This window comes from Carcharodon carcharias, chromosome 9 (assembly GCF_017639515.1).
Source record: "Carcharodon carcharias isolate sCarCar2 chromosome 9, sCarCar2.pri, whole genome shotgun sequence".
Classification (NCBI taxonomy): domain Eukaryota; kingdom Metazoa; phylum Chordata; class Chondrichthyes; order Lamniformes; family Lamnidae; genus Carcharodon; species Carcharodon carcharias.
In genome coordinates, this window is record NC_054475.1 from 120,729,772 (window position 1) to 120,851,667 (window position 121,896).

Sequence of the window (121,896 nt, forward strand, 5' to 3'; positions counted from 1 at the left end):
CATTTAACTTACCGATTTGAAAAACGCCATATCTTTGCTACAAGGGCTCAACAGCACCTTAACTGGAGCAAAGCCTGAAACCTGCTGCCGCAAGTAGTAAGCCACTATAAATTCATCACTAAAAACTTCCAACCTCTATCTCTGCAGTAGACCAAAAGAGAATCATCATGCCTGCAAAGTTTCCAGCTTCCATCTCGAAATACTTGAAAAAAGCAACTTTTTAAAAACCTAAGTGCATCCTACCTCTTTTGTAATCATCTTTTTGTGTGTATATACGTGTGTGTGTCTTTTGTGCATAAGAGAGTGGGTGCTGTTGTGAATACATTTGGGTGTTAATAATTAAATATTTTCTTCATTTTTTAAAACTTATGAGAAAACGTGACTTGTATGACGTGACATGACAAGAGTCATAGCACTCAATGGATTAAAATACTTCTTTAAAACACATCTTGTTGCAGTCAGTTGAAAGTTGGAGAAAAGGGGAAACCATCCTATCTGTAATACTAGATTTACTTAAAACATTATTTATATACTTAAATTAATTTGTTTGTACTCAGACTATATTCAAACTCACACAGAAATAGTTATGCATAGAGAAACAACTTGAGTTTCCACTCCCATTATTACTGCTACTTTTGAACTTTAAATATTTATATTTGTGCAGGAAGTTCTGGTGCCATAGGTAACTGATGCTGACAATCACTACTCATGAATGAGGAGATATGGGCCTGCCCCCAGCAACATGGGTATCCCAACGCCTAACTGGGGCAGAAAATCTCCCCTTTGCAGTCTCGCCCAGGCTCGTGAGAGAGACCAAGCTAAAATAAGGATATGTGGATGTTGAATGTGAACAAAGATACTAAGACACAAAAGCTAATTCAGTGGCTAAAATTCAATGTTATCAGAAGGTATTTAATTTGTTTTATATTTTTGCAAGACATACATTCTGTAATCCATTTTGGCCTGATGTGTACTTTATGTTTCAGGAACCAACTTAATCGAAACTGCCAGTTCAAGCAAGACATGTGCCAGAAACCTACCTATGTTGGGTGGGGGCAGGCGCAGAGCCAATCACCACCCGTGATCAGGTTGGCGCCGCCATTTTACATGGGCAGGCCAGTTAAGGCCCGTCCAGTGTGACACAAGGCCGGTAATGCTCAGTACTACCTGTGCGGGCGGGCGGAGGAGGGAGTCGGGGCCTGCGGAAATCTTCCTGAGGCAGTTCCATGCCTCAGGGAGATTAAGTTGGTAATGGAAATCTTGAATAAAAGATCTGAAAAATTTAAACATGTCTGCTCATGTGACAGTGTCACATGAGCTGGGACATGTTTGTACAGTTAGCAAAATTTAATTAAACCTTCAGGAAACCTCATCCCACCCAATGAGGTTTCCTGAAAAACGTGAAGGCCGCTTGGGCCCTTTGCCTTCTTGACAACCTTAAGTTATACAGGCAGTGTTGTTAAAAACTTTAATTGGTTTTTTAATTACCTTAATAGGCAGTTGACAGTTCGGCCGGTGTGCGTCTGCCAAACGAAATATCTAAATGATGTGTGATGATGTCGGGACACACGCCCGATGTCATTGCGTGTCAGGCCCACCCCTGCACGCCAACAGCAATATTCTGGCCATGGAGTTAAAAGGGAAGCAGGATTGAAGTACATAGTTCCAGGTGAAGAATTAGAACCAGCAATTGTAACCCTATTCTGAGCTGTAATTTCCATGATGCAACACAAATACATACACAAATGCAGACACTAAGATGGCTTGTTCTTGCTCTGCTTCAGAAACTGCATTAGTCAAGATTGGGAACAGGTTGCCTGTTTGTGTTCTGAACTGCTGAATAGTGTATGATGTTACTGGGTAAGTGAAAATGATTGGAGAAAAATGAAAAAGTGAAGAGAAACAAGTTGATGAAGTGCAATTTCCTTAAAACAGAACTTTGACTAGGCTTCAAAGTTACCAATATCTAAAATGATACCTAAGAAAACATCTGCCAAGAGGTTGTCTTTAATTTCTAATGCGTTACAAAATGTTTTGCTTCCAATGGTAATTTGTTTATTGGAGCACAAAGGTGTTTTGGCATCCAACCAGTCCAAAAGGATAATATAGCCCCTTTAGCCTTGAGTCATTATAAACTTAGACGAGATTGTATACTATGAATTGCAGAGCTTACTAAAGATGAACTAGTCAAACTCACCACTGTACTTTAACAGTGACGTGTTTGGAAGCTGTGCATCTTAGCAATGAGGGGAAAATGAAACCACTTTACAAAATACACTTTCTCACTGATGTAACAGGTATTACTTCCATGCTCATAACACCTAATCCCAGTCATTTTTATACTAGGATTAGGGCTATTGCTGGTAAATACTCATGTTCAGAATTGGGCTAAGATAGACAAGTTTTGGTCACCCCTTAATAACCAATACCAATACTAAAGCCTTAAGGATAGAAAGGTGGTGCACAGGCTAATTTTGGCAAGCAGTGCCACCAATGCCTTTAAATCTATAAATCACAAAATAACAAAACCAAACAGAAAGGAAAGTGAACCTAGGACAGTAAGTTACATGACAAATTAAAAGTATTTCAAAAATCAAATGGTCTTTATTTGTCAAATTACAACCATTATCAATATATTTCACCATGGTTGCATCGGTTCGGCCTCACACTAAATACCTTGATAACAAAAATTTACTCAGTCTGGTGCGAAGCACCCAAACCCTGAAACCTTGCTTTAAATTGACCAAACTATCACCATAATTTCGAACTATAAGGGAAATATATCTCACACATTCCATCAAACACCAGAGGCAGGATCTCGGCCTTCCATGGTTTCAGAGGAGTTGACTGGACTTCTGGAAGAATACAGAGGTATATTCTCAGGAGAAGCTATCTAGTTACATGAATGTTTGCATATGACCAGCAACTTCAAATTTGCCAAAGTTCATAATATTCACATTTTTCTTAATGCTACCCTTCAAAACACTGCAATAAAATCTTCAAATTCTATGCTGTAAAACAATTTTTTCTTGACACAATTAGATGTGCACTCATTAAGATTTGTTCAATGAATAGATGTGCATTTGATTTGAAATACTCCTTCAAACTGGAAAATAATTAATCAGAAACAATTTCTCATTTGGCTATATTGGCAAACTGTAAACCCTGAAATGAAATGATCTTCAATATTCAAAATTCTGCTCTGTTCTATAACAATGAAAAGGGCAGCTTGACACTTGAGGTTTTTGAAATTATTTTCATTAAAAAAGTGTCACTGTGACAATCAAATAACACCAATTCCATCACAGGCACGTAACCAGCATTGAAGTTTACGATGAACTGCAGCCCAAATGACACAAGTCTACATTTCATTTTAAGCTGGCATTTTCAGTTTTTGCATAAATGGCATCACAATTGTGTAATATTCAATGATTTAGACAGGGTTTAATGAGAATTTGAAACAAAAAATAAACGATCCCACCAGGCAAAAACAGATAATCGCACAACCAGGATTTATCACCACTCTCGGAAACCTGCATGGCTAGTGCTGCTCCCACAAGGCAATTTACTGTCAACCTTTTCGAATTTTGTACAGCAGTACCAGGGTCTATCAGGATAAAGCCTCCTTCCTAATTACATCTCACAGCTCCAAAATTCAAGTTTTGTCAGACCTTTTTTGTGTGAACACTTGTAAGCTTTTGAAATAATATGGATATTCTAACGACCAATGCCACAAAGGAAGAGCCCACTATTTTGCTTTCTTCCCTCTGTTATAGGAGAACAAGAAAGCTCTGGTAATTTGCTTCTCTCAAGTTCTTAGTGATATTGAAGTCCCTATTGATCTCTATATATTGTTCTTGAGCTAGTGCTGCAATACTATTTGTTTCAATGAATTGGAGTAAGCCAGGTTTCATTCTAGGTCAATCAGCCCCTTGAGCCAGCACAGCATTCAATTAGATCATGACTAATTTGTACCTCTGCCCACATTTACCTGCCATGCTCCCATATCCCTTGATAGCGTTACCCAACAAAAATCTATCGATCTCAATCTTGCAAATATACAAACTCTTGGGAATTTGTCGTGAGATGTGATTTCTAAATTTCTATGTAAAATTAAACCTCACAAATGATCTCTCAATGGAACCCTCAAATCACAGGATTTTTTTCCCCTGCTTTCAATCAGGTTGAGTTAATGCCAGGTCCAGGGAAGAATCAGACACATTAGCCGCACAGAGGATGAAAAATCAACAACAGGTAAAACATGACTTAGCTTCCCATTCTATCATTTCATTTCCCAACTGACAAAAGGTGGGATTTTAAAAAAAAGATTTTTGTATAGCATTTCATATGCAGTAATACAGTTTTTGTAAACAGCTCTGAACTGTTAGAAATGAAATGAGCTAATGAAGTTTATTAACCAACTCTCAATTTATATTGACTTATGTTTGTAAAAAATGGCAACTCTTGATTTATATACGAAATCTTTTGGTTTTTTTTATTTGAATCTTAATTCATGAGAAGGAGGAGTTGGCATTACTGTTATGGAAATTGGCCCAGGATCCAAACCTTTTAGGGGAGACAATTCTGCATTTCTACTCACCAACTATAACCAGGTTTGTGGTGGATAGGATTCCTGATGACCAGTACCTTAACAGGAGTGACACACTAAACCTGACTTTTCTTTTAATCAAATACAGACAAAAACAATGAGGGTCACATGCAAAGAATACATTTTGTTTAATGAGCTTACTAACTCAAAAGGTGGTTAGTGCTGTTTCATTCAGGTTGGAAACACTATTCACTGACAACATGAAGGAATTTATTAAAATGCTGATATTACAATCTTCAAGCTGAAGTGATGCATACATTGCTTGGTCTAGTGTAAACTCATGGCAAGCAATTCTCACAAAAATACCCCATCCCTTATTTTCCGCAAAAGCAGAATCAGAGCAAAAAAAGCATCCAGAAATCAAACATTACAGCAGCACAAAAAACTAGAGTACAGGGTCGTTTGGTGGTGGTGGTGGTGGTGGTGGTGGTGGGTGGGGGCGGGGGGGGGGGGGGGGGGGGGGGGGGGTTAGAAAGGGGTGTGCTTGCATTGCCATTGTGTGAAGGAACTAAAATCTACAAATTACTGTTGAATACTTTATGTCATATATTTGACTTTATGTAGTATGTCATAATTGATCAGCTGTCCTTTTTTTACTAACGCAGCTTGATGTTCATTCTTGATCATGCACTACTTAGAATTATCAGAAAGCAAAGCATGATTTTCTTTAAAAAATTAAAAAAAATGAAGTTCAGGATTATGATCATCAGGTTTTAAGTTACAGCCCAAAAGGAACATGAGAGAAGCAGATTTGTTGCTGACATACAGCAGGTTGTGGAAAACACTTAAAACATTTTTAGCACATTCTGCTATTCATTATTTGAAGGCAGGTGTTCCAGTTTAGCCCAACATAATCGGTAGTCTCAGATTATACATTAGAAGTCAATTATGAAATTTGTTCAAAACCTGCTTATTTTACTGACCACATGGATCATAGCTGCATGAACATGATAAAAAATGCCTGCTACTAACCAGGTAACCAGTATAAATATATGGTGCAGATTACACAATTGCTTTGAATTTTTTATACTACTGAGAAGATAAATTTTGGTGATTTATTACAGCCATGGTAGAACTGTAATGAGCAGTGTTGTGTCTAGTAATGTGCTTTTGTTTTCCAAAGAGCAAGCTAATAAATAACTCCAAGCAGCTAACCACATTCCTTTTATTCAGCCATCATTTCAAGAAACATAAGCACATGAAAAATAAATAGCTATTTTAGAACTGTTTCCAGTAAAGCCTTTGGCTTTGAGTTTGGAGTGTCATGATTAAATTGGGAGCTGGAAATTCACATTGACTTGAGCTTCTTTGGCCAGTGAGACAATTTCTGAAAGCTTTACAACCTGTTTGGGCAAAAAAAAAGTAAAATTAAAGTGATTCCAAAGACATATGCTCCATAAATTGTAATGAATACTGATTTCTACAAAAGCAGATTGAAAATACTAAAAGTTCTTTTAAATTATGACACGTTTGCTCTTTTAACCTGGGGTACAGAATATAATTCATGCTGATATCCATTTTTGGAAGCTTAACTGTTTTTATTAAAAAGGAAATAACCACCATTACTGTCCCATTACTAATGATTACTTATACCTGTATTTAATAGAATCAGAGAATGGTGCAGCACAGAAGGTAGTCATTTGGCCCATTGTGCTTGTGCTGGCTCTTTGGTAGAGTTATCAATTAATCTCCCCCATAGCCTGGTTTCCCCTCCCCACTCCTTTAAGTATTTATCCAATTTTCTTTTGAATAACATAGAGTCTGCTTACATTACTCTATCATGCTTGGCCTAAATAGCCAAGTGGTTATGGTACTGGGTTTGTAACCCCAAGATCAAGAGTTCAAATCTCACAATGGCAAAACTATGAAACAATGTAACTTCATCTGAATAGGAACAGATGGAAACGGGTTTGTACTCGAAAGAGTTACATTACTCTATCAAGGCAGTACATTGCAGATCACAACAATTCCAGTGTAGAAAAATGTTTCTTCATGTCACCTCTAGTTCTTTTGTTAATCACCTTAAATGGGTGTCCTCTGTTCACTGATCCTTCTGTCACTGGAAACAGTTTCTCCTTATTTACTCTATCAACACATCTATAAAATCTTCTCTTAGCTTTTGTTGCTTTAGGAGAACAGCTGAGCTCCTCCAGCTTTTCCACATAACTGAAGTCCCTCATCCCTGGTACCATTCTAGTAAATCCCTTCTGCAGCCTCTTCAAGGCCTTGGGATCCTTCCTAAAGTGTGGTGCCTAGAATTGAACACAATACTCCAAGGTCTAACCACTGTCAAGGCATAATTTCCTCACTTCAGTATTCTAATCCTCAATTAATAAAGCCAAGGATCCTATATGCCTTTTTAAAAAAAGTTTTGAAAACTTGTTCTGCCAGCTTCAAAGATTTGTGCACATATACCCATCCAAGTCTCTCTGTTCCTGCATCCCCTTTAAAATGTACTATTTAGTTCATGTCACTTCTCCTCATTCTTTCTACCAAAATATATAGTTCACACCTCTTTGCTTTAAACTTGCCATGTTGGTCTGTCCATTTTTCTAAATTCAGGTCATTAATATATATCAAAAAGAGCAGTGGACCTAATACCAACCTCTAGGAAACACACTGTATATTTCCCTCCCGTCTAAAACATAACTGTTAGTCATCACTCTGTTTTCTGTCCCTTATTTACCAATCTTATTTACTATTCTCCAGGTATTTACATACATGCACTCCAAATCTATCTTAGACTGTTTCATGTTTGGCCCCTGTCCTGATTCCCACACCCCCTCCCACCTATTTCCTAACTATTCTTTAATGCTATTTGCCTCTCCCAGTTCTCTGTGCATCTAACTCATTTCTCCTCTCTAATGATTTAGCTTGGTGTCCAACCCCCTGCCAAATTAGTATAAATATTCCCCACAGTAAAATTTAACCTTCCCATGAGGCCATTGATCCCAACCCTGTTCAGATTTCTGCTTCATCAATATAACCAATACAATGAAAATCACTGCAAAGCTAGTAGTAAGCACTGTCTATAATAATAACTCTACATCTTCTAAACAGAGGGAGCACTTCTTATAGTAATGTGATTGATAAACTTTACAGCATTATCATCTTACTGCAAAACAAACTCTTTTCATGATTTGAGGCCAAGGGAACCATACAACGCCTTCAAAATACCTTTAAAATCCCCTCTTCCAATCAACAAACCTGACAGAGTCAATACATCAATACAACTGCTCAATCATTTTCCAAGCTCTGCAACGCACTAAGAAGCATTCATCAATTGTGACGTAAGTCGTCACAAAAGGCTCTTAATGACTAGGATATAGTATGATGTCTGAGAAGGCAACCAATGAAAAAGTTTTGCTCACACGACAAATAATTTTTATTGCTAATTTCAAAAGTTTGCCCCACATTCAACTGCTCCACAACAGTTTGTGACATTTTAGTTCCAACTAGTTATTACAGAGCAGCGAATTGAGGAAACACCATTAGAAAAATGAAGGGGAAAAAATCTAAACACCATAATTAAAGTTAGAATATAATTTTAAAAATATTTAGTAATTAAATTGTTCAGATATATAAATAAATTATTCAAGTAGGAATGAACTGATGAATTGATCTTGGCACAGATGTAGCACATTCACACACAAATAAATTACATTTCTACAGAATACTCACTGTGACACTGAGAAGACTTAGCAGTCTGGGAAAAGCTCATAAATAACAAGAGCCACTCCTGTTTTCAGTCAAAACTATTGCAAATAAATAATTAATATACAAAAATAATGTATTGTTCTAACTTATGTTTTTTGCTGACTGTATCCGTTTGGTTATATATAATTCATATTTCAGCAGAATTGCATCTGTGATGGCTCTCTGTTTACAATGTTAAAATTAGTTCTTATATCCTGTTAGCAGAATCTTAGAGAGTTTTTCCACGATTCTGCTGGAAGGCAGGGTGTGCTGGTATGAGCGGTTTAATTCTCAATGGGGTAGGTGGGAGAAGGCACACACATATAGCTTTCCTGCTGATCTGTGCAGCACATTGCAGTCGATGACAAATTTAAAAGTTTAACATTTGTGCAATGAATATTACCATTCGAGCGGCATCATCCAGGTCATCACAGGCAAGGATCTTCAGGCTACTCGCAGCAATTATTGCTTTTGCATCATCAACGCGTGTGCCTGAATGACAAAGAACCCAATAAAATTGATAAAATGCAACCTCTTAATCAAAAATCACTACGGGTTATGAAATAAGATTCTCTATTGTCCATTAGTACCAAGACATTATAGTCCACCACTCTTCCCATTGTCTCCACTCCTCTGGGACACATTGTTATGGGACACAGTCACTGGTGGCCAACGACTCCCATTAGCAAGTTGCCAGTTCTACTGATGACTTGACCACACCACTGTATTGATCAATTATTAATTATTAGTTCAGCTAGCTGTGGGCATGAGGATTCTTTCCACCATGTGAATAGAATACCAAAGGAACAAAGAAAGTAATGGATTGTCCATGATAAAAACCAGAGTATTAGTGCATTTACCATACTTCCCAAATCCTGTGGCCATACGGAGATGCAATCTAAACGGATAACATGAATCTTTAAACTACATTATATGTTCATGCTTATAGCTTTTAAGCAGAACTTGAACTCCAGTGGGACTCACTTAAAAAAATCTTCCCTTGTTGGAGCTGGTACAATTGTTGGGATGCAAATGAAGAATGACTTAAGTATACAGCAAACTGGAATATCTGACAGTTATTTCTTTTGATCTTTCAGTATAGGCTTTTTCCATACCTTCAGGGTCTTTAACTTAATTTATAGCAAGGTGTGAGAATATCAAGCACTGCAGGTGTCTAGTGATAGAAATGCCTTCCTGGATCACTGACTACAGGCATGATGCTGGAGAACTGCTAACATACCAGTGCACCATTGTTTCAAAGGAAGGAAGGGATAAACTAAGTAATTACACATCACACAGCCTAACCTCAGTGGTGAGCAAATTATTGAAAAAAATTCTGAGGGACAGCACAAATCCTCATCTACAAAGGCACAGATTGATCATGGAGAGTCAGCATGGATTTGTTAAGGGATAGTCATGTCTGGCTAACTTGGCTATTTTTTGAAGAGGTAACAAGGAGGATTGACGAGGGTTGCACATTTGATGTAGTCCATATGGATTTTAGCAACGCTTTTGACAAGGTCTCACATGGCACTGTCAGAAAAGTAAAAACAAAAACAGAAATACCTGGAAAAACTCAGCAGGTCTGGCAGCATCGGCGGAGAAGAACAAAGTTGATGTTTCGAGTCCTCATGACCCTTCAACAGAACTAAGTAAAAATAGGAGAGAGGTGAAACACTCCCCCCACCAACCACCACCACCTTAAACCAGCTTATATTTCACCACTCTCCTATTTTTATTTAGTTCTGTTGAAGGGTCATGAGGACTCGAAACATCAACTTTGTTCTTCTCCGCCGATGCTGCCAGACCTACTGAGTTTTTCCAGGTATTTCTGTTTTTGTTTTGGATTTCCAGCATCCGCAGTTTTTTGTTTTTATGTCAGAACAGTAAAACTTATGGAATCAAAGGGCAACTGGCAAGTTAGATCCAAAATTGGCTCAGTGGCAACAAGCAAAAGGCAATGCTCGAAAAATAATTTTGTGATTAAAAAACTAATTCCGGTAGTCTTCCACAGGGTTCAGCACAAGATTCATTGGCTTTCATGGTATGAAATCAATGATTTAGCATTAAATGTATGGGTTGACGATTAAGAGCATGCAGATGCTAGTGAAGAAGAAAGCTATAGGCTCCAGGGAGATATCAGTGGACTTGCCTGGTGGCCAGGAAAGTGGCAAATGAAGTCAATCTGAAGCAGTGTGAGGTAATGCATTTACAAAGAGCAAACAAGGCAAGGAAATACACAATAAATGGAAGAACACTAGAGGCATAGAAGAACAAAGACACAAATTTGGAGTGCATGTCTACTGATTCCTGAAGGTAACAGGACAGGTGGATAACAGGGTTAAGAAGAAATACCCTGTACATTATATTTCTTTTTATTAGCCAAGGCATAGAATATCAGAATAGCGAAGTTATGCTATAATTGTACAAAATACAAGGTAGGCTGCAGATTGAGTACAGTTCTGGTCACAGCATTAAAGGATGGATATGATCATACTGAAGAGGGTACAGAAGAGATTTACAAAAATGTTGCCAGGAATAGAGAATTTTAGCTATGAGGAAAGATTGGATAGTTTGGGGTTGTTTTCTTTGGAATAGAAGTTCAGGGGAGATTTAAATGAGGTATACAAAATTGAGGGACCTAGTTTGAGTGGATAGGAAGGATCTATTTCCCTTAGCAAAGGGGTCAATAGCCAGGGGGCAGAAATTTGAAGTAATGAGCAGTAAGATTAGAGGGGAATTGAGCAGGAATATTTTCACCCATAGGATGATAGGATCTGGAACTCTCAGTCTGAATAGGTGATAGAGGCAGAAACACTCATCGCATTTAAAAAAATATTTATACATGCACTTGAAGTGCCAAGGCCTACAAGGCAACGGATCACAAAGGTGCAAAGTGGATCAAGCCAGATAGCTTTTTATTGGCTGGCATACGCATGGTGGGCTGAATGGCATCTTTCTGTGCTATAAATTTTCTATGCTTCTAACTTCAAAGTTTGTATCATGGACTTCCCTTAATCAGTTAGATTTTTATTGGTAGAAGTTAAAGAGGATCTCATACCCATTAACCAAAACAGATGGGAGTTCTGCAGAGTCTATTTTTGTTCAGCAATGGCATGAATCTGATGTACAGATGTCAGGAGGAAAAGAGACAAAGAAGGTTGGCATAAACAAGTCTGATAGGCCTCAGGAATGGGATCAATTACACAATTGAGCTGGCTAGATGCCCTAAAGGAAATCTTTCCTGATAGGCCACTTCAGCTTTGCATTATCATTTGAAACAATTGTGTCCGTGTATCAACTCTGAGGTCTAAGGGAAACTCTGAGGTCCAACAATCTGGCCCTCAACACCAAGGAAATGTGCCACTTATGTTGTTTTCTTATTTATATATTTGTTGTGTTGGAAATTTGTGGGTCTGCAGATTGGTATGGACCTGCTTTTAGCATTGCTGCCTAATTGTTGGTGTTATGACACAGCAGTTGGTAAAGGCTGTTATTTAAAGTCCCAAAGGGAAACTTTAAGCAACCGTCATAACCCATATTTTGGTATGTTTTGAGTTGCAACTCTAAATTCCGGAATGATACCACCAGTTCACAAGAGGTTTTTATATCAAACTACACAAGACATTTATTAACTTACACAAGTTAAATATGTACACATGGCTACAAATTACTATCTTCATAATTTTTAACAAATTCCTAAAGTAATCTCCACTAAAGCAACAACAACACATAGACTTTAAACAGGCACCAGGTAAAGCATTTTCACCTTACAACTTCAAAATGAGGTTCCTTTCATTTTAGTTCCTTAGCAGACAGTTGTAGGCTTACAGGCTTTGATGTCACATGCCTCTGCTCTGCACACACAAAACTATCCTATTATACCCTTTGAATGCAAATTTTCATTGTACCATCAGACCCTCTGAGCTCCACCTCTTCTAACAATAAAACCCCTTTCATAGTACCAATTTTATTAGTATTTTAACCCATTGCTTGGTCTCTCTGAGCTAGGTGCAAGATTTCACTCCCCTTCTTGAATGCTCTATTCAATAAAACTCCAATGTACCTTTACATCTGTTTGCATATCAAAACTACTATACATCAAAGCACCCAGACCAGCTGGCTTTAATCCAATCAAAACACACAGACACACCCACAGTCTAAACCTCTATTTAAGAAAAATAATTTCCAAAAATATTATATACATTAATAGCTTCATGACAGTGGATAAATTCCACTTTGGAACACCAAAATCTGTTAATACTAATAATGTGAAAACACACACAAACAATATGCTTTGGTTCGCAGTTATCTGGCCAATAAAGACAAGCATTTAGATGTATGAGCTATAATATGCTCAAGAAATACTAATGCATCACTGTAACTTTCCAGAAAATTGATTCTGTAGCAATTACAAAATGCATAAATTTCAAAAAATAGTAAAAGTCATTTGGTCCTCAAAAGATCAAACCACGACTGCATTTGTATACCTAAAACTTGTCAACTTGAAGTTTCACAAATGGTATACAAAAACTCAAGCATTCATTCAGTCTTAATCATAGTCAAGTCCTGGAAAATGAATTTTGAGCACGGCTTGCGCTGGTGTTCTGGGTAAGGAGCACAGCTTATATACCTGTGGAATATTAGAAATGATCACTTCAGACTATGTGAATGGTCATTATTCCAGTATAAACAGAGATGCAGATATGCTTGAAATTTCCATAGCAGGAATACAAGAATGAACATAGGAGTTTCTAGATATGAAAAGACAGTCATTGGGGGTACAGAACTTAAGTATTGCTGAGGGAAAAAAAAGGCATTTTTGTCAAAGCTTTTCATTTTGCACTCATCAGGGCAATTCGCAAGAATACCAATGTAAGGGAAACAACAATTTATACTGTAGGTGAAGAGAATGCTGATTGGTTGGCTTTTTTCAGCAATACGTAAAGATCAAGGTCCATCTAGTTCACCTTCTACCATCCTGATAGTTGCATAATACATCATTAATGTTGTTGACTAATTGTTGCAATCAAGCAAGGAAGCGAGGAAAACTCCTAGTGGTGAAAAGCTTTCGGAAATATAGATCCAAAGTCATCTGCTCCTCCCAGGCATACTACATTTGCCATGTCATGTCTCAAATTACTCATATAGCGTATCCCAAAATATTATCCTTTGAAACAAATCTATCCAATTTGCATTTGCAAGTATCTATACCATCTGGCTTCCACCATACCCCTAGGCAGCCTGTCTCACAAGATTTACCATGCTTCCTCAGGTTCATTTTGAACTTTAAACTCGGGCCATGTCCTTTGGGTAAGGTGAAAGCTTGTTCTGGTCTACATTACCTAGTCCCTTTAGGATCATAAAAACAGCAGTCATATCGCTTCTAAGTCTTAGCTCTTCCAGTGAGAACATGTTCGATTTACATAATTGCTCTTCATGATCCAATCTTGCCATCCCCTCAGCCATTCGTGTTGTGCTATTCTGTATCCTTTTAACAAATGCATTATCCTTTTATAATGTGGCAACACGTACTGCACAAAATATTCTAAGTGTGCTCACACATTGATTATATTATAAAGTTGCAGGGTTGCTTGGCTATTTCAGTTCAAAACTGACCATCCTGTACATCTCATAAGCTTACTTGTTTTTCTCAGTGCAAGAACAATTGTTACAACAGCTTCAATCTATTCTTGATCAGGCCCAGCCACTGTCCCCAACTCTTTCATTTTCCATGGTCATTATTTTATTTTAGTACTCTCTTTTGCCGTCATGTGAAGTACTTTACACCTCCCTACACTGAATTTGATCTGCCACCTCTCTGCTCAATTCCTAAGTACTTTTAAATCCCCGTCATTTATCTTGTTCAGCTTCACAGTTGTATTAACTTTAAATCATCTGAAAATATAGCCATAAATGATCTGATCATCAAATTATTATGAGGTATTACACAAAGATTCCAAAATATAAAGTTCACTTTAGATTACAAATTAGGAGCTAATGTTCTCTATGGCTCCCTAAGAAATAATTACGGAAAACAATAGCAAAACTGCAGAAACAAGCTTTACAGGGTAGCTGCATTTATATTGCACCTCATCAGGGCCCTCAAGATTTTCTAAAATGCTCTACAACTCCACAATAGTATTGTCTTAAAAGGTTAAATCTATGTATAACTTGTGCATTTAAAGTTTGAGAGATATCTATATATCTGTGTCTATCTTAAGTGTTTCAAAATTATTTACCTGACATGTCAGACTTAATATTCCTCCACCTTTCTCATTCTAATAGTTGGTGGCTGCTAGTCTGGTAATAAGTTTGAATTCGAGACCACTCTGTTGTCAGTTGGTTTATTCTGTGTCATTTTTTCATCACTTTTGTCCAAACAAACAGTAAATAAATGGTCATGTAGCCAGACCAAAAAATCAGCAAATTGATCAATGGCAAAAAGATTCCAGAGTTTTAAAAACATCTTTAAAAAATGATTAAAAACTGTGGACAGATCAGTGTAATTGCATAAGCTAACATATCCAATCATAAAACTGTCTCCACACACCTGTACAAATCAAAAATGAACTGAAATATTAGACAAATCAGATAATGCATCAAGTACACTCTATCTGGAGGGGGTTCTGATACTGGCATTGCAAAGGTTGTTAGTAAGTTAAAGGAACTTGAGACAAACATACACCTTGGAGCAAATGGTACAAACTCTTAAGTTTCCAAAAGAAACCAATAAGCAAATTTCTGAGATACTGTTTACTGTCACATGATGGAATTGTACTTGTTTAAAAAAAAAGTTAACAAAACTGACCCAGACGACCACTGACCTATTAACCTAACATCAATTGGTGACGAAATAAAATGTATGCTATAAGGCAATCATTTACGCACAGCAAGCGTAGAAATAGAAGGGTTTTTTCCTTAACAAACCTCTGAGAAAATTAACCAATTCACATGATTTTTCAGAAAAAACTTTCATGAATGACTTCTGATTAAGGGAGTCCTTAAGTCAGTCCTTTGACCTTCACTGTTTGTAATCTGTAGAAATGGGTATCAAAATTATTTTCAAAATTCATTACAGTGAGTAAAAACAACAGGAGTAAGCCTGATCATAATTTTACAGGGAGTCGCTTGAGGAAAGTTTAATTAAACTCTATGGTATAGGAAGAGGGCAGTTCTTCAAAATGTATGAAAAAGTAAATGGTACATGTAAAGTCAACACGGATTATTATTTTAAAGCATACCAAGAAATAGGACCAGAGAGCATAAATGGAAATTTAGTGGAAAGTAAATTTAGAATAAATATAAAGGAAAATCCTTCTCATAATATAATTGCTTGGAATGGTCTACCCAAAGAGGAAATAAAGAAAAGCATACTGGGTTACTTAAACTATAATCAGATGCTTGATGGGGAAGTTCATTTAGAGAAGGGATGAGGCTCCATGGGCATAATAATCTCATGGATTTCATGATCTCCAAAATTTCTGTCACAGTCCCTTCTCCAGACCAGATGCCAAAATATGCTTACGCTTTCCCTTTGCTTTGAGTCCAATTAGACCCACCACTGGCTCCCTCAGGCCTGTGCTGGCCAGACGCCTTATCATTCAATTACCTCTGCGATGTAAACCTCAAACATCGCCAATGCCTCTCATCACATATTGTTTCTTCACCTTCAAAACTGATAAAATTCCCCTCTGTAAAAAGGCTACTCTCAACCCTACCATCCTCGAAAACTATTGTGCATGTCCCCTCCCATTGCTTTTTAAATTGCTCAGAATTACCTGCTCCAGTTCAAATCCTCTTCACAGTATTGACACCAGACTGCTCAATGTAGCCAACATTTCACATGCCTGTGAGAACAGCATGTTAGCCTTTCATTGACTGCTCAGCAAACATCAAACAATCAGCCCTTCTGCTTCATGCTCCTTCATGCTCTCGTTGGGACCTGGAAAAATTTATTAATTTTGCTTCCAATCTCCACCCCTCCATCATTTTCACATGGTCCATCTTTGACACTTCCCTTCCCTTCCTTGACCTTTCTGTCTTAATTTCTGGTGATAGACTGTCCACCAATATCCATTTCAAGCTTATCGACTCCCACAGCTACCTCGACTACAGCTCCTCACACCCCGCTTCCTGTAAGGACTCCATCCCATTCTCTCAGTTCCTTCGCCTCCGTCGCATCTATTCTGATGATGTTACCTTCAAAAACAGTTCCTCTGACATGTCCTCCTTCTTCCTTAACTGAGGTTTTCCACCCACGGTCGTTGACAGAGCCCTCAACCGTGTCCGGTCCATCCCCGCGCATCCACATCATGCCTTCTCCTCCCTCCCAGAAACATGATAGGGTCCCCCTTGTCCCCACCAGCCTCTGCATTCAAAGGATCATCCTCCGCCATTTCCGCCAACTCCAGCATGATGCCACCACCAAATACATCTTCCTTTCATCCCCCCGGCGGCATTCCGTAGGGATCGTTCCCTCCGTGACACCCTGGTCCACTCCTCCATCACCCCCTACTCCTCAACCCCCACCTATGGCACCTCCCCATGCAAACGCAAAATATGCAACACCTGCCCCTTCACTTCCTCTCTCCTCACCGTCCAGGGGACCAAACACTCCTTTCAAGTGAAGCAGCATTTCACTTGCATCTCCCCCAATTTAGTCTACAGCATTCGTTGCTCCCAATGCGGTTTCCTCTACATTGGAGAGACCAAACGCAGACTGGGTGACCGCTTTGCAGAACACCTGCGGTCTGTCCGCAAGCATTACCCAGACCTCCCTGTCGCTTGCCATTTTAACACTCCACCCTGCTCTCTTGCCCACATGTCTCTCCTTAGCAGTGAAGCTCAACGCAAACTGGAAGAACAGCACCTCATCTTCCGACTAGGCACTTTACAGCCTTCCGGACTGAATATTGAGTTCAACAACTTTAGATCTTGAACTCCCTCCTCCATCCCCACCCCCTTTCCGTTTCTTCTCCCTCCCTTTTGTTTTTTCCAATAAGTTATATAGATTTTTCTTTTCCCACCTATTTCCATTATTTTTAAATGTATTCCACCCATCAGTTATTTCACCCCACCCCCACTAGAGCTACCTTGCTTGTCCTGCTCTCCACTCTTAATTAGCACATTCTTTTAGATAATATCACCATCTTCAACACCTCTTTGTTCTTTTGTCTGTGACATCTTTTGGTTATCTCCTCCTATCACTGCTTGCTTGTCCCAACAACACCCCCCTCAACCAGCTTATATTTCACCCCTTTCCCATTTCTACTTAGTTCTGTTGAAGGGTCATGAGGACGCGAAACGTCAACTTTGCTCTTCTCCGCCGATGCTGCCAGACCTGCTGAGTTTTTCCAGGTATTTCTATTTTTGTTTTGGATTTCCAGCATCCACAGTTTTTTGTTTTTATCTCTGTTTTAATCAGCCCTCTATCCACTATTTGTTCAACGTGTTAACCATCATCTATCCAATAAAAAAAGCTTGAGCTCACCCACAATTCTACCATATTTACTGCCACAGGTCTTGTCAATTTCTACTAGTTCCCATTTCCCCAATGCAATGACCAAAAACTGACAACACACATAAGATACACAGCACGCCAGACAGTATCTGCACAGGGAAAAGATGAGCAAATGCTTCAGGTGTAACTGTTAAAATTCTGACACATGCCCGTAAGCAAGGGTTTGAAATACTCACCTTGCAATCGAACAACAATGGGAATTTTCATGTGCAGATCTGAAACAGCAGTAATAATTCCTTGAGCAATTATATCGCAACGCATAATGCCACCAAAAATGTTGACCAGAATTGCCTGAACCTGCAAGCGAAACAAATCATCAGGTAACTATTTAGCAGTGTTATTGAAACAAAGCATCACAGTCAAGAAAACCTTTTGACTTATGACTTTAAATAAGTCTCCCCACAATATAATCCTAGGAAAACAAACAAAGAAAAAATAGTGGAAGCAGCTTCTCCATTAATGAAAGGCATACATGTACCCAGATAATGTAGCATTATAATGACATTGTACAAGATATTTTTATGATTGTGGGATTTAAGTTTCATTGAGTAATGATGCATATCACTCAAACCAAACGCCTACAGAGTTTCAATAGTCATAATCTGAAGTTAGTTCTTGTTCAGCAGTTTGATGGATTAAAACTTTCTGCCTGTTTGTTTTATATGCTGCAGTGTTGTGATGTGATAATTGAACTACGCCAAGTTCTTAAAAAAATTATTAAAACCATTAAACAACCTGAAGCAATATACAGCAGAATGATAAAGTAACATTTAATAGGGCGGTATTTTAAAATGAAAAATGCTGCTGGATTGCAGCTCCTCTGGGCAATTTTCTGATCATAAGGCCATAAGACATAGGAGCAGAAGTAGGCCTTTCGGCCCATCGGGTCTGCTCTGCCATTCAATGAGATCATGACTGATTTGATAATCCTCAACTCCACTTTGCTGCCTTTTCCCCATAACTCTTGATTCCCTTACTAATTAAAAATCTGTCTATCTCAGTCTTGAATATACTTAACAACCCAGCCTCTACAGCCCTCTGCAGTAAAGAATTCCACAGACTGACTACCGTCTGAGAGAAGAAATTCCTCCTCATCTCTCTCTTAAATGGGTGACCCCTTACTCTGAGATTATGCCCTCTGGTCCTAGACTCTCCCACAAGGGGAAACAACCTCTCAGCATCTACCCTGTCAAGCCTCCTAAGAATCTTATATGCTTCAATAAGGTTGCCTCTCATTCTTCTAAACTCCAATGAGTACAAACCCAACCTATTCAACCTCTCCTCATAAGAAAATCCCTCCATACCCGGGATCAACCTAGTGAACCTTCTCTGGACTGCCTCCAATGTCAGTATATCTTTCCTTCATAAGGGGACCAGAATTGTTCACAGTATTCTAGGTGCGGTCTAACTAGTGCCTTATATAGTTTTAGCAAGGCTTCCCTATTTTTTTTACAACTCAACTATCATTAAATCTACAGCAGCAAAGTAATTAAATAAATTGGTCACAGAGACATACACTGCTGCTTTTTCCCTCCTCAAAAGAAAACATCAGAACTTCTGTGCCTGTCAGCTGAGGGTGTATGGATTGGACAATTAAACATCAATTTCATTTTAGATCACTCAACACAGAACAGAACCAGATCAGGTATAGCAAAGCCAGATGCAGAGTAAGCATTTTATTTTACCATTAAGGCAGCTTTTGATAGAGTAAATAAGGAAGAACTGTTTCCTCTAGCAGAAGGGTCAGTAGCCAGAGGATAGAAATTTAAGATAATTGTCAAAAGAACCAGAGGGGGGATTAAGAGCTTTTTTTATGCAGTGCGTTGACGTGGTCACAAATGCACAGCCTAAAAGTGTGGTAGAGCAAATTTAATAGTAACTTGCAAAAGGGAGTTTGATATGTACTTAAAAAAAAGGGGGATAATTTGCAGGGAATTGAAGAAAGTGCAGTTTAAATGGATAGCTGTTTCATAGAGCCAAACAGACATGATGGGCCAAATGGCTTCCTTCTGTGCTATAAGATTCTATATTTCAAAGGTGACTTAGTTCCAAGCTCAGAACAGCAACCTCAGTTGATCCAGTATGAATTTCCTACCTGAAGACAGTATCTCGAAGTGAGATTAGTAGCAGTGATTTGTGCCCAATTATGGTGTAGGCCTGTATCCTATGAACTAAGGGTTTGTAAAAAGCCTCTCCTCTTGATCTTCATTCTTGGGCATTTGTAGCAGAGGACCGACAGGTTTGAGTAAAACTGATGTGGATGAAAAGTCACAATGGAAACAAGTGTATAAAATTTTGAAATGTAAATGAAATGAACAAGGAGAGCTTTAAAACTACCACAAGAAGGCCAAGAAACCAATGAGATAATGTTGCTATGACTGCGAAATCATTATTCACTACAGTATAATATACCATGAAAAAAAAGCACAAAGAAATGATAAAAATGCAGGAAAGCTTCACTCGAGTATTTATCAGTCCTAAGTCATATAAGACCTCTGACAAGTCAAGGAAAAAAATGATTAAAAATACCATCTAACAGTTATTGTTCCTTCATCTTTAGCCCTCCAGGACATTCTTCTCTCTTTCAGAATTTCTGATCCTCCTAGTTGGCCAACCTACTCTGCCTCGGCCTTAGCTTATCTGCTGCTGAAACCATTCTTTGGGTAGACTTGGCTATTTCAATGTACACTATCCTCCATGAACTTGAGGTCATCAAGTACTGTTAGTCCATCACGCTGTGTTTGCTGATTTACATTTGCCCCTAGGTAAGCAATGTCTTAATTTTAAAATTCTAACTGTTGTTTTCGAGTCCCTCTAGTGCCTCACCCCTCCATATTCCTGTAATCTCCTCCAGTTCTGCAATGCTCTGAGATATCTGCACCCCTCCAATCCTAGCCTTTTGAGCATTGCTGATTTTTAATTACTCGACCACTGGTGATAACGCCTTCAGCTGCCAAGGCCCTAAGGGGATTCTCTCCCTAAACCAATGGCCCCTCGCAGGTCCACCTGTGCGCAACCGTGCCGCAATCTTAAATGTCACACATATTCAAATAAACAGGTTGATCACAACAGCAAGTGAGGGGCAGAGCTGAACATCAAACCCCAATGGCAAATGCCAGAGTGTCTGCAGAGCAAGAAAGGAAAAATGCAGTTGTGATTGGAAGAGAAGGAATCATGAGGAAGATGGAATCTTTGACAGGAAGAGCAGCAAGTTGGAGCGGGTGGTCAGTGAGGGTTTGCGTGTTCGTAACTAAATAGCATGTGGTGAGAAGGATAGCAGGCAAGGAACCAGACAAGGCCTCAGAGGCTAACAGTGAAACTTCTCCAGATTCATCCATCAGTCCAGGTATACAATTGGGGGAGAGACTCAGAAATATACCCCAACAGTGAGGGGAGGGGAGAGGAGGGGTAAAACCAGATGAAAGCGAGGGGATTTGCTGATTATCTGTTTGCCAAGACCTGGATCACAGCAAGACTCATGAGTATCCTATTCAGCAGTTCTCAAGCTTTCGGTAAGTTGCCCTAACATGTCTGTGTGGCTCAGTGTCAAATTTGACTCTATAATGCTCCTGTGAAGCATCTTGAGACATTTTATTACATCAAAAGGCATTTCATAAATATAAGTTGTTGCTGTTGTCACACCTCCTCCTTCACCCACTCAACTTTCTATCAATTGGAACAAGGTACTTGAGTGACAGGTATGTTTCCTTAGCAACTAACTTTAAAAGAAACAAAAGCTTCTAACTCTGGCAATGCTATGTTAAATCAAAATGAATCAATGTAATTTCCTCATGAATTTGTCTTCATCCACATAACAATGGATCACAGAGTGACAATTTCAAAACAAAATACTGGCCCTGAAGAGAAAACAAAAATCTAATGAGCACTTTTAAATTATTGACTGGTTTAAGGAGATCAAGAAATATCCAATTACACAGATTCTGCATTTTCATCCAATTAGACACAGAAATGGAGCTCTGTGCAGACCAAGCAGCAAACACGGCTTTAAAAATATACATGGCTGCATTTTATGACGTCACTATACAGTTTTGTTGTGCTGTACGTAAAAACAGAATTTGACTGAAGGACTTTACTCATACAGTAAAGCATAGGTTAGGTAGTGGGCGGGGCAGGTTAATTTGGCAGCATCCTTCAGGTTTAGCTGAGGCAGAGAGATCTCAAGGGTCCTGCCTGTGTCAAAGTATCGCGTAACCCAAATGAACGGAAGAGATGGCTTCAACTTGATTGACTGCTACCTTCTGAGGGAGAATAAACCGAGAGAGAGAGAAACAGAGAGAGGGAGAGAGAGAGAGAGAGAGGGATAGCTAGGTCAAGTAGATTTTCAAGAACGAACAAAACCAGAGTTTGAAGTAGAGTTTGCAGGCACGCTTTTCTAAAGAGCCATATATTCAGGTGAAGAGAAAATTATGTATCAAATTTAGTGAGAAAACAATTCAGATTAAAAATATTACTTATCAAAGCTTAGCTCCCAATCACTAATGCTGTTTCATCAGATCCAAAGTCTCAAAAAAAAAGAAATTCTTAAGCAAAATCAAAAGTGAGCATACAAGATATTTATCAAAAATATCAGAGATATTTTCCGAAAATAAATCTGAATTTAGCTTAAAATGGCATACACCTGCTATAGTACAAATAAAACCAGCATGCAGCATGATCAAACTACAATTTAAGGCAAAGAAATTGAAGAACAATAGCTGCTCAGCTCAATAGCTTAAGTTGCAAGCAAGAATTTGCATTTTTATAGTGCCTCATCACATCCTCAGGATCTCTCAAAATATCAGGGAGACATTTTATTGAGCATTGTCTTCTTTGAAGTTTTAAATGCTTTTCACCATCTTTTGGGGAGATTAAATAGCTAGGGTAGTTTCTAATTAAATAAATTGTAAGTGGCCCATTGGGTGGAATGGACTTGGTGGACAAATAGTCTTTTTTCCATTTTGCCTTCAATTCTAGTCCAACAACAAGTATTCTTCTCAGATTGGGATGTAAGTACATAACTAAAGCATTGCATAAGGGGATTTATTTAGCATCCAATTAGTGTCATATTTGACTTAACAGCACTAGATGCTGACAATGGACACAAAAATGCAAAAATGTTTCATTTTCCCCCATCAACATCTTCACATCAATGAAGATAAAAAAAAATCACAAAAAAAGGATCAAAGTTTAAAAGGACATAGAGAAGCTATCTTATGAAAGTAAGCTTTATGGTGCTCTGCGTCCTGATTTTGAACAGCCGCCAGTAGTTATCAAAATCAAGGTCAGAATATAATCAAATTCATCACAAACTTTGAAGACAAAATCCATTTAACTAGAACAAAACCAGGATCATCTATTCAGACTTCATACCTTCTTCAACTTTCTGTAATCAATAGCTTTAAGTGTACAATCTGCAGAATATACACTTATACTGTGGTAAAAGTCTTCAAAGCTAAATAATCTAATTCAGTGACGGTGAACTATTACTTCAGACCGTGAAGATCTAATGTGCCTTTTCCATCAGTGGAAGATTAAAGATCTTTCTCACATCATTCCACATAATGAATACAATGGTTAGTGGTCTCCAGTCAATAAAATCCTTTGATAGACCAAATATCATTGTATTTAATCATAAAAAATAAAGCTAGTCAAAGATTGAAGAAAGCAAGTTGCAAAGACTTCAAAAGGACTCAAAAGCCATACTTGCATTGCATATTAATCAAAAGCTGAGAGGTGTGAAAAATTAGATGTTTAAGCAATCCACATATAATATGTGGAATATAGAATATAAGCTTTTATTTTTATATGGTATTCTTTCACTACATTTTAAAAACTTGTCATAGTACGTTTTACAAAATAAGTCTATTGTGAAATAAAAAAGCTTGCGATCTACCGCTTACATTAAAATTCAGTTGCTGAGAAATAGCAACATGAAACAATTATATATTTGACAGCTGGCACACAATTCCGGCAGTCTGCAAGATGCAAGGTTAATGGTTAGGTTAGATCACAACCTGTTTTATTTCGCTACTAAAAGGAAGTATTGCTGCACTGACAGAGGGTTTGAAAATTATTCAAAGAACAGACTAAAGATGACAAGAAAAGTATGTAAAGATGCACAAGTAGAGGAACACAAATCTTGTAGGTGGAGGAAAAGAACTCCAAAGGATTTTGTTTACACAGTTTAGATAATTACAAAATAAAACAGTTTGTAAGAATGTATTTATTATTGTTTACATGATAGGATTTTGACTGATAAAACTTGTATAATTTGACAAAATTGTTTAATTTGTCAGGGTTCATAACATCACAGCACTTAATTCCGACATAACTAATACAAACACAGTGTTACCAACAACAAAAAAAAATCAAGTTCCTTCCAAACCTACAGGTCGACAATTTTCAAACATGGCAAAGTCGAGGAAGAGGTAGTAGCACAGCAGGAACTAAACTGCATTGAAAAAGTATACTAGAATGCAGAGTCATAGCCATCATTTGGACACCACAATTTATTGCATTGATGTGCATAAGTTCTGTTTAGATCATATCAAGGCAGAATTGGAGAAACAGAGTTCTCAGAGGGTTGTAGGGCTGGAAAAGGTTACAGAGATGAGGAGGGGTGAGGCCATTCAAATGCAAAGATAAGAATTCAAAAGTTGAGGCATTGCTGGGCCAATCTCTTCTGTACACGTTGCATCAGTTTACAAACACCTGAAGCCAATTCAATCCCAGTTCTTATCACATATTCACAGCCTGTTAAAAGGAAAGATGTAGAAATGGAGCAGATCACTTAAGGAACTCATGAACACCTTACAGAGAAGGTAAGGAGATGGAGGGAAAAGAGAAATATATAGTATAACTCTCAGAGATTTCCATAGTCTGAAAGGATTTTGGAATATGAGGATCTTAACCACTCCTTGATCCAACAGGTATGGACACTGAATGCTGCAGTACGAGTTTATTAAGTTTAATCAGCGTACACAAAATTGATACTTAACAATGGCAGTAGTTGTGACAGTGAACTCTGGCTCTTGCTCTCCAAAGTCACTGGGGCATGTCTTCTGGGTTATGATCTGCTGACCGTGGTTTCAGCTTCCTGTGTAGCCACCTGTTGTGCTGTAAATGACTCTGTGACTCTACATGAGGTCAGCTTCAACATGATGTCAAGCCACCCAGTTCTACTTCTCCACTACCTCTCTCAAACTTCCAAAGGCGATACAGGAAATTAGGCCATTTGGCCCAAGGTGCCATGTTAACACTTTGATAGAACTATCTATTTCATCACACTCTCTCAATCTTTGCCCATAGCCCTACAATTTTCCCTTCAAGTATTTATCCAATTCTCTTTTGCATCTGTTTCCACTACTCTACTGAGACGATGCATTCCAGATTACATTTCACTGCATAAAAAAAGTTTTGGTGTCACTTCTGATTCTTTTGCCAATGAACTTAAATCTGTGTTCTCTGGATATGGACCCTTCTTCCAATGGAAACAGTTTCTCCTTACTTACTCTATCAAAGCCATTTATGACTTTGAACATCTCTATCAAATCTCCTTTTAACCTTCTCTGTTCCGAGGAGAACAAGTCCAACTGATCCAGTCCTCTGTCCCTTGTACCATTCTAATAAGTTTCTTCAGTTTAATCCTATCTACGCTTCTGTGTCTTATTTGAAATTGTTTGCTCTTTTTGATGAATGCGGGTCTTATGGTTTAGAAATAACTTTTTTTTGTTTATTGCACTGTGGTCTCATTGGTAGATAAATCCTAAATTACTTTGATTGATTAACTTAATATATATGCAAGTTGATGGGAGCACTTATTTAAACTTTATGTGTCCTGTGGGGCTCCATGTATATTTGGTATACGCCCAAGTGATCCATGAAGAGGAAAAGCTTGGACAAGCTGCAGTAGACCCATCAAAAGTCTAGTCACTGTATTGTTACTTCTTCTACAATGCAACTGTTGTCTTGTGGCAAGTTTGTCACATAATAAAAATTGAAACTTTCAGATTCAAACTTGAATCTTAAGTATTTGGTTATCTCGGAGAACTGCTGGTGGCAAAATCCTATTACTATAGAAATGCATTGTTAACCCAGGTTCCTGCTGTACCATGCAGATTGTGCTAGAATTTCAAGTGCATCATTGAAAATAAATGAAATAATGCCCAGTGGGTATTTGAAAGGGTCAGCTCTCTATAAGGTACATGGGGCTAGTGTAATGTCATAATGAACCCTGTTAATCTGAATTCTGGTACTGTTACGTTGCATTTCATGAAGCATTTATATTAGCTTTTATACAAAATGCACACTCTAGGCTTACAATTTACCAACATAAGTGTTGGTATGATGAAGGCAAGTAGCTTCATCTTAAATTTAGAATTAAGTAATACATAGTAGGAGTCTAAAGTAAATAAAGATTTTGCTTGGAAATTTGAAATTATTTATATCACTTATTGGACCTTCCCCCCCATGCCCCCATAATTAGCATGCCTAAAGACAAGGTTGACTGTGGAGACTTCAAAGTAAGGCTAGCTTACTGAGAGACATTTGCAAGCAGAAAAACAAAGTTTTATAATGTACAATTGTCAATCTAGATAACAAGCAGGCCAACAACTTCGAAAAAGAACTTGGCAGTCCCAAAGAACTGGCATCTCAAAAACAGGCCTGAAGATATGACAATGCGGAAACAAGTAGTTCCAAAGTTCAGTTTAATCCAAGCTGTCATAATTTGAGCTGCACATACACCCACCATTTTGTTATATGTGCCAAGTGAGAGAAAGTGGGCTTGGATGCAAGTAAAAGCAAAAAGATAAAAGCAAAAAAACTATGGATGCTAGAAATCCAAAACAAAAACAAAAATACTTGGAAAAACTCAGCAGGAAATGGGCCGGACACAGTTGAGGGCTCTGTCAACCACCGTGGGTGGAAAACCTCGGTCAATGAAGAAGGAAGACATGTCAGAGGAACTGTTTTTGAAAGTGGCATCATCAGAACAAATGCGGCGGAGGCGAAGAAACTGAGAGAATGGGATGGACTCCTTCCAGGAAGTGGGGTGTGAGGAGCTGTAGTCGAGGTAGCTGTGGGAGTCGATAGGCTTCTAATGAATATTGGTCGACAGTCTATCACCAGAAATTGATCCCCTTTTTCCAAATATTTATATAGATTTTTCTTTTCCCACCTATTTCCATTATTTTTAAATGTATTTCCATCCATTGTTTTATCTCTGCCTTTTGATCCCTTCCCCCCACCCCACCCCCACTAGGGCTATCTGTACCTTTATTATCACATCCCTTAGATAATATCACCAGCTTTAACACTTCTTTGTCCTTTTGTCTATGACATCTTTTGGTTATCTCCACCTATCACTGGCCCTCTATCCAGCTCTAGCTGTCCCACCCCCTCTTAAACCAGCTTATATTTCACCTCTTTTCTATTTTTCCTTAGTTCTGTTGAAGAGTCATATAGACTCAAAACGTTAACTGTATTCCTCTCCCCAGATGCTGTCAGACCTGCTGAGTTTTTCCAGGTATTTTTGCTTTTGTTTTGGATGCAAGTAATATTTGTAACAGTGGAAGATTTAAAAATTTCTGAAAAGAAAATAGGAAAGCTGAAGGCACACTTATTTCCTAGAAAAGCTGGATCCATTTCCCCTTAGAAAATTTTGAATTATTTTAGATACATTTTGGCATCTACCAGAATTCTGCCTTAATATAACGTACAGGGTGTATTACCTTCCTTTAGTAATTGAACTTAAATACAATTAGTTGATTTACAAACTGAAATCTTTCACAATGCACATCTATGATAAAAGTAAGCTTAAGATGTTCAAGGCACACATCAGTACGAGTGTCAGCTTGGTTTAATTTAGTTGATGGGACTTACATTTGCATCAGAGCACTTAGGTACAAGCCCTCTTCAGGACTTCAGTGCATAAACTAAATTGGAACTTGGGCACAGTAATGTGAGCACCTCGCTGTTGGAGATGCTATCTTTCAGATGTGATGTTTTAAAGCCATGCATGCCCCATCTGCAGGACACTGCTGGAAGAACAGAGTTCTTTTGGTGTTTCGACCAATTTTCCTCTTTCAACCAACACTATCAAAAATATTAATTGTCTTTCACTGTAGAGCTCTTGTTGGGATTTTGCGACATGCGTTAAGATTATAATGAAAATCTAACACTGGCACTCCACTCAGCATTAGGCTTTCATTTTTAAACTACAGTATAACTTCAAATACAAATCTGACTTAAATCCAGCATTTATTGTTCATCCGTAGCTTTCCTGAGAAGATGGCGATGGGACTTTTTGATCCACTGTAGTCCACTTGGAGATGGTACTCCCACCAGTGCTGTTCGGTGGGGACGCCAGGGTTTTGATGATAAAGAAATTCATACCAGCCAGAGACAACCATCTGGAAAACTCAATTCTAGTAGATGAAGGGCTAGCCAGTGTTTTCTTAAGGTGATTTATTTTTGGGTGCAACCATCTTATACAGAAAGAAATACAGAAAAGTGAACATAAAAGCTGCACAGAGCTGATAGCAGGATGTTGACAGGCACTCAGTCTATGCTGTACCATAATTCTCAATACTGTCAAGGCTCTTCTCAGATCCTCAGGTAAATGTAGTTCAACCTTTGACAAATCCTGGATCCAATTACTTGTTTTGTCATTCCTACAATGTCATCACTTCTTATTTAATGCCAGGAGTTACGGACACCTTGCTCTATGCTGTGCTTGTGTATAGCATGAAACACACGCCAAATACTCAATTCCATTTTTCCATTCCCAGCTTCGGTTTACAGCCTGTGAAAGTTAGAGACTACTATTATCATGTCCGGCACATCTTACATCTGGCAGGATCCTCCTGTTCAGATACTAAATGAAGTAACTTAAACCAAGGGTCTATGCAGCCTAATTTTATTTGAGTATTGCTGAAAAAAGAGACATGTCTAAGCTTTTCGTCTTGCACTCATCAGGACATTCGGAAGAATACCAATAAAAGGGGGAAAACCACAATTTATACTGTTTGTGAAGAGACTGCTGATTGGTTGGCAAGTGTGTTGCCATGGAGAAAGCACTACTGATGGTGACTGGCAGTTAACTGCCAAGCATTGTTTGAACTTTAAACCAGGCAGCTTGACCCTGATTGGCCAGGCAGCTTGACCCAAGCAAACTAGAGACATTACTTTTTCTCTTTGTCTAAGTGATTCATATAGATTATAAATAGCCGAGGCCCAGCACCGATTCCTCCTGCACTCCACTAGTCACAGCCTGCCAACTTGCCGTTTATTCCTACACTCTGCTTCCTGTCCATTAATCAATCCTCTATCCATGCTAATAAATCACCACCAACTCCATGAGCCCTTATCTGTGTGTATTAATCTTTTGCGTGACATCTTATCAAATGCCTTTTGGAAATCCAGTGTACAACATCTACTGGTTTCCCTTTATCTAACTACTGGTTACACCCTCAAAAAAACTAATAAGCTTGTCAAACATGATTTCTCTTTTGTAAAACCATGTTGATTTGTTCTAATCAGACAATGTTTTTCTAAGTGCATTGTTAAGACTTCCTTAATAATAGATTCCAGCATTTTTCCAATGACTGATGTCAGGCTTACTGATCTGTAGGTCCTCATTTTCTCTCCCTCTCTTCTTGACTAGCAGTGTTGCAATGGTCCAAACTGCTTAGACCATCCCAGAATCCAGGGAGCTATTGAAAATGATAGCTAGTGCATCCATTGTCTCTGCAGTTATCTCTTTTGGAACCCTAGGATGTAGGCCGTCCCGCGGATTTGTCAGATTTTAGTCCCTTAACTTTTTCTCGTACTTTTTCTTTGCTGATTTTAGTTACTTTAATTTCTTCACTTTTATTAGCCCCTAGGTTACCCTTTATTTCTGGTATGTAACTTGTGTCTTGTTAATTTTTCTGCTTTTTCCGTATTCTCCATGTTAATTTATCCTGTCTCTGCTTCTGAGGAACCAACGTTTACTTTAGCTTCTCTCTTTTTATTTGCTTGTAAAAACTCTGAAAAATTGTTTTTATATTCCTGGCTACTTCTCATATTCTATCTTTCCCTTTTTATCAACTTTTTCGTGACTCTCTGCTACTTTCTAAAACAATTGCAATCCTCAGATTTATTACTATTCTTTGCAACATTATAAGCCTCTTCTATTTTCTAATATCCTTAACCTCTTTAGTAAGCCACAGATAGAACTTTCTCAGAGGTTTTGTTTTTCAATAGAATGTATTTTTGTTGAACATTTTGAATTGTTTTTTTAAATGTTTCCAACAGTTTATTTACCCCTATACCGTTAGTCTATTTACTCAATCAACCTTGGCATGTCTCCCCTCATGTCTACATAATTGGGATAAAAACAAAAAAACTGCGGATGTTGGAAATCCAAAACAAAAACAGAATTACCTGAAAAAACTCAGCAGGTCTGGCAGCATCGGCGGAGAAGAAAAATGTTGACGTTTCGAGTCCTCATGACCCTTCAACAGAACTAGGTGAATCCAAGGAAGGGGTGAAATATAAGCTGGTTTAAGGTGTGTGTGTGGCGGGGGGGGTGGTTTGGGTGGGGGGAGAGAAGTGGAGGGGGGGATGTGGTTGTAGGGACAAACAAGCAGTGATAGAAGCAGATAATCAAAAGATGTCTCAGACAACAGAACAAAAGAACACATAGGTGTTAAAGTTGGTGATATTATCTAAACAAACGTGCTAATTAAGAATGGATGGTAGGGCACTCAAAGTATAGCTCTAGTGGGGGTGGGGGGAAGATAAAAGATTTAAAAATATTTAAAAATAATGGAAATAGGTGGGAAAAGAAAAATCTATATAATTTGTGTTCTTTTGTTCTGTTGTCTGTGACATCTTTTGATGATCTGCTTCTATCACTGCTTGTTTGTCCCTACAACCACATCCCCCCTCCACTTCTCTCCCCCCCACCCAACACACCTTAAACCAGCTTATATTTCACCCCTTCCTTGGATTCACCTAGTTCTGTTGAAGGGTCATGAGGACTCGAAACATCAACTCTTTTCTTCTCCGCCGATGCTGCCAGACCTGCTGAGTTTTTCCAGGTAACTTTGTTTTTGTTCTACATAATTGGCTTTGTTTAAGTTTAAGATTCTTGTTTGTGATTGGAACATCTTGTTTTCAAACCATCACTACTTCCCACTGCATCTTTTACTATATTAACAATTAACTCTGCCTCACTGCACAATGCTAGATCTAAAATAACTTTATTCCAAGTTGGTTCCACAACGTAGTGCTCCAGAAAACTGTCAAGAAAGCAGTCTACAAATTCATCTTCCAGACCACCTTTGCCAATTTAATTAGCCCAGTCTACATGAAGATTAAAGATCCCACATAGGTTTAGATTTAGCAAGGCAAAGGTAGTTATCCAGTGTTACCAGACCCAGACCCCTGGCCTACATTAATGTCAGACCCTATATCCCATGGCTAGTGTTCCTTGGCCCACCTCTAAAATGCTGACAGGCTCAAGTGCTTCTTCTCCCAGATACCCTTTCCTGAATGCTCCAAGACTCTACATTCCCTTAAGTACTCATAGCAAAAGAAAAAAGGATGGTGAACCTGCCTCATTTTCAAAATGGATTTTACATGCTGATTATTTTCTCCAATTCCCTTTTGCAGTTGAATCAGCCTTTGCATTAGTCATCAAGGGGGTTCTTGAAATACTGATTCCCAACACGCTCACTTTTACACACAGCAGTAAACCAAAAGCGAACAATTAATTCCTTAATGCCAAAATAAACCAAGCTGCACCTTATTGACCTGGCAAGTCTACACTGGGCGCTTTGCTAGATGCATATGTCAGGGACCAATGGTAAAAGTAACATGCAATCACTGGTGGATGGTATCCGGGTCTTCGCACCACTTTAAAGCTATTAAGCCATATCTGTGTGTATACCTTTATGCTTGACCTTTACCTGTTGTTTACTCTACCCACCCCCCGCTTAGCTTTTGTTCAGTCTGACAAAGGAGGCTTTTTATCTGCCAATGGCACTTCTACATGGGATCAATTATCCTCTTTTTTCAGATCTGGATAGATGAGCACTGTATTGCCAGCACTTCCTCTTTTTTTCCTAGACAGCTTTCTGGAACACAATTGTGCTTCAGTGCTAGCAATTAACCCTGGAACAATGGTTACAATAACACCAACTGATTTTCGGGTGGGGCGGAATGGAGGGGCACACTTCACATATTTGTCCATTCACATCTTTTCTCCAAAGAACACAGACAAATGTCCTGTTTTAAAATAATTGTCAATGTTGCTCTTTATCTGGCTATCTGGAGCTATGCAACAATGGTCCAATGAGAGCCACCCCATCTGATTTTCCCCCCTTTCAATAACTGTGCAGCTCAGATCAAAAATAAAGTGGAATTGAGAATTATCTTTGCCCTCCCAATCTGTGGTGTTCCAAACCTTGGAAGCACCACACCACTAAACTGATTAGATTTTTAGTGGAACTCAATTTTTTTTTAATGCTTTGGTGTGTTTCCAAATCCAATGGAGGTTTGACTTTGATTTTGTTTCTATAATTTGTTCCTTAAAACGATTCTTGAAATTTGCACAAGATTATCACAAATCCTACTGCAAACAGAATGCATGAATTCTTTAAGATAGGCAGCCCACAGATCACTTGTCTTACAGACCAGTTGCTCAGTCATGGGAAATATTGTCCCTCACAACATTCTCCTTATCATTGGTAACTGTCTATCAATAACTTTCAAAACCAGAGATTTAAATTAATTCAAAGCCCAATTAAATCATCAGTTTTGTATAAATCTCCTGTCCATGTCAGCAAGCTCACCAAGAGAGTTAAATTAAATTAAGAAGCTGATCGAATTTAATTTCAGGCTTATAATTAGGAACTTTGGTATCATGAATACCAATTATGACAGTCGAGTAAAACAGTCACTCTGTAAATTGTTCACAAAACAAAAACATTTAAAAGAAAATGCAAAAGTTAAAGTTCGATGATTTAGTCATTATTGTTGTTTAGAATTAAGAAAGACAGAAACAAGAGTAGGCCATTCAACCCCTTGACTGTGTTCTACAATCCAATAAGATCATGTCTGGTCTCTACCTAAGCTACCCAATATTTCTACTCCACTGACAAAATTCTCTGTTCTGAAAGCTTCAATTGATCCAAAATCCACACCCTTTTGGGGGCACAAATTTCCAAATTTATACCACCCTTTCTATGATAGAAACATACACTGGTCTATCTTCAGCCAGATATTCTTGGCCTGGAAGTGGCTCCTAGGGAGCAGCAACAACTGGCATCAGTGCCTTGGCAAGAAAGATCAGGCAAGATTTGCACCCCTGATCACAATTCAGCAAAACTCTGTGTGTGCATTGAAATTTACCAAGGACAGAAGTGGGCTAAGTTGTGATGCCGCTCCTTTTGAAGGCTCACATAATGAATAATGATCAGTTGAACAGCTGAACCATATCCTAATAAAAGGAAAAGGCAGAGGAATAAAATTGGCAAGAGAAAAATGCGGTGTCACAAATTTGAAACTCTAATACTGGCCACAAAACAGGCTGTTCTGATTTCTGATTCTAACAATTAGTATCAACATAATATCAATTTAACTTTACAAGGCCCCAAATTTCTCTCTATTATCTTCTCCTGCTAAATCTATTTTTACCTCCTTAATCCGTGTACACCTAAACTTACTTTCCTTTCAATTGCATAATTTACTCTCTTGCTTTTCCCCTTCCTCACCATATAACCTGAAAGCCTCCCTAATGGTTCCAGTTAGCTCACCTGTGTAGGTTATCCCATTTGCAATGGTCACTTCTACTCCAGAACTAGTCCCAATGCTCCGCAATGTGAACCTTTCCCTCCTACACTATGGCTATAGCCACAGATTTACCTTCCTAATTTGGCTGATCCTGGATTAACTTGCAAGTGACACTGTTGGCAATTTGGAGATGATTTCTTTTGAGATCACCTTTTTCCTAGGATTGTTTATTCTTCTCTAAGTCACAGGGTCCAACATAAATGACTACTTCCAATGGCCCAGTTCTCTCTCCATATATCCCTTGACTCAGTGATAGCACTCTCTTTGCTGAGTCAGAAGGTGGTGTTTTCATATGTCATTCCAGGACTTGACACAACCTTGGGTGACATTTCAGTGCAATAGGAAATGCTGCACCTTGGGGAAAATGTTAAGCTGAGGTCACAACTGCCCCTTCAGGTGGGTTAAAGGATCTCATGGTGCTATTCAAATACACTTTCATGTTTTGAAAAACTTTGAAAAACTAAAGAATGAAAGAGTATTTCCACTAGTAGATAAATAAATAATGAATGTCTACAAATGCTGGATTGTCAACAGTAGTGTAAGACAAAACTAGAACTAAAATCACAGTGTTATCAGAACTTAGAGAAGGCTAAACTCAAGCCCCATGGAGCTGGATGCAGTGCTGCAAAAGGGTCAGTGACCTTACATGGGTGTTGAAGGTCAGTAGATGCATCTTCAAATGCCATATGCCACCAATTGCACCACCAGCCTCACACACTGCTCAATGTCCCACACTCTCATCAATTATCAACCAAAATCTCTATTAATCAAGAATCATACCTGACATTCATAAGTGCCACCTAATCCTCACAAACTTAGCACTGCTACAAACCTCATATGTGTATTTCTCAGTTTGCACACACAGCTATTTAACCATAACAACCACATCATTCAAACAGATTGCATCACAGTCACTAAACACTTTTTCTCATGCAGGCCAAGGTGGTGCACAACCTGAAGGCAGTAGCACCTAACTGGCATACTTACAGGGGTGGCTGCATATCCTAACTCCCACGGAAGAGACAGTGCTTGCCATCATTGGAGAGGCCATTGCTGAGACCGTAGCCAGCGACAGGGCTGAAATCAGCAAAGGTGCATGATTCTCTTATCTAATCCTCCTTCTCACATCCAACTTCTGTCTCATTCCACAATCTCTTCTGATGTACATGGTATGAGCATGTATATCTTACTTTGTCCCCACTTTCCTAACCCCTTGTGTCTTTCTCTTTTTAGTTACCGACGACTTCAATCGGTCCAAGCAGTGGTAGAACAGCAACAGGAGGAAGATCAAGAAGACAGCGATGATGAAGAAACACCGTCATTCAATCTCATACTCATAGCCACCAGCTCAAATGGTCACAATCCACTTACTTTAGAGGACAGCTTAGAGATAGGATAAACATGTTGTTGAGACACCGGGAACAAGTGGTCTGCAGTGGACAAGGAAGTGCATGTGCCAGCTCCATGGAGGATGAGGTCCCCATGAGTTCTGCTGCAGAGGACTCAGATGAGCATTTCGAGGAGGAAGGCAAAGAAAGTGACAAAGAAGTATGAATAACTAAATGTTTGGTGCATTGGCAAACCTGCCAGAAAACCCACATATAATGTCAAGGACCATGGAGGAGTCTGGCAGCAGCTTGCACCTGCACAGAGTTTGGAGCCCATCTCTTCTAGCAAAGCAGTGGTGACCAGCTCTTTTAGTACACAGTGGAACTAATATAATGCAGCATGGGCTATGCAAGGTGACCAAAGGCTTAGCTTTCAGTACAACACAAGCAGAAGCCATCCAATATCTGAGTGCTGCAGTGGAAAATGAACTTCCATTATACAAGGTAAGCTTGCTGCCATGTAAGCTCATACTACTGTTATGGCTGCAGATACCAGTTTTCAAAGGGGTTTTTAGGGTATCATAATAATCCAGCAATTTGGCCTCCAAAAAGTTGCTAGAATTGTTCAGACAATGCCCTAGGGAAGTGTCAGTAGCTCTGTGAAGTGCGACCCTGCTGTCCTCTCTCAAAATAATAGTATTTGTTCTCCCACCACTGCCATTCCACCAGTGCCCTTGCTGTTACCTTTCAGTCAGCCAGCTCAGACTTCTTTCACCCAAGCCAAAAAGGTGCAGTCTATTAGGCCTTCTAACCCAGTGCAGCTCAAGGTTGTCCTCCAAAGCCATCTGCAGTCCCCCATCCCATTGAAAGTCAGCTGCCGTCCACCAGCCAGGATAGTCACTGGAGAGCACTAGGTCACGGAAAAGACACATGGAAGACAGCCACAAGGGAATGCACAATGGTGAGAATTACTACCTGAACATGCTGAGTGGATACAGCTTCCTTTTGAAAGCTCCTCTCCACCTCAGCCTGAGAGCCCTTTTCTCCCTCCTCCTCACTCTTCTAGCAACTTGCCCTGTGCTTCATTCCCCTGGCTCATTCTCCCAGTTTGGTTGCTCTCCAAGTGAAATGCCTATTACTGGACCCATGTCTGGGAACAATTGGTTTGTGCTGTAAACCTGAAGTCAGGCCCAATTCCTTCTGCACCTGCCACACCACTCCCTGTACGCTTTCTTAACTTTAAAAGAGTTCCAGAGAACACCAAAAATTTATACAATCGCAGCAACAGTCGGCAAAAATCAATCAGCAAGTAACTGAATCTGAAAGTAGCTGATACTGCAATCCTTTTAATTACAGCTGGTGGGGAGTCCGCCCTGCTTCTGATCTCAGGTTCAGCCAATGATTAAGAGAGGATAACGGCTGAAGCGTGAACTCCAAAATGGCACTGGTGTCACTGATTTCATGATCTGCCTACCCTACTTACTTCCAGCGGACCCACACTGTCGGGCACTGCCCTCAGCAGTATGACATCCTCTGCAACTCACACCAGAAGTACACACATCAAAAAGAAAGCATTACCTATTCAAATTTTGAGCTGGCAATACTTTAGCTACAAGTGGCTGTTGAAAAGACGAGACTATCAGAAGTCCCGGAACAAAAAGAGCCATCTCTTACTACCTACTCACGTTCTAGTATATGTGTGCTTTGTCCAGCAGACAGCTAGCACATACTGTCTGCTCACGGCTAGATGACATTGACCATAAACAAATGAGGAAAACATCTGGGGGAAACAACAATTACAATAAACAATGAGTGCCTGCAACTAAAACTAAAAATATTTTCAAAGGTGTGAACCCTTCCAATGGAATCATTTGACATTTCCCTTCCACCAACTTTCTAGTCAGCTCTCACTCTTGAGCTAAGGATTGATAAGTAATGACTAATCTTCATTACTTACCCAAACAAAACAAACTCCAAGTCACCTCTTTGATGGACATGCCCTCTAAACATGATATCTCAAACCAGCTTTCCATATGCTCAGTTGTCATTGCCTTCCAAGAAGAAAACCTCACCTCTGCTTATATATACACTGCTACTTAATGATACACAACTATCTTTATAGAAAAAAAACAAAAACAGAATTACCTGGAAAAACTCAGCAGGTCTGGCAGCATTGGCGGAAAAAAAAAGAGTTGACGTTTCAAGTCCTCATGACCCTTCGACAGAACTTTATAGTGCTGACTAATTCCATAAAGATCAATCCAGAATACAAATAATTAATTAGGGGAGGGACAACTTCAGTGGGATGAGAAAATGATCTGGCTCAGGTTAACTGGAATTAAAGATGGTGGGTTAACATGTAACCAAACAATGGTCTGCCTCTAAAGAGGACATACTTCAGGTACAATCAAAGGCATATAAATCCAAAAGGCTGGTAAAAGGAGGAAAGGAGTCAATTTGGGACCTAAAAGGATATTTAAGCATGGAGGAGAGGGACATGGTTGAGGTACTAAATGAGTACTTTGCATTTGTCTTCACCAAGATGGAAGATCTGTCTAAATCAAAGTGAAAGAGGAGATATTTAAGAAACTTGCTGGGCTAAAAATAGGCTAAAGGTATTAGATAAAATGGCTGTACTTAGAAGTTGATATATCACCAGGAACTGAGATGCATCCAAGGATAAAGGGAGATAAGGGAGGAAATTGTGTAGGTCTGGGCCATAGTCCTCCAATTCTCTATGAATCACCAAGGAGCCTTGGTGAGTTGCTGCAGTGCATCTTGTAGATGGTACACAGTGCTGTGTCGGTGGTGGAGGGAGTGTATCCATGCTGCTACTGTCCCATGCCTCTAACTTTGCTGTCAAGTCTGTTATGTAACACCTTATTAAATGTCTTTTGGAAGTCCTTGTGCACCAAATCGACCGCATTTCCCTCATCAACCCTCTCTCTTTCCATATCCAAATACATGGCCTACAGCAATTCAAGGTGTCAGTGTCGAGGGAAATTAGAATTGGGTAATAAGTGTTGGCCTAGCCAGCAATACTCACATCACATAAAAGAATGAATAAAGATAAACAAAATTGGCTGAAATAAAGTGTTTTGGTGAACTGTTGTTTCTCAGACTAGAGGAAGGGTTATAGTGGGTCTCCCCAGGGGTCGGTGTTAGGATCTCTGCTTTTCTTGATACATACTAACAACTTAAACTTAGGTGTGCAGGGCACCATTTCAAACTTTGAGGATGACACAAAACTTGGGAAGTATTATGAACCATGAGGAGGATAGTGATAAACTACAAGAGAACATAAACAGAATAGTGGAAATGAGTTGAAATGTGGCAAATGAAATTTAATGCAGAGAAGTGTGAAGTGATTAAATTTGATAGAGAGAGGAGGGACAATATAAATTCAAGAGTATAATTCTAAAGGGCATGCAGAGCAGGGAGGCCTGTGGGTATAAGTGCACAAATCACTTAACGTGGCAGGGCAAGTTCAGAAAACAGTTAATAAAGCATGGAATCCTGGGATTTATAAATAGGGGCAAAGAGTATTAAAAAAGGGGAAGTTATCATCAACCTCAAAATATTGTTTCGGCCTCAGCTGGAGTAGTGTCCAATTCTGGCCCTTTAGGAAGCATACGGAGGCCTTAGAGAGAGTGCAGAAAAGATTCATAAGAGCGGTCCCAGGGATGACGAGTTACGTGGATAGATTGAAGAAGCTTGGGTTGTTCTCCTTGGAGAAGTAAAAATTAAGCAGAGATTGATAGAGTTGTTCAAAATCATTTAAGGACAACGTCTGGATCACGTAGATAAGGAGAAACCGTTCCCACTGGCAGAAGGATCCAAAACCAGAAGACACTCATTTAAGGTGATTGGCAAAAGGAGCAATGTTGACATGAGGCAAAACCTTTTTACACAGCTAGTGGTTCGCATCTGGAATGCACTACTTGAGTCTGAAGGAGACAGATTCAATCGAGGCTTTCAAAAGAGAACTGGATAATTACCTAAAGAAAAAAAAATTGCAGGACCACAGGGAAAAGGTGAGGTGAGGAACTCTTGCAGGGAACTAGTGTGGACATGACAGAGAATGGCTTCCTACTGTGCTGAAATCATTGTGGTTCCGTGCTGTTTTTTTTGTAGTTGCGAATTTGAGAGTGCCTTGAGACCTTGTATGTATCACAACTCGTCCGGATAAACAAAATATATGTGATTGCTATGTGCCTCCATATATACCTTCCATTTACACAAGCATGTAAATGCCCAGGTGTAAATGAAAGCCTTTATATTAAGAAAAAAAACACTTTATTACCTGGCACACTTTTTGAGAAAGTGGTTGGTTAGCAGAATCTTTTCCATGAGTAATGTGTATAAATGAGAATCTTGTGTAAATTATGCAGTCAGTAACAATAACAAATCTAAGTTGGTTCACATTGGATGCAATAGTAGAGAGTAATAAAATATTATGTGCTTTGTCGCATCAGAAAATTAATTCTGTTACATGAGACTTGTCAACAATTGGTAAATACACCACACATTCTGATACTTAGCAACATCAATCTATGTAAAATGTCAAGTTTAAATTCCTGGTCAGTACTGAATTTATTGATATCAGCTGGGGGTAAGAACATTACATTCTTTTTCTTTACTGCTCCCACGCTAGAGGAAAATGCAGCTCCCTACTCTCTTGACAGCTAGTCCATGACTCCCACTGCAAAGCGTGAACACGCATGTCCACGGATACCAGGCACAAACAGTATTGTACTAGCCTCTGATGCCCCTCACAGTCAAGTAAGATGCCAGAGACAATAACTGCACAAGTCAATAACTTCAACAAAATGCAAGATAAGGCTTAACTATTTGAATATTTTTACATCTTTTATACCTACTTTTTTGTCTGAAGTTATTAGCTTGAAGGCTTCTGTGACTTGCTGGGCTGTTGCTCCACCACCTACATCCAGGAAATTAGCTGGAGTACCACCATGAAGTTTTATAATGTCCATGGTTGCCATAGCCAGTCCTGCACCATTCACTGTATAAAGAAAAACAAGTTTAATCATTTGAAACAATACACTGGTAACAGAAAATTAAGATTAAAATTATTTAATTTATTGCAAATTATATTACGAATGAAGAAATTTTCAATGGATCTGTACACAGATATAAATTTACTTTATAATCAATTAGTTTTTCAAATTATTTTACTCGATGTTCAATGAAGGAAAAGAATTGCATCTTTTTTAAGCAGAAATTTTCTATTACTTCTCAAAGGAATAAGCTCAAGGGATTTCGTACTGTAGATTCGAGGAATGTTTAAAAGAACTGTTTGCAGGGAGATAAACAGGCAGAACAAAATACGTGGTTCATTAAGCAACTGGAGTGATGGTAAGACTGTATTTAAGGAAATAAAAGATGCATTGTTATTGATAAAATTGGGAACTATGTACTGAGAATAAATAGCCCATCGTGCAAACGGGGGATAGAAAGTGAGGGTGGAGGTGGATGTGGTGTAGAATGCTGAATGAGCACGAGAAGGTTAACAAAAGGGCGCACACAAAACAGATGGCTGGAACTGTTAATCTCCATATATGCTCCCAGCCATTTATTATTTTATATAAAATAATATGACAGAAAGGAAGTTATGTAGCAACCCTAATGACTCTATTCTAAAGGCATTGGGACTGAATTTCACGCTTTTCTGCCGACGGGTTTTTAGGTGGGAGGGGGTGGAGAGCATGAAATAGAACGAATGAGTTCCCGCCCACACGGACCTCACAGCGATTTTATGCTGGGGTGAGCAAGGCCTTGGATGGGCCGCCTGCCCTTGTCCCAGTTGAGGCCCTTGAGTGACGACTTAAGGGCTGTTTCCCGCCCAGTCTCAGGCTGGTGGGAGGATTTCCTGGGCATGGAGGAAGACCGAAAATGCTCGGACTTAGGCTTCTGGTCGGCAGGGGCGGGGGTGGTGCCTCCATCAGAAGCCCCTTCTAACTTTGAGCGCCACCACCCCCCCACAACCTAAGGTCCAGTGGCCACTCCCCCTACACCCTAATTGCCTACTTTCCATCCCCCCAGGCCTTCCCTACCCTCCCCACGTTCAAACCCGAAAACTTACCTTTATATCCAGTCCCAGGACTTTGGCTCTGTCATTTTCATGCAGTTCCTCTTCTGTCCACTGCAGCTTGCTCTAGGCACTAGAGACATACTGGCCAATCAGATTGGCCAGCAGCCCTCCAAGGTGGGATTTCCACCCGAGTGATGCAGGGTGGGGGGAGGAGTCCTGCCTGCAGCCAACTGATGCTCTAGCATGAAATGGCTGCAGGGCAGGCAGCGTTGGCGGGATGTGTTCCCTGCCAACTCTTCAGATGGCAAAATAGGAAACCTTCCATCCAAAATATTTAGGCCCTGGCCTCTCTTGTTCACAGCCAGGTTTACATTACAGTTGATCTCAATGTACTTTGCAATAACCAATTTGGGGGAAGGAGTTAGTGAGGGAAGAAATCAATCAATACCCCCACTATCTGGTTCTACAGGAAAAAGGCTTATTTGTGGACACTGGATGAGGAAAGATTAGATCTGGTGTGGAATCATCCGGTCCCGTTGGCAGAGTGCGTCATGGCAGGCAGGGGGGTAGGGGGCAGGGGGACCAGCTGGCATGAGGGGCAGAAATCGGTTTCACTGTGGCATGAAATCACAGCAGGATCATCCAATGGCGGAACACAATCCTGCTGAAGGCCAGAGTGAACACAATGGGATGCAATGTAAGGCCTGGCCACAATTGACCCCCCATGACGCGTTTAGCGTTATGCCGGCTGGAAACACGCTGGCCCAGAACATGTCTGGACAAGTGAGATGTGCAGAAATTGGGAATTACCTTTAAGGCTTTGCTCAGATCGCGGACATCTGAGGAGAATGCTGGAGCCCTACTGCTACTGGACTCTGGAGGAACACATACATCGCACGCTGGGTGAATCCCCACGCACATGGATCCACAATGAAACAGCTCTTTGAGGCTGGGAGGTCCCCGTTGATGTCTGGCGTCGGCTTCGGAACATCACGGACTTGGCCATGGGCTGCTATGGATGATCGGCAAAGGTATTGTGGGGAGAGGAAGGTCTAAGTGGGAGTGCAGGGTGTAGTGGGGGGGGGTTTGGGGGCTGAGGCTGCAGGCGGGAGTGGGGGACAAAGGAGTCTAGCGGGGGGGGGGTTGAGATTTGGAGAGGGAAAGAGGGTGTATGGGAGAGAATGTTGCAAGTGGGGAGGAAAGTGAAAGAGAGGGAGTTCGGGGAAGGGAAGGTATCCGTGGGAAGGAGGGAGGTCGGAGGGGGGGAGATGTTCAGGGGGAAAGAGGAAGTTCAGAGGGGGAAGCTGTCCGGGGGGAGGAGGGAATAAGATGCGGGGGGTGAGGGGGAAAGGAATGTCCAGATGAACATGCAAGGGAGGGAGTCAATGACTGCCTCCTGTGGAGGCAGCGGGGAGAGGGCGGCAAACTGAGGATGGGTGTGGTAGGAAGGAATGGTGAGTGTGAGAGGGAGCCGGTAGAATGGGAGGATGAAGGTGCGTCAGTAATGCTAGAAGGGGCAGCGAGGCTGGTTGGCGAGGACTCAGGGCAAACACAGAGCCCGGGGATGGGAAGGAGGGGGTTGAGGAGGTCAACGTGGGGTTTTCAGGAAGGTAGGGAATGTGCACATTCACCTGGACATCCTGGAAAGACAAGAATTCGGGTTGATAGGTGGCGATGGGGAGATGGAAGGTAATGCCAGGTGGGTCCACAGTGATGGGGGAAAGGACATGGATGACTGGGGGGGGCGGGGTGGGGGAAGACAAGTGAACTGATCAAAAACTTGATTATGACTCTGGTTTTCAAATCGAAAGTGAGTGGAGCCACGTGTTGGACGGGCACAGGTGTTATATGGGAGTGTGATCAGTAAGTGGGTGGAGATGCAACTCAGCTCAGATGGACAACTGAAAGAGAACCGCAGCAGGCAGCATTGAAAAGGCTCGGAACATTGAGATGGTTGTGGTGGATGAAGGTTTCATGTGCATAGGAAAGTGCTTGCACGAGGTTCCGAAAGGCCCTATCACATACACACACGTTTCCCACCAGATTCACTTGTGGTGCAGCTGAACTGCTATTGGGGGGCAGTAAGGGGTGCAGGGGTAGGACCCGTGAACCTGTCAATGAAGCATGAAGCTGAAAGACAACATTACATATGATTCAGTGAAAGTGATTATATTTTCAGGTTATAAAATGACAACGTGTTCACCCGTGCAACCAACTGATCAGAATTACTTAAATTTTCTAGGCCTATCACTTCTTCTAGGTGCTGTCCTGACATGCACAGCAGAGGCGGAGACAGCCTGTGCAATGGTTGGTCCTGTTGCCTCTAATGAATTCAGTGTGTGCTCTTTGGAGATTCGAGGCTTTGAGGGCCCTGGATTGCTTTGGCTGTCCTCTCTGGGCCAGCTGCTCCCTCTGCATTGACAGAGGACAAGGTTGAGGGGGTCACAGGCAAAGGGGACTCAGAGGGAGCAACAGCTTCTGAGATTCCTGATTGGATGACCCAGGAATGTCCTCCTGCTTTCAGGTGCCTGAGGGCTCCAGCCAGACTCCTTGAGGAGAAGGAGCACCCACAAGGACATCGAGGTGCCCCATTTTCCCCTCGTGCTGCCACTACAAGAACTCACCTGTGGCTACTGCGATGGAGTGCATGTCTGTGCACATCTTCACATTCTGCCGGAGCAGGGTCTCCATGGTGTCCACCATCCTTCCCATGGGGACCTCCATGCGTGCACATGTGGGTACCATTTCATCAAAAAGCAGGCGGATGCACTAGTCCAGCTCGTGTGCCACTCTGGTGAGGGACTGGCTGGCTGAGGGCATCAGCAGCAGAGTCAAAAACAGGAGAGAGAGCACTCACAGTTGCGCTGAGAGAGGGATGATGTGGTGCAGGATCCCCACATGGTTGGTCGCCGCTGGCCTCACCGCTGCAGCAGGCACGCTCCACGTCCTCACCATTTAGCATGATCGCATGCTCCTCAAAGTGAGCGAGGGGCCTAATATGGGTCACTCCATCTCGGTCTGGGGCCTCTCCCTGCTGTTGTGAGCCAGCTTCTCCAGAATAAAAAAAAATGGAGAGTGTGAGAGCAGGATGCATGGCACTGTGTGGAATGTTTGTATGGTGAGCGGTGCAATGGATAGAATGAGGACACAAGCTCCAGAGGATATGAGCCTGATGGAGGTGTGAGGGTGTGTGAGAGAGTTAGTGGCATTGTCTCTTGAGGTGCAAGATCCCTGTGGATGTGATGGGTTTGTGAGTGTATGAGTTGAGGGCGGTGAGGTGGCTGACTTACCCTGGTGGGTGATTCATCCTCTTGCTGCACAAGATGGCTGACCTCCTCTGTGCTCTGTTGGCACTGACTGCCGCTACCACCACCTCCCAGGCCAAGTTGGTGACTCTGGTCGACCTCCTGCAGCCAGAAGTGGGGTAGAGGATATCACGGCTACTTTCCACTGTTTCCAGCAGGCACCCCAGAGAGGTGTCACTAAATTTAGGCGCTGCTGTCTTCCTGACTTTTGGGGCCATCTGTTGCTTGGAGCAGTCATGGTCTGTAGACGTGAAGTAGGCTGCGCTCTGGTGCGTTTTAATTATGGGGCCTGGAATGAGGAAACGCTGAGGTCAGGGCGCGGCGGGCAAACCTGAGCCTGCCTGCCAGCAATCCGGCATGTTTCCCATGAATGCATTATTAATAAGGTGGGACACGACAGGAATGGGCCGATATGGCGTGAAAAGCCGTCACTGTGGCCAGCGGTTAAAACATCTTTTTTCCTGCCCGCTACCACACTTAGCGCAAATCTGGGATTATTCCACCTCTGGTTGTGGAGCACTCTCGTCAATCATTCAGAAAAACGATAGGCATGCTATTGGTGAAACACCTTAAGTCATTCTGAGAAAGATGAAGGAAGCCTAAAATTGTCAAAATAAGAGGGGTTGCAGAAAGATTTGATGAGATGGTTAAAATCCTTCAACTATCTTAACCAATTTCTTTTCAAGTTCAGCATCTTTCTTACCCAAACAGCCTATGTTGCCATCTAGTCCAATGTAGTTAAGGTCTGCCTTTGCTGCTTCCTGGTCTCTTTCATCTTCTTGGCTCCAGTCTTGCAAATCAAACACTTGTTTTTGACGGTATGCAGCATTGGAATCAAAAGTGATCTTTGCATCCATGCACATCACTGAAAAATAAGTCTTCATATTCACTAATCTCCCAAATTTACAGAAATGGCAAAGATTTTAAATGAACAGGTTAGAAAAGGTAACATATATATAAATGTAAAAATAATGAGCACTGTCACATGACTTTAAACAACCTGAAAAGCTTTAAAATTTGCAAGTTCTCAAAAGGTGGGCACATCACAGTCAATTAGTGGTAACATTTCTAGACTAGTAATTCATAGGCCAAGACTAATGCTCTGGAGACCCAAATTCAAATCCTACCACAGTAGCTGGGGAATTTAAGTTCAATTAATTAATATATCTGGGATAACAATGATCATGAAGCTACAAGATTGTCGTAGAAATCCTTCTGGTTCACTCATGTCCTTCACGGAAATAAATTTGCTGTCCTTACCCAGTCTGGCCTAGGTGTGACTCTAGATCCACAGCAATGTGGTGACTCTTAACTGCCCTCTGAAATGGTTTACCAAGCCACTCAGTTGTATCAAATAACTACCACACTACAGGGCAATTTCCTTCCAATCAGGGAAAGAAAGCAATGAACAGCTTTACACAGTGAAGAACAATTGACTGATATGTAAAAATTCTAACTAGCCCACATCAGAGGGACAAGCAGAACACTATATTTGTTTACAGAGGATTATGTATATTCAAAGAATGAAGAAATCCACAAAAAACGTAGGCATCTATGAACATTCCATTAGCACAAGAAATACAATGGCTCAAGGTCCACCACTGTTGTTTGGTAGTACAGAATTTGAGTACTGCTGAAAGCAGATACATGTTGTTGAAGCTTTTCATCTTGAACTCTTCAGGATAATTCACAAGAATATCAAATGTAAAGGGAACAACAACTTATATTGCATGAGAAGCATGCACTGATTGGTTGGCAAGTGGACTCTGATTGGTAGAAATGTTGCCATGGAGAATGCACCAGTTAACTGATGACAGTTAACTTCCAAGCTTTGTTTAAATTCAAACCAGGCAGGCTGACTCCGATTGGTCAAGGCTAAACAAAATAGGTGACAGCTGTTCTCTGGTTCATTTTCCAGGGCAATGCCTTGACCAGTCAGATTCAACCTGCCTGGTTTGAATTTAAACAAAGCTCAGCAGTTAACTGTCAGTCATCAGTTAACTGGTGCATTCTCCATGGCAATGCCTCTACCAGAGTCCACTTGCAAACCAATCAGCATTCTCTGCTCATGTAGTATAAATTATTCCCTTTACATTTGGTATTCATGCAAGTTGTCTTGATGAGTGCAAGACTAGAAGCTTTGACAACATATGTCTTTTCTCAGAAATACTGAAGTCACCACTGCCTTCTCAGGTTTCTATTAATGAGGGACATTCCATGAATACAAAAAAAGGTTTTCCAACATTTATCTATCCATCACATAACATTAGTATCTGCAATGTAAGTGGTAGACGGGTTGATTTAACACAGTGCTAAGCGTATAGCCTTACTTAAAGAAAGGTCTAAGCAATAATTCTGCATGATCCACATTGTGTTCATTTCCACAAATAGTTTTAACGTTAATACATGACATCCTTTTGAAATCCTACCCTCCCAGAGGCTAAATGCAATTCACATTTTTTCTTAAACAAAAACAGAATTACCTGGAAAAACTCAGCAGGTCTGGCAGCATCTTCTCCGCCGAAGCTGCCAGACCTGCTGAGTTTTTCCAGGTAATTCTGTTTTTGTTTTGGATTTCCAGCATCCGCAGTTTTTTTGTTTTTATTTTTTTGTTTTTATCACATTTTTTCTTGCTCAGTTAATTTTATTTCCTTTTTACCAGAATACTTACATAAAATCTGACACTGAACCACAACTTTTCATTCTTAAATCAGAAGCTTTTTGAAAAAAAACTAGAGCTATGCATTTCAGGTTATGCTGAGTAGGGTTGCCATGGCATCAGAGCAGATTAAGATGCAATTCTTTTAACAGTTCAGCTTTTTATACAAAACTAAAGTAAGCAACTTACTTTAAAAATGGAACATTGAAAAGGCAGGTTGGGCAAAATAATGGAAACTAGCAACCAAACCAAATACAGGAATGTGACTGATAAAGTTTTATATTAATATTCATTAACGGGAGTTAAATTTAGGAGCAGAGAAGAGTAAGAGTTACTTTACCCTCGCCTGATGAGTCTTCCACCATCGGGTTTATCTCAATCAAAGTGGCATCATATTTCATGAAGAGTTCATACAAACGTACAATGACATCAGCAGCATCGTTTATTAGTGCAACTGGGAAATCCATCCGCTGAGCAACCTAATGTACACAAAAAAACCCATTACCTACTGCAAAAAAAACAGCACCAAGAAATTTTCTTAAACAACCTTTATGTTCACAAAACTCAAAAATTGTCTCAGAAGGCAGTTTACCTCACCCCAAAAAGGCTGAAAACAAATCTTTTAAAGCAAGAATTTGGTTGTGATTTGGCAGGAGTAAACTGATGAATGAGTATTATAAATCACAATTTTTAAAATTATTGGGGTGAATGATGGGGCAAGTTATTTTATTCATTCATGGGAAGTGGGCGTCACTGGCTAGGCCAGCATTTATTGCCCATCCCTAATTGCCCTTGAGAAGGTGGTGGTGAACTGCCTTCTTGAACCACTGCAGTCCATGTGATGTAAGTACACCCACAATGCTGTTACGGAGGGAGTTCCAGGATTTTGACCCAGCAAGAGTGAAGGAGTGGTGATATATTTCCAGGTCAGGAAGATGAATGGCTTGGAGGGGAACTTCCAGGCGGTGGTGTTCTCATGCATCTGCTGCCTTTGTCCTTCTAGATGGTAGCAGTCGTGTCTTTGGAAGGTGCTCTCTAAGGAGTCTTGGTGAGTTCTTGCAGTGCATCCTGTTGATGGTACACACCACTGCCTCTGTGCGTCAGTAGTGGAGGGAGTGAATGTTTGTGGAAGAGGTGCCAGTCAAGCGGGCTGCTTTGTCCTGGATGCCACTGAGCTTCTTAAGTGTGGTGGAAGCTGCACTCATCCAGGCAAGTGGGGAGTATTCCATCACACCCCTAACCTGTGAATTTTAGATAGTGGACAGGCTTTGAGGAGTCAGGAGGTGAGTTACTCACTGCAGGATTCCTAGCTGCTGACCTGCTCTTGTAGCCACAGTATATATATGGCTAGTCCAGTTCAGTTCTGGTCAATGGCAACACCCCAAGATGCTGATAGTGGGAGATTCAGCAATGGCAATGCCATTGAATGTCAAAGGGCGATGGTTAGATTCTCTCTTGTTGGAAATAGTGATTGCTAGGCAGCTATGTGGCGCGAATGTTACTTGCCATTTGTCGGCCCAAGCCTGGATCTTGTTGCATTTTGACACAGACTGCTGCAGTATCTGAGGAGCTGTGAATGATGCTGAACATTGTACAATCATCAGTAAACATCCCCCTTTCTGACCTTATGATGGAAGGGAGGTCATTGATGAAGCATCTGAAGATGGTCGGGCCGAGCACACTACCCTGAGGAACTCTTGCATTGACATCCTGGAACTGAGGTGATTGACCTCCAACAACCACAACCACCACCCTTTTTGGTACTATTGCCAGGATATTGTTAGTCCCATAGTCTTTGCCATATTCAGTGCCTTCAGCCGTTTCTTGATATCATGTGGAGTGAATCGAATTGGCTGAAGGCTGACATCAGTGATGCTTGGGACCTCCGGAGGAGGCCAAGATGGATCATCCACTCAGCACCTCTGGCAAAGATTGTTGCAAATTCTTCAGCCTTATCCTATGCACTGATGTGCTGAGCTGGATATTAGTGGAGCCTCCTCCTCCACTGAGTTGTTTCGTTGTCCAACACCATTCACGACTGGATGTGGCAGGAGTGCAGAGCTTAGATCTGATCCATTGGTTAGGCAATCACTTAGCTCTGTCGATTGCTTGCTGCTTATGCTGTTTGGCTTGCAAGTAGTCCTGTGTTATAGCTTCACCAGGTTGACATCTCATTTTTAGGTATGCCTGATGCTGCTCCTGGCATGCACCCCCCGGTATTCTTCATTGAACGAGGGCTGATCCCTTGACTTGGTGGTAGTGGTATGCCAGGCCATGAAATCGTGTTGGGTACAGTTCTGCTACTGCTGTTAGCCCACACAGCGCATCATGGTTGCCCAGTCTTGAGTTGCTGGATCTGTTCGAAATCTATCCCATTTAGAATGGTGGTAGTGCCACACAACACAATGGAGGGTATCCTCAATGCGAAGATAGGACTACGCGATGGTCACTCCACAAGAACTGTGTTGTGGTCATTCCTACCAATACTGTCATGGACAGATGCACCAGCAGCAGCAGGCTGGTGAGGCCGAGATCAGGAATGTTTTTGCCTCTTGTTGGTTCCCTCACCACCTGCCGCAGATCCAGTCTAGCAGCTGTGTCCTTTAAGTCTCAGCCAGCTCAGTCTATGCTGATGCTACTGAACAAATACTGATCTATTCATTGATGAACATTGAAGGCCCCAACCAGAGTACATTCAGCAGGAGGCTTCCTTGCCCATGTTTGGCCTGATGCCAACTCATCCTGAGTCAATGTTGTGGAGGCCCAGGGCAACTCACTCCTGAGTGTAGATCATTGTGCCACCACCTCTGCAAATGATGGTAATGGTGATAGTGGTGTCTGGAGCATTATCTGTAAAGCATGATTCCGTGAGTATGACAATGTCAGGCTGTTGCTTGACTAATGTGTGGGACAGCTTTCCCAATTTTAGCACAGATGTTAGTAAGGACAACTTTGCATGTCGACAGGGCTGATTTTGCCATTTTTGTTTCCAGTGCCTGCATTGTTCTGTCCAGTTTCATTCCTTTTGATACAACTGAGTGGCTTTCATGTAGGCCAGATCAGGTAAGGATAGCAGATTTTTATGACAACTGACAATGGTATCACGTTTATCATTAGACTTTTAATGGTGGGATTCGAACTCAAATCCCCAGGGCATTACCCTGGGTTTTTTTATTCATTCACAGGATGTAGGCTTCGCTGGCTGGGCCAGCATTTATTGCCCTTAAGAAGGTGGTGGTGAGCTGCCTTCTTGAACCGCTGCAATCCATGTGGTGTAGGTATACCCACAGTGCTGTTAGGAAGGGAGTTCCAGGATTTTGACCCAGCAACACTGAAGGAACGGTGATATAATTCCAAGTAAGGATAGTGAGTGACTTGGAGGGGAACTTTCAGGTGGTGGTGTTCCCATCTATCTGCTATCCTTGTCTTTCTAGGTGGTAACGGTCGTGGGTTTGGAAGGTGTTGTCTAAGGAGCCTTGGTGAATTCCTGCAGTGCATCTTGCAGATGGGACACACTGCTGCTACTTGCATTGGTGATGGAGGGAGTTAATGTTTGTGCCTTGTAGATAGTGGACAGGCTTTGGGGAGTCAAGAGGCAAGTTGCTCGTCGCACGATTCCTAGCCTCTGATCTGCTCTTGTAGCCACGATATTTATATGGCTAGTCCGGTTCCATTTCTAGTCAATGGTAACCCCCAGGACAAAAACAGAATTACCTGGAAAAACTCAGCAGGTCTGGCAGCATCGGCAGAGAAGAAAAGAGTTGACGTTTCGAGTCCTCATGACCCTTCGACAGAACTTGACTTCGAGTCCAAGAAAGAGTTGAAATATAAGCGGTTATATTTCAACTCTTTCTTGGACTCGAACTCAAGTTCTGTCGAAGGGTCATGAGGACTCGAAATGTCAACTCTTTTCTTCTCCGCCGATGCTGCCAGACCTGCTGAGCTTTTCCAGGTAATTCTGTTTTTGTTTTGGATTTCCAGCATCCGCAGTTTTTTTGTTTTTATCTTTGGTAACCCCCAGGATGTTGATAGTGAGGGAATTCAGTGTTGGTAACGCCAATGAACATCAAGGAGAGATGGCTGGATTCTCTCTTCTTGGAGAAGGTGATTGCCTGACACATGTATGGCACGAATGTTACTTGCCACTTGTCAGCCCAAGCCTGGATATTGTCCAGGACTTGCTGCATTTGGACATGGACTACTTCAGTATCTGAGGAGTTGCAAATGGTGCTGAACAAATGAACCATCAGCAAACATCCCCACTTCTGACCTTATGGTGGAAGGAAGATAATGGATGAAGCAGCTGAAGATGGTTGGGCCTAGGGCATTACCCTGAGGAACTCCTGCAGTGAGGCCCTGGAGCTGAGATGACAGACCTCCGACAAGCACAACCATCTTCCTTTGTGCTAGGTATGACTCCAACCAGTGGAGAGTTTTCCTCCTGATTCCCATTGACTCCAGTTTTGCTAGGACTCCTTGATGCCACACTCAGTCAAATGCTGCCTTGATGCCAAGGGCATCTCCCCTCACCTCGGGGGAGTTCAGCTCTTTTGTTCATGTTTGAACCAAGGCTGTAATAATGTCAGGAGTTGAGTGGACCTGGCGGAACCCAAACTAGGTATCAGTGAGCAGGTTATTGCTAAGCAAGTGCCGCTTAATAGCACTGTTGATGACTGCTCCCATTACTTTACTGATGATGGAGAGTAGACCAGATGGGGCAGTAATTGGCCGGGTTGGATTTGTCCTGCTTTTTGTGTACAGGACATACCTGGGCAATTTTCCACGTAGCTGGGTAAATGCCAGTATTGTAGCTGTACTGAAACAGCTTGGCTAGGGGCACGGCAAGTTCTGGAGCACAAGTCGTCAGTACTATTGCCGGAATATTGTCGGGGCCCATAGCCTTTGCAGTATCTAGTGCCTTCAGCCATTTCTAGATATCATGCGGAGTAAATTGAATTGGCTGAAGACTGGCATCTGTGATGCTGGGGGCCTCCGAAGGAGGCCGAGATGGATCATCCACTCGGCATTTCTAGCTGAAGATTGTTGCAAATGCTTCAGCCTTATCTTTTTCACTGCTGTGCTGGGCCCCTCCATCGTTGAGGATGGGGATATTTGTGGAGCCATCTTCTCCAGTGAATTGTTTAATTGTCCACCACCATTCACAACTGGATGTGGCAGGGCTGCAGAGCTTAGATCTGATCCATTGGTTGTGGAATCACTTAGTTCTGTCTATCACTTGCTGCTTATGCTGTTTGGCACACCAGTAGTCCTGTTTTATAATTCCACCAGGTTGACACCTCATTTTTAGATGTGCCTGGTGCTGCTCCTGGCAAGCCCTCCTGCACTCTTCATTGAACCAGGGTTGACCCCGGCTTGATGGTAATAATAGAGTGGGGGATATGCTGGGCCATGAGGTTATAAATTGTGTTCAAGGACAATTCTGCTGCTGATGGCCCACAGCGCCTCATGGATGCCCATTCTTGAGTTGCTAGATCTGTTCGAAATCTATCCCATTTAAGTCCCATTTAGCACAGTGGTAGCGCCACACATCACGATGGAGGGTATCCTCAATGAGAAGGCGGGACTTTGTTTCCACAATGACTGTGCGGTGGTCACTCCTACCGATACTGTCAAGGACAGGTGCATCTGCAGCAGGCAGGGTGGTGAGGATGAGGTCAAGTATGTTTTCCCGTCTTGGTAGTTCCACCACCACCTGCCGCAGACCCAGTCTAGTAGCTATATCATTTAAGACTCAGCTCGGTCAGTAGTGGTGCTACCAAGCCACTCTTGGTGATGGACATTGAAGTCCCCCACCCAGATAACATTCTGCGGCCTTGCCACCCTCAGTGTTTCCTCCAAGTGATGTTCAACATGGAGGAGCACTGATTCATCAGCTGAGGGAGGGCAGTATGTAGTAATCAGCAGGAGGTTTCCTTTTCCATGTTTGACCTGATGCCATGAGACATGGGGTCTGGAGTCAATATTGAGGACTCCCAGGGCTATTCCCTCCTGCCGGTGGGACAGGACAAACCCAGGAATGGTGATGGAGGAGTCTGGGATATTATCTGCAAGATATGATTCCGTGAGGATGACTATGTCAGGCTGTTGTTTGACTAATCTGTGAGACAGCTCTCCCACTTTTGGCAGGTTTTGTGATTACTGTTGTCATTTCTGGTGCCGAGGTTGGTACCAGGTGGTCTGTCTTTTTGTGTCTTTGTTACAACTGAGTGGCTTGCTAGACATTTAAGTGGGCATTTAAGAGAGGACATTAAAACATTGCTGTGGGCCAGGACCAGGTAAGGACATCAGATTTGCTTCCCTAAAGGGCATTAGTGAACCAGATGGGTTTTTACAACAATTGACATCATTGGACTTTTAATTCCAAATTTTTATTGCATTCAAATTCCACCATCTGCTGTGGCAGATTCGAACCTGGGTCCTCAAAGCATTACCCTGGGTCTCTGGATTACTTGTCCAGCGACAATACCACTGCACCATCGCCTCCCCCTTATGTGAAATAACTGAAACACTGGGGTCAAGTTTTTTGTTTAATTCAGTTGTTCCTCCTCCACAAACATACAAGCTTCAAACCCCGGATCCTAAGAGAACAATTACTGTTGCAAGACCCGAATTAGCAGCTGAGTTTAAGTAGAGCTTAGGGCAATTTAAAAACTGCACTCTCACATACTTCAGTATAATGCACCTTTTTGAATTTTTCTTTTCAGGGCCTTACTAGCAATTTATCCTAAATACACCAACAAGGCAAAGCATATTATGTACAGAAACATTAATTATACAATGGTAGTTACCTAACTTAATCATATCAGGTCACCAATGCTTCACGCTTATTCCATACTACCTACATCAACTTTAATCCAACCACAAGATCTCTAACTTTAATGCTGGACTCCCTCCTATTGTATCCTCACTATTCCCCATTTAACTTCAGGATATATATACCCTAATCTTGTTTTGCAACTAGGTCTCTCAAAGACAAAGTTTTCCTCTATCCATCTGCGAGCACACTTTGGCTGCTGGTCAGGATCTGAGCCACTTCTATTTCCACTTGTTTCTCCCTGTTATTTTTCTTTTCTCTTTCCCAATCCAAGACCTCTCTCTCTCCTGTCATCGTACCTTTTTTCATTTCTCCCCTTTTGGGTCCTCTGCCCTTCCATAGCCCTACCCCAATCCTTCAGCATGGCTGGACCATCCTACTCTCCCGCTGTCATCCAAGGCTTCGCTCCCTACAGTTTCCCTCTTTGTCTCCCTTGTCATCCTTTAAACAGCCCTTCAAGATACTCATCACTGTCTCCTGAAAAGCAGCAATTCCTAATTCCTTGTTATTATTCCTGCCCAGTGTGCGCGCAAGGACTAATCTTTCCTACCAGCTTCCTCACTCACCACTCCCAATGCTGACCCTGTGGACTCTACCAGTGGATCAGCTATCACTGTCCCTCTCCACATATCCCTCCAGATAGTCTATTCACTTGCGAAGTCCCTTTCCACGAGTTTATTGTGGATGATTGCATCAATATCACGGCCTTCATGAAAACCTGCTTATGGGATGATGACACCTTCCTGTATATGAATATGCCCACCAAGGCTGTTCCTTCCACCAATTCCCTACCAAAACTGCCACAAAATATTATGGCTCATCATCAAGTCACACCATGGTCTATCTCCCTACTCCTATTTTCTCCATTCTCCTTCTCTGAGCATATTGCCTTGTTCCACCCCTCTCACCTCTCATTTAAGATCTTCAATTTCTACTAAGTGCCACTCCAACTTTTGCACAAAGATATCTTCACTTCTTTCCTCCCTCAGTCTTTTCCTAAAGTGACTTCTCATGCTCAATCTCAAATCATCATACTGTCTCTCCTGCGTTCACTGTCCTCCTATCCTCCCTTAATTTCTCTGTCCATATGCCCAAACCCAACCCATACTGTTAGAATTATGATATTTAAAAGATTATGTTTTTTGTCTGTACCTTTAAATTTAGGATAAAACGAAGGGGTCACATGACTAGCTCTGAAATCTGCCTGATAGTAAGCCTGGATGGTTTTATTGTTAGAGCTCAAAGGAAATCTTAGATTGTCTTACTGGGAGGAAGGTGCAAGGTATTTACACTTGGAGACAATGGCAGCAGCCTGTGTGTTAACAGTAGAGGCTAGGAGTCTCCAAAATCCTAGAAATGTGTTGATAATGTCGGGTTGTAAAGAGTTATAATTTCAACTGTGTATTTAGTTCCTAGATGAAAGAAATTTGGGCTCTCTAGGATAGCGATTTAGCATTTCTACCTGGATACAAAGCCCATGTGATTCACTTTGCCTTGGGGAAGGATGCAGAGGAAATCACTATAAATATCAGGTTACAGGCCTTCCTAGAATATTATATGGACATCTTGTGGTGCAGTGGTAGCATCCCTACCTCTGGGCCAGAAGCCCCGGTTTCAATCTCATACCAGGATTTGTTGCCATGGAAAGTGCATTCATGGCGCAGTTCAACGGGCTGCCAGTCAGAGAAGTCGTCCTCCCACCAACTCCCCATTATTCCCCAAAGGGAAAAAGGCATGTGTGAAGATACACCAGAAAGGTACTATCACAGACAGTATTTGGATCCGTCTGGATTGGGGAGAGCGGGAGCAGCTAGAAACCAAAATGTTTCTAAGGTTAGCTTTTCAGGAATGCGCTCAGATTGAAAAGTTCATGGGGAGTTAAAATAAGGTAGGAAGAGGCACCTAGTTTAGGCTTTTGGAAGATGCTCCAGGGAAAGAAAACCTCACTGTGAAAAACAGTTCTAATATTGCAAGTTACCAGGTTGAAAAAAGAAAAGAACACGATTAATACCTCAGGAACCAAAGTCACTTTGGATTCATTCTGGGAAAGTTGAATGTCTACGTGAAGGAATGTAAGCTTTTTCAGCTGGACTAAGAATAAGGAGGTATTCCATTCTGTGGTTTGAAGTATAAGTTGTCTACAAAGATATTTAGTTAATATATTTTTTTTAGTCATTTGCTAATGTCCTAAAATCTGAAATCTTGACGTGTTATTCTTTCAGTTATTATCTGAATGTTTGAATTTCTTAAAATGTCAGCAAACTCTATGGGGATCCTAACAGTATTTACTGTATGATGGTGTACAAATTGGATAACTGTCTTCTTCCCAAACGTTGCTGATGTGCTTTCTGCACACTATTCAGATATCTACAGCCTTGAAATATAGGAGAACAATTCAAATACAAAGGAGATTCGGAATGTAGCTGCAAAATTCCAAACACTACCTCAATGTCCGAGAACTGTACTTCTACTTCACAAGAACTAGCAACAGCTCTCAAAAATAATGTAATATAATGAGACCAAGTGACTGATGGCATTTACTATTGGTAAAAATCTAATTAAGGGATGCCCAGTTACAGCAGTTAAAATATTTGTTTATAAAGGATATTTATTGTGTATAGTAGAGTTCATTATGCTAATTGAACAATTGCTAGTTTGACCTTTAAGATGAGGTTCTCGACACATTATTAGGCTATGCTGTTCTGTTCACGGTTTTGCATTACCATGCAATGGACTCACCCTTTGGCACCTTCATTAAAATATTTATAGTCTTTTTTCAAAAAGGCAAGCTAATGATTAAATTGGTTAATGAGTTTCTTTTTATCACCCTAGGCAAGCTTATAGTTAAATGGGTCAACGTTTTTATTTTCTGGACACTTACAAAACCATTACTATTAATTAGAATCAGTGTCTACCTGGATTCTTAATTAAGGGTACATGTAGGTCTCCTCCAAATAAGGCCTTATTTGTTATGCATTTATGTGAATGAAACTATTCTGCATGAAACTTATTAAAAATTTTATTTCATTTTATGAACTTCCCATCTTTATTGGATTTCTGAGGCTAGTTAATGAAATGTGAGCCTTTGGCTAAGCTCAGCACAGCTCAGCTCTCCCCCACTATCTCCCTATCCCTAGAAGTGACAGTAAGGGCCAGCAAAGGATGAAGACTGCTCGGACACAGATATGCAGCTGTTGAAACGTTAAACACAAGAACAAAATTTTGAGTTATGTTTCTTTTATATTAAATTTCCCTGGCTGCATACTGAAGCCACTTAAGAAATCGAGTGACTGGATAAAGGGAATATTTTGCATGCCAATGGTTAGTATAATTAGACCATTTTTATGTTCGGCAAACTGAAGATATAGTATGCTCTCAACTAGTATAATATGGTCAAAAACATCATGTAATGGCATAGAATTAAATTAAACAAATTAAGATGTTATAGTTGGGAGTCTTTTTTACTATCAGTTAGGCTTAGTGGACTGATGTATTCAGCACTATTTAGCATAATACTGTGTATTTTAGCATGCTTATTAAATAAATTTCTTTAAACCTTAATATGTAAAAGTAAAATCTGTAAATGAGCAGAGATGTACATAAATGATACACAGGCAAGTTTGGTTTGTTCAAAGATTCTGTGTCGTTTCTGAATATACGGTCCCAAAACCAACGCAGTTCAAAATGAGGGGGCTTTACTTTAAGCATTAGCTCAGGCTTCAATACAAATTTGCAATCTTCTGATAGGGAGGACACCACTTCACAATGGAGCTAAATGCTGCCTTCTGTTATACTTAAACTTGATTTAAGGTCTGTCGGTGTTTTTTCCTGTCTGTGTATTACTGAGAAACAGCATTGATCTAGAAAAGATAGGTGTTGAACAACTATTTGATTTAATGAAATATCATTGTTCTTGCACAATACTAATGTGTGGAAAACACTAATAAATGGAATGGATTTTTTCATGTTTATTATAAATACCATATTTCAGCTGGATCCAATGCATTTAAACAATTCATGTTTTATATCTTCCTTCAACCTCTTTGGTGAAAATTTGCATTTCCTCTCTTCTTCTATCTTCCTTGAAACAATTCTCTTCTTTGAAGGTTGTATTAATATATGGCTACTTTAGAACCCCAAATGTGCATTTGATACGTTGACCATTAATTGAGTATGCTCAAAAGACACTGTTAAATCTGATTTTAAAGACAGATTACAAATAAAATCTCCCAGAGGAGCCTGCTAGATCTACCACACACACTAGATTTCAGAAACAGTAGCACAGATTGATATATCTTCTTTTTGCATTAGAAAGCTCGATGCCACATGAAAATTATCTTGGTTTCCAATTTATAATCATGACACTCTGCTGAAGACCAGTAGGGATTTCTAAAAAAACTGAGAGGAATGTTAAACTTATGTAATTCCTACTTTTTTCATTGTTCCTGTAGCTTCCTTGTTCCTGCTATGTTACTGAGTTTTGTTCATGTGCTCAAGATAAGAAACAGTGAAGCTTTCTTTGGATTTTGCATTTTCTACTTGTCACAGTTACGAAGGTTATGATGTTTTGGGATAGCGTCTTTAATTTAAGGTAAAATGAAGGGGGGGGTCACGCGAACTGTTCTGAAGTCTGCCCAAGATCAAGCCTGGGTGCTTTGATTGTTAGACATTATAGGAGGCTCAGATTGTTTACTCGGAAGAAAGTGCAAGGTGCTTACACTTGGAGACAATGGCAGAAGCCTATGTGCTAAAAGTGGATAGACTGAGAGTCTCTAAAGTTTCAGAAAAGTTGAGAATGTCAGGTTGTAAGCAGTTATGTTTTAAACTGCCCATTTAGTTCCAAGATAAAATAAAGTTTGGCTCATAAGAATAACTGATGAGCATCTCTACCTGAATACAAGGTCCATGTGATTCACATTACCATGTTGATAGGCTTTGAGAATAGAAAGGGTAGAGAAGAAGCCATTGTAATATTGAGTTACGGGCTTTCCTAAAATATTGCAGTATGTCGCAGACAGGTTTGCCTGCCAGAGTCCAGAAAAGAACATGAGCAAGAGGGGGAGAGGAGCTAGAGGCCAAAAGTCACTATGGTTCACTATGCCAGAATTCAAGTGGAAGCTGATGCTCGCTTTGAAAAGATCAAATTCATGAGGAGTTAAAATGAAGGTGGATGATTTGCCTAGCTTACGCTAGAGACAGGATCTCTAGTAATTCTCTCACTGTGAAGAACAGTCCTGGGGTTAGAAGTTACCAGACTAAGAAAAAAGACAGAAGTAAAGCCTCGGGAGTGAAGAATCATTTTGGACTGACTTGGTAAAAATTGAATGTCGACTTAAAGGACACTATAACATATACCTATAGTGGGATTTTTGGTTGCGTCAAAAGTTCTGTTCTGTATTTTAAAGTATAAGTTGCTTACAAAAAGTATTTAGTTAATTGTGCTTTTAGTCTTAAACATCTTAAAATGTGAAATCTTGTTGTGTCACTCTTTCAGCTATTAAATGGAAGTCCGAATTTCTCTTCAAAGTTATCGGTCTCTACAGGGATCGTAACATACTTGATCTACACTATGCCTTTGCAGAATAGTCCATGTCTTCAAAAAAACAGCAGAATATCACCAGCACCAGATCTTATTATAGGCTCTAACTGCCAATTAAATAATAATATGTGTAAGTTGTTGTAAATGTTAGATTGTGCTAATATCCTTGCAAAAGGGGAGTAATGAATGGTTTGCAATGTCTACATTAAATTGCACAGATGAAATTATTTTTTGCTACATATATTCTTACCAAGGGTGGGTGTTAACTGGCTCGATCTCTCTGAATCAACTTAAAGGTTACCAATTAACTCAAGCTCTTAAACAACCCCTAATTGCTAAGCTCACGCATCTGAATAACTGTCAACTAAATTCAAAAAATAACCTTCAATGATACACATAGTTGAGCAATTCACAATACTGTACACAATAATGTGCCTTGGCTTATCCCTCAAACAGCCGAACACAGGTCCCCGCATCACTTGTATCGAATAAGGCTGGAGCCATGTCCTGAACACAGCTGGTCTTCTAACTTACGTATTACCATTAGAAGGAACTACTACCTACTTAAACTAGACAAAAAGGCTTAATTCTGTCACATCTCATCAATAATTTGGACTCAAAAAACAGGTCGCAGATAGGAGAATAATATAGCAGGAGAAAACAATAAATTTCTTTAAGCCAACATATTTGGTGGCAATTCTTTTGATTTCAAGAAAGACATTGCTGTAATGCAGCTGTAAAGAAACACTGAAGGAACTACGAAAAGACAGGCCAATTTCTTATAATCTTGTGTTTACAAAATATAAATCTAACTATTTCAGCTAATGCAGCTTTGTTTTGACAATTTATAAGTGCTACCATTTTAAAGCAAAAGTTTATTTGTTTTTGAGTGGAGCTTGATTTTGCATTGAAATGCCCTTCAATTTTTCATGATTTCCAGTTTCATTTCATTAATGCTACCTGGGTCATTCAATTGTCTCTCTAGAATCTTTGAGAATATTTACAAGTAATAAAGTACTTTGTAAGTACTGGTGCAAAATATCAAATTTACTTCACCTCTCAAATATGACTTTATAGAAATTAATAATTAAATATCTAGTACCATTATTTATATTAAAATAGCTATGCTAATTTGTGTGTGATTTTTGTTTATGGCGAATGCTAATATATTATTTTTTTCTTTATTGGGAGGTGGTGTCATTTATTGCCCATTCCTAATTGCCCTCAAGAAAGTGATGGCGCGTCACCTTCTTGAACTGCTGGGGTCTATCTGGTACAAGTACACCTATAGTGCTGTTATGAATCAATCACCACGGTCAACTATTATGGAGCTGAATTAATATTGGCAGTCATTAACCTGGAATGATGCAGGATCAACTGTACACTTTAATTTAAGAAAGTGAAAGATCTGAACAGGATTTTCAAGCTAATACCTCCCAAAGGTCATGCTTTTTGTTACTTGAATAATAGCCCAGATCTTCCGTTGTCCAGAGGGTCGTACCACAGATTATCCTAGATGAGGAGTCGGGGGACCCCTCAGAAGTCCCCACTCAAAGACAGCACGGGAATTACCTGAGAAGTTTTAACTTCTGATGGGCAATTACCGAGTACCAGGAACTACATGAAGCTCCAAACTAAATTGGAGACTTTGGATGGTGCCGACTCTCTTAGCAGAATAGTCAGAAGATTAAAATCACTTCGAACTCCTGGGTAATTATGGTACTGAACCCAACCCCCACCAGCACACCCCTGACCACCCTCCTGAGCCACACCTGACCACATGTCTCCTCCCCTCACTCTCTCCCCACCCCCTGGCTACCCCACACTAACTCCCGCCACCCAACTAACCCCCCAGCTCCTGACTACCCCTGCCCTCCCAACCCCTAACCCCCCAACCCGACCACCCAACCCAACTGCCCCCAACCATTCGACTCCCCTTGAGTACCTGCGATCACCCAACCCCACTCCCCACAACCCCTCTGACCACCCAAGCCATCTTATGCACTAACTTACACACTTCTCTTCTATCACAGTGGCTGGGACCTTTAAACTTAACAGTTTGCGACAGCTGGTGTTGTAAAAAAAGGGGCATGGCTTCACATCCCCTGACTATCCTGCACTGCACTGAAAGCCTCCAGGAGCAGCTATGCTGCACATTCCTCAGCAGGCCCGAGTCAGAAGTCTGGGCGAGAAATGTGCAGCTCCAGTCTAGGGTAAGTACAAAGGAGTGGAATGGCAATCCGGCACTGATTGCCGCTCCATGAAAGATTCGACCCAATATCTTAAACAACTAATTTAAATTGACAGGAACTGGGTTTTGAAGCAGATTAGGCAGCGACCTTCCACTTCTAGAGAATGAGTTCAAATCAAGCCTAGACTGAAAAGACCGATATAGCCAGAATAGACTTTCACCCTATGCGAAAGGCGTTTCAGCAGCATCAACCTGCAGTACAAAACTCTGCATCCAGCAGGCTATGTCACTCAGTTAGACCAAAGGATTGTTTGGCTAACAAATGGCAAAACTACAATGATAGACTTTAGAGAATATGCTTCTAGCACTAATGCTGAGACCAACTGTCAATGTACAGCAAAAGGAGTGGAGCTTTCCTCTACACTGATTACTGTGTTCTCCATGATTTGCCTTATGCCAAAACATGCCTGAAATGAAAATGTTCTATCCCGCAGCTTCATAAGCAGCAACAAAGTTTTAAAAAGTTTCAAAACAAATTCTATATTAGTTATAACTCTAATTAAACATTTTTCAAAAAGAAAACGGTCACGACTTTGAGAAGAAATGCAAATTTCATAGAATAATAATCTTTGGAGCAATGTTCATTAAGGGTAAAACTAGAGCAAATAGGTGGCTGGCAGTTTTGTTTCTTGTACGCTACTTTAACTTCTTTCGCTGGTCTCCTATTGAAACTTGCTAAAATTATTTCTAAAATACAAATTTATTGTAGACATTCTGCTAGTCATCTCCCACAGCGATTCATCAGTCCAATTCATTTTTAAATTTCTCTTTCTCCAATGTTTTTCTGTTGGAGATTGAATCAAATAAAGGCTGTGTAGGAAGCAAGCAAAATAACACATCTGCATCTATATTTACTTACTTATAACTAAATTCATTTCAGAATTCTTGCATTCTGACCATATTCATTTTAAAAGAAAGAAAACACCATTTGGGTAATTATAATCTCCTACCATTTTGAGGTGAAAAATTCTCTAGAATCAAAATCAAATTGTAATAGCTTAATGAGTAGTCAAAACGCTTCCTTCTTCATTCCTTTATCAAATGGGTAAGTAGCAGTAGCTGCAGGATGACAAGGATTGGGTCCTGAATATTGAGGGGTATAAGACATTCAAGAAGAATAGGAAACTAGGTAAAGGTATTAATCAAGGATAGCATTGGTGCAATAGTTAGAGATGACCTTGGTTCAGGAGATCAGGATGCAGAATTTGTTTGGGTGGAGATAAGGAATAGTAGACGAAAGATGTTACTAGTGGGAATGGTCTACAGGCCCCCTTACAGTAACCACAATGTAGGACAGGGTATACAAGAAAAAATATTGTATGCTTGTGATAAAGGGATATCAATAATCATGGGTCATTTTAATCTACATGGAATAAGTATATTCCTACTATAAATAAAAATTCCAAGGAAAGGACCCACCATCAGTGATTAACTAAAGAAGTTATGGAAAGCATCAAACTTAAAAAGCATATAACTGCGCAAAGATGAGTGGCAGGTCAGATGATTGGTCAGAATACAAAGAACGGCAGAGAATGACTAAATCGTTAATCAAGAGAAAGAAATTAGAGTATGAGAGGGAGCTAGCTAGAAATGTAAAAATGGATAGCAAGAGTTTCTATAGGTATTTAAAAAGGAAAAAAGTAAATTGAGCGTTGGTCCTCCAGAGTGACAATGAGGAGTTAATAGTAGATAATAAGGGAATGGTGGGTGAAATGAACTTATTTTGCTTCTCACTTCACTGTTGGAGATAAAAAAAAACATTCCAGTAATGGCTGTAAGTCAGGAGGTGAAAGGGAGAGAGGAACTTGGTGAAATTATAATCACTATGGAAGAGGTACTGAGCAAACTGATGGAGCTGCAGGCTGACAAGTCTCTGGGCCCAGATGGACTTCATCCAAGGGTCTTAAAAGAGGTGGCTAATGAGGTAGTAGATATGTTGGTGTTAATCTTACAAAATTTGCTATGTTCTGGAAAGGTTCCATCAGACTGGAAAAAGCAAATATAACCCCTCTATTCAAAGAGGGAGGCAGGCTGAAAACAGGAAACTATAGGCCAGTTAGCTTGACGCCTGTCATGGAGAGGGTTTTAGAATCATTAAGGAGATTATAGCTGGGCACTTACAAAAACTCAAGGTAATCAGGAAGAGCCAGCATGGTTTTATGAAAGGGAAATTATGGAGCTTATGGAATTTATTGGAGCTCTTTGAAGGAGTAACACGTACTGTGGATAATGGGAGGCTGTAGGCGTACTGCACTTAGATTTCCAGAAGGTATTTGATAAGTTGCCACATCAAAGATTATGGTAGAAAATAGGAGCTCATGGTGTAGGGGGTAACATATTAGCATGGATAGAAGATTGGCTGGCTGGCAGAAAAGAGAGGGTATACATAAATGGTTTTTCTGATTGACAGGGTGTGAGAAGTGGAGTTCCGCTGGGGTCTGTGCTGGGGCCTCAACTTTTTACAATTTATATCGATGACTTAGATGAGGCGAGTGAAGGCTTAGTAGGTAAATTTGCAGATGACAGAAAGATAGGCAACAAAGTGGGTTATGAAGGGAACATAAGGAGGTTGCAGATGGATATGGATAGGTTGAGTGAGTGGGCAAAAATCTGGCAGATGGGGTACAATGTGGGAAAATGTGAGGCTGTTCACTTTGGCAGGAAGAATAAAAAAGTAGCGCATTACTTAAACGGAGAATAACTGCAGAATTTCAAGATGCAAAGAGATCCAGGTGTTCTCGTGCATGAGTCACAAAAAGCTAGTATGCAGGTACAGCAAGTAATTAAGGAGGCTAATGGAATGCTATCCTTTATTACGAGAGGAATTGAACATCAAAGTAAGGATGTCATGCTTCAGTTATGCAGGGCATTAGTGAGACCACAAATCGGATACCATGTGCAGTTTTGGTCTTCTTACTTAAGGAAGGATGCAAATGCCCTGGAGGTAGTTCAGAGGAGGTTTACTAGATTAATACCTGAAATGAGCAGGTTGTCTTAAGAGGAAAAGTTGGACAGACTGGGCTTGCTTCCAATGGAGTTTAGAAGAGTATGGGGTGACTTGATTGAAGTATATAAGATTCTGAATGGTCTCGACAAGATGGGCGTGGAAAGGATGTTTCCACTTGTGGGTGAGCCCAGAACTAGGGGGTACTGTTTTAAAATGAGGGGTCACCCTTTTAGGACAGAGATGAGGAGAAACTTTTTCTTAGAGGGTTCTGCAACTTTGGAACTCCCTGCCTCAGAAGGCAGTCATTGAATATTTTTTTAGGTGGCATTATATAGAATCTTGTTAGGCAAGGGAATCAAAGGTTATCAGGGGTATATGACAGCATGCAATTTGAAACACAACCAGGTCAGCCATGATGTTACTGAATGGCGGAGCAGGTTCAAGGGGTTGAATGGCCTACTCCTGTTACTATTTTGTATGTTTATATTTCAGTACCTTGACAGCCTGCTCTCTTTTAATTCCCTCCATAATGTCCACTGGTTCCTTGATAATGGCATCTGGAGTCTCTGCTGCCACATCTTCAATGTTCACCCCTCCAAAACTGCTGCCTATAAGAACAGGGCCCTTTGAAAAAGACAAACAGAATACATTTTAACAAAGACATTCCACAAACTCAAGGGTGGATTTATTTTAGAAATAAATATATATATATATATATGAGAGAGAGAGATAATTCTTTTTCAGGTCCTGTAATTATACACATAGCATGTTGTGACCATGTTAAATCGTTGGTTTTTAGCTTGGGGTGGCGGGGATGGGCTTTTGGGAGAAAGAAGAGGGAAAATATCTACCAAGGTCCCCCAGTCTGCATTGCATTCTTATGCACTTACTGAAGTGCATTTATGTGGATTACAAGTGATGACAAGCAAAGCTGTGATGCTCCCAAACAACACTCAGCACCGAAGTTCATCAGGGTGAGGTACTGGAAGGCCTCCAGGACCCCAGTGTCACTTGATGCCTAGCAAGAATTAAACTCTTTCAGCAGAGGAGAAAAGGTACCTGAGAAAATAGGTAAGAAACCCTTCCCCACCACCAAAAACAAACAAGTTGAACTATAACTTCCCTGACGTTGGTAAAGGCATCACCAGGCTGGCATTAAGTCAGACAGATGATAATCTTCCAAGTTTGAATTAACAATCTATTATTAGCTGAGGCAGCAATACTATAATCGACCCAACGTTCGTGGGTATGGAGGGATAAAACAGGGTACTTGTTACTGATCACTACGGTATGAACACTGGAAAGCACTTATGACAAACTTTGAGCGCAGGATCATGCTGAGCTGTGATACCCTCCATAGTCAAATTGCCTCCTGACTGTTGATTTTATGCTCACATGAGACCTAAACCACAGATCTGAATTCTAGGGAAACCAGTAAAGGCAATATTAAAATTCTGGGAACACTGACTCTTAGAAAGATGAGTTGAACAACTTTTGAAACTGCCAGCTATTTCAATTAGTGCCTGGTGCCAGGTAAATCCATACTAGCCAAGGTAACAGCATGGCTGCTTCTCTTTATCTACATAGTTAAGGAATACTTTGGAGTTTCCCCAAGACCCTTTCCAACTATTTTCTGATAGATTACAATTTAAGGCATCTAACAAGCTGGAAATGCTCAGAAGATCTAGTAGCGTCTGTCAAGGTAAAAAATGACCTTTCATCAGAATTCTGATTAGGGTTCTGATGAAAAGTCACCCAGCTGAAATGTTGACTGTTTCTCTATCTCCACAGATGTTGCCTGGCCTGCTGAGCATTCCATCATTTTCTGCTTCATTTCAGATTCCCAGCATCCACAGTATTTTGCTTTTGCACCTAACAAGCTACTGGGTCATCATCAACTAATTACAAACCTGACTTATACATCCAAAATGAATGAATGAAACAATGAATTCACATGATAGAATGAATTGCCTTGGTTCATCAAATAACGATGCAAGTGGAAAAAAAGGGCTCTAACTTCCTAAAACATGAAAGAAAGATATACTTTTAACACTCAAATCAGAAGATTTAGGATTCTGTAACAATTGAAGAAACGGATCTTCTAATCCACGGTTTCATAGAATTACTCAAATTACAAAATGGAAACTGGTTCTTCAGTCCAACCTGTTCAGTGTAGGTACTTATCCTCCAACAGAAGTAGTAATCCTAATCCCACTTGCTTGCCCTGTTTCCAAATGTTTTTATCCCCCTTTATTCCAAACATCTACCTGACCTATTGTTAAATGTTGACGCTGTCTCCACTTCAATTATTACCTCCATTGATACGGTGCACAGCTTCACAACCCTGTCAAAAAAAGTCCAATCCTCTTGTATTAAAATTTCTTGTATTAAACCCTATGTTCATGCCCCTTACTTTTTTTTAGTGTTAAAGGAGATTTGCATATCAGTTTTTAAATACAGTAAAAGGTTACGTTCCTGCAAAACCTCGCAAACAGTGAAATCACGAAGGAGGAGCATGCTTTTGAATGAGACTCAGTTGGATAGGTTCCAGCATGCGAGAGCAGCATTGTTATGAGCAATTATATTACTCTACAAAAAACTGTGTTTCTCTTCACTGAAGCTATTAGACCTGCTGTGTTTACAGGTACTCCACATTTTTGCTTTTTGTTTCCAATTTCCAGCACTGGCAGTTTTATTCGCAACCCATTTAAAACTCACAGTCAATGAAAAAGAAGAATACCCAGCGCCAACAAAGAGCAAAATATATCCTGGAAAATTCCTCTCCGATTCCCCCTACCTCAGGTCACCGAAACCAGCCAAGGTGGTCACATGAACCAAGGATTACAAAGATTTATAAAGACGCCTACATTCTGTTTTATGTGATTTCTGTCCTCGGCAGGAACTAGTCCAGTTCCCTCTGATAGTATTTGGAGAGTCAACACCTACCACACTAGCCTGTATTGTATTCCAGAGCCTCACTACTCTGAGAAAAGACAAATCACCTGATATCCAGTCTATTCCTACTCTCTCATAGCAAATTAACCAATCTCATGCTCAAGCTATGCTCAATGGGTGTACCTGTTGTTATGATGTGGCAGGTGGTGTGTGCCAGGTAGACCAAATCCACGCGGGAAACACGGCCAGGCTATTACAACGGTTTTGCAATTTGTATTTATTATGAGAAGGTTTGTGCACTGAATTCAGAAGTAATGAATCCACTAACAATTTTAGCGATTTTAAAAATTATATTAAAACATTAACAAAAGAAAATAATTCAAACACATACATAAGATTACAGGTAGCTAACATTTTCACAAATCCTGAAATTGCTAATTAACCTGACTCCCAACTACACACCCGCTTTAAAGCAACAGTCCAAATTAATTTTAAATTTAAATAGGCAATCCAGCAAGGTTACTACAACATCCACTCGACAGTGGAATTCCAAAGGCTTTTTAACACAACTTTAGTCAGATTTCTGCAAAGTAGCTAGGGGCTGTTTCCCCAGTCTTTCTCATAAAGTATATTTTTTAGATCTTACACAGCCACCACCACATAGCCTTCCATTATTCTTTATATATGTTTCTCTCTCTTGAATATGTAAAATTCCATTGTTCTACATGTCCTTGGAAATTTATTTTCCCATAATATTGTCAATATGGCCTTTTCTTTTGGGAAAAATAAACGTATTGCTTTGCCTCACTTATCTTGTTAGTTGTAAACATTACACCATCCCTTTGAAAATCAAATAACACCTTCACTTATCTAAAAATGCAAATTTTATTCACACCCTGTGAAACTCTCATCCTAACTCATCCATCTCCCTTTCAAAAGTCTGCTTTACACCCAACTCTTTTGATAATTTCAATCTTGTTGTCTAAGCGTGTCTAGTCTACTTAAATCACACAGACAGAACTATCTATGCTTACACCCATAAGCCTACAATAATATTTTTAAAAATATGGTAGTTTCATGACACTGTCAAAGAATCAGTGTAGAGATTCGGACATTTCAAAAGCAGATAAACAAACATCGCTCACACGATGGGCGAAGCAGTGTACAAAGTGCGGGTAAGTGTAAACGCGAACAAGGGAGTCGCAAAAGGCAGGACTTTACTGTACTCTATCACATCCCTTCATAATTTTAATCATATCAAAATCACCTCTTAATCTCTTCTGCTGTAGTCTTTCTTCTTATGTCATCACATCAGGCAGTATAGCAGTTATTCTGCACTGTATCTACTCTATGGTCTTAACATTTTTTCTGTAGTGTTCCAAAACTGCACAGAGCAACTGTGATCTTACTAAGGTTTTATTACAGCTTTGTCATTAACTCTCAGCTTTTATATTCTTAGAACATAAGAATATAAGAAATAGGAGCTGGAGTAGACCATACATCAATGTTATCATGGCTGATCTTTTGCCCCAGCTCCACATTCCTGCCCACTCCCATATCCTTAGATTTTCTGAGACTCCAAAAATTTGTCTACCTCAGCCATAAATAAACTCAACAATGGAGCAAGATCACATTGATGCTTGTGGGGGTTTGCTGTGTGTAATTTGGCTGCCATATTTCCTGAAATACAACAGTGACTTCACTTCAAAAGTACTTCATTGGCTGTAAAGAACTTTGAGACATCTGGTGGCTGTGAAAAGCACTCTATAAATGCAAGACTCTCTTTCTTTCAGTCTCTTAACTTAAATTACATATGTATTAAAAACTATTCCAATGCGTTAAAATGTCAGTAAGTCCCAACTTGAGTGCATAACCTCATCCATATATCAAATTCATGCTACAAGTTCTTATAAAGAAGGGCACAACAGATTTCAGGAATTGATTTGTCCTGCATCTGAAGGATGGTAGCCGTTTCCCTAACCGCAACTAACAGTAATACCGAGACAAGGGGTGATTCTCATTGTTGATGACATTCATTACTTTTGTCAAAATTCTTTGGGAGAGCAGGTTTGATCAAAAAAGAGCTGCTCCGCAAATACCCTTCCTGCCTGTTTCAATAATCTCTGTACCCATAAAAGAGTCTGCTTTTCTAAAACAGCAATACCAGGCGAGATATCCGAAAAGGGCAGCACGTTTAATTATAGCCGTATAGAAGAGTTTCCTGACTGTAAGATCTACCTGAAAAAAAATTAATTTTCTGAGGTAGTGTAATCATGTACGTTCCTTGGCCACCGCAGCTATACACTGTTCCCTCCAATTTACCATCTACTTTGAAACCTGGACACTTGTACTTAGTAACGATTTCAATGTCCACATCATGAATCTTCACAGGAACATCATTAACTGTTTTTTACCTAGTCTATATTGAGTTCTTTTGTCTTGTTTTCATTCAGTTTAGGAGAATCATTATCGTATCATTTTATGAACTTCTCCAGAGTCCCTATAATTTACTTTATTATTCCTGATGAGACCCACAAGTACCATATCATCAGCACACTTCAGGGTCATTATTTTGTTGTACTCTGATTAACAATCATTCATATAGAGAACGAAAAGTAAATGTAACAGTACACGGCCCTGAGGAGATCCAGTATTTGTTAACATGGGCTCGGAGTAAATCCTGGAAACTAACACCCGTTAGGGCCTGCTGTGAAGGAAATCACTGATCCAAAGTAGGAGAGTAGGACTAACATCAAGGTTTTTCAGTTTTTCAAAAGCTTGATTGGTTGCATGGTATTAAAATCTGAAGAGAAATCAACAAAGGCAGTGTGAGCATAGTTGCCCAATCTATCCGTGTGCTGTTGGATCAGAAGGACAAAGGCCAGAAAAACGCTATTCACTGACTTGAGGTTGATAGACAAACTGCAACTGATCAGTATGTGGAACAATAAAATCTAAAAGACGGGTTGACACAATGTGCTCGAAACACTTCATGACTATGGATGCAAGAGCATCTGGTCAGTAATCATTCAGTTCAGCAGGCTGCAATTTCTTAGCAACCGGGACAATGATGTCTGATTTCCAACAGCAAGGAATAGCATGCATGTCAAACGATTTCTGAAAGACCAGAGCGAAGTCATTAATATAAATTGCAAATAGCTGAGGCCCCAGCACTGATCCTTGCAGCACTGCGTTATTTCCAGGCTGCCAATTTGAAAATGGCCCATTATCCCTATCTATGAAGTAATCCTTGTCATCGGTTTCTCTTTATTATTCAAGATGGCTGTTCCTTACATGCGCAGAGTCATCTATTGTGTTATGATGGCTGTGGAGCACAACTGCAGATCTGCATGCCTTTCCACAGTGCGGGCAGGAATGCATGGTCTGATTTAGGACTGCCCAGTCTTTCTAACTCCCCTTTTGTCCTTAGCTGCCCTGTGCTCTTTGCTGTTTGAGGGAAACAACGCCACTACTCAAGATTGTTTCCCAGATAGTTCGTTCTTATGCATTTTTCTCCCAGTCGTTTGTGTACATGCCACATTTCCTGAGGTTTGCCTTCAAGGAATCCTTGAACTCTAATCCCGGACTAACTTGCAGGTGGTGTCCAAGTTTAAGTTGTGAATAAATGATTGCCTTAAGAATCTTAAAGGGATCAATGCCAGACATTTCTGCTCTTTGAAGTGTTTCACTCCTGGGCACTTTGTCCTCCCATTTGATGTCCATGATGTTCCTAATGCATGTCATATGGAACCTGTCCAACTCCTTAATATGTCTGGAGCAGGTAGCCAATGTCTCAGACATATATGAGGGTAGGTAATAAGACAGCTTTCTACACAGCAAGTTTTGCTGCAAATTTGATACCTCATTCCCTCCACAGTCTCATGTAAACAGATAAATGCTGAGTTTGCTCTGGCGATTCTACTTGCCACCTTACCATCAATGCAGACATTTCTGAAATTGTGCTTCCAAGATAGGTGACGTTATCTACAACCTTCAGGGTTCTGTCATTGATAGTTATAGTATGTGAGGTATAGCCAGAATTTGGTGGTGGTTGGTGGAGTATCTCTGTTTTTCGTAAGCTGATGGTTCACCTATAGTCGTCAACTACTTTTGAACAACAGTCCATGATCCTTTGAAGACCATGCTCACAGTATGACATGAGGGCACAGTCACTGGCAAACTGCAATTCCCGTATCCTCATCTCCCTTACCTTAGTTGAGCATTTCAGTTATCTTAAGGTTGAAGAGATTGCCATCTATTCTGAATTGGATGTACATTCCATCAAACGTCCCAGAAAGCATGGCCCCAAAGAATATACTGAAGAGCACCGGGGCCATGACACGCCCCTGCTTCACATCGAAGGGGTATTCACAGTCACTGACTCTGGCCATTGTTCCATCGGTGATATGACTGTATCAGATTTACAGGGCATCCAAGTTTGGCTAAGACTTTCCACAAGGTCTCTATTTACTGTGACAAAGGCCTTCATCAGGTCAACAAAGGCACAGTAGAGTCCCATCTGTTATTCGCGGCATTTCTCTTGCATTTGCCGAAGGATGAAGATCATATTACAAGTGCCTCTGCCATTTCTGAACCCACTTTGAGTTTCTGGCAGTACACATTCTGCTATGTGGCTTAACAGTCTGTTGAGTAGAACTTTTGCTAGAATCTTACCAGCTATCATAAGCAGCAAGATTCCTCTGTGCTTTGTCTCACACACAGATTTTTGTCCTTTTTCTTTGTACAAGTGAACAATTGAGGCATCCTTGAACTCGAGGTTTATTGATCCCACATTGTGATACAATTGTGAGAGCTTGATGGCTAGCTGGGGTCTCCCAGATTTGTAAATTTCTCCTAGGATTCCATCTTGAGCCTGGAGCTTTCCTTCATGAAGGTTTCAGTCATTTGAGCTTGAAGAGATTGCCATCTGTTCTGCATTGAATGTACATTCCATCAAATGCCCCAGAAAGCATGGCAGCAAAGAATATACTGAAGAGCACCAGCCAGAGTCATTGACTGTAATGACCCCTTTGATGTGAAGCAGAGGCGTGTCATGGCCCCGGTGCTCTTCAGTATATTCCTTGCTGCCATGCTTTCAGGGACATTTGATGGAATGTACAAGCAAGGCTTTTGATAAGGTCCCGCATGGGAGATTGATAATGGAGGTAAGAGCCCATGGGATCCAAAGCAAATTGGCAAACTGGATCCAGAATTGGCTGAGTGGCAGGAAGCAAAGGATGATGGTTGAGGGGTGTTTTTATGATTGGATGCCTGTGTCCAGTGGGGTTCCACATGGATCAGTGTTGGGTCCCTTGCTGTTGTGATATAGACTTTAATGTAGGAGGGTTGATCAGGAAGTTCGCAGATGATGCGGAAATTGGTTGGGTGGTAAATAGTGAGGAGGATAGCCTTAGATTACAGGAGGATACAGATGGGCTGGTCAGATGGGCTGATCAGTGGCAAATGGAACTTAATCCAGATAAGTGTGAGGTGATGCACTTGGGCAAGACAAACAAGGCATGGGAATACAAGATGAATGGTAGGAACCTGGGAAGTATCGAGGATCAGAGGGATCTTGATGTGCATATCCACCGGTCCCTTAAGAAAGTGGGACAGGTAGATTAGGTGGTTAAGAAGGCATATGGGATATTTGCCTTTATTAGCCGAGGCACAGAGTATAAGAGCAGGGAAGTTATGCTGGAACTGTATAAAATGCTGGTTAGGCCACAGCTGGGAGGATTGCGTGCAGTTCTGGAATCCACATTATAAGAAGGACTTGATCGCACTAGAAAGAGTGCAGAGGAGATTTACCAGGATGTTGCCTGGGCTGCAGAGTTTTAGTTATGAGGAGCGATTGGATAGACTGGGGTTATTTTCCCCGCAGCAGAGGAGATTGAGGGGGAACATGATTGAGGTGTATAAAATTATGAGGGGCATAGATAGGGTAGACAGAAAGGAACTTTTCCCCTTGGTAGAGGAATCAATAACCAGAGGGCATAGATTTAAGGTAAGGGGCAGGAGGTTGAGAGGGGATGTGAGGAAAAATTTTTTCCCCCAAAGGGTGGTGGGAATCTGGAACTCACTGCCTGAAAGGGTGGCAGAGGCAGAAACTCTTATAACATTTAAGAAGTATTTGGATGTGCACTTGCGATGCCTTGGCATACAAGGATATGGGCCTAGATTTGGAAAATGGGATTGGAATAGTTTGATACTTGTTTGACTGGCACAGACTCGATGGGCCGAAGGGCCTTACTGTGCTGTAGACCTCAATGACTCTATGATAGGGATTTAATGGCTTTGTCAACGTCTAAATCAAGGTTTGCTGTCCATGTTTTCACATTTGGGCCTGTCCAGAAGCTTGTCTACAGGTACCCCATTTATGGTGGATGGGCGGATAAGCACACCCCTAAAGTGCCTTGATAACTTCGATAACTGTCATGTCCATCAGGAGAGATTCGTCAGCGCTGAGGGTGGGTGAGTAGCTGCGCTAAGAGGACCATACACAGCATTCAGGGCTTTATAGAAATTCCTCACACTGTGATCGGCATAGACATGAAACTCTGGCTTGTTTTGGCCCATCATGCATCTTGCATCCTATGCAACTGCTGTTGAAGGTTCCTTTTGCTCTCCTAGAGTGACTTCTTAGTAGCAGATGTATCTTTATCTTCCAGCCATGCTGCAAATGCTGCATTTTTCTCCTGTAGAAATTTCTTACTTTGATCATTGTTTTCATTAAACCAATCTGGGTGGTTTCTTTTCTGTGTTCCCAGGACATAGTTGGCAATTTTCAGAACTATTGATGTGAAGGTCGACCTTGCCACTTCAACATCATCACTTGGGTTTTCTTCAGAGGACAGCTGTTCCTCAATTCTGAGCCTGAATTGTCTGCAGTACTTTTTGGAAGCCAAGTTCTGCACATCTGGCTTTCTTGGGGGTCTTCTGCATGCTGGTCTTCTTTTCAGTGAGATGCATCTTGTGGTCTGACGAGCACTCCACTTCTTTAATAAAAGATGCTATGATCGCAAGGTTTATGTTATTCTGGCGGGTGATGATAAAGTTAATCAGTGGCCAATGTTTAGATCTTGGCTACATCCAAGTGTTTTTGTTCTTTGCCTTTTGTCTACAGATGGTGTTGATGATTAACATATTCCAACAGCTGCAAAGGCTCAACAGGAACATCTGGAGAAGAAAACCAGTACTCTGTCCATGCTATTAGATTGCCGTCAACTTCATGCACCCTTGCCCTCTGTGTTAACTTTATGTGTGACACCTCACTGAATGCCTTTTGGAAATCCATGTATACTATATCTGCTGGTTCCCCTTTATCTACCCTATACTTACATCCTCAAAAAACTGTAGTAAATTTGTCAAACACAATTTCCCTTTCGTAAAACCATTTGGACTTTGTCTAATCATAATTATTTTCTACAATTTCCTTAATAATGAATTCCAGCATTTCCCAACAACTGATGTCAGGCTAACTAGTCAAAAGTTCCCCATTTTCTCTCTCCTTTCTTGAATATCAGATTTAAATTTGCTAACTTCCAATCCACTGGGATCCTTCTAGAATCTATGGAATTTTGGAAAATCATAACCAGTACATCCACTATCTCTGCAGCTATCTCTTTTGGAATGCAAGGATGTAGGCCAACAGGTCCAGAAGATTTATCGGCTTTTAGTCCTTTAATGGCATTACCATCAACGAATTCCCCAACTATCAACATCCTGCGGGTCATCATTGACCAGAAACTGAACTGGACTAGCCATATGAACACTGTTGCTACAAGAGCAGGTCAGAGGCTAGGAATCCTGCAACGAGTAACTCACCTCCTGACTCCCCAAGGCATGCCCACCATCTACAAGGCGCAAGTCAGGAATGTGATAGTATACTCTCCACTTGCCTGGATGAGTGCAGCTCGCATATCTCTCAAGAAGCTTGACACCATCCAGGACAAAGCAGCCTGCTTGATTGGCACCACATCCATACATATTCATTCCCGCCCCACCAATGCACAGTAGCAGCAGTATGTGCCTTACAAGATGCACTGCAGTAATTCACCAAGGCTCCTTAGACCGCACCTTCCAAACACACGACCACTACCATCTAGAAGGACAAGGGCAGAAAATAGATGGGAACATTACGACCTACAAGTTCCCCTTCAAGTTACTCACCATCCTGACTTGGAAATATATCGCCATTCCTTCACCGTTGCTGGGTCAAAGTCCTGGAACTCCCTTCCTAACAGCACTGTGGGTGTACCTACATCACATGAACTGCAGCGGTTCAAGAAGGCAGCTCACCACCGCCTTCTACAGAGCAACTAGGGATGGGCAATAAATGCTGGCCCAGCCAGCAAAGCCCACATCCTGTGAATGAATAAAAAAGTTTCTCCAACACTTTTTCTCTAATATTAATTACCTTCAGCTCCTCACTCTGATAAGCTCCTTGGTTACCCTTTATTTCTGGTTTGTAATTTGTGTCTTCTACTGTGAAGACAGACACAAAATATTTGTTCAATGTCTCTGCCATTTCCTCATTCCCCATGATAATTTCTCCTATCTCCGCCTCTTTTGTATAAATGTAAAATCTCTTAAAACTGTCTTTATATACTTAGCTAGTTATTTTTATATTCTAATTTTTCTCCTCTTAATCAACATTTTGGCAGTCCTTTGTAGTTCCAAAAGCTCTCCCAATCCTCAGGCTTACTACTATTCTATGCGACATTATAAACTCTTCCTATAATCTAATACTATCTTTAACTTCCTTAGTGAACCATGGATGAATCTTTTTTTGCCAAGTTTTTGTTTTTCAATGGAATGTATGTTTGTTGAACATTTTGAATTGTTTCTTTAAATGTTTCCCACTGTTTATTTACCACTATAACTTTTAGTCTATTTACTCAATCAACATTAGCTAGCTCTCCCCTCATAACTATGTAAATGGATTGGTTTAAGTTCAAGATTCTTGTTCGGGGCTGGAGCATGTCACTTTCAAATTTAATATGGAATCCACAGGCCACATGCCGGATATACATTCCAACGATTGGCTGATCGAATTAAACAGCTTGTTCAGTTGTTTGTAATAGGCAGGGTACAAACCATATTCAACCAGGCTGCATTTGCAAAACCCAAAACAAAACGTCTACTATTAGATGTGATTCCGCAATTGGGCAGCACTTGCTAAACAATCCTCAGTGTGCTAATAGCAACACTGACAAAAAATTTAAGATAATCAATTGAGCTCGTAACATGGCTCATTTACGCTTACCAGAAGCAACATGCACTCATACGCAAGGACCCATTTTCTGCAAACAAAATGAATATGTTCAACTCTTCTGCCTTTCTGAATTACCCGGGAGCTTGGGGAGCCTATAGTTCCCCTGTTGCATTTTTACTGCTAATGCCTCGGCCAATCAGTCAACTTGCCAACCCATCAGCACTCTTCTCTCCTGTAGTATAAATTGTTGCGATTGCTTGAAATTTGGCATTCTTGTGTCTGTTCTGATGAGAGCAAAATGAAAAGCTTTGGCAACACACCTCTCTTATCAGTAACATTCAATCCCATAGTTCTATCTACATCAATAAGTGACAAGACATCTAGAATCTTCACCTTCCTGTCCAAGTTGTCCTCCTGCTACAAGGAGATGTCTCTAACTCTTTCACCAGGCAAGCAACACAACCTCCAAGACTCCTGATCAAAACTGCAGATAACGGTATCTATCCCCCTGACTATACTGTCCTTTATCACCTCCACATTTCTTTTCACTCCCCATGCACCACTGTACTATGGCCAGGTTGCCCATCCCATTCTACAGTTCTTGTTCTCATTCACACAAGAAGCAAGTACCTGGTACCTTTTGGTCAAAGTCAAGGGCCAAGGTCCACCATCCCTGCATGCTGGATCCCCATACTTGCCTGATTCACAGTCGCACACTTCTGTTTCTCACCACTGACCAACTACTTATCCTAACTGGTGTGAATGCCTCCTGGGCCAAAGTGTCCAGGTAACTCGCCCCCTCCCTAATGCCCTGCAATGTCTGCAGCTTGGATTCCGAGTAACCCTAAGCTGAAGTTGCTCAAGCTGCAGACACTTACTACAGATAAGGCTTTTTGGGAATGCAACGGTTTCACAAACTCCCACATCTTGCAGTTATGGTACATCATCACTTGCACCAAATTCCCAATTTTAGCATTCAGCTACTCAATCACTCTGGGCTCCATGAAACCATTTGCCATAAAACCCAGCAGTCAATTAGCTTCTTGATTATGGCTTGACCAATCTAAACTGTTCCTTTTAAGGTCTTATGAATCTGAACTTTACAGATGAACGGTTAAGAACGGGTAAGTATTTAATCTGACAGAAGTCGACTTGTAAATTGTACCATACTGTCACTAACTCAAGCCAGAGTGTGGAATTGAAGGAAAGTAGTACAAGATGAGTTCAACCCCCTTTCATCAATACGACATAATTAATCATCATAACGTGAAAAATAAAAGACTTTGGCAAGGCAACAGAGGGTCAATGGCTAAAAATTGGGATGAGTAAGGTACGGAATAAAACTAGAATATACTGGATCTTTAATTTAACAAAAGAAAATGCACTGAGGTACATCATTTCTGAGACAATGGCCCAGATTTTGCAATCAGTAGTAAAAGGGCAGCCTCAATCCTAGTCTCAAAGAATGTTACCCACAGAAATTTAGTGGGCTCTAGAATACAGATTTCCTCTATTCCAACAGCACTTTGAACTTGGCACCACTGATTGGGGATCTATGACATCCTGAAACAGGACAGGCAGGCTAATCAGTCAATCAGATTGAAGAGTTCTCAGAGAACAAAGCAGAAAATAAAAAGCAAAGAATATAATTTTATAATTTTAATCATTGCACAGAAAGCTAAATGAAGATGAGGACAAAAAATGCAACTAAGGGAGATGTGGAAATATCAAAGTTTGAAAAATCAAATTAATTTTTATTTTAAAAATCATACAATTTTTAAACATCCTAAGGGAATGAGACTACAAATTTGTAAAATTAATTCTTCAGTGCTCATCAGTAATTAAGTGCATTATGTAATTATGAAATAGACAATATTTTCAGTAGTTTTTGAGAATAGTGAGTAAAAATGTTGACATTGCTATCAAATTATTGATTCTGTTTATTATTGATTTAGTTTGCAAACACTGAAACAGCACACCCTGTGGAGGAACAGGGTTAACAGCAACTTCTGGCTTTTTGTGTTTAACTATGCACATGTAAAAGCCAAAAGTTGCAGACTTCTGACAGAGATCGCTGACAGCTTCATCGTCCTTACAACCACAAACTGAGAGCCATTATTACCCAAATTTGTAAAATTGCTAACTCACACTGTATTGAGGGGACTCCAGTACATTCCTGAAAGATCTTGTTCTGTTCAATTTCCTCATTCATGACCTGAACTAAGACTATTTGAACATCCTAACTAAAGCATCCAGTAGCAATAAAGGTTCACGGAATAAACTTTTTGGAAATCACTATGTGAATGCACTTTGCTATATTTAAATAATCAAAGCAGTGCTCGAATTAGTGGAATAGCAACTCAAGTCAGTATTGCAAAAATAAGAATCTCCTGTAAAATGTGCTTTACTCCCAGGCGATGCGATCTCACTACAGTATGTAGTGCTCCCTCTCTAACAGAAACCAACAGAATACTTTGAAACTGATCTATACCCCAGTATGTCAGACATTAACTCCAACACCACCCACTCACACCTCCCACTCTCTCACCAACCTTGGTTCATAAACTTGTGCTATTAAGCAAATGTCAGTATGCACAGCTGGGTACAGCAGGCCATTAGCATTGGACACGCAAATTTTCTCAAACTGAAATCACTTCTTAGGCATGGTAAATACTTGTGCATGCATACTCATGCCATGAGATTTGGAGAAATTGGAAAATATAATCCACTGGATCATTTGCGGGGTGAGGACAAGGGCAAGACTAAATTCTTAAAACATCAATCAAAACAGTTGCTGTGGTTGAATGTACAGATAACATTTGTAAGTAGCTTTTTTCCCCCGGCAAGGTAGAAGTTAGTTACTCAAATTTTCAGTAACTTAAATATCAAAACAATAGGGAGACCTTTGTGTTTTTAAAATTATTCATTCTCAGGATTTGGGTGCCTGTTTTAAGGTCATCATTTATTGCCCATGCGTAGCTGTCTGGAAAAGGTGATGTTGGGTGGGCTGCCTTCTCTACAGTAGCTTGATACAATTGAATGACTTGCAAAGCTACTTAAGACATCAGTTAAGAGTTAAGCACTTTGGTGTGGGTTTGGAGTCACATATAGATCACACTAAGTAAGGATGGTGGATTTCTTTCCCTAAAGGACATTAGTGAACCAGTTGGGTTTTATGACAATCTGACAGCTTCACTGTTACTTCTGCTGGTATCTGTTTTATTTCTAATTCAAGATTTATAAAATGGAATTCAAATTTGCAAATGGGCATGGTGAGATTTTAACTCACTTTCTCTTGGATTATTAGTCCAGGCGTCTGGGTTATTAGTTCAGTATCATAACCACTACAGTGCCGTTGATTAATTTTGTCTGAATAGAAGGAATTTTCCTTGATTCATTTCAGAAACAAACATGTGCCAAATAGCCTGTTTCTAACCTGCGATGTATGTTCTAAACAAGAATTTTTTGAAGCGTTTTGGTTTTACATGATTAATCTTAAGATTCTTGTAAAATGGTTTGTGACAGGATCAAAATCATTTTTCTTAAATGAGAAGGCACTTTACAGTGAACCAGAGTTCACCAAATGCACACTGGATCTACAAGTATATCTGCAGTTATTTTAAGAACAGTCAAAACATGATGGCAAGTCAATTTTAAACATACTTCAGAGCAGAGAGAACTTGGTATCATGACAGCTGTTCAGAAAGTAATGCAATAAAGTGAAGAGATTAAGCTGCCATTAACTCAGCAAAAGATTTTTGTAGGGAAAAAGGCTTATAAATAGATATCTGTTAGCAAAGTAAGGACTTCAATATTGAAGTCAGCAGAAGACTCTTCTACTTTCATAGCCCAGTGAAACAGCAAGTGTTCTCAGGTTAGTGCAGCAGAGTAAAATTCCCTTTGCTCTGACAACAAATTTCAGCCACAAACTCAGCAGCGTTCCCTAACTAAGCCAGTGTAAAATTTTATACTCCACCCACCAATTATACTTGTAGCCATCAAGGATATGTTTAAAGAAACTAGCAGCTTAAGTTAGCTGATTTTCAGCCAAGCAAGAGCCACGCAAAATTCCTGTTTAGAAGATAGAACTGTAGATATTGCTTACACACAGGGTCAGAACTCTCTCCCAACATATACAGGCAAAAAATCACTGCTTTCTAAAAAGAAGTTTTAAATTGAGTTTGCAATAGGTTCAAAAAGTACATCAAAGATCTAACAGAAACCCCTGAGCACATTGTTAATGAAGCAGAGGTGAAAGGGCAATGTAGCCATGTAGTGCACCATTCCTACTTTATAAACTTCTCACTCATCAAAGGCTGCTTCCTGAACACAAGTTATATTTTGTCCTGGGGAGGGTAATAAATTCTTCTAGAATTCACCTTTCAAATTAATCTGTCCTGTCAAGTCCCATGCCACAGTAGCATCATAGAATCTTAAAGTACAGAAGGGGGCTGGTTGGCCCATCGTACCCGTGCCAGTTCTCTGAAAGAGTTATCCAATTAGTCCTATTCCTGTGCTATTTCCGCTAAGCCCTGAAATTTTCTCTGAAAGTTACTACTGAATCTGTTTCTACTGCCCTTTAAATTCCAAATCACAATATCTCGCTGCATAAAAATGTCCCCCTCATCATGCTGCTAGTTCTATTAGCAATTACCTTAAATATGTTGTCCTCTGGTTACTGACCCTTCTACCAGTGGAAACAGTTTTACCTTGATACACTATTAAATTCCTTCATAATTCTGAACGCCTCTCTTCTTAACTGTCTCTATTTGAAGAACGATCCCAGTTTTTCTTGTCTCTCCATATAATTGAAATCACTCATAAGTAACAATAAAAGAATTAAGGATAGTAAGAGTTTCCATTGATATTTAAATGAGAAAAGAGTTAAAAAATGAGAATTGGTCCTACTGAAAGTGAGTTTGGGGGATTAATAATGGCAGATGGATTGAACAGGTATTTTGCATCAGTTTTCACTATAGAGGATGCAAGTAAAATCCCAGAAATAGCTGTAAATCAGGAAATGGGATGGGGGATCTCAGAAAAACTACAATCACCAGAGAAGTGGTATTGAACAAATTGTTGGAGCTGCAGGCTGACAAATCCTTGATTTCTGATGGACTTCATCTTAGGATCATGAAAAAAGTGGCCAGTGAAATAGCTGATGCATTGGTTTTAATTTTCCAAAATTCCCTAGGTTCGGGGAAGTTTCCATTAGATTAGAAAACAGCAAATGTAACTCCTATATTCAAAAAGGGAGACAGAAAGCAGGAAACTATAGACCAGTTAGCTCAACATCTGTCATGGGGAAAATGTTAGAAGCTATTATTAAAGATGATATCGATATCTGTTAGCAAAGTAAGAGACTTCAACATTGAAGTCAGCAGAAGACTCTTTTACAACAATCAGGCATAGTCAACATGGTTTTGTGAAGGGGAAATCATGTTTAACCAATTTATTGGAGTTCTTTGAAGGACTCACAGGTGCTGTGGATGCAGGCGAACTGGTGGATGTAGCGTATACCGTACTTAGATTTCTAGAAGGCATTTGACAAAGTGCCACATCAAAGATCATTGTGGAAAATAAAAGTTCATGGTGTAGGGGTAATATATTGGCATGGATAGAAGTTTGACTAGCTAACAGGAAACAGAGGGTAACCATAAATTGGTCTTTTTCGGTTGGAGGACATAATGAGTGTTTTGGCACAGGGATCAGTGCTGGGGGCTCAACCTTTTACTATTTATATAAATGATTTGGATGAAAGGATGGAAATTATGGCTGCTAAATTTGCTGACGACACAAAGATAGGCAGGAAAGTAAGTTGTGAAGACAGATTTTTAATCAGTAAGGGAATGTGTTCTGCTGGACTAATTTTTGATCGCCTAAAAGCGTCAGTGAAGGTTTTTCCAACCTCCCTACGCACCACCCCTCCCGCGCACCCCCAAAATTGGCCTTTGAATTTTATCTGTTTTTGTGCCTCTCCCAAGCGATTACATGGCTATTGCTGGTCATGAGTCTCCTACCTTAAAGTTACAACTATCATAACTGTGTGAGGCAGGTTTGAAGAAACCAGTAGATTTTTCATATCTATAATTTTCATAAGCTTGCATGTAAATCGATGATGGATACAGCCACAACCTACATTAAATGAGCTCAAATGAGTAACCTGCTACAAAAGCATTCCAAATGAGATCCATGATATACATAGGAGCCCAAATGCAATTTTGAGGAACAAATGGGACAGAGTATTCACTGCACATTCATCACCCTATCCATCGGCCTAACCAGTAAACCTTAAAAGGATTCTGGAGGCTGATCAGAAAATACTTGAAATTTCTTTTTCACTTTTATTGTACCTTATGTTAAAATCGCTCCTACTGCTGCTCTAATTCTGTCACTGTCCAACAGCTATCCTCCCCAAATATTTTGAATGATAAATATGTGTATGGATGATTCCTGTAAAAATATGCATTTGTTTTGAAAATGCCAATGTAGGTCATTTATTTAAACAAATAAAGTGTCCAGGACAACTGCCTTATTTTAAAAGCAGAAAAGAAAAATAGCAAATCTCCGAAATAACCTGTAGATAGTGAGAAACAATCACATTTTTCATAGGAATATAAACAGAGCTTAGTTTCTTAAACATGTAAGGCAGTTAAGGGAGAGGTTTGTAAGACAGTGTAGACCTGCCAAACAAATGACTTATGTGGAGCCAAATATAGAGGCTATGAATAATCTGAAGAAAATACTCTTCAATGCTCTAAGCTCTGGATCTTGGTCACTCCCACTCTGAAATACAAAACACCATCACTTCACTGTACATGGCACTTGTTTTCTTGCTACAATGCAACCTTTGACCCAGAAGCAGTACAGTAAGGAAAATTTGTAATTTCTTTAATGCATCTGGGGAATCTCTAATTAGCTTTAAGAATAATGTCTGAAAATCATATTTAAGAGTTTTGCATCAATTGTAAAGGAATAATTTTCTTGAATATTAAGAAAGATTGGTCCATGTGACCTGGCAACCCTTGACCTGGGTGCAGTACTAACAGGAAGTTAAAATATGAAAGCCGTGACCAGACACAAGGGAGAGCTGCAGACAAGGTAGGGCTGCGGGCAAGGGAGGGCTGCAGCAGAGGGGAGAATTCAATTCAATTTTATTGTCCAATCAGAAATGAATTTTGCTTGTCATCAAAAATCATACATAATGAAAAAGAAGAAATTACATCTTCAGCAGACAGTCAAATTTCACAATCAGCTTTACAAATGTGCTAATATTACTATCTCACAAAAGCAACATTAAAAACTAATGAAAAACTTGAAGGAAGCAAACTAAAACAATGAGCAATGCAAGATCCTGTGTTGACATGGTGCAGCACCATCTTAATCACACAATGTTAAGACACATACAGTGGATCTATGCTTAAACTTATAGCAGCTCAACATTTTAAACATAAAATAGGTCCACACTGTTAAATAAACAGCAGCTTCAACAACATTAAACATACATAGGATTCGAAACATTAAACGTATGGCATGTCCCCATTTGAACAAATAGCAGGTTCACACTGCTCGATGCTCAAGCTCCAGGTTCACCCAGCAGGAAGATTCCTCTACTCTAGTCCCTTCAGGAGATGGGCAGCTGACACAATCCGGTTCCAGACACAGCAGCTCCACAATTCCCAAGAACAAAGAAGGCACATTTACAAGGAGCTATGTGTGTGTGTAAGTAATACAATTAAGCAGGGCAGAAAACCAAAGACAGGATTCGAGCAGGGATTCGGAATTGGACAATTTTATTGCTGCTGCTTCCATTGGATCCGATAAAGTCTGTGGAGAACCTGTGCCATTGAGACTGTCGCAAACCTGGCCAATGAGGTTCTGCAAGACTGTGCCGTTCAGGTGACGACTGTCTCTGGTGACCTTGTATGTAATACGGTGAATGCAGTTTGAGGGCCAAATCAATTGAGTGGGAAAATGAGAGATCCTACAAAGCAAAGGCCCAGTTAGAGAATTTTGGAACAACACGTGGAGCCACATGCCCTGCATGGAGTGATGCAGGTGCTTGTGGTTGTGTCAGATGTATCTTTCTGTATTTATTATTTAAAGTGAAATTTACCTTTTTACTTGAAGTATCATTTGCCTGTTAATTCATGTTTAATTTGCATTATTCTGGCTCATGTTAAAGTAAAAGTTACAAGAAGTGATATCTTGTTGGTAATTTCTTCATTTGGGGTTGTTTGGTAAATTTGGTTATTTTGGTTAATGATCATAACAGGTTCGTAACACAATATTGGAATATATATAGCTGGGGAATACTTGCAAACAGTTTTGGATTCATAATTTGTGCATTTGAAGGTTTGTTTTCCTGAGCTTCAACCTACTCAACCAAATTAATATAAATGAGGAAGGCCACTCAATACATCCCAGTACATCCATTCATAAAGACCCTATGGTCCTCAGCCTTACCCATGCTAAGAATGTATCTACCTGAACTTCACCCATGGCATCAATATGCTGACTTTTCCCCCTCTAATCAGGCCGCATACATCAAAATCATTGCCCATCCATTCAAAATATCAAATTTATATCATTCTTTCCCATGTCACATGGTTCCTCATCTAGTGATTTACAAACCAGAATTTTTAGGTAACAAGAACATTCTTTCCAGGGTTTTGCATGAAGGAAGCAATAAGTTCCTGACAGCTGAGGGAAGAAAATACCGTACACTTGTTGAAATACATAAGCTAACAGTGTTGGAGTGGACCATAACTACATATTTTATTATGCCCACAATGTCATAATACTATAAGGTCTGTCTTGCCTCTGACATATCCTTAGCAGATTGCATGTTTTATTAGGACTCTTCATCTCGGCACTATATTCTCCCTGTACCATCACTTTCTTACAACCAAATCTCATGGTTTTTGTGCTGTTCATTTGCTCTTTTTGACAATGTCTCCAAAAACTGTGAACAAGAGACTCGCTACTCATCAAGGCCATATGAATAATCCAGCCCTTTTCGGTTGTTCTGCCAACTTGAGTAGGTTTGACAGTGATACCTCGTGTCAAATCAGCAACAACAAGCTTCCTAAAAAGCAACAGCATCGAAAAGCATGCAAATGCAAATTAAGAATAGCTGAATCTAGATGCCATGTACTTATTTATAAAAAATCAATCTTTTAAAATTTACAAATCTAATCACCAAGTTTCTTTGTTCCTCTATTTCAAAGTGCATGTATCTTCGCATTCTTCCATTCAAAGTAGATCATCTCAGGTTTCTTTGCACTTTCTTCTAACTGTCTAATCTATTAATCTGCCTACATCCTCCTGAAGTCACTTAGTCCTCTTCATTTACTTATGCACCTTATTTTTCTGTCACCTGAGTATCTTGATTTTATATTTATTATATCTAAGTGAAGATTTGATTTGTAGTAACAGCAATGATTCCACACTGATCCCTTGGGGATGCCATAGTTTACGTTCAGCCAGTGCAAAAAATACTCATTAACCAGCATTTTGTGACTTATATCCTTTAACCAATATGCTATCCATGCAGCCATATTTCCTTTTTTGCCACATGCCCTATGTTATCAAGATTTCTATGCAGCACCTTAACAAACACATTCCATTTCCTTATTCAATACACTCCATTATTTCTTCAAAGAACATTACTAGCTTTGTTAGACACAGCTTATACAAATTTTATCTGTCCTTAATCAATCCATGATTTTCTAAGTGAATCATATTTCTTGTTTTTTGGAGGCTAACCGCCTGTGACCATTAGCCTGATTGGCCCATAATTAACTTCATTTAATCTTTTCTCTCTGGATGAACAGAGGTATTACATTAGCCAGCCTCCAGTACTACAGTGCAACTTTCATAGCCAAGGATGTTTGCAAGACTGATAAAAGTCTCTGCTATTTCCTACATGACATTCTCAGCATTTTAGGGGGCATGTTACTGATTGTTCCATTTAATCCCCAATTCCCATAAATGCTCTTCTGTGAAAACTGAGGCAGAGGAGTCTTTCGGTATTTTTGCCATTTCTTTATTATCAATGAGAATATTTCCTCTAAATTTCTAAATCAGCCCAACACTTACCTGATCCATTCACTTACATGTTATGTGTTTATAGAATTCCTGACTATTGCCCTATCTTCTTCCTACAACTATAGAAACTTACTGCACAGGAGGCCCATCATGCCAGGGTTGGCTCTTTGAAAGAACATTCATGCTGAGTCCCACATCCCTGCCTTTTAGCCATAACCCTGTAAGTTCCTCTTCCTCAGGTATCTGCCCAACTCCCTTTTAAAGAACGTCTGCGTTTCTTCACACTCCAGCATCTATAATTTTGTTTTTGAGGTCCCTCTGAATTCTGCTTATTTTTTTCCTGTTATTTGAGATTTGTTATGTGCTCGAGTCTCATCTTACCTTGAATTTCCACAAGTAATTTCAGCACAAAGTAATGGAAAATAAACTGGGCAACTAATAGTCCTAAACAAAGTGGAAAAAGGCAATACCCTCTGACGGTTTGCTTCCATCAGATGTACTCAACTTTTTTAAGCAAAAACTGTATGTTGCCTGAAAAATCTTAAATTCTCTAAAAAGCGTCCATTCAATAAGGCAGAAGAAAGACGTTTTTCAGCAATCCATACCCATCAGATTCATTAGGCTTAGTGGGAAGCAGATCCCCAACATGACAGAGTTCCTAATCAATGCCAGGTTAGTTGACTTCATCCAGGATGATGATAGGAGAGCTACAATTGAAGTCAGTATTCTTAGGATATAGAGGGGATAGAAATTAGGCAGGAGTTCCACTCATGGTTCACATTCTGTAAAGAGCCCTCGAGCAGATGTTGTACTGTTTGATGACATGATTTCTTCCATTTCACAGAGGAAGATTTCACTTCAATAAGGATACCAGCAACAATTAAATCTTCAGAACATGAGTGTTAAAGGTTTAATTGAAAAAGCTGGTCCAATAAAATCGACATTATAATGTCACAACAACAAATTGGAAGCAGTAAATTTGTTACTCACTTGAGAAGACCTGTCCATAGTGATAGCAAAATAGTACTCTCTTCTTGGATACCTGCGCTCACAGATAAACACCTGGTTACATATCCTCCCTTTCTCTCCAGTTTGTTTGGTAAATAGTTTTTTCCCAATCATCCTTGAAGCAATATCCCGGACTTCCTCTGGGCTGCAAAGAAAAAAATCATGGTTTGCAGAAAAGCTGAGTGATAAAGCAAAACTTAAACGGACAGTTATAGATACAAGAAGCTAATTTCTCTTCCCTTTCGAAACTCATGTCTAAGGCATCAACACATGCATACTCGAAACATCCTAAAACATTTTAGCTAGAACAAGAGACAAAAGCTGTAATTCCACAGCACTGGCAGATGTTTCTGTGAATGTGGCAGATTATTATTGCTATTTACAGTAATTAATATGACCTCGCAACCCGCCACCCTAACTCAGCCTGGCCTACATGTTATTGACTTAATCCCAACAGTGTAGCAAGCCATACAGTTGTAGAACAAACTGTTGCAATGTTCAACACTAAGAGAATCAGCCAGGCCTATCATCATTGACTTATACATGGAACAGAATAACACTCAGCCCAGTTGTCCTTGCAGAGTGTTCCTTATCAACATCTGAGAAAAGGTGTCCAAGTGGAGAGTTGGCCACAAACCAATAAGCAACAACCAGGCATAGGCATGTTTCTATGGATAAGACTATCAGCCAACATCACAATCTCCATTACCATTTCAAGGAGTGCCCTGTCCCACAACAGGATAGATCTACAAGAGGTTGGGACCACAGTGGTATACAGGATCATGGAAGAGTCATAGATCCAGATCAAAGAGTTCCAAGGAAGCTTGCTCATCATTCCTGACTGACCACCCTGATCTTCCATTGCTAAATTAACACTCATTCATGCTGATCAGCACTTAAAGGAAGCACCAAGTGCCTGCGCCAGCTTGTGGGGAACAGAACATTTAATCAGCAACACTGAATATCCTTTGCTGGTTCAGAATATGCAAGTATATTTATAGAATCACATGAATTACAGCATAAAAAGAGGCTATTATCCTACTGGTAGCTCAACTAGACCTCAGTACTCCAATCCCATCTGCTCCTTCCTCTTTCATTCTCTTACCCTTGAAATACTTAGAAACCATAGAAAGGTTACAGCACAGAAAGAGGCCATTCAGTCCACTGTGCCTGCACTGGCTGAAAAAACTAGCCGTCTATTCTAATCTCACCTAGTCTGCAGCCTTGCAGGTTACAGCGTTTCAGGTGCAGAGCCAGGTACATTTTAAATGAGTTGAGGGTTTCTGCCTCAACCACCAACCTGGGCAGTGAATTCCTGACACTCACTACCCTCTGGGTGATAAAGTTTTTCCTAATATCCCCTCTAATTCTTCTAACAATCACCTTAAATTTGTACCCCCTGGTAACAGACCTCTCCACTAGGGGAAACAAATCTTCCCTGTGTACTCTATCTAGGCCCCTCACAATCTGTACACCTCAATCAGGTCACCCCATAGCCTCCTCTGTTCTAAGGAAAACAACCTTAGCCTACCCAATCTTTCTTCATAGCTGCAATTTTCAAGCCCTGGCAACATTCTTGTAAATCTCTTCTGTACTCTCTCCAGAGCAATTATGTCCTTCCTGTAATATGGTGACCAGAACTCCAGCTGTGGCCTAACCAACATTTTATATAGTTCCAGCATTAAATCCCTGCTTTTGTATTATATACCTCATCCGTTAAAGGAAAGCATTCCATATGCCTTCTCTACCACCTTATCTACCTGTCATGGCACCTTCAGACACCTGTGGACATGCATTCCAAGGTCTCTCACTTCCTCTCCCCCTCTCAATATCCTCCCATTGATTATGTATTCCCTTGCTTTGTTTGCCCTCTCAAAATGCATCACCCCACACTTCTCCGCCCACTCAACCAAACAATTGATATTACTCTGGAGTCCACAACCATCCTCTTCACTATCAACTACACAGCTAATTTTTGGATCATCAGCAAATTTCCAATCATACCTCCCACATTTAAGTCCAAATCATTTTTATATATCATAAGCAGCAAGGGTTCCAATATGTGGAATGCCACTGGAAACTGCTTTCCACTCGCAAAAACATCCGTTGATCATTATCCTTTGTTTCTGTCACTGATCCAATTTTCAATCCAATCCGCCACATTTCTGTGTATTCTATGGGTTTTTACTTTTCTGACCAGTCTGCCATCTGGGACTGTGTCAAATGTCTTACTAAAATCTATGTAGACCACATCCACTGTGTCACGAAGAGATACCAAAGTCTATAATGTTATTGGAAATTATTTTAAAATAGAGTTCTAGTGGGGTGTGTGTCTGAGAGTATCTTAATTGGATTAAAACCAGCTAGTCTGGGAACTTTGGTGTATAGTAGTTTTGAGATGGTAATTAGATAAACGGAAGGAGGGTAGAAGGTAAAGTGTAAATTTGCATTTGTTAAAAGAAACTATTCAAGACTGCAGGTGAAATCTTACATCTAGCTAGAAGGCGCCAAGCGTTTTATTACTAATAAAACTGATAGGATGAAAAGATGTTATTGTTAGAAGAGGTAAAGTTAAAAGCCTAGTGATACAATGGAAAATTTATATTCAAAGAGAAGGATACGTATAACGGAGAAAGGAGATTGTGTGTAAGGCAGAGGCATTTTAAGATCCAACAAGTGTGAGAAGCATCCAGCCTGTAAACCTCAAGTCTGTCTGCAAGGATCCAGAGCTGAAAGAAACTCATTTTGAATGCGACAGTCCAGGGTGTGCTTTGCCAGAGGTCTGTTAAATCTATGAGTTTTACTGTTGCCTTAACAGGGGTGTAACCAAGAGTCAGATTAATTAGGGGATTTTTGTAGTTATTATAGTAGTAATTTTGTAGACATATGTATGTGTTTACAATCTTTCTTGTATTAAATGTTCAATTTAGTTTTATAAAAACACCTCTTGAGACCCGGCGGTCTTATTACCACTGAATTCAAAGTGTATCTAGAAACATACAAATTGCAAAATGGGTTATGACAGTTGTTTTAAGTTTCCCTCTGGGATTTGAACAACTCAGCCTTTACCATCAGCTGTGTCATAGTAACTGCACTACCCTCATCAATCCTCCTTGTTATTTCCTCAAAAAATTCAATTAACTTAGTAAGACACAAACTTCCCCTAACAAAACTATACTGACTATCCCTGATCAATCTGTGCCTAAGTGACAGTTTACCTGGATCTCAAAATTGATTCTAATGATTTGCCCACCACAGAAGTCAGACTGACTGGCCTATAATTATTTAGCCTAACCCTCACCCCTTTTTAAACAATGGTACACCATTCGCAGACCTCCAATCCCCTGGTAACTCGTCTGTATCTAGTGAGGATTGAAAAATGATCCTCAGGGCATCCGCTATTTCCTCCCTGGCTTCCTTTAACAGCCTGAGATAGAATCCATCCGGCTCTGGTGATTTATCCACCTACAAGGATGTCAGTCCCTACAGTACTTCCTTTCTCATTATGCTTATTATATCTAATGTTTCACGCTCCTCCTCATTAGCTAGAATGTCTGCATCATCCCTCTTCTTCGTGAAGACAGGGACAAAGTACCCATTAAGAATCCTACCAATGTCTTCTGCATCAATGCATAAGTTACCGTGCACATCCCTGATAGGCCTGACCCTTTCCTTAGCTCTCCTTAGACTCTTGCTCTTTCTGTACTGATAAAACATCTTTGGATTTTCCTTGATTTTACCTGCCAATATTCTTTCCTATACTCTTTGCTTTCCTGATTTTCATTTTTACTTCACCCCTATCTTTGCTATACTCCTCTAGGTTTCCTAACACTTTTTTTAATGACTTTCATAAGCTTTCTTTTTCTGCTCTATCTTACCCTGTATGCTTCTAGATAACCAGGGTGCTCTAGATTTGGCACTACCACTCTTTTTCATGATGGGGACTTATCCAGTGCTATTTTAAATTATGCTTAAGTTTTTCACATTCAAGAAGATCCACCACCTGTTCTCTCAGTTTAGATTACGATAGCTCTTCTCCTTGGCCTGACCAGCTATGTATTTTCTAAAGTAACAGTTTGACAACATTTATTGTTATTACTAGTGACTGTAATTGACTTGAGAACACGCTCAAAATGCTTCAAATGAAACACAAAAGTGTTGAAAATAAGAAGACTCCAGGTAACTACCAATCTTGCCCCCTCACTTGGAAGGTTGTTTGATTTGGAAAGATCCATTTGTTTTATTCTGGATAGGATCAAATCACTTACAGTCTTTGGCTCAAGCAACTCAGTCAATCAGCGTGTACTGAGGCATAAACAGTGATTGCACATGCATATTTGAAAATGGTGACTACAAACCAGCAAAGGGGAAAAATAAATCAATTAGGGGGAGGGAGGATAAGGAATGGCTAAAGGTAATAAACAAAGAGAGAGAAAAAACACACACATTAACAGCACAGCAAGTAGAGAGAATTATGCGCATTACTGTAAGATGCTTAACCCTGGTACCTAAGCAAGAATTTTGATTCATGTCAACACCATGGTTTCAATCCCACCTCTACAGCAATAGTCTTTTATTTCAATAATTATAGAAAATGCAACAGAGACTGCATTTTTTGCATTAAATATTCCAAAAGGTTCACACAATTTGTCATCTAGCAGCCCTGTTATTAAAAAGAACCAAACAAGAAATTATTAAAATATCAACATCATAAGGTTGCTATGGCATAGAATAAGGCCATTTATCTCAGAGTCCATGTAGAACAATGTCACATAACCCTCAATTCTAACAGCAAAATTCAAGGTTAAAACTGAAACCTAAATAGAAACAACAGAATAATAGCACTACTAACATAAAGTACCTGCCTTTGTTATCACTGTAAATAGAACGCTGATCTTTGAGTGACAAAGCATCAGCTACAGGAATGAAATAGATTCAAGTAATTTTGTAGTCAACATGTGTTAAAAATAACACCAGGACGGTATGATATCAATTTTAATCCATCTATTGTACACACAAAATGAACTTTAATAATTCTCACTTATATGTAGCAAATTTCATCTCCATCCAAAAGGAATTTATTTTAAAAATCTAATTTTACAGAAACTAGTTTGAAATTTCCCTGGGGTAGTTTTAATTGCCATGTGTTTTATTCAATTAGTGTTAATTTCAAGTGCTACAAAATTTTAGCATTGTAGGAAAAGAAAAACATAAAAGTAATGTACAATAACTGCTAACAGTAGAGGCAATTTCCCAGTCAAATACTTCCACTATTTGACAATTTTAAAATATACAGTAGTATAGTGGCAATATTAGCATTTTTCAGGACTAGTATATAATCAGGATTGGTAATCTACCAGTCTAAATCTACAAATTAAAATGTTACCATGGCCATTTCAGAATTTCATTTTCTTTTAAATCTGGAAATAAAAAGCTGGTGGTATGATGTGGCAGGTGATGTGTGCCAGGCAGACCAAATCCACAAGGGAAACTTGGCCACGCTATCAGAACGGTTTTGCAATTTGTATTTATTACAAGAAGATTTAGGCACTGAATTCAGAAATAATCAGCCCAATAACACCTTTAGAGATTTTAAAAACTAAACTAAAACATTTATTAACAAAAGAAAAGATTTCAAGCACATATTTAAGATTAAAGTTACTGAATATTATAACAAATCCCAAAATTCCTAATTAACCTGGCTCCCAACTACACACCTCCTTTATGGCAACAATCCAAAATAGATTTTTAAAATTTAAATAACAAGCCAGCACATTTAACACAGCACCCACTCGACAATGGAATTCCAAAGGCTTTTCTCCAACTTTAGTTACTGGACACAGCAGACTTTTGCAAACATGGCTGGAGGCTTCCCCAAGTCTGTCTTACACACTCCTTTTTGTTCTTATATAAGCCCCCAACATCACCTTCCTTCCTTCTTTATATGTGTTTCTCTCTTTTTAATCTGTAAATTCTATTGTTCTATATGTCTTTGGAAATATGCTTTTCCCATAATAAAAAATCTTTCATGTTGCCAGTATGGTCAGTACCTTTTGGGAAAATGAACATAATAACCTTGCCCTATTTATCTGTTAGTTGTAAAAATCTACCATCCCTTTGAAATCCAAACAACTCCACTTGGCTAAAAAAATGCAACTTTCCTTCGCACCCTACAGGCTAAGACCTCATCCATGTTTACTCTTTAACATTTCAAATGCCTTTTACTCCTAACTTCTTTTGATAATTTCAAACTTGCAGCCTATCTGACTCTAATTTAATTAAATCACACAGACAGAACCATCTATACGCACACCCATAAACCTACTTCACAATAAACCACAATAATACTATGAAACTTATTATAGTTTCGTGACACTAGTCTTGGTAAGCATGGCCATAAAGATATTGGATTGTCATAAAATAGCATACTGTTTCACAAAGACCCTTTAACGAAGGAACCCTGCCATCCTTATCCAGTCTCACCTATATGTAACTGCACTCCCACCTCAATGTGCGACTGCCCTTTGAAATGATCAATCAATTGTATCAAACAGCTAAGCACCTTCACCACACAGATTAAGCAAGCAAAAGGCAGCAGCTAACCATCGCCACCTTCTCAGAGCAGCTAGGGATGGGTAATAAATGTGAAAGCAGAACACACCTAAGGAACCTAGTGATGTCAAATTATTAAAATAATTTATTTTACTTCGCTGGTATAATCAATAAAGAAATCCCTGACTAGGTTATGCAAATCAAAGGCCATTATTACAAGAGTAGTGCATTTTATGTGAAAAAACACGATTTTTCTTTATAGATAAAAAGGACATTGAGCCAAAGAAAGAAATATTAGGGGAGGTGACTAATATTTAAAAAAGTCTTAAAGGGCATCAGAGAGATTGAGAGATTTAAGAAGAGAACTCCAGAGCTTAAGGCCCAGACAGCTAGAAGAATGGCCACCAATGATGGAGCGAAGATGGTGGTGGCACACAACAGCTCAGAATCAGAGGAACAGGAGAGTTGTGTGGCATTCCACAAACAGCAGGAAACAGGGTATCTGATTCCCGTGATCTGCACTGTACTTGGGAGTAGCATGTTTCATTGCTGAATGCAGCTCCACTGCTGTTCAATATCACTATCTGCCAGTAAATGGGTAAGATAATAGAATACTATTCAACTGTAAGCATTTGTTACATCCCCACCCAGTGGGAAAACTAGATATTACAGCATCCTAAAGGCTGAGCTGAAACTGGTAGGAAAAAACTTTAAATTTATGCTTGAAATCTGAAAAAAACCAGAAAATGTTGGAAATGCTCAGCAGGTCTGGCAGCATCTGTGGAAAGAGAAACAGCTAATATTTCAGGTTGATGGCCTTTCATCAGAACTCTTGAATTCACCGCTACTTCTTCTCCAGGAATGCCAACCTTGAAAAAGTTCCGTTCTTATCTTTGATATCCATTTCCATTTGTCTTTCTTATCTTCTTTAAATTAAATTTGATAAAGTTTAAGTCCCAAGGTACCACTCCAGACAACCTATAAACTTCAAACTTTAAAACCCAACAGTCTTCCCAGCAGAAACAAAAATAAAAATACCTGGAAAAACTCAGCAGGTCTGACAGGATCTGCGGAGAGGAACACAGTTAACATTTCGAGTCCGTATGACTCTTCAACAGAACTAAGGAAAAATAGTCTTCCCAGCAGCCTAGTTTCTAAAATCTCCATCCAATGTCACATTAAGCCCAACAAAGGAAAATAGATCACTGACTTGATCCTCAGTCTGTGCAGTGTTAGGTGCTGCAGTTGCTTAACACATTCAGGCTGCATGTGAGCTGGGGGGGTGGGTGGCGGCAGGTGGTTGGGGCAAGGGAAGCAGGGAGTGAGAGGAAGGAACTCAGGCTGGGTCCTCACACGTTGCTAATATTGGCACCCAGTGAAGGGAACACACAAAGAGGTGTCAATTTTGGACAGTATTGGACTCAGCAGTGATACCTCTGTAGTGTCACCTATGAAATCTTACCCCAATATGATTCTGTACCTTCAAGAGAAGATGAGCAAAATTTGAAGGGTCAAAAAAATGACACAGCTTTCTTCCCTATATTAAAACAAATCTCTCCAGCACTCAGACAATAGCGGTCAGAGTTCTATGTGTATGATAGAAAGATGAAAGCACACTCGCTGCTGAAAAAGGTTTTTACTCATGTCACCGTTGCTTCTCTTGCCAATCACCTTAAGTCTGTTTCCTCTGGATCTCAGCCCTTCCACCAATGGGAAGTTTCTCCCAATCTACTCTGTGCAGACCCCTCATGATTTTGAGCACGTGTATCAAATCTTCTCTCAACCTACTCTTTTCCACGTAGAACAGCCTCAACTTCAACAATCTATCTACGTAACTGAAGTTCCTCATCCCTGGAACCATTCTCGTGAATCTTTTCTGCACTCTCTCTAATGCTTTCACATCCTTTCAGAAATGTGGCACCCAGAAGTGGACACAATACTCCAGCTGAGGCTGAACCAGTGTCTTATCTAAGTTTATCATAACTTCCTCGCTTTTGTACTCTATGTCCCTATTTATAAAGCTCAGGATCCCTTGTACTTTATTAACTGTGCTCTCAACTACCCTACCTTCAATGATTTATGTACATATACACAATTGTCCCTCTGCTCCTGCACCCCGTTTAGAATTGTACCCATTATTTAATATTGGTTTTCTCTGCATTCCTCATACCAAAATGAATCACTTCACACTTTTCTATATTAAATTTAATCTGCCACTTGCCTGCCAACCTATGTTCCTTTGAAGATCTACACTATCCTCCACCCAGTTTCCAACATTTCCAAGTTTCGTATCACCTGCAAATTTTCAACATGTGCCCTGTACACCCACGTCTAGGTCAATAATATATATCAAGAAAAGCAGGGGCCCTAACACCAACCCCTGGGAAGCCCTGTGTAGAACGTTTCCTCCATTCAAAAAAACAACCAAAATCTATGGGCAGGATTTTACCGTCGGTGAGCAGGGGTGGGGCACGCTCGCCAACGAGTAAAATGACACGGGATGACATCAGGCAGAACTCCTGATGTCACCCCGCCCCCATTTAAATTTTCAGGAAGGCGGGGGGGCAGCAAAATCAGCTGTGCACCCGCCAACCTGTCAATGGCCAACTGAGGCCTTTGACAGGATCAATTAAGCAGGTAAAGGACCTGCCCGTCCAACCGTAAGGTTGGCGGGCAGGCCGGGAGCCCCGGCGGCAACTAGAAAAAACATGAAACCTCATCCACCGGCGGGATGAGGTTTCATGTCCGGTTTTTAAAATTTTAATAAAGTTGTTATGGAAATTATGAACATGTCCCAAATCATGTGACTTGTCATATGAGGGGACATGGAAGGGAATTTTTTTTTTCTATTTTTAATATTGTTGAAAGTAGAGGCAATCTCCCTGAGGCAGCACCTAGCCTCAGGGAGATGAGTGTGCTCCTTTGTGCACATGTGCGAAAGAGCGCACTCTCAATTTTAGGGATTCCCCCCTGCCCGCACAGGGAGCGCAAAGCGCTTCCCCGTGGAGGTCACGCTGGGCGGGCCAATTAAGGTGCCACGGCTCCGATCGGGGGGAAAATTCTGCCCTATGTTTCCTGTCAATCAGTCAATTTTGTATCTATGCTGCTAATGTCTTCTTATTCCATGAGTGCTAATTTTGCTCACAAGTCTGTTACGTGGCACTTTCTCAAATGCTTTTGGAAGTTCACGTACACTACACTACCCTCATTCACCCTCTGTTACCTCATCAAAAAACTCAGGTTAGTTAAACATGATTTGCTTTTAAGAAATCCATACTGGTTTGCCTTAGTGAATTCACATTTGTCCAAGTGACTGTTAATTTTGTCCCAGGACAATTGTTTCCAAAAGCTTCAGCACCGCCAAGGTAAACTGACTGTCCTGTAGTTGCTTGGATTATCCTTAGAGACTTTTTGAATAAGGGTGTAACATTTGCAATTATGCAGTCCTCTGGCACCACCCTTGTATCTAAGGAAAACTGCAAAATTATGGTCAGTTCCTCTGCATTTTTCACCCTTTCTTCCCACGGTGATCTTGAATGCATCACATCCGGTCCTGGTGCCTTAGTAACTAAGAACAGCCAGCTTTCTAATACCTCCTTTATCAGTTTTTAACCCATCCAGTGTCTCAACAACCTCCTCTTTCATGAATGACTTGGGGACATCTTCTTCCTTGATAAAGACAGATGCAAAGTACCATTTAATACCTCAGCAATGCACCCCACCAATCCCAACCCCCCCAAACCCTCCCTCCCCCACGTGAATCATGTTTTGGTCCATAATCATCCCCACTCTTCCTTTTACCATTCTTTTACTATTTAATTGTCTTTAGAAGACTTTTAGACTCTTGCTGCCAGTCTCTTCTCAGACTGCCTCTTTGCTTCTCCTATTTGTTTTTTCACAGCCCCTCTGCAATTTCTTTATTGAGTCTGGTTCTCAGTTGTATTCTCCACCTGACATCTGTCATATTTACCTTGTCAGCTTTATAATACACACTATCTTTTCTGTCATCCAGGGAGCTCTAATTTTGCTTGCCCTGCCTTTCCACATTGTGGGAATGTACCTTGACTTTACCCAAACTATCTCCTCCCAAAAGGCACCCCATTGACCCGATACAGCTTTGCCTGTCAATTCTGATTCCAATTTATCTGGGCCAGATCCATTCACACCCCAATGAAGTTGGCCCTTCCCTAATTAATTATTCTTACTCTGCATTGCTCCTTGCCTATTTCCATAGCCAACTTAAACCTTATACTATGATAAATGTTGCTCCACTGATACTTGATCCATTTGACCCACTTCATTCCCCAGAACCAGATCCAGTAATGCCTCCTTCCTCATTGGGCTGGAAACATACTGATATATAAAATTCTCCTGGACATACTCTTGTCCCTCTCTTCCCATTACACCATTACTATCCTAATCTATATAAGGATAATTAAAGTCCCCATTATAACTACTCTATAATTCTTGCACTTTTCTGTAATTTCTTTGTAAATTTGTTCCTCAATACCTTTTCTACTAGCTGGTGACCTATAGGCTACACCCAGCAATGTAATGGCAACTCAGTTGTTTCTCAGCTCTAACCAAACAGATTTTGTTCTTTATCCATCTGGGACATCCTCTTTCTCCACATCACTGAAATGCTCTCCTTAATCAACACTGCTACCCGTCCTCCTTTTTTTCTTTCCCTGTCTTTTCTAAACACCTTGCATCCTGGAATATTTAGTATCTAGTCCTGCTCTTTATTGTGCCAAGTCTCTGTTCTCACCATCATATTTCCACGTGACTATCTGTGCCTGAAACTCACCAACCTTACTAACCACACTCCGTGCATTCACATACAAGCACAGTAAACCTAATTAAGACCTCATTACATTCCTTCTTAACTCCATCCCACCTAATGCCTTACTAGTTCCTACTTGTGTTATCTGTCTCTCCCAATTCTTTGTGCGCCTGGGTTTTCCTCTCTAATATTAATTCCTGGTTCCCTCACCCCTGCCAATTTAGTTTAAACTATCCCAAATAGCATTAGCAAATCACCCTACAAAGAAATTGGTCCCAACTCTGTTCAGGTGCAACCAGTCTGGTCTGTACAGTTGCCACCTTCCCCAGGACTGGTCCCAATGCCCCAGGAAATTAAAGCGCTGCCTTCTGCACCATCCTTCTAGCCACGCATTCATGTGCTCTATCCTCCTGCTTCTATACTCACTTGTGCATGGTACCGAGAATAATCTGGAGATTACTACCTGCGAAGTCCTGCTTGCTAGTTTCCTTCCCAGCTCCCTAAACTCTGTCTGCAGGACCACATCCCTCTCTCTAACTTTGTTTGTTGATACCGGTATCAACAAACACCCATCATCTTTTCTCCCTCCCAGCTCAGAGTGCATTACACCACTCAGTAATAACCTTGACCCTGACAGCAGTGAGACAACGTATCATGCTGCATTCATATTTGCAGACACAGAATTGCTTGTTTGTTCCCTTAACTATCAAAATCCCTACCTTTACTGCTTTTCCAATCTTCCTCCTGCCCTTCTGTACAACTGAGTCAACCGTGGCACCATGGACTTGGTTCTGGCTGCACTTCCCAAAAGAACCACCACTCTAATATTCAGAACTGAATACAGGTTGGAGAGTGAGATGCACACAGGAGATTCCTGCCCTATCTGCCTGGTCTTTCTTGACTGCTGGCCGGTCATTCGTTCTGTCTGCATTCCCTTAAGTTGTGGAGTGATCACATCCATAAACATGCTATTCACAAAGCTCTCAACCTCACAGATATGTCACAATGATGCCATCTGCTGCTCAAGCTTCAAAACCCAGAGCTCAAGCTGCTGCAGCTGATGACACTTCCAGTACATATAGTTACCCAGTATACGAGAAGCATTCCGCAGTTCCCACATGAAACAGGATGTGTAATCCATGACACCAAGCTGTCCTGTTATGCCTCTTATTTTTAAATTATTAAACCTACGACTTAAATAAATAAAGACTTGCCAGCCAGTCATCAATGAGCTGCTTTTCCTATGTTAACATCACTTTAGTATATAGGGAAGTTAAATGAAATGGTTTTACTTAACTCTTAGCATCTAAAGCTTTTATAATTTTCAGAAAAATTCAGATTTCTTTAGTTTTACTATTCCCTATTATTTAATTTTAGCTTGACCCCTAGATCTGATTGATTAATTGAGCACTGATTTCAATTACAAAAATTATCAAATCGGCTTTAATTTTCAGTTTTCATACTAATTAATCTATCAAGCCTTGACTTGTAATAGAATAGTTCAGGTTAAATCAAAATCTTACCAGAATACTCACCCTAGCCTACTTCCTGTTTCCCCATGCTCTTCGATGGTTGTGAATCATTCGACTGTTGTGTCTGTGCCAGCTCTTTGCAAGGGCAACTCATCTAGTCCCACTCCACTGTTCTTTCCTCATGGCCCTGCAAATTTTCTCTCTTCAGGTGCTTATCCAGCTTCCTTTTGAGAGTAATGATTGAATCTGTCTCCACCACACTGACAGTTCATTCCAGATACTAACAACTCGCTACATAAAAATATTTTTCTTCATGTTGCCGTTGGTTCTTTTAAAAATCTTCTTAAATCAGTGTCCTCTGGTTCTCAAACCTTAGTCCAATGGCAATAGTTCCTCTCTGCCTAATCTGTCTAGACCCCTCATGTATTTGAAGACATCTCTCAACCATCCTTCTCTAAGTGCAAGAGCCCCCGCTTATTCAATCTGTCGATACAAGTGAATTTCCTCATCTGGAACCATTCTTGTAAATCTTTTCCTCACTCTTTCTAAATCCTTCAGAAACAAGCTTATCTTGTTGTTTAGAAAGCCTGGCAACAATTCACACTTTCAGGAAATGGAAAGTGAAGTGAGAGAAAACTAGTAAGGAAAACAAATTAATCACAAACATTGTAGCTTTTCTTTAAGAACCCCAAGTTTATATTACAGATGTTCAAAGACTGTACACATTCATTTTTTGAAGAAACTGTATTCTGCAAGCTCTCACAGATGAAAAAACAAAGTTAAAAAAACTAATTTTGTTTTGACTTGTAAAACTCACATGAATTACAAGTAACAATCTAAGACGTGCTCAGTAGTTCCCATTAAGAATCCTCTAGTTACAGAGGATATTTAATGTTACACCTGAAGGGTTCACATTAATGAGACTGTGAAATTATTACCATACTGACTTTATTTGACAGGAGGTCATAAGAAATTTTTCAAAACTATACTAGGCTGTTCAGTGTTATAAATAGCTCACATTCTATCCTTTATCAAGTTTTTGATACATAATGTAAAGAAATTGTAAACATTAAACAAGTCACACAACTCACTTCTAAGAAGTGATTCAGAGGCCACATTAGAGACCCATATGGCACATATGTTTTACTAAAAAGTCATCAGTTTAGAATTATATTAGTCACGCAAATCTAAAGATACATCAAGATTTTGATTTCTGCTAAGTCTTGGCAAACCTATCACAGAATTGGATTAGGTTTGCTGAAGACATTAGCCTCGATGTGCAGGACAACACTAGTGGTCCTGACTGAGGACAAATTTGAAATGGTGAATTTTAATGACTGCAAAAAGAACAAAAGTGCATCATACCTCTACATTAACACTAGTTTGGTTAATGACAATGCTGTTGAGTAACTGAAGTTTGCCCAGTTTTTGGCCATGCATGCGATAGCTACCAATCATATACAGACAGTTAAAGGCTTTAGTTTTAGTAGGTAAAGCACATATAAATTTCCTAAACATGGTTCCCGACTTCAGATGAAGTTCATTCCCTCCTTTAGAACTCTTTCCAGGTCTTTTTACCAGCCTCCTAACTCCTGCAGGTCTGGCAGCATCTGTAACTCTTTCGAGTACAAACCCGTTTCCATCTGTTTCAGATGAAGTTACATTGTTTCATAGTTTGCCATTGTGAGATTTGAACTCTTGATCTCAGGGTTACAAACCCAGTACCATAACCACTTGGCTATTTAGGCCAAGCTTAGAACTCTTTCCAGGTCAACTTGCGCATCACTGGAATTTAATAATGCTTTATGACTTTTAGTAATTAGCCTATTGCGTGCACATTACTACTTTGAAAAGTAAATTAAAGCAATCAGACATTCAATGATGACTTATTGAAAATTAAGCTTAAGAGCACCAAATGGCTGGTTTTTGAAATGTCACATTAAAGCTGGGCAATAATCATTCCCTTTATCAATTATGTTAACAAGGAGTATTAGATCATCTAGGCCAAAACAAAATGACTTCATATAAACTCCACCAGTAATTATCAGTTTTCAGAAGAATACGTGGTACTATAATGAAGATTCTGCATTCAGCAGAGATTTTTCAAACGGACCACTTGTTCAGTCTTTTCTGCCACCAAGAGGCATTTCAGGGAGTTACCAAATACAGCTGAAATTCTGATGCTACAATCAAAAACATTAAACATCCCTGATCAGTTGACCTAATCGGAGGGTTCAGCCATCTGTTTGATGAAGCTTAGATAGACATTACACATACGACAGCCATTTGGAGATTGAATGGCTTTTATCAGAATAAATTTACACCTTTGGTGTTAAAGGACATAAGATTGAAGTGGCACTACAACTGGTTCATAGAAGACCCTAGATAATGGAACAAATAAGCTTCTCAGAGAGAAAAGAGCAGGGGCAAATACAGACAGTGGGGGCACGGGGTGGGGGGGGGGGGGTGATAAAACAGAAGCCAAATTACAACTTTGTGTTAAGAAGGAGTGTAATGTCATCGTCGTACTGAACCACACAGGGAAATTTCAAGGTCAGTGCCAAGCTTGTGCTGCAACACCGCCAAGGCTGGGGTACTACTATCAACTTCAAGGAAAATTAGCCAGAATTCTCACTTTGGATCAGTATCCCAGCAATTCCTGTTGGAAAGTGCACATTTACGAATGTTTGCTAAGGACAGGTCACACAGGTTTTAAGTCTGCTCGAGATATTCTGTTAGGTTCATTCTCAACAGTCCCTCCCATAAGTGGATCTCATGTTCTTTACAATCAGGTGTTTCTTTTTATTCTCAAGCTCTAGGCCTACAATAGTATGATGACTTAATATTGTAAACAACGTATATTTTTATTTTTTGGGCTGTGACTTTAGGATTGGACTGTGGCTTTAGAGGGCTGCAGTTTTAGGAAGGATGTTCTCTGAAGCAGGAAGAGATGATCTACAATGTTGCTATTCCTTAGAATAGTTAACCGTAGTAAGGAGAAGGATCCCAACCTGCCAAGAGGAAGGACCTAAAAAAACTTCTCTCTCTCCTGTGTTTTTGGCAAAACTCCAATAATTCTGCCATAGCAATTAGCTGGCAATCCTGCACATATCTGTATCCAGTATTTTTTCAAGAAATCACTAGTAGGGACGTTAAAAGTAGGTTTTCAACTAGTAAACTACAGACTGGAAGTGCTGAAACATCACCTTACGTCAGCAGTACAGGTCTTCAAACAATTTGGAAGACTTCAAGCAAAATCATCTCATCTAACCCTGTATGCCGGTTTGGTGCTATCAAACTGTTTTTATATTCCTCACCCTAAAAATCCTAGTTTTGTGTGTCCTGTGTGTGTGTGTGTTGTTGTGTGTTGTGTATAGGGGTTAAAAGGGGTAGAGTACGTTATAGAGTTAAGAGCTAGCAGTTCATATTTCTTTCTTTTGTTATTGGTTAAAAACAATTTGTTTAATAAACAGTTGTCTACTTGTTAAGTTTACAAGCCTGGCGCTCGTATTCTGTTAATCTAAATTAAGTTAAATTATACAGTTAGGTAAAATTGGGACAATTTGGTGGTCTGATTAAACTTTTCACATTTCTTACGGCTTGGGGAGCATACAGCGCACTATCCCCAGTGAGTGGTGACAATATTGTAACAATGAAAACTCTCATTATGCAAACTATAACTTGCATGTGTGACACTTTAATAGGTGGACTGATTGAAACTTTAGTGTGATCAGGCCAAATGTAAATCAACAAGCTGGCTTATTTTACAATAAGTGAACCGGCAGAGTGACATTTATGCTAAATAAGACCATGCTTTGAGAAGTAATACAGAAAATCAGCCAAAGAAAATATCATAGCAACACTAACTGCTAGCCGGCTGAACAGCCAATTTTCTGGTAAGACATAACACATGGTGAGTGTATGCTTAGAAGCAACAGGTGACTTTGGATCTACGGTTCCCAAAGCTTTCCACTGGAAATTTTCCTCACCTTACGTAAGGGGTTATTGTAAACTAATTGATAGGGGTTGATTGCCATGGATAGTTAACAATTCTATTATTCTTGTATGATGCCACTATCAAAATGGTAGAAGAAAAATTAGATGGACCTCAAGAACTGATAGATGAGAAAGGATCATGTTCCTATGACAAAAAGAATGGGAAATCATTTAAAGAATCATTTTCTTTAGATTTCATGCATCTAAAAATCTAAGGAGAAATAGGCACTCCAAGTTTAGGCTATGAATATTTTTTTCTATGTCCTAGCTTCAAAAATTGATAATTTAAATTTGTCCATCCCAAATAGGTAATAATGAACGATGAGGTGAGTCTGTTGTTACCAGCCATCCCAGGGACCATGTCTAATTGATTATTCTTCACAGGTGACCCAATACAAAATATTGGCAGACTATCCTGTCCTCATGCAACATGTACAAACACATGTACAAACGCATTTTTCAGGAGTAACTGGATAATGAAACAAAATAGGGATTAACTGTCTATCTTTCCAACTAAGGTGGATGGAGGCAGGTAAATTCTTGGTGGAAAGTGTTTTGATTTGATAAAACAGGAAAGAAAGGAAGGATCCCTAATTAAAGGCATATTTTGCAAAAGCAAGACCTACTATTCAAATTTGAAGCTATCCCTGATTTTCTTCTTACTGTAAAACTCAGCAATTACATTTGATAGAATGCTACATAATAGATTGCCAGCAAAGTTCAAGCTCATGGAATAAAATGGACAGTGGCCACATGGATACAAAATTGGCTAATTACAGTAGTGGTGGACAGTTGTTTTGCAGACAGGATGAAGGTGGATCATATTGGGACCACTGCTTTTCTTGACTTCACGAGGGCACAGAAGGGCTGGTGGAATGGATGGGCACGTGGCAGATGAAATTTATTCCAGAGAAATGCAAAGTGATACATTTTAGTAGGAAAAACAAGAAGAGGCAATATAAAATAAAAGGGTTAAATTCTAAAAGGGGTGCAAGAACAGAGAGACATGGAGATATGTACACAGGTGGCAGGGCAGGTTAAGAAAGCAGTTAGTAAGGCATACAGGCCCTGGGCTTTATAAATAGAGGAAGAAAGTACAAAAGTAAGTGCTTCAGGCTCAACTGGAGTAGTGTGCCGAATTCTGGGCTCCATTCTTTAGAAAGGATGTGAAAGCTTTAGAAAAGATTTCTGAGAATGGTTCCAGGGATGAGGGACTTCAGTTACAAGTACAGAGTGGAGAAGCTGGGGTTATTCTTCTTAGAGGAGATTGGGAGGAGATTTAATATAGGTTTCAAGATTACAACGAATCTAGACAGCAGATAGAGAGAAACTGTTCCCATTGCTGTAAAGGTAGAAAACCAGAGGACATATTATTTTATTCCTTAACATGTCATAAAATCATAGCAACATAAGAATAGTAATGGCACAAAAGTAGATCATTCAGCCTCTTGAGCCCCTGCCTACTTTCTGCAAGAGCAGAGAATCACTTAAGGTAATTCATAAAAGAACCAGAGGTGATATGAGGAAAAACTTTTTAAGCTGTGAGTTATGATGATCTGAAATGTACTGCCTGAAAGGATGGTGGCTGCAGATTTAATCATGGCTTTCAAAAGAATATTAGATAATGAGCTGAAGGGAAAAAAATTGCAGTGCTACAGGGAAAGGGCAGGCTGCAGGACAAGCTGAGTTGCTCTTGCAGAGAGTAGGCAGGGGCTCAAGAGGCTGAACGATCTCCTTTTATGCCATTACTATTCTTATGTTGCTATGATTTTATGACATGTTAAGGAATAAAATAATAGCTGTGATCAACATTTATAAATATAAATGATATCAAACAAAATGAATGCTTGCGTTCATACTTCTCTGAAGCATTGCAGTACATGCACAATTAAATCAGTTCAATTAAAGCAGAAGTGTCATCACAGAATAGAGCAGTCTCAGTCCTGTTCCTATAGAGATCCACAGCACAAAACTGCTCATAATTTGACATGATATTGGTAATCTCATTGGTGATATAGGAAGAAGAAAACAAATGCAGAAATAAGAGTCCTTCTTACAGTGGGGCTATGGTGCAATACTCAAATAGACCAAAGAGCCATACCCTGTATCAAAGTGCTTCAACCCCTGATCAGAGAATAGTTTATGCTGACACCAAATACCTGGCATTTGAAGCATTCTATTCCCAAGTACTATTATTCCTCATACAAAAAAGATTTTTCTGGTGTAACTAGAAATCTCTATGTGAAACCCTTGAGAAACAGACCTCACATGAAAGTAGATATCCTTCCATTAGCCAGCCCCTTTAAATAAACCACACATTTAGAAAGTATATTTTCTGTGGTTATTTTGCCAATACAACAACTGAACGAGTCCATACCATCCAATGCACTGTTTACATTCATTCCATAAAGAAATATGCTTTGAAGTTTTTACAAGACTTCCCCAATGCAATGTGGATCATTTAATTAATCAAACATAATTAAAATAGTCAGCTACACTTAAAAGAGCTAAACATTGCCAGGTACCTTGTCAAAAAGTAACAGTTTGTAATTCTGATGCTCTTCCTACTCATCTAGGCTAGTTGTTTTAGTAGGCAGATTCCTAGCTGCTTGCTATGTCATAGGCCTCAGATCTGTTCAGAGATGAATGTCTTATCGAGTCAGAGAAGGAACCTGAAGTTCGTAATACATGTTGCATCATCTTAGATAGTGTTAGGAAACTTCCTGCCTTCTGTGATGGAGTTGGCAACAAATGGTGATTGGTTAAGAAGGTTCAAGGATTTAAGATAGACAGATACCATGAAGATAGGTGTCTAATATAACCACCAATTCAAGTCAATGATAATTGCTCAAGAATAACTGCCATCATCAACATTCACATTTAATAGAAAGAACCCTCTGTGTGCTTGCAAGTTTTAATAATATTTTTTCAATTAATTAAACATACTTGTGCTGATTTGTCAATTTAAAGCACTTTTTAATCTTGTCCTCTTTAGTGTTTTTCCCTTCTTCCTTTCATCCCTTGGAAATACTGGCCCTTACCCACATTTTTGGATTATACCATTTAGTAAGGCTTATAAATGGTTTAATTTGCATGAAGCTGCATAGCTTCTGCAACAATAACAAATGCACACCTCAATGTCATTCCTGGAAACCACAGCCCCAGACTGCTTTTGCATCGAGTCCTACTCACCTAACTCATAATTAGGATTGGAGAACCTTGTGCGCAATCACTGCACCTGATTCACAGCATTCTGATTTTTCTGCCCATTGCCTTTAATAGTTGGAGGGAAAAAACACAATTGTCAAATCAGCAGGCTGCCCCTAATGCTAGATGGAGACCTAATGTGAACCGGTTGCGATATCTTGGCTAGTTTACTCAAAATTCAAACTCACCCAAATTTTGACAGCCACAAGACAAAGTAACTGAATATCAACATATATTTTCAAACTACTTGCATCAGTCCTCACCATGTCAAACTCAATTGTTACTTCTATTCTGAAAGCAATTAAATTCTTTAGGAACTCAAAATTATTTCCAGGATCATTTAAAAAATAAACTTATTCAGTGAATATGTTACAAAATCAAACTACATGGCATCATTATTTTAAGTCTAATTGCAATGGAAAACTGGCTTCACTGCATGAAAGTGGCAATCGCAATTGATTTCAATAGGGAGCAAGTTATGATAGTTATCATTTGACTGTTTTTGGTGAGGGTAATGGTGGAGTAGTACAAAAGTCTCAGAAAAATTGAGGGCCACAATTAATGGCACAAGTCGCTCAGTTCATAACTTCTTCTTTACTTTGCATTGTTCAAGGGTCCCTGTGACTTAGATGCCACAAGTTCCCAGGCAAATATGGGTCTTTATAATCTTTGAAGTATAAACAGTAGAAAGTCTCAACTTCCTACATTTTACATAAGGATTTGTGTGTGCAAAAAAGCCAAATGATTCCCTGCTGACTCTCCTGGAACAGCCTCAGCAAGTTATTGCTATTTAGTACTAGGGTTCAATTATATTCATACAACACATATTAGTAGGCCACAAAATTGGTTATCTGGTTAAAATTTAAATAGGTCTCACAGGACTTTTCCACATTAAGTCTTTCCAAATATACATTTGATATAACTTCAGGACAAACTTTGGCAGACCAGGTATGAAACAATTTTAATAAATTTGTTGCAATACTTCAGGTTCATTAAATTTTTAACTACATTGTCTGAATTAGGCAAATAAAAACTTTTATTTACCAAGACAAAGTTATGTGATGTTAGTTGTCTTTCATTCCAATTCTTCAGAACAACTCAATACGGGCATTGGGCTTCAGTAACTAAGACTCACCACTTTACCATTAAGGTCATTCCTTTGATCTACCAGGCCTTAATGCCAACATCGTTGAAAGAACAGACATGTTGCCGAAGCTTTTCGTCTTGCACTCATCACAACAAAATAATGCTAAATTTCAAAGGGAGCAACAACTTATACTGCATGAGAGAAGGGGGCTGATTGATTCACAAGTCTACTCTGATTGGTCGAGCCGTTACCATAGAGAATGCACCAGGTAACTACTGTCCCCTATGCTTTTGTTTAATTCAAAAAAGGAGCAATGCCTGAATATGTTCCTTTTTCCGGCAGTGGACAGGTCCCTGTGTATGTATTTATGTAGCTTCCAACCCATTGCTTTATGCTGAAAATAAAGATGACTAACATTGCTAATTGCTTCTCTCATGTCATGCGTGTTTTTTTCTTTTCTGGACCTAATCTTTAACTAAAGATAACCTATAAAAGTCCATTTAACAAAGCATTTTCTCATGTAATTTTATCAACAAAGAATTGAAATCAAATTAAATCATGGCTCTCCCAGGAAGTATCCCTCCCACCATTTACTGCATTTACAAAGTACATATTTGAAATTAATGACAGTCAACATGTAACTTAAGCAGTGTATGACAGAGAGGAACACCATGTTCAAGGTCAATCATCTGGGGTTTCTACAGGAATAAACGGCTGATACACAATGCATACATTAATTAATGTAACAAAATTTAAATCATAATAACATTATAAAGAAAACATTCAATCATCACATGCACTGCCTGCCACACCCAAGTCAAAAATGTTTCTAAGTTTTTTTCTACTTTAAGTATGTGCTGCAAGTGTTGTCCAATCATAGGATCACATCTAATGCTAGACATTATGTTCTGAGTTTTGCAAGCGTGGGCTGGTTGAGTACATTCAGTGCTCTGCAAACAGCTGAAGGGACGTGCCGTTTGATACAATCCACAGTCATAGGGACGTACAGTCTACGTATCTGGCATTACACTGGCACTGAAATTCATACGCCGCATTATACTTTATGTGGTAGGCAGAAGATTTTTTTTGGCTTGATGGCAGCATCCTGATAGTGGAAATTACCACTCTTGGTGCTACTGCATGGTAATAGTGTGAAATAACTGGCTTCAACCAATGCTGAAATTTTTGAGCAACCCTTACCCTTCCAGGGTAATATGAGGTAGTCTGGACACTTCTCAAGTCTGAAGTTGACGACCTTAGGCCCATTCATGAGTATGTGCAATACACAGTGGGCTGCATCTTCCGGTCGGCGAGCAGGGGGCAGGGCCCACTTGTCAACACGGGGTGGTCGAGCATGCGTCCCGACGGAACCCCCGCATTATTTAGATTTTCAGTTCAATGGGGGCGCAGCTGACTCAGCTGCGCGCACGCCGAACTGTCAACAGCCACTTAAGGCCTTTAAAAAAGTAATTAAGCCAACTAATGGACCTGCCTGTCCAACCTTAAGGTTGGCGGACAGGCGAAGAGCCCAGGCAGCCTTCAGAAAAAACATGAAGCCTCATCCATGGGTGGGATGAGGTTTCATGAGGGATTTAAAATGTTTATAAAATGTTGAAACAAAAGAAATGGACATGTCTCAGCTCATGTGACAGTGTTACATGAGGGGACATGTCAGGAATTTTTTTTGTACCCTTCCAAAAATTTTCACAACTTCCACTGATCTCCGAGGCGGCACTTTGCACTCCCGGCCCAGGGAATCCCATCCCCCTGCCCGCACAGGGAGCACACAGTGCTTCCGAGTGGATGTCACGCTGGGCACGCCTTAATTGGCCCGCCCACATAAAATAGGGGCACTGATTGGGGATCTACCCGCCCGCGCCCGATACCACACATCCCTCCCCCGATGGGGGGAAAATGTTGCCCAATGAGCAAAGATCTGATCAGCGTAGCCATTATCCCGCAAGGCAGCTCTGATGCACTCTATTTTGGCATCAAACCTGCACATTGAGCAAATGGCTCAGGCCCCATTTATGAGATTGCTGGTAAAGCCAATCTTAGTGAGTGGAGCTGAAGGAATCCCAATGCATATATTGACCAGTGAAGGTAAGCTTATGGTAGACAGTAGTAGGAAACCCATTAGTGGATTTCTCAACTAGCACATCAAGGAAAGGGAGTTTAGCAATATATCTCGATGTACCAGAAGGTAGAAATGAGATCACTGAAAGGCAAATAAGGATAAGCAATGACTAGACTTACGAATAAACGATTTTCACTCCTCCCTTTAAACCACCTTCAAATTCTCCTTTGCCTCGACCACCAGCAAGAACCTGAGCTTTTACGACTACATCTTTCGACCCTATTGGAACAAAATTTTAAATTATTCAAAAAGTTCTGTAAGCACAAACATTTTTTTCTGGGGGTGTTGGGGAAGAGGAGGAGAGAGGAAGCGGAAAACCAATCCATAATCAGGATTTGTTTACTTTTGATACATCTCATGTGCAAACACGTGAAATCAATCATTCATGCACTCCAAAGCTGATGAAACAGGATATCATAGAAATGTGAGTGGCATTTTAAATTAAATGCACACTAAGTATGACACAATTATAGAAAGAAAAGAATGAATTTGCATTTATATAGCACTTTCACAACCCCAGGATATTCCAAAACACTGCAATCAATGAAGCACATTTGAAGTGCACTCATTATTGTAGGAAACATGACAACAAATTTTTACATAACAAGACTCCACAAACAATGAGTGAGATAAACAACCAGATAAACCAAACTTCAGAATGTCAGTTGAGGGAAATGTATTGGCCAGACGATGGGTGAACCTCCTACCACCTGACCTTCGAATAGAGCCATGAAACTTTCATGACTACCCAAGAGAGCTGATGGGACCACGGTTTAAGGTTTTATCTGGAAGACAATCCTTCACCTGAAAAGATATTTTTAACCCATTATTCTATGCTGAAAATAAAGATGACTATCATTGCTAACTGTTTCTCTCATGCCATGCGTGGATTTTCTTTTCTGGGCCTAATCTATACCTATAAAGATAACCTATAAAAGTCCATTTAACAAAGCGTTTCCTCATGTAATCTTATCAGCAAAGAACTGAAATCAAATTAAACCATGGCTCTCCCAGGAAGTATCCCTCCCACCATTTACTGCATTTACAAAGTCCATATTCGAAATTAATGACCAGCCAACATGTAACTTAAGCGCACATATGGACAGAGAAAAACACCACACTCAAGGTCAATGATCTGGGGTTTCCACAGTAAAAAAACTGCTGATACTCAAGGCATGCATTAATTAATATAGCAAAATTTAAATCATAATAACATTACAAAGAAAACACTCAATCGTCACAAGCACTGCCTGCTAAGTCAAAAATTAAGTTTTTTCTTCTTTAAGTATGAACTGCAAAGATTCTTATCTCTCTAAATTCAAGAATGAACATGTGTTTCGCTCTATCTTTCCCCACTTTACGTGAACTATAGCCAAGTGATCAATTCCCTGTATCCACTAGTATTACATTTAAACCAGCTATGAGGGAGATACCAGTAGCCCAAGTGTATCCCTCCTCTGATTTAGGACAGCGGGGCTGTTTTTAGTAAAGAGCCAAAAGCCACTCCTCCTAGAATGATTTGGCTCGCCATAATTATAATAAGAGTGGAGATACCTTAAAAGCACATTAATGTTAAGAAAAAGTATATGTATTTTCTGCCACGTGTGCTGGCATTTATGAACAAATGTTTAGAATAATTTGTCCAGCAAGGTAAGAGACAAAGCCATGGAGATGGCAACAATTAGATGTCATACAGAAAAAATTAAAGGGAGAAGCAATGATGGGCCAAACAGCCTTTTACCATTCTTGTTGTTTCTTACGTTCATGTTTATTTACTTATTTCCGACTGTCCACACATTTCACAGCATATATTGTTTCATGCTCATTCACACCACCCAGTGGCCAAATATTGGCAATGCAGAAAACAGTTGTATTTGGGGCAAGGAAGGGGGATACCATTTCACATCTACCTTTTCAACATAAAAACAGGAATCATAGAATGGTTACAGCACAGAAAGAGGCCATTCAGCCTGTCAGGTCCGTGCTGCCTCTGAGCAAGGGCCACACAGTTAGTCCCACTCCTCTTTCCTCTCCCCATTGCCCTGCAAATTTCTTCTCTTCAGATATTTATCCAATTCCTTTTTAAAAGCCACGATTGAACCTGCCTCCACCACAAACACAGGCAGTTCATCCAGATCCTAACCACTCACTGCAGAAAAGAGTATTTTCATGGTCACCGTTGGTCCTTTTGCCAATCACCTCATAATTACTGCCTTCTGATTCTCCACCTTTCCGCCAATGGGAACTGTTTCTCTCTACTTATCCTGCCTAGACCCCCTGAGAGCTTCACATTGTCACGTATGTAAAATAAATTCTATACTCTATGCACTTGAAGAGACAAGTATATAATTTCTTATTCTGAGTCACAATGCTCCATCAGTGACTACCAAAGCAAGACTTCAGCAATAAGGGAGGCAGGGTAGGGAAGAGGCAGAGAAGAGCTAGGCAGAAAGATGCAATGATAAGGTCATTACTTCAGTCAGGAAGAGCAGCTGGATATTTCATCTAATGGAGCAAAAGGAGGGACGAATAGAGGCAAAAAGACAGGCCATCATCTACCTTCCCCTTCATTACAGCCAAAAATTTCTTCTCAAGTAGGAACTTTGTTGACCTACACCTTGCTTCAACCCATGCCTCAAAATGCCACTGTAGGAGGAGGAGGAGAAGTTGAACGGAGTTACCATCCAAGCCCTTGTCATTCCTCTCACAGGGGGGCTGAGGATAGAATTTCACCTTCCCTTCCTCCTTCACCCACCTAACACCTTTTATGACTCAATGCCAATTCCTGATTATCTATGTGAAGCTCTTTGGGATGATTTTCTTCTGCATTAAAAGGCACTATGTAAATGCCAATTGTTGTCTTTAGCTGTCACAAAAAAGGCCTTCTCCTTACATAGTAACCATCCATACTCATACATTTTCTGCAAGTCAGTGGATCAAAAAAGTTAGATTTATAAGGCAATCATTCTCTCTAGACTAGAATGCAGAGGCCAATTTCAATTCCTCACATATTCCTGTCACTGAGATAAGCTAGTTCAGCAGAGCAAGGATTGGACCTGCAAACTTCCCCCTCCCCATCCCCGCTCCCCTTCCCCCTCCCCTTCCACCCCCTGCCCTGCCCCTTCTCCACTCCCCCTGCCCCTTCCCCCTCCCCTTCCACCCCCTCCCCCCTCCCCGTCCCATCCCCCTCCCCCTCCTCTCCTCCCCACTACCCCCTCCCCCCGCCTGCCCCCTCCCCACTACCCCCTGCACTCCTGCCCTTACCCCTACCCCCTCCCCTCCACTCCCCCTCCCCCTCCTCCCTCTCCCCCCTCTCCACCACCCCCCCCCCCCTCCCATCTCCACTCCCCCCCCCCCCACCCCCTCCGTATGACTCAATACTATATCAGGTAGTGCTTATATTCACTAGGCCATCTGTGGAGTTATGGATACCATTACAAATATATAATCAAATCCATTAAAAAGATAAATCTCAATTGACAAACGTAACACCATAACATCAAGCTCCTTTGTTATAATACAATAATAGATTATAATAGAACTTTAGTGAGCATTAGTGAACACGGATTGACAAGACTAGGCCATGCAGCCCTGAGTCTAAGATATTGGCACACTATTTAAAAAAGGCAGATTTGCATGTTTCACTGGCTGAAGAACAGGAAAACAGAATAGTAACAGTTTGAAATACTATGTGGCTATTTAGATTAGTTTTTCCAACTTCTGGGTCACTGAAGTCAAAGTAAATCAGAAGGATGATCAAAAAGGCAGGATATTGGCTCTGAATCAGACTTTTTTAACATAAAAGTGCTCAATTGAAATAATCAGCACCACCAAATCTTCACTTTAATGTTGAGTTTTCACATTAAGTATTTTTAATATGCGGGGCGAGGCATACCTATTGCTTTGGCAACTTTGAAGGCTTCATCAGCTGAACTGGCAACTTGTCCTTTTGGGATACTTATGCCCACATTCTTCAGTAAATCCATACTCAGATACTCATGAAGAGAGAGATTTCTTTGTTGCTGCTGCTGGATTTCATTTCCAACTAGATTTAAGGACCCACCAAAAATCTAGAAGTAGAAAATAAAGCTGATAGTTTTTTTTCATACAGTAGTGATATTCTGCTACATAATGTCCGATGGAGATGAAACCACATTGTGAGCAGAGAAAATAGAATTGAAAGTGCAAGTAAGTGGCTGGGTGGAGTGCATGGGGCCTTGGACGGTGAGAAGGAAGAAGGGAAGATGTTACATCGCCTCCGCTTGTGCAGACAGGTGCCAGAGGAAAGGAGCAGGGATGGAAAGGATGACTGAGAAGTTGACCAGAGTATTACGAGGGAAGTGGCCCTTTGGACTACTGAAAGGGGAGAGAGGAGAAGCTATTGGCTTGGTGGTGGCATAACATGGGAGGTGGTGAGCGTGGTGGAAGATGATCTGTTGAATATGGAAGCTGGTGGGTTGGAAGCTGAGAACATGGGAAACTCTATCATGATTCTGGGAGAGAGGGGAAGGGTGAGAGAATTGTGTGAAATAAAACAGATACAGTCGATGGCCCAGTCAACGAAGTGGGGGGTGCGGCGGGTGGAATCCTTGGTTCAAAAAAGGAAGACATATTGGAAGCACTAACTTGGAAGGTTGCATCGTCCAAACATATGCAAGAGAAATTTTAAAAATTGGGAGAATGAAAGAGTTTTTACAGGAAACGGGGTTTGTAGAAGTGTAGTTGCGTTAGTTATGGGAGTCAGTGGGCTTATAGAGAATATTGGTTGATTGTCTCCATTTCTAGGAATAGGCAGAGAAGTCAAAGAAAGGAAGGGAAGAATTGGATATGGACCATATGAAGGCAAGAGAAGAGTGGAAATTGGAAGCAAAGTCGTTGAAATTTTCAAGTTCAGGCTGAGAAGAGGAAACGGTACCAATATAGTCAATAATAAACCAGAAGGAGAGGTTAAGGAGGGGCCTGAGTAGGACAGGAGCAAAGAACATCTCACATAGCACACAAAAGACAGGCATAGCTAAGACACCTTTGGGTACCCATAGCAACACCGTTTTTTTAGAGAAAGTGAGAGGGGTTGAACAAGAAGTTCAGCCAGACGGAAGAGGATGGGGGAGTTTGGAAACCAGTTAGGTCTCCGTCAAGGGAGAAGCAGAGAGCTCTCAGAACGTTCTGATTCTGGTCTAGAGAGTTTGGATGTCCATGATGAAAAGGAGATAGTGAGGGCCAGAACTGAAACTAACCAGAGCACATTGGAAGAGTCACAGATGAAGTCGGGAAGAGACTTGACAAGGAGAGAAAAAACAGAGCCGCAATAGGAAGTAATCAGTTATGGGGCAGGAACAGGCTGAGATGTTGGGTCCACCAGAACAGTCTTGTTCGTGCATTTTGGGGAAGAGTTAGATGTGGGTAGTTTGGGGTTGGAATGAAGAGCTTGAAGACCATGGAGGGAAGGTCTCTAGAGGGGATGAAGTAGCGAGTCCTGAGAAAAAAACAGTTTGACGTTCAGTGGTGAGGTCATAGTTCCTGGGAAGATAGGAGGAAGCGTCAGACAGGGTTTAATAAAAACATTTCGGTTTTTATTTCAGATTTTCTGCGTCCTCAGTATTTTCATTTTGTATAACACTGTAGCTACCTGTCAAACCCAGACTATTTTCATAAGAGAAATTACTGTTATATAATTGGAACATAAAAACGATGTTGTCCAAATAGCGGGTTTTCATCATTACCTGGGAACTCCGACGAATGCCAATTTTAGCTTGGACACAGGTCCATCGGACTGAGAAAAGGGAGAAAAATCTTTCCCATTCTCTTTTAATGATAGCAAGGTCATGGTGGAGGTTTAAGCTGAGTATATAAATGGCACATGCCCAGTTTTGCACTGTGTTTTGGAACTCATAGTGTTTCCTTCAGCCTGTGACCAAAGGGACAAGGCAGATTTATGACACAAAGGAGGGACTGTGAAGAATAGTGGCCTGTTGAGGGCATCAACATAGGCATGCCTCATTGCCTAAGGTCCTCAAGAGGATTTGGATTATGCAGCTGGTGACAAGGAAATCTAAAACATGGATCTGGAGATGGAGTTTAGAAAATCTCAAATACTTCTGTGCCTGTCTTTCTCCTATGATGAAGTCAGTTGCCAATACAGCTTAAGAGGAGCCTCTTAAGCTTCCTATGACAGCTGTTTGAAGGGTCGATTTGAATATGCAGATGTTTTATCATGGAAAACAAAACAAAAATATTACCAAGCTTGACCTTATCATAGAAACTTTGTTAAATGAAAATCAGTAACAAAAACAATATCAATCAATATCATGGTAAATATATATTAGTCATTGTAATAACTTTGTCATTGATCCTTTTACTTTCAATGTAAACAAGCTGTAGCTTCAACAATAGCAAATATTTACAAAGCACCATTAACATAGCAAAACAGTCTATGGCACCTCACAGGAATATTATCGAACAAAATTTGATGCTAAACCACACAAGGAAATAGTAGGGCGGCAAGCAAAAACCCTGATCAAAGAAATAGGTTTTAAGGAGCATCATAGAGGAATAAAGATAGGGGCAGAGAGGCTTAGAGAGTGAATTCCAGAGACTCGGGCCCAGACAGAAGGCACAGCCACCAATCATGGAGCGATTAAAATCAGGGCTGCTCAAAAGACCAAAACTGAAGGACCCTAGATATCTTAGAAACTTCCAGTGCTGGAGAAGGTTACAAAGTAAGGAGGGGGAGAGGCCATGGGAGGATTCAAAAACAAGGATTAGAATTTTAAATCAAGGAGTTGCTCATCTGGGAGCCAGTACAGGTCAACAAGCATGGGGATGTTGGCCAACAGGACTTGGTATGAATTAGAACATGGAGGGGTTCAGAGTTTTGGATGTTTGAATTACTGTACATTTTAAGATATTTTAAATTACAATTGAAATCACTTTGTGGTGTTAAACATTCTAGAGAACAGGGGAATTCATTCAGCTTTGGAAAGCGGCAGCAACAAAGAGGACAAGAAAAATTAAAAAGTTACTAGAATCATTAGCTGGCTTCAGAATAAGAAAGCATGTACTGGAATACTCCTAAATTGAATGGAGACAAAACAGGGATGGAAAATTAGTTTGCTTTCAACAAGGATGCATCTTTACACTGAAATGACTGGCCCAAGCAACCTCCCCCAAAACTCACAACCTCCACCGCCTCGAAGGACAAGGACAACAGTTGTATGGGAACAGCATCACCTCCAAGTCGCACACCCCATTCTGGCTTGGGACACATATTGCTGTCTCTTCATCGTTGCTGGTCATGTTAGACTTCACTTCGTTGACACATTTTTGTAATTAATAAGGCTTAAGTTATCAAACTGTACTGTACTTAAACTTGATGAAAAGTCTTCATTTGTATGTATCATTGGGATGTTAAGTACTCATTAAATTGGCATACCGTTAAGTGCCAAAATACTGAACGTAACTTTGAGAGATCATGTGGAGTTAAAGCTAGGGTGGAGTACATTTGGGTTTCAGCAAGTCTAGCAGTAAACAGAAGCCAAGATTGTGATACTGATTGGCTAGAAGGAATGGCCTAAGGGCTAGAATTGTAAGTAAAAGGATACAAGCTAAGGTTGGTTTGTTGCAGGGAAGCCAGAATCATGCTTCCCATTGGTTAAGAATTGCAAGTATTTGGTTAGAGGTTATTAGTTGTGTTGTTCACAAGTTGTTCACAGACTTGGGCTGAATGTTGCAAAAAGCTGCCTACAAAACAGGTATAAAAGTGCACTTGCACTTGCCAAGGGATAGCATTTGTCAGAGGACACTTGCCAGAGGCATTTGTCAGGGCAGGACGATGGGTAATTGTCAAAGGTTGGGGGTTACCATAAGAACCCAGAAGTGACGAAAATAATACTCTCAGGTTGGGGATTGCTGTAAGAATCCAGCATAGAGATCACCATCAGAATCCAGTATTAGGGCTAAAGATTATTGCCTTATGAGGAAGTGAACATTCTTTATTAGGAAGCTGCTTTCAGCTTGAAAGCGAGAAATACTCAGTGGCAGTTGAAAAGTGTATAGCTTGAAAAGAGAGAGAGAGAGAAAAACATTCAGCAAGCAGCTGTGAAATATACCACATCAGCAGTTAAGATGGACTGAAAGCTACAGCAGTCATGGTAGACTGGGAAACTTGAATCGAGATCTTAAAGCTGCAAAAGTCTTTGTATATATGTTAGAGTCAAGTTGACTAAGTTGACATCTCCAAGGACGTTGTAGATCAAGAAACCAGGTTCAAAGAACCAAGAGAAGACCCCAGGAGTCCTGGGATCCAGGGAAAGACAGACTGACACATGCTGAACATGTGTATCATGCCATGCCTTGACTAGTGGGATTTTAAGTGGTAATCTTTGGACTCTATACTAAACCCCAGAGTAAGAACGTTCTTGTCAAGGAATAACCTTATTGGCAAAAAGGACAATCATTAATTTAAATGCAAACCAACAAGGTTTATTGAACAAGAGAGTCCAAATCCCTACAGTCATAATCCCAGAGCTCCTGAACAGCGCTATAGTAAGACCTTCACCAAACTGACTGTAGCGGTTCAAGAAAGCAGCTCAACACCATCTTCACAAGGAAAACTAGGGATGCGCAATAAACAATGGCCTTGTCAGCAATTCTTGTATTAAAAGAGTGAATTTTTAAATATGATCTGAAAGAACTGGGAGTAAAGAAAAAGATGCTGTACACATTTCACAGACTTTAAGCAGTTACATGACTCAATGGGGAAAGAGGGCATTTGCATTCTAAAGATGTTCAACAGAACAAAGGTTTGTGCAATGGTTAACAGAAATCTCAATTCCAAACAATTTAAGGCAACTGTACTGCACCTGGCTACTCCTTTAATCTCCTATTGCAGCATACAGAAATCAATCACAACGGATATTCATTCAATAGCTAATGTCTAATTAAAATTTAAAATACATGTGCTTGTAAAAACTAATTTATATCATACTTTTCACAACCAACAGTTGTCTCAAGGTGATTTACAGTCAATGGAGTGCTTTTTGAAGTGTAGTCACTGTTGAAAATTAGGAAAAGCAGCAGCCAATTTACAGTCAGCTTTTGCAGAGACAGCAATAGAGGGGCCAAATAACCTGTTTTTCACAATACTGATAAATATTGGCCAGGACACTAGGGATAACTCCCCTTCTTCAAAATGCTATGGGATCTTTCACATCCGCCCAAGCAGCAAACGGGGCCTCGGTTTAACATTTCATCTGAAAGATGGCACCTCCAATAGTACAATGCTTCCTCAGTACTGCATTGGAACATCAGCCTTGATCTTTATGCTCAAACACTTGAGTGGGACTTGAACCCAGAACCTTGTGATTCAGGTCAGTGCACTACAAATTGAGCCACAGCTAACCCAATACTGAACAACCTGCATTTAAATAGTACAATTAATTGTGTAAAGTGCTGTAAAGGGTTTTAGAGGAGCATAATCAATCAAAAAATCACACTGAGCCAAAGAACAAAAGGAAAGATGGCCAAAACTTGCTCCAAGAAGTATGTTTCAAGGAGCATCTTAAAGAAACAAAGAGAGGTATGGAGGCACAGATGTTTATATTGGGATTTTTAGATCTTAGATAGCTGAAAGCATCGTTGCCAATGTTGGGGCAAAGGAAGTGAGGTATGGATAAGAGGCCAGATTTGGAAGTCTTGGAGCTTGACTTCCCTACATCACCCTACAAATGGTCTTGGAAGTTGAGCCTAGCAGGGGAGTGTAGTTATGTCATATACCCTAGAGCAGCAGAGCGGTCCTCTTCTAGGAAGTCATCCTCTGCAACCGAGCGCTGAGCTTTGGGAGGGATGCACATGAAGCTGGGGGAAGATGGAGCAGATCAGCCAAATCAACCCTAGCGATCAATGGGGTGACAGCTGTCACAGCCAGATCACCCTCAAGAGGCACAAAGATCGAAAAAGACTGTAGGCTGAGGGGGTTACAGAGACAGAGAGGGGCAAAGCCACAGAGAGATGTGGAAAAGTGAATGAGAATTTTAAATTGAACAATTTAAGGTGTTGATGGACTGGAGACCAACGTTGATCAACGGGCACGGGGGTGATGGATAAATGGAACTTAGAGTGAGTTAGGAAGCAGGGCATTATTCTAAAATACAGTATTACTTTATCAAAAAATGATCATCTTGCTAGTGACCTTTACATAAACTTAGAGGTGAAGATCAATGTTAAATGGTACTGAGAAGTTATCTTGATCATTAGGGTCAGGATTCGCCTGGCGCTATGGGGGGCCGATATTGGGCAGGGCTCCATCGGGAAGGTGAATATGAGAAGAATTGGTAAATGGGGCGGGACAGTGATGGGGGTCACGGAGTTTGTGGATGGGGAGCTTGATAGGGCCGGGGAGGGAGATGAGCGGTACGCAAACACCGCCCGAGTCCGTCCGCCAGACCCGAGACCACCACTCCCCTCCCTGGGGGGCTTCTTCCCGCATCTACGCAACACCGCACTACCCCACCCAGAGCCATTCCTCAGAGAGGACCCAACTCCTCCAGGCCCGGCCTGCCGTTTGGTCCTTACCCTGCAAGCAGAGCAGGCCGCGGCTCTGCCATTTGACCCGAGCGACAGCCGACAGAGGACAGAAGCAGCCATGACAGTCCCGGCCGAATGGCGCAATACGCGTGCGCGCCGGGACTCGGAGCTGTGCGCAGGCGCGCCGGAAGCAGTGCCCCCTGGGTAATCCATCTGAAGTGTGACAGACCTGAGCTGATGGCAGGGTTGCTTTCGTACCAAACGATACCCCTTACAGAAATATTTCATGGGTTTTAGTTGCGGGGGGTTCTCGATATTAAAATGCACTAATTAAATGCCTTGATTTATTTGCAATGGGGTACCATCAAATGCCAATCCAATGTT

General features: G+C 40.3%; 1 protein-coding gene across 2 annotated transcripts; it reads right to left on the reverse strand.

The window, feature by feature from the left end:
* Positions 1 to 5,760: 5,760 nt before the first annotated feature.
* LOC121282621 (succinate--CoA ligase [ADP-forming] subunit beta, mitochondrial-like) lies at positions 5,761 to 121,651 on the reverse strand. 2 transcript variants are annotated; one of them, XM_041196401.1, is made up of 11 exons: positions 121,561 to 121,651; positions 114,884 to 115,058; positions 111,108 to 111,207; positions 87,737 to 87,899; positions 65,080 to 65,208; positions 47,353 to 47,491; positions 45,057 to 45,218; positions 39,877 to 40,019; positions 18,005 to 18,125; positions 8,709 to 8,797; positions 5,761 to 5,952 (listed from the first exon to the last, which is right to left on the reverse strand). In XM_041196401.1, the coding sequence occupies exons 1-11, from the start codon at positions 121,630 to 121,632 to the stop codon at positions 5,878 to 5,880; spliced, it is 1,368 nt and encodes a 455-aa protein (XP_041052335.1). In that variant the 5' UTR covers positions 121,633 to 121,651; the 3' UTR covers positions 5,761 to 5,877. The 2 variants fall into 2 exon arrangements, with proteins under 2 accessions (XP_041052335.1, XP_041052336.1); XM_041196402.1 differs by lacking the exon at positions 45,057 to 45,218.
* Between the last annotated feature and the right edge of the window lie 245 nt (positions 121,652 to 121,896).

Coding starts and splice junctions, on each gene's coding strand:
- LOC121282621 (XM_041196401.1), bottom strand. CDS start 121,632: ATGGCTGCTTCTGTCCTCTGTCGGCTGTCGCTCGGGTCAAATGGCAGA. Junction 47,492..65,079: donor AAAGAGAGCAGGCTGTCAAG/GTACTGAAATAT, acceptor TGTGTACATTAG/GTTGCTCAGCGGATGGATTT. Junction 5,953..8,708: donor TGGATGATGCCGCTCGAATG/GTAATATTCATT, acceptor TTGCCCAAACAG/GTTGTAAAGCTTTCAGAAAT.